The sequence below is a fragment of the Lissotriton helveticus genome, chromosome 4_1, assembly GCF_964261635.1.
Source record: "Lissotriton helveticus chromosome 4_1, aLisHel1.1, whole genome shotgun sequence".
NCBI lineage: Eukaryota > Metazoa > Chordata > Amphibia > Caudata > Salamandridae > Lissotriton > Lissotriton helveticus.
Window position 1 is genome coordinate 2,106,890,940 of NC_136063.1, and position 144,179 is coordinate 2,107,035,118.

At 46.9% G+C, this 144,179-nt stretch overlaps 1 protein-coding gene across 1 annotated transcript; it reads right to left on the minus strand.

The window, feature by feature from the left end:
- Nucleotides 1–26,389: 26,389 nt before the first annotated feature.
- IRS4 (insulin receptor substrate 4) lies at nt 26,390–81,082 on the minus strand. The gene is made up of 2 exons (XM_078688786.1): nt 77,664–81,082; nt 26,390–28,967 (listed from the first exon to the last, which is right to left on the minus strand). Exons 1-2 carry the CDS (start codon nt 80,890–80,892, stop codon nt 28,960–28,962), a joined length of 3,237 nt encoding a protein of 1,078 aa, XP_078544912.1. The 5' UTR covers nt 80,893–81,082; the 3' UTR covers nt 26,390–28,959.
- Nucleotides 81,083–144,179: the final 63,097 nt, after the last annotated feature.

Sequence of the window (144,179 nt, forward strand, 5' to 3'; positions counted from 1 at the left end):
TCTGAAAGAGACTATTAGTTATGGATTCCTCACCTTTTAATAGATACCCCAGCAATACCAACCCCAGAGGTGGGTCTGCGAACTAAGTTCACACCAGAAAGTCCTGCAAAACTGAACGGCTAAAAAGTCGTCCCTTCGAACTCAGCTGTCCAGGCAGTAGCGTTTCACAGACGTGTGCAATGAAGCCCACATAGTTGCCTGGCAGATGTCATGAAGGGGGGCTCCACGTCCCAAAGCAGTACTAGCTGCCGTCGTACCTAGTGGAATGGGCACACAACCCCACTGGAGGTTCCTTTTTCGCTACGGAATAGCAGATTTTAATGCAAAGGACAACCCATCTAGAGATGGCTAGTTTTTGCACGGCCCGGCCTTTCTTGTTGTTCACATAGAGCTGGTTATCCACCCAGAATTGCTTTGTGCAATCCAGATTGAACAAAAGCGCAGGTGTTGGATCCAGACGGTGGAGCCTCTCACTCTTTACCGGGGCCGGGAAGGAGGAGGGCAAAGTGATGGTCTGTCCTATATGCTAAGAGGTAACCACTTTGGGAAGGAAAGAAGACCTAGTGTGAAAGACAACTTCGTCCAGATGAACAGCCAGGAAAGGAGGTCTGGAAGAAAGAGCCTGAAGCTCACTCACCCTGCGAGCAGATGTGATGGCAACCAAAAAGGCAGTTTTAAGTGTCAGGAATCGTAGAGGACAGTTATGTAGCAGCTCGAAAGGAGGGCATATAAGATAGGTCAGGACCAGGTTCAAGTCCCACTGCGGAATTACAAAAGGGATGGGGGGGAAACAAGTGAGTAATGCCCTTAAGGAAACGATTTACAATAGGGGACGTGAAAAGAGAAGGTTCATCTGGAAGGAAAAGAAAGGCTGCAATGGCCAAAAGATAGCCCTTCAGAGTGCCCAGAGCATAGCCCGGCTGGGCCAAAGAAAGAATGAAGAGGAGAACCTCTGAAAGGGGTGCAGAAAGGGGATCCACAGCCTTTGCTGCGCACCATGCCAGAAATGTGTTCCATCTACAGGCGTATACAGTTTTGGTGGAGGGATGCCTGGTTGCTTAAATAACGTCACAGACTTCAGGAGGAAGGTCAAAAACTGTCAACTGTCGCTGCTCAATCTCCACGCAAGGAGGTGGAGGCTGGACAGGTTCGGGTGGAGGACCGTCAACTACTGCTGCAACAGAAGATCCTCCCGAAGGGGCAGTCTGATCGGATGATCGATGGCCATGTGCAGAAGCTTGGGATACCAGACTCTTTGTGTCCTGTCCGGGGCCACAAGTATGACTTGTGTTCGGTCACGCTTGATCTTCAGGAATCTGGGCACAAGTGGTATAAGCGGAAAGGCGTATAGAAGACTGCATATCCACTTGTGACGAAAAGCATCGCATAGCGAGTGCCACCCAGAAAATTCCAACATGCAGAACTGCTGCAATTGCGCATTCTCTTCGGTGGTGAATAGATCTAACCCAGGCCCTCCCCACTGCTGAAAGAGACCTTGCACCACCTCAGAGTGAAGACGCCATTCGTGATCCATCATGCGCCAGCAGCTGAGTTTGTCCACCCTGGCGTTAAGAGAACCTGCCAGGTGTTAAACCAACAGGGACATGCCTTAATGTTCCAGCCACTTCCAGAAACAAAAGGCCTCTCGACATAGGGTTTACAACCCCACCCTGTTTGTTGCAGTAACACATGGCGGTGATGTTGTCCGTGAACACCTGCAATGCTCTCCCTTTGATAGAAGGAAGGAATGCCTTCATGCAAAGACAGATCACTCAAAGCACCAGAAAGTTGATGTGGAGCCCAGAATCCACCAGTGGCCTCTAATCTCTGCCCCACCCCAGATGTTATGTATCTGTCACCAATGTGAACTCTGGTTGGGGAAGGGAGGGACCTGCTGTTGACCCGATCCTGGTTCGTTAGCCACCACTGCAATTGGTGTGCAGTTCCCTCTGAGATCTGGATGCAATCGGATAGATTCCCCTGATGCTGTGGCCACTGGAACTTCCTGTCCCACAGCAGAGCCCGCATATGCCACCAGCAGGATACTGGAAGCCATGAGTCCCAGGAGCCTCAGGGTCAGTCTGACCGAAAACCGGCATAGAGGTTGAAAGATCAGAATCATAGCCAGAATATCCCTGACTCGCTGCTCGGAAGGATAAGCCCAAAACTGTGCTGTGTCCAGAACTGCTCCGATGAAAAGGAGCTTGAGAGGGAAACCGGTGTGTCTTGGAAGAGGTGTGGCACAGCGGCCAGGTTGCCTGACTCCGGACCGCAGGATTCACAGTTCGATCCCCGGCTGCGGCAGCAGGTTAGCCCAGCACCATGTTACTGGGCAATAGCTTGCTTAATCTTCCCAACGGCCCCCAGTGCCAGGACACCTCAGTCGGAGGTAGTTGTGCGCTTTACAAATGCTAACCTTTATATTTACTTCAGCACATTGATGGTAAACCCCAGCGAACACAGGAGGTCGGCCGTAGTCTTGATGTGGGAGACGACAGCCTGGGGCAAGCCCGCCTTCACCAGTCAGTCACAGAGATAGGGGCAGAATGAACCCCCTGATCTGCACAGATGAGCCGTGACCACAGCCATCACCTTCATAAATATCCGAGGGGCACTGGTAACACCAAAGGGGAGCACAGTAAATTGAAAGTGCTCATGGCCTACCGTGAACTGCATGTAACGCAGATGGGCCAGCAGGACGGGGATGTTAAATTAAGCATCCTGCAAGTCCAATGCTACCATCCAGTCTCCAGGGTCGAGGGCAAACAGGACATGACCCGTGTCAACATTTTCCAGAGGAAGCGGTTGATGTTCCTGAGATCCAAGATAGGATGCAGGCCATTGTCCTTCTTGGGCACCAGAAAGTAGTGGGAATAACAACCACAACCTACTTCTGGGGCAGGAACCCACTCAATGGCTCCATTTACCAAGAGAGCCATAACTTCCCGTTGGAGAAGGGCCCAGTGATCCTCGGACATGCGATGGAATGGAGGTGGCATGGATGGAGGGGTTGTCTCGAAGGGGAGGGAGTAGCCCCTTCAGACTATCCGTAAAACCCACCTTTCTGACATGATGTTGTGCCAGTGGGGGAGGGGATGGCGGATCCTGCCGCCCACTGGCGAAAGGTGGCCCTGGAAGGTCAGATTAGGAGGGCTTGAAGGCTGCTGCAGAGGGGGCGCTGGTGGACTGGCCTGCCCGCCCTCAGACCCACAATGGTGGGTCCCATGTGCCCAGCCACGCAGAGTTTGGACCGCTTGGCAGGCATGTAGCTCTGGATGGAATGTGGTTGGGCACCCCTTCCGTGGCCATGAAAGGGGCGAAAAGCAGACTGCGTAGGGTGAGAGGTAGAAGCAAGGCCCAAGGACCTGGCCTTAGCCCTGGAGCCCTTAAAGTGCTCGAGCACCTTGTCTGCTTTGTCGCCAAACAAGCGACGGCCATCGAAGGGCATGTCCAAAAGCGTAGCTTGGACCACAGCCAGGCCAAGCGTCACAGGGCTACTGACATTGGAATAGTCCTGCCCAGCGCTTCGGCGGTGTCCAGCCCATAACATATAGTGTACCTTGCTTCGTCTCTCCTCTTTGGTAACTGCACATGAGAGCACGGACCGGTCCTCCTCCGGGCACTGAGGCAGCACCTGAGCAACCGTGTCCCACACGGAGTGGGAGTAACGGCCCAAGAGACATGCGGTGTTCACCGACCACAGTCCCATAGCAGGAGGATGAAACATTTTTTTCCCAAGGTGGTTCAGCTTCTTGGATTCCTTATCGGGTATCACTATTGGCCCTGATATAGAAGCAGAGAAAGTACGGTTTTCCAGAGGAATGCTTGTAATCTCTAGCTGGATGACGCAGAATTGTCTCCAGTTGAATCCCGGGAAAATGCTAATGGGAAAAGTGTGGTAAATAAAACATTACCCTGGCATAATTTCTAGGCATTAACAATTAGCATGTATCAAATGAGAGGCAGAGAGTCCGTGGTGTCCAAGTTAAAAGGGCTTTATTCCAATAACTCGAGTTAAGGGAGAATCTGTTCCATCACCACTGAGGTTCAGGAAGGGTCTTCTAACATTATTTACAAAGAACAACACATATATACATTTTTTCTTGTACATAGGGAGGAATGCTCCAGGCAGTGCAAGAAAGAAAGAGATAAGAGCATGTGGGCGTGCATGAGGGTGTACACTTGATGAGTCACAGGTGGGTGATAGGTGGGTGGCTACATAGAGGAGGAGTTACATGGCACTCTGGAACTTTGCCCTACTTGTGCACGCAATTTGAGCATGACGTGCAATTGACGTGTAACTGGGAGGAGAGCTGACTTTCAGTCTAGTAGAGAGAACTTTAGTGTCAAGGCGACCCTGCACGTCTGGTACTAACTGATATCTTAAGTCAGGGGATGTATTATCTGAAGCAAAGGTTGCTCATCACTAGAATCAGAAAAAGCATATATTTCTTCGTTCATTGCGTGGGGCTGTGAGCTTTCTATGGATGCAAGCACTGTGATTTACTTCAATGGAGACAGAGAGGCTAGGCCCTATTTTCCGCGGACGGGTTCTGTTTACCTTCCTCACTGGGCAGGAATGTGACTCTGTACAGCAGGCAGATAACTGTTATTCATAATACAGTCTTGGTAACCCTTGCTGGGTCTCTTTCGGCTGAGCTAGAAGTATGCGAGGTCAGAGATACGTAACTGCAGCTTTCAGTGTGTCAGGAGTCATGAAAACCCTAATTCAGAAAGTGGCTCAGACTGAACCACAAAAAGGGTTCATTACGATATTTATTTAAAAGTGCACAATGCAAATACATGGACCTTCATGTTAGCTTAACATTTGGGAAACTTGATGGCAGGCACCTTAATGCAGGACGTGATTGCAGAGGCCTTGTGATTCAGGCCACTGAGAGAAATATGCATGGGTGACATTTCATTTGGAAAGTTCATATGACTCCGAAACCGCTTCTCTCCTGGCCGATTTTACCACTCTTGGTCTGACCCAGTTGGTTACAACACCTACTCATGAGGCTGGCCATACTTTAGATGGCATTTTTACGAATGTTAATGAGATAATAATAAATGAAATATTACCTCTTACTTGGTCTGACCACTTTGTCATTATGAGTAGTATTAGTATTACCCAAACTAAAAAAAGTAATCAACACTTCCCAATGCAAGAATCCTTTAGGGTTTGGAACGATATTGACCAAGATTTATTAAGAACCTCTCTCATTGACACATGGCCGAATATTTCGGAAAATGTTAATGTAGCGATGCAACAATTTTCAGAATGGCTAGGGTCAGCGATAGACATAGCTGTTCCTGAAAAAACATTTTCCAAAAATAGAAAGATGCCGTCAGCACCTTGGTTTACGGAAACACTAAGAAGACAAAAACAGACCTGCAGGAGCCATGAGAGAAGGTGGCGTAAAACCTATGATTCCGAGAGTAAAATACAATATAAACAGACACTAGCAGTCTATAAAAAAATGATTCTTGAGGCCAAAAAGAATTTTTATGAGGAACAGATAGAATCGGCAAAGAACTCTAGCAGACAACTGTTTGAGATAGTAAAATCTTTAGCGGGTCAATCACAGGATTTGGCTCCTCCATCTACTCAAGCTTTTTGTAATGCCTTAGCAAATTTTTTCTTCTCCAAGGTAAATGACATTTACGTCGAATTTGCAACCAGTAATATACCAAAAGATTTGCAGTGTAATCCACCTAACAGGCAAATTGAATGCTCCTTTGCCGAATTCAAAAAGATACCGAAGGATCAACTCACAGCTATTATTGGGTCAGTTAAATCTGGATCGGCTTTGGATCCATGTCCTCCAAGGGTTTTTCCTCCTATAATTGACTTAATAAGTGATTTTACTATGCAAATCTGTAACACGATGTTTACATCAGGTGTCTTCCCTGACAGATTAAAGAACACCCTACTAAAACCACTTTTGAAAAAGCCAGGTTTGGATAAAGAGTTATTAAAAAACTATAGGCCAATTGCCAGCCTGCCTTTTCTAGCCAAGGTGATTGAAAAAATAATGAATATCCAACTCTCGGAGTATATTGAACATAACAACTTACTTGATGAGTCTCAGTTTGGTTTCCGGAGGATGCATGGAACTGAGACTGCACTCATCAAGGCAGCTGATGACATCAGGGCCATAAGAGATCAAGGTGGCACAGCGGTATTGGTGATGTTAGATCTGTCTGCTGCATTCGACACGGTCAATCATTCTACCTTGATTGACCGTGTCGGGGAGCTGGGTGTTCACTCTATGGCTCGAGCATTACTTACCTCATTCCTGGCTGCGAGAACACAGGCAGTAACCTTGGGGCCCTTTAGATCGGCCAACCTAGCACTACCATGCGGAGTTCCACAGGGCTCATCCCTAAGTCCGACGCTTTTCAACATTTATGTGTCGGACTTAGCTAGGGTAATCAAGATCTACCAGATGAGTCTCACCACCTATGCCGATGATACACAATTGGTGCTAGCTATTAACAAGGATGGGGAGGAGGTAGCAGCCCGGTTTCAGGAGGGCATGCTGGCAATTAAGGAGTGGATGGCCAGCAACTGTTTAAGGCTGAACTCAGATAAAACTGAGGTGATTTTTTTTGGTAAGCTTTTTCCTATCTGGTCATCTATCTGGTGGCCTCCGCTCCTTGGAGCCTTACCATGCCCTGTGCAGAAAGTGCGAAATTTAGGAGTCATCTTCGACGAGAAATTAAATTTCGTCGATCATGCTAATCAAACAACGTCCACTGCTTTTTTTAAACTCAAAATTCTAAAAAAAACTGGAGGAAAAACGGTGGTGAGTGCACTTGTTTTATCAGCCTTGGATTATTGTAATGGCTTATTTCTTAATGCTCAAGCTCGGGTGATTGCCAAGCTTCAGCTTATCCAGAATGCTGCCGCGCGAATGCTTTCCAGGACACCCAAATATGGACCAATTAGACAGGTAATCAGGAACTACCATTGGCTGACGGTTAAAAACCGGATTAAGTTCAAAACACTGTGTCTCACCTTCAAAGCAATTCAGCAACATGGACCCCAATTCCTCAAACAGAGACTTCTGTTATATCACCCCAATAGACAATTAAGATCAGTCAATTCTTTCAACTTGCTGGTACCACGAACCAGAACAGCTACGTGGGGAGATAGATCTTTTACCATCGCAGCAGCTAGACTTTGGAACACTCTTCCACTAGCCATAAAATCAACCTCCACGTTGCTACAATTCAGAAAATTAGTGAAGACATGGTTGTTTGACCAATAACCTTCCTGTTATCTTGTTTGGAACTGTAATCGAGTATTATGAGGCACACATGAGTTTAGCGCCAAGACGCCCAAGGGCATACGCTGTGCTTTATAAATTTTAAAAATAAATAAATAAATGCACATACATGTAACATAGGGTACACGTAGGGGGCATCTTGGTCAGGCAAAATTTCATTTTCCTCAAAAGCCACAGCTAGTTGGTCGGATGAATGGTGGCTCTCACAACTGGGAGAAGCTCCTGTTCCATCACAGTGTGTTAAAAATCTAGGCTTAAAATTAGATCAGTCATTAACCATGAAAGACCACATTGTGGCCACTACTAGCTCCTGCTACTATTTGTATAGCGCTAGCTAGACCCGTAGGAATCAGAGGGCTTCACATACACATTGTGAAAAACAGAAGGGCCCTACATTACCCAGAAGGCTGACAGTAGTAAGCAAATCACGGATAAAGAATACACCATGAACAATAAATAATTGTGCAAAAAAACAAGGTGATAAGCATAGTCCGTTCACCAACAATCCTTGAATGGGAGTCAACTCGGAATATTGAGGTCTAGGTTAGATGACGTAGTTCAGGAAAGTATTTGTTAAGGAGATGGAGTTTGAGGTCCCTTTTGAAACAGGAGGAGGGGTTGCATCTGAGGACTCCAGGGAAAGCGTTCCATATCCTGGGAGCGTTTCCAGAAAACGATCGGAATTGGGTGGTTTTCTTTTTCGGTGGAATGAGGAGTGAGTTGGAGCTTCTCAGGGTTCTGGTTTGACCTGCTCTTACCAGTTTGTTGTTCAGGTAGTTGGGGGCTGGAGAGTGGAGGATTTTGTGTGTGATGCATGCCAGCTTGTAAATACATCTCCCTTCCATGGGAAGCCATTTGAGGGAGTTGAGAGCTGGCGTGAGGTGTTCAAATTTTTTTACTCCAGATACAAGACGAGCGGCCATGTTCAGCATTGCCCTAAGAGGGGCTAGGTGAGCTTTTGGAGTCCCTGTAAGGATGGCATCGCCGTAGTCTATTTTAGAGAGAACCAGGGATTGAACTACTGTCTTGAAGTCCTCATGAGGCAGAAACGGTTTCAATTTCTTGAGGTATTTTAGAGAGAATAGCACTTTTTGCAGTTTTTGATGTGGGCCTCCATAGATAGGTTCTTGTCAAGGGTGATGCCTAGAGACTTAACTGAGTTGGATAGAACGAGGGGGCAGTTTAGGGCAACCATATTCTTGAGCCAGTCTTGGATAGGACGATGGTTGCTTTTTGGATAGAATAGGATCAGTTCTGTTTTATCTGGGTTGAGCTTTAAGTGGTTGACGTTGAACCAGGTTTGGATCTCCGTTGGAGTGGTATTGAGATGTTGGATGTCATCAGGGGACTTGATTAGAAATAGATTTGGGTGTCATCCGCGTAAAGGTGGTAACACACTCCAGCTATTTTCAAGAGGATTGAGAGGGGCTCCATGAAGAGATTGAAGAGGGACGGGGAGAGGATCGAGCTTTATGGTACCCCAGTGTTACCTTTGTTGGCCTCGACAGACCGGAGTGGATTTTAATTTGTTGCGAGCAATGCTGGAGTAAAGAGGTGAACCATTTTAGTACAGTGCTGTTTATGCCGGAGCACTTCGACAAGGTCTCCAGAAGAGCTGGATGATTAACCGTGTCGAATGCCGCAGATAGGTCAATATCCTTGCATGCCCATGAACCATCGCAGAACCCTGGTCCAGGCCATGGTCATCAGCCGCTTGGACTACGGCAATGCCTTGTTGGCAGAAGTGGGAGAGACCCCGCTAAGCAAACTGCACACAGCGGCCAGAATGGTACTGAACCGCCCAGCGGGCTCTCCCTCAGCTCCCTTGCTGAGAGCGCTTCATTGGCTTTCAGTAAGAAAGAGATAGTTTTTTAAGATCTGATGTCTCACCTATAATGTGCTTAATGGCAGAGGCCCCCATTATCTTCAAAAGAGACTGGTTAACCATACACCTAACAGAAACCTCAGATCCGGAGCACTTGGTCTTCTACGAGTGCCGCGTATACGTTTGAGTCGCACCGGAGGAAAAGCATTCTCTTATTTGGTTCCAAGATACTGGAATAAGCTACCGGTTTCCTTACGTAAAATCTCTACATATAACACTTTTAGGAAACAACTAAAAGCTTTTCTATTTTAACTATACTCCTGTTTTCCTGTCTTTCAGTCTCAGGTTAAAAATTTCTAGGCAAGCGCTGAGATGCCCTCCGGTGAATCGGGAGCTATAGAAATGAACATAACAGGTGGAGTGATAGGGAATGTGCCCTTGGAAGTTGAGGCTTGGACCACAAAGCTCTCTGGGGTTGGGAGAGGAAAATGGGGTCGGCCAGGATGTGGCATCAGGCAATCATCCTAACCACACGAGCCCCTGTATGGGGCTTGGACCGAGTGCCTAAAAGTATGTCAGTGAGGTCCTCATTGAACGGCAGCAAGGGCTCCGAAGAGGCCACTGCCGGTTGAAGCACCTCAGTCAGGAGGTTAGTCCTGACCGCCATCATAGGAAGCTCAATGTTTAAGTCCGGTTCTTCTAACTTTTCGGCCAGAGGGTCCACAGACCTCTCCCAGTACTCCTCACTCTCCTCTGGTAGCCACTCAGGGCGATAGGGAACACCAGGGGAGAACAGTGGTACAAACGTACCGGTTGATGCCGGTCCGGCTCCGTGTCCATATCGAGGAGGAGGCTGGGGTCGAAGTCAGCTGGAGACACACACACACAGTCGGAGGGGGCAGAGGTGTCACCACTGGATTCGGCACCAGAGAAGGTGTCACGAGGTCGAAAGGCACCGATCCGGATCCACGCGTGGATCCCTGGGAGCCACCGGCATCGAAGGCCTAGAGCCCCCAGCCGAGTCCACGGGGCACGAAGGCACGCTGGCAGTCAGGCTGCCCAAAGATCGTATGGAGGGCTTCGTAAAAACTACAAAGTTGAGCTGGGGTCGCCCCGGCTCCTGGCAAAGGGAGAGACTCGTGTCGACCCAACAGGCTCAGTGGGTGAGGCCAGACAACTACCTTCCAGAACCCGCATCACAACGAGAACATGAAGAGTGACTAGGCTTCTTCGCCTTTTTTTTTGCTTCGACTTACTCGAAGATGAAAACTTCGACAATAAGTGGTGGTGAAGGCTCAGTGACCGGTCCCATGACCTCCTTCTTGACCGGGACCTTGAGCGGCATGGAGCACGACTTCGGGTCGTAGTCGACCTCCAAACACCAAAGGCACTTGAGGTGCGGGTCCGTAACCAACATCAACTTGCGACAGGAGTCGCAAGCCTTGAAGACAATTTGAGGATGGGACATGCCTACGTGCTCCAGGAGTCGAAAGACTCGAAAAGATGTTGACAAAACGTCATAAAAAGAGTCAGAAAGTGACTTGAGGTACCTATCTTCAGATCTGCGCTGGCTGGCACAGAAAAAGAAAGAACGGACGTCGTCTAAGTAGATACCAATACGTCATTACGGTGACCACGGCGAACACCGAGTCGACTGACGCCACAAGGTATGCTGAAGAAAAATTCTCTGGGTCCAGTCGGACACCTGGGGTAATTCTAATGTGAGGAACACATAACTAATAGTCTCTTTCAGATAACAGGATACGGATACATGTTCTTCTCATTTCTTTTAGGGTTTATAAAAAAAAACTGAGGGAAGGACGGTCAAAACGCAGGTCAAAAGAGTGAACAAAGCCCAGCGATACACATCGTACTTCGGAATATAATACCAAAAAAGAAGATAAACCCAAATCAAGACCTCGATTTAAAAAGAAGAAAGTAGCTGGCCTTAAGATACGAAATGCACACGCTGCTGGGGACTCAATTTCTGAACGGGGAATGGACTTGGACGATGCTAGACAGCACAGTAGAAGTAGCAGTAGCTCTCCAGAACCTGATGGACGCTCTGGTGACAGCAGCATTGAATGAACATATCAACACCATTATACTAGGGTAAGTGACCCACACCCGTTATACGGAATAACACTCCAAATGGAGAGGGACAAACCCAGGAAAGTTAAAGGTCTCTTTTGGGAGAACCTGAGCTTTGGATATGACATCCTTTTGACTGAAAAAGATTGGCCACCTAAGTTAGTTATGGATTGCCCAAAAGGAGAAATGGTAATTTTACCAGAGTTCTCGGAGCTCGTTCCAGAATCACTAAAATATTTATATGCACAGGAGTGGGAGGTAGCATTAGCTCTTGCATTATACCACAATCATGTAAGGTGGGAAGCCGGGTCAACTGACCATGTAATCCCAGTAAAAAAATACTAGATAATATAAAGAGAATTGCACCTCTTCAATAAATAATCCTTTGTTTTCCGTAATGAAAGAAGACAATTTATATAGTCTATTTTTAGACTACAGGTATTTGCACACTTGCCCAAAAACATTGGCAGTACAATATGCACACAGTACTGCATTCATGAATAACAATGTGAGGAAAAATACAAAACTAGATATCTCAAATGGATTTTTCTGCCAAAATATAGTGCCTGAAACCAGATATTTGACAGCATTTGCAGCCTAAGGCTCACAGCACCAATTCAGTTGACTGCCCCAAGGGTATTAGAATAGCCCCAGGTTGTTCTCAGCAAGATTAATAAAGTTACTTCAAAATTTTGATGAGGTGGCATTGTCCTATGTAGATGTTATCTAACCGACGGCCGATGAATTATTGGATCATTTCACCAGGGTGAACAACATCATTTGGGGGTTTGCCTCTGAGGGCTACAAATGTAACTTTAAGAAATCAAAAATTGATCATCTCAATGTCGTATTTTTGGGATATGAACTGTCAAGTGAAGGGAAAAACCTAGCAGCTAACTTTTTAGAAAAGCGGGCGCTGCTCCAACCACTCAGAAAAACGTACAGTCCATTTCAGGATTCCTAAATTTTGGCAGGACATACATTTTGGATTACGCAGAAAGAGTAAAAACTTTCTACGACTTAATCAGACCTTTTTCATTTCAACATTAGACACAGGATATACAGAAATCTTCGTTCCTGACATGATAGCTTCCAAACACTTACACACAAGTGTAAACACATCGAATTTGGTGATCCGTGTAGTTGCAGGTTAATACAGGTACACATACATCACCTTCAATGAAGGAAAAACTATCTATTGCATACAAATCTCATCTGTCCACAAACGCGGAGATGCGCTTTGCATCTACTGGGAAAAATGTTGACAGCAGTACAGACTGCTGTAGTGAGAAAGAGCACTGGCACAGGGGAAATTAATAATTGTTGTGACTCCAGTAGAGGCTGTTACAAAAGCTAGCTTTCAAAAATGCAAAAGCACTGCATCCACGATGAATACAATGGGCTAATTTACTCACTGCAACAGATGTAGACTACAAATTTGATTCTACATTGACAACAAAAGCATTTCTGCAGTACAAACAATAATATCTTCTCCCAAATGAAATAATGTCTCTAGATCTGGAACAATACATAATTACACCGACAGATGTGCTCAGCCTGCCGTAGGAAGTAAACAGCAATACAGCACAGCTTGTGAGATTTTAATAGGACGTATGCAGGATGACATATGCAGTTCTGTCCTAGCAATACGCAGATGCAGTCTTTAAGAGATTGCACGGCTCAGCTAGCAGAACAAAAGGCCCAGATACTGGCACAAAAAAAAAATATAGATCGAGAATTGCCCACACTTATTTTGTACGATTTATTTCATTGTGTCCAGTCATACAATGAATATCCTCACTACAATGGTCAGAATAGTTTTAATGACTCAAAAGGTTGCACAGTAAAGCATAAGTTGCTTTGGGAACAATTGGCAGACCTTTAAAAAAAAAAAAAAAGTCTTGCTGCAGGCTCACGTGATTCATACGCTAAGTCATCAAAGTGTTGGCGTGCACATTGAAGGGAATTCATTGGCTGGTGAAGACGCCATGGGGACAGTGCAAACTGCTGCCGTAGCTGCAATCAGTCGTTCGTGCACAAGTAGACAGAGACATATTGGTAGCTGTAATTGCTGCACGCAAAAACAGCTCAGCCGTGCCAAAAGGCTTTCCACTCCAGTACTCCTACAAGTTAGATGCACAAAATATACTGTATGCTCAAATTCCAAGAGTGGGGGATAGAGTAATACCAAACATGGATCGCATATTAGGTTTAATTCTAGCTGCAAAAAATGGTCTGGGTTCAGCACACGCAGGTATTACTGTGACAGTTTCATTACTGAAATGCTATTGGTGGCCAGACCTTACTAAACAAAAAGCGTTTGTCCTTAAGTGCGGCATCTGTCAGCAGATGAAAGGTTCCACTGTAGCACACCCACCACAAACATCACTGCTGATATCACAGACCACTCGCATGAGTCTATTTAGACCACTGCGGCCCCTTACAATCTGATGGGGCTTAATCTTGGTGGCAGTGGATTCATGCTCTAGATTCCTATGGGTTTGGCCCCAGCACTCGGCTGACGTCTGAACTGTTTAAAGGATTTGCAAGTCTTTATACGGCCATAAGAAATTGGCACATTACATTCTGACCATGGACCTGTGTTTAGCTCTCTGGCTTACAAGGAAGCCATGGGAAGTTTGGGTGTTGCATTGCGGTACTCATCTCCATATCATCCAGAGGGAAATTCGATTGTGGAGAGGAAAAACCGGGACTTATGCAATCCTTAACAGCAAGGGTATTAGGCTTGGGTGGTAGTTGGGTCAATCGCCTACATGGGGTCCGGAGGGCACTTTTTAACATGCCAGGAAGTTCTCTAGGAGGCTGTCCTCTTTACAAAGTCCTATTTGGGACGAGAATGTGGGTACCCAACCTCTATTGTGGCAGGACAGTGGCGGATGCACGTTACTTACTTGTGTAACAATATATCTGTTCGAGACATTAGTTAGTGATAGATTCCTTACCTTAGAATATCCCCAGGCATCAGACTGGATCCGGAAAGTTGGTCAGTAGTACCCCTGCGCATCGTACGGCTCCGCATACGTCGCTGGCATAGTCGCTAAAATGATGTCGCTGGAGCTACTTAAAGAGCCCACGCGCACGGACGTCAGTTCTGTACATGACTTTCCGCACCAGGAATGCAGAGCCATGCAAGATACTGACCACTGGTGCACTGAAACTAGGGCCCTGAAAATGATGACCGTAACCCTAGAAACCAGTTCGCAGAAAGGGGAAGTTGGGTGGGGCGGAAAGGAATCTATCACTAATGGCTCTTACAGATATATCGTTACACAAGTAAGTAACTTGGGCATCTGAAAGAGACACGTTAGTGATAGATTCCTTACCTTAGAATAGATACCCCAGCAATACCAACCCCGGTGGTGGGTCTGCGAACAAAGATCACACCAGAAAGTAACGGAGAACAGAACGGCCAAGGAAGCCATCTCTCCGGACTTGACTGCCAAGGAAATGAAGTGTGCACCGAGGCCCACACAGGCTGCCTGACAGATGTCTTGCTGGGGGACACCACATCCCAATGCAGTAGTAGCTGCTGTCGCCCTGGTAGAATGTGTGCACAATCCCACCAGAGGTTCCTTTGTAGCCATAGAATAACAGGCCTTGATACACAAGACATCCCATCGTGAGATCGTCCTCTTGTGTACAGCCCTCCCTTTCTTGGCACCCACGTAGTCAACAAAGAACTGTTGCGGAAAGAAAGTGGGCATGGTGATAGTCTGCCCAATGTGAAAAGCAGTGACAACTTTTGGCAAGAAGGAAGGACGAGTGCAAAGCACAACCTTGTCCAGATGGACTGACAGAAAGGGAGGCTTACTAGAAAGAGCCTGGAGCTTACTCACGTGCCTAGTGGAGGTGATGGCAACCAGGAAAGCAGTCTTCAAAGTTATTAAAACGGAGAGGACAGTTATGAAGCGGCTCAAAAGGAGTGCACATCAAAAAAGAACCAGATTCAAGTCCCACTACGGCATCACAAATGGAATTGGAGGGCAAAGGTGAGTAATGCCTTTGAGAAATCTATTAAAAGGAGAGGGCTGATCAGGAAACCTGAGAAAGGCCGATATTGCAGAAAGGTAGCCCTTGATAGTGCCCAGAGCAGAGCCCTGCCGGGCCAAGGAAAGAAGGAACAAAAGGACCTCTGAAAGAGGGACAGAAAGGGGATCCACAGCCTTTGCTGTGCATCATGCCACAAATTTGTTCCACCTGCAGGCATATACCGATTTAGTGGAGGGACACCTGGCTGCCCGAATGACATCACAGACTTCAGGAGGCAAGTCAAACAGAATCACTTGTCGAAGCTCAATCTCCACAAATGGAGGTGGACGGTGGACAGGTTCGGACTGTCCCCTCCTGCTGCGACAGAAGCTCCTCCCGAAGAGACAGTCGGATCGGGGGATCCATGCTCATATGGACTAGCTCAGCAAACCAAAGTCTTCGAGCCCAGTCCCGTGCCACAAGAATGACTTCGGCCCGGCGCCTGATCTTCAGAAGTGGTATAGGCAGAAAGGCATATAGTAGACTGCAACTCCACTTGCAACGAAAAGAGTCGCTGAGCGAGTGCCGCCTTGGAAATTCCAACGCGCAGAACAGCTGACATTGCACGTTCTTTTTGGTGGTGAAGAGATCTAACCTAGGCTTTCCCCACTGTCAAAAGAGACCTTGCACCACCTGCGGGTGAAGACGCAATTTGTGATCCATCAGGCACAGGCGACTGAGTTCGTCTGCCCTGGCGTTCAAATGAACCTGCCAGGTGTTGAACCATCAAAGAAATGCCTTGACGTTCCAGCCATGTCCAGATGCACAGAGCTTCCAGACATAGGGTCCACGACCCCACCTCACCCTATTCGTTGCAATACCACATGGCGGTGGTGTGAACACCTGCACCATCTTCCCCTTGACAGAGGGAAGGAATGCCTTCAGTGCAAGAAGGGTCGCCGAAGCTCCAGAAGGTTGATATGGAGCCTGGACTCCGTTGGAGACCAGAGGCCTCTGATCTGCCTCTCCCATGTGGCCGCCCCATCCCAGGAGGGACGCATCCGTCACCACTGTGTGCTCCGGTCGGGAAGGGAGAGGGATCTGCGACTGACCCAATGTTGATTTGTGAGCAACCACTGCAATTGTTGTGCAGTGCCCTCCGAGATCTGGACGTAGTTGGACAGGTTCCACCCATTCGGCAACCATGGAACTTCAGGTCCCACGGCAGAGCCCGCATATGCAAACTGGCATGGTTGGTGAGCAGGATGCAGGAGGCCCAGCAAACTCAAGGTCATCCTGACCGAAAGCCAGGAAAAGGGTTAAAAGATGGGAATCATGGCCCGAATGTCCCAGACTCGCTGTTCGGGAGAATAGACCCGAAACTGCGCCGTGTCCAGAACCGCTCCGATGAAGAGCAGCTTCTGAGAGGGGATCAGGTGTGACTTCGGCACGTTGATGGAGAACCCCAGCAAATGTAGGAAGTCGGCCGTGGTCTGGAGGTGGGAGACAACTGTTTGGGGCGGGCCAACATTCAACGACCAGTCGTCGAGATAGGGGAAGACTGAAACCCCTGATCCGCACAGATGAGCTGCAACCACCGCCATCACTTATGTGAAAACCCGAAGGGCGCTTGTAAGGCCAAAGGGGAGCACAGTGAACTGAAAATGCTCCTGCCCTACCACAAATCGCAGGTAACGCCAGTGGGCCGGCAGGACGGGGATATAAAAATAGGTGTCCTGCAGGTCCAATGCTACCAACCAGTCTCGCGGGTCAAGGGCAGACAAGACCAGAGCAAGTGTGAGCATCTTGAACTTCTCCTTCCGGAGGAAGCGATTGATGTTCCGAAGGTCCAAGATAGGACGCAGGCATTTGTCCTTCTTTGGAACCAAGAAGTAATGGGAGTAACAAACACGACCAACTTCTGGCATCGGAACATGCCCGGTGGCCCCCTTGGCCGAGAGGACCATAACTTCCTGCTGGAGAAGTGTCAAGTGATCCCATGACATGTGGTGGTACTGTGCAGGCATGCCAGGAGTGGTAGTCTCGAAGGGGAGGGAGTAGCACCTTTGGACCAGTTGCAGAACCCACCTGTCCGACATGATGGTGCGCCAGTGGTGAAGGTGATGGCGAATCCTGCCACCCACTGGTGTCTGGTGGGCCTGAAACACCGGACTAGGAAGGTTTGGGAGCTGCGGCTGCAGTGGGGGGGGTGTGAAGGACTGAACCGCACACTGACCCCGTGACCCGCCTCTGTGGGTCCAACGTCAGTGGCTACGCTGAGACTGTTGCTGCGCAGGCCTGTGGCTTTGAAACGAACGTGCTTGGGCGCCCCTCCCTTGGCCACGAAAGGAGCGAAAATCAGAAGCGGAAGGAGTCGTGTGACCGAAAGGCCTAAGGACTTGGCCGTAGCCCGCAAGCCCTTGAGACTTTTCAACACGCAGTCTGCTTTATCGCCGAACAGGCGAGTGCCTTCAAAGGGCATGTCCATTAACATGTTCTGGAAATCCCCAGAAAAGCCAGTCGTCCTCAGCCAGGTGTGACGGCGTAGCGCAACGGTCGTTGAAATAAACCTGCCCAGCGAGTCAGCAGTATCAAGACCACAACAGATGGTGAACTTGTCTGCGGCTCTCCCCTCAGCAATAGTTTGGGAAAGTATTGTCCGAGCTTCCACCGGACACTGAGGCAGCACTTGCACAACCGTATCCCACACAGAATGGGAGTGACGGCCCAAGAGACATGTGGTGTTCACAGACCGCAGGCCTGTACTGGCGGAAGAGAAAATCTTCTTCCCAAATTGCTTCAGTTTCTTGGATTCCCTATCAGGAGGTGCAGAAGGAAATGCGCTTTGGGACGCAGAGGCTTGGACAACCAAGCTCTCGGGGTGGGGTGTTGGGAGAAGAAAACAGGCTCGTTCGGGGCCGGGAGATGGCGTCGGCCAATGTTCTTGTCCACAGGAGCCCCTGTGTTGGGCCTGGACCAGGTGCCCAAAAGAACATCTGAGTGCGCGTCGTTAAAAGGCAGCAGCGGCTCCAAAGTAGCAGAAGCTAGCCGAAGCACCTCTGTCAGGAGATTAATCCTGAAGGCCACAGTAGGGATCCTCATTCCAGTCTGGGTCTAACTCGCATTGGGCTGCAAGAGGGTCCTCAGACCCCTACCAGTCCTTCATAGCCTGTGAAACAGGTGGAATATACGGAGGTGGGTGGACAAAGGGAAACAAATTCCTAAAAGGCATCTGAATCGGCTTTGGTTGACACCCTTCCGGCACCTGTCCCACGTCAGGGACAGCGTCGGCCAGGTCTGCGGCTGTCGATGCTGGTGGAGGTCGCACATTATTATTATTATTAGTAATATTTATAAAGCGCGAACAATGGCCCTGGGGCGTCTCAGGGAAGTTACCAAGATTTTAACGGCCGTTTCGGGGAGGAAGGGAAGGATTTTCTTTACGAGTCTTAGTTTATAAAAGGCAGAGGAAGCAATTTGATTGGCATGTGGGAGAAAGTGGAGGCGGTCTTCAAAAATCACTCCCAAGTTCCTCACTTTACTGACAGGTTTAGGGGGGTCCAAGGGACATCGGCCACCAAACAGAGGACCAATCTGGGGTCAGTTGTCCAAAGATGACCACTTCCGTCTTGTCGGAATTAAGTTTTAGGCAATTGGAGGCCATCCAGTCCCCAATTGCCAACATGCCCTGTTTGAAGTCTTCGGCTATTTTGTGGCCGTTGTTTTTTATGGCGAGGACCAACTGCGTGTCGTCTGCGTAGGAGGTAAGGCTCATCCCATATGCTAGAATGGTATTGGCTAGGTCCGACACATAGATGTTAAAAAGTGTTGGACTTAGGGATGAGCCTTGAGGTACCCCACATGGCAGCGACAGATTGGTTGATTGAAAGGGGCCCAGTGTGACAGCCTGAGTCCTGTCAGCCAGAAAAGATGCCAGCAGTTGCTTGGCTGTGTGTTGGAGTCCCATGTTTTCGACACGATCGATCAGAGTAGAATGATCGACCGTGTCGAAAGCAGCCGACAGGTCTAGCAGTATTAATACTGCTGTTCCACCATCGTCTCGGATAGATCTAATGTCATCCGCGGCTTTAATTAAAGCAGTCTCCGTACCGTGAAATCGACGGAAGCCAAATTGGGACTCATCGAGTAGATGGTGTTCCTCTATAAAAGCAGACAGTTGTTGGTTCATTGCTTTTTCGACTATTTTTGCCAAGAATGGAAGGCTGGCAATTGGGCGATAGTTTTTCAGTTCGTCCAGGTCGAGAAGTGGCTTCTTTAGTAATGGTTTGAGTAGAGTTTTTTTGAGGGCGGCTGGATAAATACCTGTTCTACACATGGAGTTACATATTGAGGCGATAACAGGAATGAGAACATCAATAATAGGTGGAAGTATTTTAAAAGGACAAGGGTCGAGTGCAGAACCTGATTTAATCGTGGAGATGATGTCCGCCGTCTGAGTGGTGGAAATGTCTGTAAACTGGGTAAATGTAGGACCAGTGCGGTTTGGTGTAGCGATTATGGGGAGGGAGTTGGTGTTTTTCGAGAAAGCAAAAAAGATGTCATTGACCTTACTAAAGAAAAAGTTGGCCAAAGCATCACAGAGGGATTGGGAGGGGGGTGGGGACAAGTTAAAAGAGTGGCCGGCTAACTGCTTGGTAGTATCGTAAAGTTCCTTAGTAGAATTTTTGGCTGATTCAATCCTTTCGCTAAAAAACTTTTTCTAGGCATCACTAATCATGGTTTTATATAAAGCCAACGTTTCCTTGTCGCGACTTTTGGCGTCTTCAGTATAGTCCTTCCGCCAGTGCCGCTCCTTATTCCTGCAGAGTTGTTTCTGGGTTCTTAACTCCTCGGAAAACCAGGGGGCCGAGGGGGCATGTCTATTGCGGGTCATCTGTTTGACAGGGGCAAGTGGGGTGGCAGCAGAACCCAACCAATCATGAAATTGTGTTGTGGCGATATTAGGGTCAGCTGAAAAGGAGGGAGAAGAATTAATCGGCGCGATTTCAAACTAGAGCTATCAATTTCGTTCCAAGCAAGAAACGACTGTCGGGGTTTGGCAGGTAATGTGGGGCCGACAGAGTTGTAAATAGTCAGTGAGGCCAGAATTGCATGGTGGTCCGACCAAGTAAGGGAAAGGATTTGAGATATGTATATTTCATGTAAGTTGGAGAAGATGCCATCCAAAATGTGGCCTCCGTCATGCGTTGAAGAATTGACCAATAGTGGGAGACCGAAAGTTGTCATATCCGCTATAAGGGATGCCGTGTCTTTGTCTTCTGTTTTATCTAAGTGAAAATTGAAGTCACCGAGGATTGTAAGGGAGTTATCGAGGGCAGATGATTCCAAGATGGAGCTAAAGTCAGAGATAAAACCAACTCTTGAGCCCGGTGGTCGATACAAAAGAATCCCTCTAAAGTTGAAAGAGGGAGTTAACTTAATGGTGAATTGTAGGGCTTCGCAGGACGGTGACGGGATCACATTAGTTCGTACATTAAATGAGTCACGGGCGATGATAGCTACGCTGCCGCCTTTCTTACGCTGTCTGTCTAATCTATAGATGGAGAAACCTTTTTGGGACGGCAATCACTAGGTCTGGATCGGATGAGTTGTCCATCCAGGTTTCGGTCATGAATAAAATATCTAATTTCCTGTCCTCTATGAGATCAGCTATGTCCTGTCGGTGTTTACCGAGCGAGCGGACATTAGAGAGGGCTATAGAAAAGGACTTCGGTGAGCTGTTATAAATGCCGGAGGAGGGTTTAATGTGAGGGGGCGTAGAAGTCTTACAGTGAGAGCAGTACTGTACAGTGTTGCCAAAAAGGGATGATGGATCAAATATTAGGCATTCCTGATGAATATGTGGACGCATTTGTAAGAGTTTAGTCGGTGAGTAAGTACGTCGTGAGGCTGGGTCGCCTGGGCCAGGGGGAGTGGCCCTCGGCCCGGTCCAGGCGCGGACGGGCCCGCCTTTGGCGCGCCCGCCCGCTGCGCGGACGGGGAGGTATACTGTTTTTATACATGTTCAAGGGAAGGTGGAGGAGGGTGGGAGGGACGAACAACTAGACCGCCAGCCTTGCCCTGAGCAAGATGGCGGCTAAGGTGGATCGAGTAAGGTTGACAGCGTCTAGTAACGGCAGCGCTGTGGCAGGGCAAGTCGGTGAGCCGCCTCGGAGCGACGCAAGTCTCGCGCCGAGGTGGGGAATGAAATTTAAAACTTGCTGGCTAAAATATGTACAATTTTTAAAACTTCGTTATTATTACATCAATAACGGGCATACAATCACATTTTTAAGTATGGCAGAGAAAGAGTAAAGATCCCCCGGCTTCCGCCTCAGGGGAGAAAAATACGCATGGCCAACCTGCATGGACGGGGATCCAGGCCTGCATCCACAAGGGTCCCTCGGCGTCGACGCCGGAGTCGCCGTTGGGCTGGAGCCGGCGACATCAAAGGACGAGGACCCCCAGTCGGGCCCGGACGGTCCATAGACACGAGCCATGGCTGACAGGAACTCCTGCAGCTGGGCCGGAGTCGCCGATGGACCCAGAAAGGGCAGGTAGGCCATCGGCTAATGCGTACACTCTGCCGCAGCCGCTGGGGAGGGGATACCTGCCCCTTAGTAACATTGCACAACCGGCTAGGGTAAGGCGAAGAGCAACTGCGCTTCTTTGACTTCGCCTTACCGGACTCAGAGTGCGACGACATCGAGTGCTAGTGATGGCTCTGCGGCCGGTCCTTCGACCTCCCTCTGGACCAGGACCGTGAACGGCACAGAACTGACTCCCTGGCCTCCATCAGTCGTGCTCCTGCCCCGGCAGTAGAGATACTCATGGTGCGGGTCTGTCACCAACATCGTGCAGGGACAGGCCAGGCAGGACTTAAAACCGGGCATCACTATGCACCTGTAGATTGATATATAATTGAAAACAGACAAAATGTCCCCAAAAAACTCTTCCCGGATCTCGCTTGCTGGCGCTGAAAAACAACTGACGAAAGTGCGCATGGGCGTGTCTAAGTAGGAGCAACGTCATCTCGGTGACTATGACGCCAGCAACGTATGCGGAGCCGAACGACGCTGCCTACCGACACGCAGGGGTACTGCTGGCAAAAAAACTTTCCAGATCCAGTTTGACGCCTGGGGATATTCTAAGATAAGGAATCTATCACGAACGTATCTCTGTCAGATGATGAGAAATTTGAGATAAATGTTCGTTTGGTTGTTTTACAGAACTCCATGAATTCTAGGCACTACAAAGCAAGGTCCAAGTAAAACGCACCACCACTGGCGAATTTCCAGCTGTTCCAGCAAGACCTGCCTGGGTCCCAAAAGTCGGGGACCTGGTCAGAGAAAAGATTGTGGACAAGAAAGAATTTAGGCCATCTTACAGAACACCTGTACCTGTCTTGGCTGTCGAAGGAACAACAGTACTTCTGCCACTAGACGGTAAAAAAAGAAGAGATTAGTCGCTATTGATCTAATCAAACCACACTATGTGGCAGATAGTGAATAGCAGGCTGTCTGGGCTCCTGGGTAGCAATCGATCTCTCGCTACCATACAGGAGGTTCAGACAGAAAGACAAAACATTTGAAGAGTCTTTTATACGAAGTAGTGGAGTTACCAACAATTAAATGGAACTCGTACCTGTTGAACTTGAACAGCAACAAAATAGAAATTAAACACAGATCTCAATTCGCCCTGACACAGACATCTACATCAATATGCCTCTACAGGAAACATATGCCAGTTCAACAAAGCCTGCTGAGCTACCAACGATAGATCAAACTACTTCTGGCTAGGTCATCGATTTTGACACAACCTCTCTGGATCCAAGGGAACTAGACACCCACAACTCCAGTTTCCTGCAAAAAACAACTTCATGATTTCTACCTTTAGCAGAAAAAGACTTGCCTTGTTTCACACTGGGTACAGCTTTGGACAGCACATGGTTTACTGTTCCTAGTACACTCGATAGGTTTAGTGACTGTCTTTTTCTTACTACTGAATGGACATTATCTCCCAGAAACCTCCGCAGTATCACATGTGAACTTGGTACTGAAACCACATACATCATCTCATCATGAACAAAGAGACCTGTCCTTTGTGAACATAGAAAAGACACAATTGATGGACGGAATGCAGAACAAATCCGAACATTCACCACCAGTCAAGAGATCAGGGTTAATTCCATCATTCTTTTGCTCACCATACCACCCGTTAAGACCTGGCCATGTGCAAATCAGTCTTGACCCTGTGCCTCATGGGAACAAGTCCAGCCCGAACTTCTAAGCCAGGTCCTCCCTGGACTAGAAACAGGCATCCTAGGACTGGTTTCAGGGTTTCACCGCTCATCAGCCAGCACAGTGAATCCAGTGGCACAGTGAGCCCGGGAGCCACGTCTGGGAATACCTGGCGCACTTAAGACGAGGAAGCAAAAGACACACAATTGGACGGAATGCAGAACAAATCAAAACATTCACCCCCTCAGCCAAGAGATCAGGGTTAAATCCATCATTCTTTTGCTCACCATGCCACCCCAGTTTAGACCTGGTCATATGCAAATCAGTCTTGACCCTGGGCCTCATGGGAACAGTCCAGTACGAACTGCCAAGCCAGGTCCTCCCTGGACCGGAAACAAGCATTCTAGGACCAGTTTCGGGGTTTACCAGAATTCAACCTCCTAGAGGGTCGGTTATTGATGGGCAACATGGGTGCACACAAAATTAGACAGATAAACCAAACTCTTGACTACACATAGCCCCACGAGCTTGGACACACTGAGTTGTTTGGGAGGGTGATATTGAAGGCTTGGATGGCAACAACTAGACAGAGTTGCTGGCAAGCCCCTGCAGTGAAGCTATCGCATCACAACGACGTCTAATCCAATTCAAATGCATACTTTACCATGTACAGCCTATGGCTCATGGGTGTGATATCCTCTCCTGCAAGTCTCGGTTGCAGTGGAGAGGAAGGCATCTTTTTACACACTGTATGGAGTTGCTAGGGGGTACCCTTCTGGCGGGGGTTGACCTACTGTCTGGACCGAGTGCTGTCCTGGCAGATCTTGCTTGACCCCAAGCTAATTCTCCTACATAGTACCAAAGAGATATGGAGTAATAGATACAAACGACACCTCTCGTTCTTGGGACTAACTCTGGCCCAGCGCGACATAGCTCAACACTGGAGAGAGGTCCCCCACCCTCGTTGGGTGGATGGAAGTGTGTCATTGATAAACGCATGGGATTTTAACTTGTTATGCCAGGCTTGCGGATACCCCCAGAAAAGCAGTAAATATGGAAACGGTGGGCGGAGTACAGAGGAATTGATTTGCCCCACACAGAATCTTCGGAACAATTCTTAAACCAGGAGATAGTCATACAATCACGGAGATAAAGATAGCGGGTAGTTCTCTCTACCTGAATGTAGTAGATTATATTTGCAGGGGTTCGGGTGGGGTATCCGGTCTGTGCCTTGGGGTCTTAAGTTTACATGATTGGTAATGCTTGGGCTTATGCTACAACCAACATTGCCTACTTATTCAGGCCGGTCAGGCCACATTGTATCCCAATAAAATAGGTTTACAACAAAAAAATTGATGTTTCGGAGCAGGTATAACCATACCATTGTTTGGTCTCTAAAACAATCACCACAAATCTGAAAGTGAGGGTGCACACACTTGACAGAGTGAAGGCACAGGAGGGAGGAAAGAATGCTATGATGGGAGTTAATAGTAAGGAGGCTGTTTTATTGCACTCCGCACTTTCATTATGCCAATTCAAACATGTATATCGCGAAGAGGCCGTGGGTTAGAGGTGATAGCTGCATGGTTGACTGACCTGCACTGTTTGGAAACCTTAAAAAGTAAAGTAAAGTCCACATTTGTAAAGCGCACAATCACCCGTAAGGGTCTCTAGGCGCTGGGGGGCCGTCGGGAAGATTAAGCGAGCTATTGCCCAGAGTCACATGGTGCTGGGCTGACCTGCCGCCGTAGCCGGGGATCGAACCGTGGTCCCTAGATTCCAGCGTTAAAACAAACACCTTATAACAAAAACACTTATAATGTACAGAATCTTAGGTCTTGCAAGCCCACCCTTCCGTGCTGTGCCATTTTCCAAGTCTTCGTTCAGGAAGAAGCCTGTCCTGGAAAAATAAATCTTGCAATGTTTCCCTGGTAAATATTTCTGCAGTCACAAGTGCAAATAATATTCTTATGCATTAGGCCTCCTTGGATAGCCCTCTACGGCCACTGTCTGAAATGTCACTCATATTTTAGATGGGCTAAAGTGCTATAATTTGGAGTTTTATTCGATGAAGCTGTTTTGTTGGTACACTAGTTTATTAGCGAAAGGGATGAACTTTCACAGCAGCCACATCTGAAGACCGCTGTGCATTCTCAACCTGCAATGCAAGGATTAAAAGATCCCCAGCTACTGGACTTATCATTGCTGGGACGTGCAGACTCCTGGAAAGCCTTACGCTGTAGTCCAGTGGATGCTGGTGACAAAAAACACAAATCCCCTCACTATGCAATGCATCATCGGACTGTTCTATCAAGGGCCTCTGCCATCGGCATTCCTGAAAGCATTGCAGTTTCATAAGCAGCAGCATTATAACCCTACCTGTAAATTCAACATAGAACACTTGCTATCGTCTAATCCCGAGCCAATTTCCAGTAGGCATCAACTGTAGTGCAAACTGACCTAGCGTCCGTGGAAAGTGGAATGCTTTTCAACTGCATGTGTACATGTACAAAAGCAAAATAACATACACAATTTCACTGCCTGATAGAATAAATCTTTTGCGCCGTGTTCCCCATGAGCTGGCGACTTGTGGACTTTAACTGACAACTTCTTCTGCAAATACACCATCTCTCTTGGCCAAAGGTTGAAAAATGAAAAAGACCAGCGTGGAACATTGTGGGAACTGTAGGACGCAGTGATTAGAAAAATCGAGGAATGCATCTGGGTTGAGCAAGGAAGGCCATCCAGAGGATAGCTCATGTACAGCACTAGCACCGCCTTTATTGAGAGACACAGGAACAGTATCAACTTCATCCACAAGATGGCATTGTTTGTCATGATTTTGAAAAGGAGCAAGAACTGCAGTATTTGTTTGAATGCCAAACTATTAAATAGTCTCAAAAAAACTATTTGGAACCAATCACTTAGAAATAAGACAGCACAATTCGTGGTTGCATGTGAATCTATGAACAATGAAAATGTTTATGTTTGTGAAAGTTTTAAAAATTGTCATTATTTAAACATAAGAAAATGTGAATGTAATAAAAAGAAAAGCACACAGTTACAGGAACACATTTTACTGCATTGTAGCTCTATGGAAAGCCAGTCCGATAAATATAAACACTATACAGGGCTTAAAGGCAGTCTCCCAATTCCGCAAAAAGCGGATTTTACAAAGAAAACAATGCAAAAATATTTACAATGGAAGACGAAGCCAGATAATTAAGCTCAACTTTAAAACTTATCTGTGAAGCAAGAATAGCAAAAATAATGAACAGTATCAACCATGTTTTCAGTTTGTAATGAAAAACAATGTCCAATAACAAATTAAACTTAAATTAAATTTACAGGACAAAAAACATTGTTTTATCATTGGTATTTCCATACTATACAGTAGAGTAAACTGGTAGCTGGAAGAGAAAATATAGTTAGCGATATGTATGACATATTTTGAAAATGTTTTCCAGCACAATACTGAAGAAATTAGCACTCATTGTAAACTAGATAGAAAGATTGCATATTCATTATGCCACGCCTGCTAACTCTTCTTTTCACAACTATGAGGTTACCCACTGTTCAGCATTTGAATTTATTATACTGGTACCATTAGATCAGTGCTCTATATTGTACAGCGGGCAGCCTTGGGACCACAAAAATGATCAAAAGATGGCACAACTTAATACAATAGCAAATATTAAGCTATCTGTACCAGCAATTATGCAAACAAAAACAATGACATTTTATTTTTTATTTTTTAAATAAATAGTAAACTGTATTCAACAGCTGCAGTCAGTGACAGCAGTGAGAACTAAGTGTGTACCGTACTCCACAATGTACATGTGCTTGTCAACTCTGCAAAATAAACCTTGGTGACCAGAGAAATTATGGAACAAAGCTAGTTAACATGGGCTCTGCGGCCAGGTATTCCTGAAGAGCTTTACTCCTACGTAAAGTAAGGGGAAGGAAGAAATAAAAATAGTACCAACAGAAAATAACAACCCTGGGTAAACGTTTGTCTCAAATACACATGAAAGGGAAATGATAATGTCATGAAGCTAAACTAGAGAGAGCACTTGAGGACAATCTATCCAGGCATGATCTGGCAGTGGAAACCCAGAGTGTTAGTGTGCTCCATTCTTCTGAAATGAGAATAGACTGCCACAGCTCAACAAGCCACAACCACAGGAAAACAATAATTCTGCTTTCAAGTGCCAAAAGAACTGAACAGTTGGTTAGAACAAAATCCTTCTGTCACAAATCAACCACGGCCTGGTGGCTGGGAAGGAGAAGGCACGTGGGCTAGAGATTAACGCACCATCTGAAGGCCCTCATACACAACCAGAACCATGAAGCTCGTGGTGCTAACATAACTTCATATTTTCAGAACAAAAGACTACAACGGCTTGTAGCAAGTCAATATTCAATTATATTCTAGGGCCCTGTTTCACACTGGCAAACGTTGTACCTTGGAACTGGCAGGACAGGAAGAGTGTCCTATGTAATAAAACTTTGTTCAGTCATAATTTGAACATTATGAGGCAGCGTCCGGTATGGGATGATGGAAATTAACAGCATGGCATGAGTACATCTCTACTAGGATTTCTACATATCGAAGTTTAAACAGATTCATTCAGCGTTTTTTTAAATTACACACAAATGCTCCTTTCAGGTTTGTAAAGACCACAGCAATGTTCAAATAAGAAATACTAAACCAAAAACAAGAGTAGATCATCTGTTCCACACCCTGTTTAGAAAATGTTTGACAAATAAAAATGGAGCCCACATCCGGTGTCTTTCCATTTAACCTACATCCAAACGGGATAGTAATGTACAGATTCTGCCGCTTTTTCCGTATTCGTGAACAAAAGAAAAAAAAAGGGGAACTCAAATAACGGATGCAATATTTTCATGGACAGATCATGTTTAAATCCTGTTTAGCACATGATGCTATACAGAAACACGTTTTCTAGTAAATACCATCTGTTCACACTTAACATTCTTTTTCATAAATATAGAAGTTTCGAGGTCAAATGACTTGTATTAATATAATAGCCAAAAAAAAACATTTATCATGTCAGATGTGACTGACTAGCATTCTTAAGTTAAAATACGATGACATTTTAAACTCTCAACATTTTTTTCACTAACATGTTTAACAATCACTTATTATTGTACCTGAAACCATATATTAAATATTGTACCATCAACTACAATCTGAGAATATATAAACTTCTTCTTTAACCCAATAAGGAAGAAAACTCATTTTCGGAATTCAAGTCTACATAAGCATGACAAAATTCCATCACCAAAACATTAATATTAATTAATTCACATATTTTGTCAGTCAAATGGCCTATAACGCTGATCAGATGGAAATTAAATTATCGTGGGTGTCCATTTGAATACGGGTTCTGCTGACTACGAGATTTGAAGCGTCTGTACCAATGACATGAAATCCCATATTTGCAGCAGAAAACCACAAAATGTTCTTCTTTCACCAAGGGTTTCCACAGAAATACAGTCAGTCTCCTATAAAAAAAAAAAAAAAAAAAAAGAAGTTAGTCATTAAAATTTATGCCATGAAAATCCAAATACTGATTTTGCTGAACAAAAACTGGGAACAGTAGTGGGTCATTTGCAAATATTGCCTTTTAGAGCGTCTGGCCACAGAGTTCTAAATGGCCAAAAAAGTGCACCTGAAATTAAAGTCAGAATTAATCAACCATCTAAAGCAAAAAGGTCTTGTTCAGAAGTACAAAAACAGGCGGTTTAACAATAGTAGATTTCGGCATTGACTGACCATTTTTAAAGCTAGATCTGATTTTATTTATTTCTCATTGCCAGATAAGAATACTAATGGGATAGACATCTTTTTAGGCCCAAACAGACCGAGTTTTTAAATGAATTATTTTTCTGCTGTTCTGGCTCTCCTGTATAGTAGTGTTACACACAAAGTAAGTGAGCAAAATATTTGAGGCATGGTTCATACTTAGGTCTCGCATTTACTTAAGTTTGAGCTATTAGCATTGTAAATGACAATGTCTTTCATTTATGTTTTGATTTTAAAAACCAAGAAGAAAAGGCATTGTCATTTACAATGCCAATAGCTTAAACTTGCGTAAATGCAAGACCAATTATATTGAAAATGCTTGTTTGCTTTTAGTTTGCATAGTGGAAGCACGTAAAATGCTTTTACTTTCTGGGGCATATGGTTAATTGAATGATTTCTGCACCCCACATATCAAAGCACACCTGATGCGCAGACCTCTTTTTGTAGACCCAAAGAGGTGGCCTCTTCACACCACTTAAATTAATATTTCATAGCCCCAGCACTGCCATCAAAGCGCCTGAGCCAGGATTGGTAAATGTGCTCTGAAGTTTTAATGTGTTTTAATGAGCTAAGAGACCCATGCAGTGATGTGTTACTTGTAGGCCACGGGTTCGGTTCTGCAGATGAAAAAATGAAGCACTTCTTAAGAGGCACTATGAACGACAAAAATGTTATACCAAACTGAAACCTTAAGTTGAAACCAAACTGGAAACTAACTTGAAATAGACTTGAAATTCCAACTCCCTCAACGTGGTATACGGCGTTTTTCTGGTGTTTCGGCATGCCTGGGATCCGGTTGCTCTGCTTTTCAGACAACAATAACAAAGTGATGGGGATGCGGGCAGTCCACACGGGCGCTGAAGCTGAACAGCCATGGACAAAACCAAATGTAAAAAAAAAACTCACTGAAAATCTGTGCTTTCGATTTTGTGACTGTCCACAAACCAAAAACAAGTATTAGCCTCACTGTTCATCCCTAGCAAGCTGCTGTTTGTATATATGTTATAATAATTAGAGCATGCATTGCAAGTGTTCTACATCTTCTCTGCTTAGCAAGGCACTACGACACCAGACTTTCGGCGCTTGACGTACCACTCTGGATTGACAGGGCTGCAGACTTAGAAGCGCGGCTGCGCCCCCTCCCCCCACGGTCCGAATAGGAAAGGTTTGGAGAGTCCACTCAGAGGAGCTGGAGGGACGCGGACACCAGAAGAGCGGACGAGAGTTAAATCATATATGTCTGCTAATTGCTGCCTCGACAACAGCAGAACTGCATGTTCACGCTAGGTACGTTTATTCAGGTGTGCACTAATTTGTTTTAACGAAATCCACGGCATTAATTGATGAGCGAAGATCCTCTCTGTTGAGAACAAAGCAATTAAAAACACATCATAAAACGCGATAGTTTTCTAGATAGACATCTGTATAATCCAATAAAATATATAAGAGCCGCCCTCCAATGAGTACAGACTTTCACCAACAAAACTTTTCTTGCAAAATACAGAGCTGTCTGCCGGGGGATTTGTTCTCCGTTTAAAATGCAGGGAGAGTTTGAGAACCTTACTTACTGCCAGGACAAAAAAGGGCGGGGGGGGGGCTGAGGCGGGTATTAATGTGGGCAATGACTTAGACTAGGTTTCTGCTGCTGACTGAGGCCTGGATGACCAAGAAGTGTCTGCGAACCCAGAATGTGTAGGCCCTCATGAAGACTTTTCTTATCTGCTTGTTAAATGAATAAAAAAAGTAGACAAGAAAAGTCTTCACAACAGGCTCGAAGCACACAGAGAAAAAAAAAAGCTTGCCATCTGGTTTCATTCAGCCGCTTGTATTTGCGTCTGGCCCGAGTGAAAACAGATGCGCTTGTCACGATGGGCAGCATCACAAAACTGCAAGGGCGTCAACCAAAGTGACAGCCAGCAAACCAAAAGCACTGAAAAAACATTAATTACGACCAAATCCAATTGGAAAAGGTCGAGACACAGGGGCGTGGATTAAAGGCCCCTTCTTTCTAATGTTTACTATAGCTCTAGCAGGCGATGAGCGCATGCGTGCTCCAACGCCAGGGCGAGACCTAACAAGTATGGGAAAAGCCAACAAGTCCAATTTTAATGTACCAACAAATGTAGACTCAGAAATTCTTAAATGCTGTTTGCATGAACAGATGTGTTAAAGACTATCCTACTGGCTGCGCCAATACTGGCAAATGTAGCAAAATATATTTTAGAAAACGCATGCACTAACATTTGGTGTAGTTTGTCGTTGACATACTACAACTCTGATACTGACACAAGTCTTTCTTTAATGTATTTTGATAGTAGGGCATTTGGTTTTAAAAGCATGGTTATTTTCCTAAATAATCGCTGCATTTTAAGTACACCAAGACTCATAATTTGCTAGGACACTGGGGGGAAATCTTTAAAACGAAAGTTTTTATTTGGAGAATTACTCACTTGTGATTTTCTGTCAAGGAGAATTCAGAATTTTAGGAGGGACTACATGCAATAGAAGTGTTCTTGACAGTATACAAATTGCACATAACTGGCCATTGAGAGACTAATTGGTAAGTATTCATGGATGCGAAGCGCCTTTTTTTCCTGTTCTTTGCTACTGCAGATACCATTTTGGTTAGCGGTCGGGCTCTACTGGTGAATTTTCCTCCTTTCCCTCCAGATCGCGGTACATTATAGAATTTCGGCCATGCAGCAGACTATGATACTGACACGCGTCTGTTTAAAGTATTTTGATAGTAGGGCACAGTTTTTTTTTTAATTTTTTTTTTTTTTTCACAAAATTTTTATTGAGAGAGTTTGGTAGTGATATGAACAGAACAAATAATAGCAGATAAAGTCCATGGTACAAGTACATAATAAATCGAGAAGCGGTGAAGTAACATAATATGGAGTAAACATAACATGCGGGGGAAAAAAAAGTAAACAGGTAAATAAAGAAAATGACAATTAAGCATCAAGTCCGTACAACACGAAGGGATATGTCAGCCGGCAGATAGATCGGTCATATAGCACAGCAGGGTGAATCACAACCATCAAATGACATATTGAGAAGTTGTTTGCCACAACAAAGTTTTAGGTGTCTCACGGAGGTTTGAAGAGATCAAAATGAGCGTCAAGTGAGACCCATAATTTCCTGTGTTGTGGGCGCCATGGGTGAGAGGCAAGTGCAATGGTATCGGCACCCCTGAGGTTAGAAACCCAGTTGAGCCAATGGGGGAAGGAGGCTTTGGCTGTATTTTTCCAGTTGGACGTTATGACTTTAACTGCCGCCGTCAGTAAAAGATCAAGTAGGGCTTTGTCATTTTCATTTAAAGTGACAGCTTTGGAAGAACCCATAACTAGAGTAGCAAATTCTCTCGGGAGAGAAACGTGCAGGGCTTTGTTAACAAAGTCAAATATCCTGTCCCAGTATGTGGCAACCCGGGGGCATTTAAATATTAGATGTTCAAGGTCTCCTCCCGCTTCCGAACAATTCCAGCAGGAGTCATTGTCTTTGATGTTGTGCAGAAAAAGTCTCCTGGGGGTCCAAAAGGCTTTGTGTAAGAGCCAGAATTTAGTTTGGGATAGAGTTGGGCTAATTTTGTGTCTTGTGGTCGATTCCCAAATTCTGGCCCACTCGTTATCAGATGTGGGAGTGGAGGAAAATGCTTCCCAATAGGATTGTAATGCAGAGACCAGGTTAGATGTCTGTGGTTTGATCATTTTGTACATTCTGGATACCTGGTGGCCAAGTCTATTAAGGGTGGATAAAAGGCCAGGAAGTGAGGGGGATGTGTTGCCCAAGTTTGCTTTGGTTAGGGCCACCTTAACTTGTAAAAAATAGTAGAAGTCCATGTTCTCGAGTTGAAATCTATCCTGTAATTCCTTGAATGTGAGTGGTGTTTGGCCCTCGTAGAGGTGGTGAGGGAAGTGTATACCCTTCCTGATCCAAGAAGGATTATACAGCGGTTTACCTTTGTATGTTATAGCGTTATTCCGCCATAGAGATTCCCACTTTGAATTGCGAAATTGATGGGGTAGAGATTTACTTATATGGAGGAGGGAGTTCTTAGTGTTTTTAAATATGATATTAGAGTCGATATCGGGACGCACTTTGATGGTGAGGAGGGAGGAGGGGTCAAGGCCTTCCACTAGGGATTTTTCGATGTGTAACCACACAGGTGTGTAATCAGGCTGTGGTGTGAGCCAGATCGCACCTTGCCTGGCCAGGAAGGCGGTCTGGTATAGTCTAAAGTCGGCCAGATTGACGCCACCCAAGGATTTATCTAGTCGTAGCTTTTTCATGCTGATCCTGGCTTTTTTTCCTTGCCAGAGGAAGGAGGTAATTACCTTATCCAGTTTTGAGTGGAAATCGTTAGAGAGCGTTAGGGGAAGCATCGAGCTCAGGTAATTGACCAATGGGGAGATCATCATTTTTATCGTCTCTATCCGACCCCACCATGTAATGAATCGCGGCGACCAACCATCCAAGATTCTTTTAATTTTCGCTAGTGTGGTCGATTCATTGTGCTTGAGTGTACTTAGTATGTTGTCGGTGAATTCTATTCCTAGGTACTTAATGACATCCGGTTGCCAGGCTAGACCTGAATTTCCAAGGACCTCTTTGGTAGTATGTACATTAAGGGGTTTAACTTCGGATTTGTCCTTGTTTAACTTATAGCCGGACAAAGCCGAGTACTTACTGATGGAGTACATAAGTCCCTTAATTGATAGGGTTGGGTGTTCTGTGGCTATTAAGATGTCGTCGGCATATGCCGCTAGTTTTATCTGAGTGTTTCCGAATGTGACACCTGCGATGTCCTCATTTTTCTTGATGTCGGTGAGTAGTGGCTCAAGAGCCAGCAGAAATAGAGCCGGTGAAAGTGGGCAACCCTGTCTAGTTCCTTGGAAGAGGCGGAACGGGTCAGAGAGTGTTCCATTAATAGATATACGGGCGGAGGGGGCGGAGTATAGGGCCATCACCATTTTAATGAAAGAGTTACCCAGATTGAATGCGCCCATACAATGCTGAAGAAATGGCCATGAGACTTTGTCGAATGCTTTCTCAGCATCTAGGGTTATTGCAACCATCGGCATTTTGCAGTTTTTCGCTTTTTCAAGTATGTGGCATAGGAGTCTGGTGTTGTCATTCGACATCCTGTGTTTCAAAAATCCTACTTGTGACGGACTTATCAATTTGGGCAGTACGGCGTTTAGTCTAGTTGCTAAGATCTTGGCATAGATCTTGCAGTCAATATTTATGAGTGAAATGGGGCGGTAATTTTTTGTCTGGAGGGGATCTTTCCCTTCCTTGGGTATAACAATTAATGTGGCTTCACTCATCGAGGGAGAGATACTCCCACTGGTGGCGGTGGAGTTGAACACGGTTTGGAGTGTCGGGGAGAGTTGGCTGTCAAAGGCTTTGTAGAAAGAGGCAGAGAAGCCATCAGGGCCCGGGGCTTTGTTGCTTTTGAGTGTTTTTATGGCCGTCGAGATTTCTGTGATGCTGATGGGGGACCCTAGATTTAATTCGTCTATCTCTGAGAGTCTGGGGAGGTCTAGGGCCTTTAGGCACTCTATACATGTCTGTGGGTCCAGGGGCTTATCATTCCTGTATAATTCTTCGTAAAATTGCTTAAAGGTATCAAGAATCTTGGACTGGTTGGTGTGCGTATTATTAGCGGGATCTCTTATAGAGGATATGGTTGTTAGTTTCTGCTTGTGTTTAAGGTAGGAGGCCAACAGCTTCCCGGCTCTGTTTCCCTCACACAGCTTCAAGGCTTTGAAGTGGTTGATCCACACGCCTGCTCTCTTGCTCACAATGGAATTATACTCGTATTTCTTTTTTATGAGTTGGTCAAGGGGATTGGATTCTTGAGGATTGGTTTTGTGTAAGGATTCTAGTGATCTGATCTCCTGCTCCAATTGCTCCAGTTCTTTATCGCTTTGTTGGCTCTGGTTCTTATATTAATAATAACTCCACGGATCGTGGCTTTGAGCGCATCCCAGAGGATGTTTGGGTCTGTGTCAGGGACATTATTTAAGAGTAAGTACTCTTCAATGGCTTTAGTAATCTGTAGTTTGTCGTCAGGGTTGGTTAGCGTTTCATCGTTGAAACGCCATCTTCTGGGCGGTCTGATTGAGCGGGAGCCTGCAAGTTTGGTGTGGATACATGCATGATCGGAGATCAGTTTAGGGGCGATGTCGGTTTCCTCGATTAGGTGTGCAAATGTGGAGGATATTAGGATAAAGTCAATACGCGAGTAGGAGTTGTGGGGAGTGGAGTAAAAGGTGAAGTCTCTCCCATCAGGGTTTTGTAGACGCCATGAGTCTTTAAGGCAGTACCTTTCGCATAGCCGCAGGAGTGCTTCATGTGAGCGTGATGGGTGAAAAGCGCATTTGGACTGCCTGTCTAGTAAGGGGTCTAGAGGAAGATTAAAATCGCCTCCCACAATGAGAAGGTCGTCCTGAGGGATATGCTCCATCGAGCGGGAAACGGAGTCCCAAAACCCGGGGTCGTCTGAGTTAGGGCCGTAAATGTTCACTACGTGTATTGGGTCCTCTTCCCTGCGTAGATGGGCCACCAGAACCCTTCCCTCCGTGTCATGAGTGTATGAAACTAGTGTTATGTTTGACTTCTTTGATATCAGGGTAATTAGACCTCCTTTCTTGTGCGGTGCAGGGGATGACAGTATATGGGAAGACCAATGGACGTTTAAGAAACGTGTGTCCTCTTCCGATAGTTTAGTTTCCTGTAGGAGGATAATATCCCCCTTAGTTTTGGCGATGTAGTCGAACACTTTCCTCCTTTTTACAGGGTGGTTAAGACCCTTAACATTTAACGAAACTATGTTGAGATCATCCGCTATTGATTTAGTGTTAGACATTAGTGGGCAAGGTTATCGCTAAGTGGTGATCTGGTGGTGGGCAGAACAATGAGACAAACATCCCCGTGGGAGCCTGTGTGCTAATACAATAACAAGTGGACAGAGCTAGTGAAATGGCTAGGGATATAACTAGCGTCCTTGTGTTGTAGCGGGATGAAACAGACAGAAAAAGGGACAAAAAATAACACAAAAAGATATACAATGCAATAAAGTACCAACAATCATTATCTGCTGAAAACTCTCTTTTTCCCAATCCCCATGCAAGCCCTCCCAATACCCCCTCCCCCCCTCCCCCCCCCAATACGTACGTAGGGAGTACGACGACAGTACCTAGCTAGGCAAAACAGGAGTTATTAAACATTAGCAATAGATATTCATTAGTTCCAATGTCAAAACGTAAGAGGATTTAGATGTCCAGACTGTGTGGCAGCGGGTAATATTTACTGCAGCAATAATACGTGCGTAATGATAGTGTTTGTGCGCAATAATATGCTGTATTAAACCAGGAGTGACTGTCTGCAACGTGCAGACGAAAGCAGTAAGAAGGTTAGAACCAGCTAAATGTTGCGTCAAGAAAACTTGAATCGTTAAAGTGGATTGAACTCCCTGTAGTAAGGGCAATATATGTGCACCGAAGCATATAACAGCAATAATGACAAACTAGTAGCGACTATTTGCGTCGTGCAATAGAGTCTAAGTGTGAGAGTAGAACCTGCTCGACATTATGCAGTAACCACCAACCCTGTTGCAAACTAAAGGAGATAATAAAACGTCACTTATCGAGTGGGCGGGCTAGCAAACAACTAGAGAAGGCAACTATTACAAAGCTATTACAAAACTACAAGTACAAGTACACAAGTACATAAGTACACAAGTACACAATAGTGCGACCTGGAAAGGATAGAGATCCGATAGACCTCTACTTTGTCATGATAGTCACGTGGTCTTCCTTTTGTTGGAAGGGCCATTCGATTGGTCCATTTCCTGAGGTGGGCCATTTTGCAGGTAGTTTTCCAGATCTTTCGGGTCCGTGAAGAATTTTGCGCGGCCGTTTATTGTGATTTTGAACTTGGCTGGACCTGCAAAGGAGTAGGGTATGCTCTTGGATCTAAGCTTGGCGCGGATTTCCAGGAACCCCTTGCGAATCTCCACTGTGTCCTTGGAGTAGTCCTGTGTAAAGATGATCCTCTGACCTTCCCAAATGATGGAGTGCTGCTTCCTTGCGTATTTGTAGGATCAGATCGACGTGCTGATATCTGAGTGGTTTGCATATCATTGGTCTGGGGCCCTTCTCGCGGTTAGTAGTGAATGTGGGGATTCTATGCGCACGATCTAGCTCCAGACCATGCGGGAAAGCAATGCCGGTGATCATGGGGATCCATGCTTCCAGGAAAGTCACGCAAGAGTCTGCATCTTTTTCTGCGTTTTCGGGTATGCCAAAAATTCTAATGTTCCCTCGCCTGTTGCGGTCTTCCAACTCAGCATGTTGGCGTCTGAGGGTGTTAGTGGTGTCTTCAAGGCGCTGTATTCTAGTAGCTGATTGACGTGCGAGGTCCTCCACGTCGCTGATGCGCTGTTCCGCTGTGTTCAGCCCGGATTTTAGGTCATGTATATCAGCTCTGATGGCCGTTAGCTCAAGCTGCATAGCATCAGTATTCGCCTTAGTGGATTTGGAGATAACAGTGAGGTCTCCTAATTTTTTCAAAATCATTTCCATCGTGTCCGCCATGTCTGGTTTGCTCTTAATAGGGGAGTCAGAAATATGCGGCCCAGGTTTCACCTTCTTAGAATTTGTCTTTTCATCTCTGCCCGCCATTTTGGACGTGAGGTTGGAGAATAAGAGATGTGATTATCAGTTAGCTTGTCAGGAACACCTGTCTTGGGTCAACGATGAAAGTGAGGACTGAGAAGAACCTTCAGTTACCCCGTCTGGGAGTCGTCGCCGGGCTTAATCAGAGAGGTAGGAACAGGTTGCAGTTGCGTGGCCAGTATTGATGGTTAATACCAGGGGGTTTGTTAGACCGATGATATCGCAGGTAGATCCGCAATGACCCACAAGGAGATCCTGTTCAGAACCAGGAAGGCAGGTGGGCACGGATAAGCAGGTGATTTCCTTAGTGCTGGCAAGCCGGTTGGCTCTGTGATTGTAGGTGAGTTGTCCCTGGTCTAGGGTTTGTCAGCTTGACAGTGTTGCAGGCAAACTGGGTGGCTGGTAAACTGGCTGGCTCTGTGTTGCAGTGTTGCAGATGGAAATAGGGATTTGTATGAGACACTACCAGTATGTTTAAAATTCGTGGACCTCAAAGATCGATGGAAGCCTCATCAAAGGCAGGCAGAAGGTCTTCTCCTTGATAACAGAGGAGAACCCCTTCCCCAAATAGATGTTTAGTGGCTTTTAAGGCTGAAAGCAAAATCGGCTCGTTTTCTGAGGATGGCCGCCATCTTAGGGTCAGGCAAGACGGGCAGGAAACAGCATTAAAATGCTAGGATTGCGCTGATGTGATCGCCTCTTACCGGCATGTGAGGGATTCCATCGTTGGTGTTAGCATCCACGGTGTACTAGGATTCGAGCTGTTGTGGTCGGGTAATGGAGCCCGAAGTGGTGGTCAGGCATCGCCGATGCGACGGGGCGCCGCCATTTTGAAAGGTACCGATGTCGGCGCGTGGGCGCTCCAAAAAGCAGCAAAAGTCCTCGTGAGGTTGATCAAGGTCGGCGGTCAGGGCACCGGAGGGCTCTGCGAGGCATGAGGCATCGGATCCGTCGTTTCTCCTGCTGAAACGGACGATGAGTCAGCTGGGAACCGAAGTAGTCGCTCTTCTGACTTGCGGAGCTCGAGGTTAGGCGGCCATTCGCACCGCCGTCCAAGCCACGCCCCGTAGGGCACATAGTTTTGAAAGTATAATTCTTTGAGTTATTTTGTACAGTAATTGCTGTATTTTTAGCACATCAAGACTTCCAATTTGTTTGTGTGGAGTCTTGGGGGATTTTTTTTTTAAAGTTTTCATTGAGCTAACGTGTTGATTTACTGTCAAGGGAAAATTTGTGTGGGGGGAGACATGCAGTATTTGTGTTCTTGACTGAACCCAAATTACACATGACTGGCTATTGAGACAGTAATTGCTAAGTACTCGGGGAAGTGGTGCCATGTTTTCAATCTTCTTTGCCACTGCAGAGACGCCATTTTGATTAGCGCTACGGTGAATTCTCCTTTCTCTCCCATTCATGCAACACTAACGCCAGACGCACGCAAAAGGCAAGCCCATCTGAGCATGTTCAAATCTCGGCCAGCGCCAGACGCTGTGAAAATGGCCAAATCTACTTTACAAGTGAGGACTTACTCTAGAGAAGAGCTTCTCACTTTAAGAAATGCAACTTGCTTTCCAGTACAACTTTAAAACCTAGACTAATCATTAGAAAAAATGTGGAGTATGTTATCATTGTGGGCTAACTAAATAATCCAGAGGGACTCGCCTGTAGAACCAAGTACCTATCGTACTTAAAGTGAGTCTTCTAATCTATAGGCAAATCCCCCAACAATATATGTCCGGCATTAAGAGCCTGTCTCTTTAACTGCAGATCACTCTCTAAACACTCGCCTGGTGTGTTCAATTTACTTTAACAATACATGGAATTTCATTTTTTTTTAAAGAAACATCTGCTACAGGTCTAGCACTCGCCACCATTCCCTCTGGATATCATATCCTCTATGTTAATCATGAAGGTAAAAAAAAGGGGAGGTGGAGTTGCCATTATTTTTAGAGACACTTTTAAAGGAACCTCTAACCCACTGAGGCAAATGGAGGATATTGAGGACCTTTTTTCCTTTTCAGGAATTCTGATATACAGGCCTCCTAACTGTTCAAATAACTGCTTTTCCCAACTGTTTGATATTATTGCTCTACTTTCTGTACAATCCTCAAATTATACTGTCTGTTCTCTGGGACCTTAATGAACATATGGCCTATCTTAACTGCTCGCAAGCAGATGTGGTTAGCCTTACTCGAACAGGCATGAACCTCACACAACTGGTAAGATCTCCCACACAAAGCAGGGTATATGACTACATTTATCTTTTCTAATACTTGCGACATGCTGGTTTCTCCAGCACAATGTCTCACCTGGCCAGATCGTTTCTAATGCCCCCTTTACCTTTAAAGGGCCTCTGAATCAGAAATAATTATATAAACCACCTTCTCTCTCTCAAAAGCATGACATGGAATTGAGGAGGTATCGCTCTCCCTAAATCTACAATCTTCTGCACCCTCCTTCACAGGAGTACATGACACAGATGCAACCCATTTTACTACATGGATTACTAACACCCTGGACTCAGTGCCTCCATTAAAACGTCCAAGCCCTCAGCCCTGTGGTTCTCTTTCAAAGAGAAGATCCAGTGTAAAAAACTGGAGCAGCACCGTAAAAAATCCTCTTGTCCAAAGGATAAGGATCAATATAAAGAAGTGCTGAGATATTGCGCCAATCTTTTCCCCAAAGCACAGTTTTTCTCTCTCGAATCTTGGCAGTTTCAAATACCTCATGTGAGGTATCAAAAACTGTCCATTCTTTTCTCTCTCCTGAGGCAGTAAATAGCAAAATCAGTCCATCACTCGAACTTTGTGATGAGTTATCTTTTTGGAGGATAAAATTCAGAAAATATATGCTACCTTTCGAACCGGCAATATAACAGATGCCGGCAGAATCTGGGGTACAACAAAGTCATCTAATCTTAAATGTTCCAAAAACGTCAGAGTAAGTTCGCTGAAACAGCTTGAGAAATGTAACTCAGGATCCTTACCCACCTCAGATTTTAACAATTAACTACCTCTACCATAAATCCGGTGGTCAATAAAATACAGAACACCTCACCAGAGGATGGCTGTTTTCAATCGGACTAGAAACATGCTTTCTCCAGCCCTTACTTAAGAAGCTTCCGGCACAGCCAGTCAACTTCAGTAATTTTAGGTCCATTTCACTTTTACCAGCAGCAGTCAAAATCTTGGAGAAATTGGTCAATGGCCAGTTCTCCTCTTTTCTAAAATGTAATGGTCGATTGCACAATTTACATTCTGGCTTCCGACAAGGTAGGAGTACTGAAACTGCCTTGTTGGAAGTGACTGAATATATTAAAGAACATCTGGACTGTGGTCGGTCTGCGATGGCGATTATGTTGGAATGCGATCCCAGTTAGGCTCCCTAGTACCACTTCAGTTTCAACCAGGGTATGAAAACCTTTCTCTTCAATAAAGATTAGACCATATTGTATTTTACTCATTTCAGTTATCATTCTCCGCTTTTCAATGCCAGGACGCTTCTGGGGAAGCATTGGTGCACTATATAAATGTTCTTCGATTAATTTAGAATAAGAAGGAAGCTGCAAAAAAAAGGTGAACAGTGTGGGAAATTGACTTCCGTGCAATTAACAATACTTTTGCACTAAAGGAAAAGTAATGCATTCCGTGCATAGTACCACTAGCGCACTAGTAAATAGCTGGTGCCAATTTTCCACCAATAATTGTGGAAAAGTTACAGAACAATGCTTGCAGACTGATCTCTAAATCTGCATCAATGTCACAATAACTGGTTTTGGTAACAGTATTACAGAATTCTGGTATAACAGCAAAACACCCGACATTAAATGACACCATTAATGGAGTGGTGCTCATTTCGCTCACATGGCTATGCAGCATCACGCCAATGTAAATACACAGTTTACTGTATTCCTAAAAGCGCTTCCACTGACAACCCAGTAACATTCTTGTAACCCTTTAGCGGGAAGCTGCATGACCCCACTAGGGGCCTTATAATTACGTCAATAATATCCCCTGGTCCTGGTAACTCCAACTCAGAGTTTCTGATTCCTGGGGCATTGAGAACTGTGGGAGGGAGGTGGCAATAGAAAGAACAGGGATCACAAGTGGACCTTGAGGGTTGCAATGGAAAAGAGAAATTGCTGGGGTAGCAAAGGGTTTGTAGGGTTCAGGGAATGGTAGTGTGGAGGGATAAGTAAGAGGTTTTTATGGTTCAGTTGTGGAAGAAACTAGGCATATACCAGACTCTTCTATGGAACCTTTAAGTCCAAGTCTGCCATTAAGGGAACACCATCATGCCGTAACTAAAAAGAGAAAATAATGTATACCAGAAACAGAAGCCTACAAACAGTAGTAAAGTTAATTGAACTTCTAAACTATTTCCACCTTTTATACCCTCTCTTCCACATTACACTAGAAAAGATTACCTAGCAGAGAAGCCTTGGGAGATGGAATACTCATTCTTTAAGTCAATACAAAAAACACATAAATCAAACTGTTCAAGTTCTTTTGATGAGGCACACACAATGTTTATAGAAAGTATGTAGCAAGTCCCATGTGGATGTCCTACTTTCTACTACTCTACCCAAGAGTTTTTCAGTGGCACAACATTCTTACACAAAACCACAATACTGCTTTAGCTAATTTGCACAAACGCTATACTTCGAGCAAAAGACGTGCTGTAGATTCCATAAAAGTATATGATGAAGACAACTATTCACAGGTTTATTAATTAACTACAAATGAAAGGTAGGCGGAGTCTAGTAAGACCAGCCTTTCTCCGGTTATCAAAAATGCTTAAAGAAGGAGTAGAAAAAAGCATGCATTACTTAAGAAAAGCGCCATTTTACACTTCATTAACCTCAAAGATATTTAAAATATTCCAGTATGCCAATGTAGTAGTTAGTCAAGAGTTGGAGATGAAGAGTCATGGTGGCCTTGAGGTTGTGTAGCCTTTTGGCAACTGCTCCGTTATCCATAATGGGCCATGTGGCATTGTCTTAAATGGCAATGCCCCCCGAGTTATTATACAGTTCTGCAAACCTGTTGATAGCACCCTCTGCAAGTATGTTTTGCAGGCTGTCATTTTTGTTATTAGATCTAGTGTAAAATTGTGTGGAGGGGTGAGGATGACAAAAGACAAGTGGCTTTGAGCTAACTTGTACTCATCTTGACAGAAAGGGGTGGGAGCTGGGGATTCCACATTTTGAATATTACTTTCTAGAAGGCCCAGACACAATGGCTGGAACAGAGGTTTGCCCTAACATAAATGGAAAAGACAAGATAACTGATCAGGGAAGCTCAACGGTTGTTGATAGATTCCATTATTTGGAATAAATGGTTACTACACTCATCTTGCTCGTGCTGGAATGTGGCCCTTACTGAAGGCAGATCCCCACATGACCTAGATCAAACGCACTGTTGTGTAACTGCTTTCATACTATTGTCATACCGTGCCCAAAAAACCCTGTAGGCCAAGACAACATTTTTAGGTCTCGGCTAGCGTAGGCTGCGCACATGCGCAGTCTCGCTGGTGAGATTTAATAACGGAGTAGCGAGGTTAAGCTCCGCCCCTCTTCTCTATTGGCTGGCCTACTAAACGGCAGCCAGCCATTGGAGAAGAGGTCCCAGTGACGTCATTCATTGGATCTAAGCCCTGTCCTTTTCGGATTGGGGGGCGTGTTTTTGACTTTTTCTACCTAGTAACGTTCCCAGTCAAAAACACACCCCCAGTCTGAAAAGGACGGGGCTAAGGCTCTGGTTTAGCTCCGCCCGCTCACAGCACACCACTGACTCCTCGTTTGTTCTCCTTCGCCTCCGCCTGGATCAGCGCGGAGGGTGAAGCCAAAAAGGTCTCCTGGCCACGGTATTCTTCCCCTCCTTTGCTGCCCCCGTGTCTGCACTCCCCTTCTACCCTTCTACATGTCTGCACCCACTCACCTCACGGGCTCCCGCCCCTCTTGCTGCTCCGCTCGGGTCTCTGCCAGTTTGTAGCCTCTCGGCCCCTCAGAGGCTGCGCTCGTTCTTTGCTCTGGTGCCACCTCGACAGCTTCCGGGGGAAACACAAGCCGCACAGGAAGGTTCCTACTGGGGGGTGGGGACCCTGAGGAGTTGAGGGCGTGTTACACGGTCAGTGGCATCGGATGTGCGAGCTTCCTGCCTTCCTGGGAGGAGAGTGCAACATGTCCCCGGGCGGGAGGCGGCCGTGATCACCGCTGCACACCCACCTGCGCCAGTCCGGCGCTTCCCCGCAGTAGGTTTGTGGTTTACGTGTCTGTGGGTTGGGAGTGCAAGACATGCTTGAAGGGGGTGGCACTGTTGACGTGCGCCGTATGGCAGACTTCCAGTCCACGGCGAGTGGAACCGGCGCACCCAGCACCGCTCACCTATGCAGAGGAGATGCCGTGCTCCTAGCAGCAAGTTGTTTACTTCTCTGAGCGCTGCGAGGCTCGCCCTCAGTGCCAGGGGCCGGAGCCCCACACCCGTCAGCACTTTCAAAGACACTGGTTGTGCCACGCACTCCAACTCTGCGGGGATAGCGAGGCGACCCTGTCTTTGGAGCATATTAGTTATTATTTAACGAGCATATGGCGGAACCAGTTTGCATGCGAACTTAACGACTTTCGTTTTGAGTGTGGAATCGGCTCCATGTGCGTCGTTCGGAGCCAAAATTATGTTTTTTCCTTTTCGGCGTGATCACGTCTTTCATTCAGTGTCACGGTTTCCAGGCGGGCACGTGTTTTGGTGTCTGACAAACTGGCAGACGCATGCGACAACTTCCTTCAGTTGTAACAGTATTGGTTAACTACTCTGGGTCGTGCTGACCGACCGTGAGAGGTTTTGCAGGGAGCACATCGGCCACTTTCGCCTCCACTGACTACTTTTTCACCTCCCTCCGAGAACCCCCGAATCCTATTCCCAGGAGCTTTTTCCATACCAGAAACGCGATTGGTGCAGAAAGTCCGAGCATTGGGGAGGAGAGCCCGAGAGGAGGGCTCCTCCACAGAGGTGGGGGCGAGAGTACGCGGAGCACTGAGGAAAACTTAGAGGGCTCGGTCCTTATAGAGCGTTTTTAATACGAAAACAAGTGCGTGCAAGAGGGTGAAGCGTGCAGAGCGGCGAGAGGGCCTCTTCCTTTACGGGGGCAGGAGCCTGCGTATACACTGGGGGGTGGACCAGGGCATTGACCTGGTGCCGTGTTTGTACATCTCTGGGATAGGGTCGTGCTTGGGGAACACATACTTGCTAAGAGACGCTTCCAGGAGACCTACGTCTACAAATAGCTCTCTTCGCGGTTGTTAGACTCAAACATAGAGGCCCCTCTGGTGCTGGCTTAAGTGCTGACCGCGGGTCAGGAAAGGTTAGCTGCAAGCCAGCAGGCATTGGGGTAGATACCGTGGCAAATCGACCAGGAGTTGTAACCCATTCAGCCTGTTTACCGTTCAGGTGGTCTCTTGTACCAATGGTGAGGCCAGACACTGACACTCCAGGAAGAAGAATGGTAGTCTGTGCTTTGACACCCCTATGATACGAATACCAAGGTCCGTCAGCTACCATTCCTCCTAGTGAGACTCACTCACCCCCACACCCACCCCCTCACACCTCACCCTCACACACCCTCAACCTCACACCCCCTCACTCTCCCTCACACCCAGCGGTGTGTGTGTCGGTGTGTGTGTCGGTGTGTGTGTGTGTGTGTGTGTGTGTCGGTGTGTGTGTGTGTGTGTCGGTGTGTGTGTGTGTGGGTGGGTGTGTGTCGCTGTGTGTGTGTGTGTCGCTGTGTGTGTGTCGCTCTGTGTGTGTCGCTCTGTGTGTGTCGCTCTGTGTGTGTGTGTGTGTGTGTGTGTGGGGGGGGGGCTGTGTGTGTGTGTGTGGGTCGCTGTGTGTGTGTGTGTGTGGGTCTCTGTGTGTGTGTGTGTGGGTCTCTGTGTGTGTGTGGGGGGGTCTCTGTGTGTGTGTGTGTGGGTCTCTGTGTGTGTGTGGGTCTCTGTGTGTGTGGGTCTCTGTGTGTGTGTGGGTCTCTGTGTGTGTGTGTGTGTGGGTCTCTGTGTGTGTGTGTGGGTCTCTGTGTGTGTGTGTGGGGGGGGTCTCTGTGTGTGTGGGTCTGTGTGTGTGTGTGTGTGTGGGTGTGGGTCTCTCTGTGTGTGGGTCTCTGTGTGTGGGTCTCTCTGTGTGTGGGTCTCTCTGTGTGTGGGTCTCTCTGTGTGTGGGTCTCTGTGTGTGGGTCTCTGTGTGTGGGTCTCTGTGTGTGGGTCTCTGTGTGTGGGTCTCTGTGTGTGGGTCTCTGTGTGTGGGTCTCTGTGTGTGGGTCTCTGTGTGTGTGCAAATGCAATAGGTATCGCATTTGCGAGAGATTAAGCTATTGGCATTGTAAATGACAATGCCATTTATTTATCTGTTTTCAAAACCAAAACAAATAACAATTTTGTCATTTACAATGCCAATAGCTCCAACTTTTGCAAAGGCGAGACCGTTGCATTTTAAAGGCTTGTTACAGTTTGGAGCCTGTTCAACGGGAGCGGGAGAATACTGCGAGTGTCAAGCTGTTTTAAGACCTCTCAACGGGGCAGTTTCTGATGCATACATACTTGGCCTATGCAGTGCGCCTCATCTGGGTTCATATTCAGAACGGCCAACGCACCCAATTATGTATGAACATTTCACTCTGGGACAGGATGAGGTTGGTCACACAAGTACAAAGCTCTCCACCGGCTTGGACATACAACACTGAAAGAGGACAAGCTGAAGTGGGAAACAATCCAATGGCCTAACATATCTGAGAAACTGAATAGTATCGGAGAACAAGCCGCACGATTTATTGAACAATGGGCACTTCAAACCCCAAATCAATTACTTTCAGCAGTCCTGAGATATGACAACACATTCATTGCCCAACGCATAAAAGGGAGAGTGCAGAGTTCTACCACATGATGTAGCAATTTCTGAACATCCTGGTGTACTGGAAAGAGATAACAGGTGTTCTGACAACAGTGACGGTATCATGAAGGTTTGTTCACCAGAAATGCGCCTCCTGGGTATGGTGTAGCGGTGCAAGAGATCCATAACAGGAACCAATACATCGACCTGGACATGCCACAGGCCAGGAGTATAACTGGCATGAACGGACAATACAATGGCTCCTGTGACTGTGAATGGCTGTAATTATATGCGGAGTGGTGGGACGTGTAGCAGGCCAGAGATAGGGAGAGGGAAACATCCATACAGAGACTGCAGCAGACTCTACTACAGATAGTGGAAGATAATATTAATATTTATGTTGTCAGCATGCTTATGCCAGTGTAGCTCAAGTGAGCAGAATCAGAGCACAGCACACACTACAAAGTTTTTACATTTCTGCTGTTACTATGTTTCTTGGTACTATGGCATTGGGGTACTTTGGGAGAAAATGATCATGTGAAAGCCCTTTTAAGTAACATACTATTAGCCATTGTATGTATTGCCAGAACGTGCTAGCAGAAACCCAAAAGATATTGCTAAAAAGACTTTGAAACACTAAGTCTATTCCAGCTACGTGGTGAAAAACGAGATCGAAAAAGGAATTTGATTATGGTCAGCACTCGTTTCAATCAATTTTTGATTAATATAGAGCACTGGTAAAATTTCTAATCACAAGTGGCTTTTTATGAAGCGCTCTAAAATCTACGCATTTGACATGCTATTGTGGACTATGAATTCCACTACTTTTGTTGGAAGGTATTTTGTGAACTTACAGTGGACACCCAAGAGGGTAACGCACAAAGAAGATTGACAAATTATTGTATAAATTATTTTACATTCCTTCCTTACCAAAAGGGTGTTCCATTATCAGGGTTATTGATATATCATATTGATAAATCGGTATAAACAATTTTAGTCGACACAGTAGGTTGGCTCAGATCAAGTTGGCAATAAAAGTCGTATATACATGAGGCCTAACGAGCCAAAAACAGTTAAGGGATTACTAGTACAGGAGGGAGAGAAGTTGTTCAACAATAAAGCCATCGTGGTGAAATCTGGGGCAAGTAAAATTCTCAATCAAAATTAACTTCAGGAAATTCATTGAATATTTCTACCTTCGTGCAAGATTTCGGAAACTATTAAATATTTTAAAACTGATCAAAAGAAACAGAATTAAAAGTAACAACAAATCATTTAAGAGTCTCTTCATTTCTCCTTCAGAAGGAAAATACTTCTGCAGCACCCCAAAAATCTGAGCAACGAGAGATAGTCCATGGGGTTGCGAAGAAAAGTTTACATGCCTGTGTGCATGATTTGTCTATGTATGTGTGCTGCTTGTGTATCTGAAACTGTGGCGTCTCCATAAGAGTGTACGTAGGTGTGATGTCTAGCTCTGTATATGTGCCATATACACTGGATATAATCTAATTTAAATGGATGTAGGCATCGATGTTGCTCTAAAAGCATAGATATGATGGAATCTATGTATTTAGATATCTGCGGGTGTGTTGCCCTGCATACATGTATAGGGCTATACTATACCACAGCCAACCCTACTAGTTTGATCAATGCCTGTTTTTCATAATAAAGCAGCAAACTTGACATGAATGTATATTAAGTTCTCGGTCCTTGTCCAACAATCAGGCAACGTTTTAATGGTAAATGTCCACTTGATCATCTCTGCTGCCTCTAACAAGCATTTGCAATGCAATAGGTCTTGCATTTACGCTAGTTTGAGCTATTGACATTGAAAATGACAATGCCTTTTTTTGTTTGTTTTCGTTTTTTAAAACATAAATAAAAGGCATTGTCATTTATTATGCCAATAGCTCAAACTCGCGTAAATGCGAGACATATTGCATTGCAAATGCTCGTTAGTGAATCTGATAGATATTCAAGAACAGAAGATGCTGCCAGACCCTGTTCGAATCCGGTAACACGCTTTCTAACCAGCTACACTGGCTGGGACCGGTAGTCTGGTTTCAAAGCAGATACATTGCTATCGCCAGGCCGAACCAAAACCGCCTTTTAATGACCTAGAATACGAAATGATCATCCATTATTAAGTACCTTCTAAATGTGAATGTAATACTAATATCTCTGTGTGTACAGCGCCTATAACAGAATGGGTGCTATATAAAAACAAGTTTCCTTCACTCTCATTGATGAATGATGACTGGTGACGCCTTCAGTGAATCAATGATGCTCTAGGCTGGGATGCACATTGTGAAGGCTGTGAGATGCACCTTCCAAAAGAAGGCTACTTCAGTATGAGACATGGCATTTGGTGGCCTCCTATCTGATCATTTAGTCTCAAATAAATCAAATGCGCACTGGAAATACACTAGGCGGGAGGACATGCACAGAAACACAAGGGGGGAGAGGATGTGGCGTTAGGGACAAAGCTGCCGACCTTGGAGCTAGGGAACCAGGTTCGAGCCTAGTTGTCGGCTCAAGAGTCTGTGATTGTGGGGAAACCACTTAATTACCCCATGCTTATGTGTCCTTGTAATACGTAACTGATGCTTATGTTGTGCACTCCAATACCTTCGGGTCGAGTTCGCGCTGTATCAATGGGCGGTAGCAGACGCTGACTGACCATTAATCACCCAGGACTCATTTCCCTGCTGCCGTAGTGCCTCGTCACTCCAGGTGTTTACATTCTCCGTCGGAATTTCCCAAAGATTAAAGTACGTGTTTCAGAAGCACGCCTTCTGATCTGCAGCCCCTCTCCCTGCCGCCTTGTAAACAAGCAATGGCCCATCGCTGACATCTCTGAAACGCTCGTGTTTCCAGTGTGCTTGGCTGTGAGAGGAACAATAGTCAGGACCACTCGAGGCACCCAGTGCGGCCCCCTTCCCTCCAGGTACTGTAAAATATTCAGAGCACGGAGTCGTCGGGAGTGCAGCGGGGGCATTGTCTCAGCGCGCGAAACTGAAAGTGCGGTGGGAGCGCACGAGACGCCGTGCACATCGGCTGTCCCGGCGCAAGCTGAGGATCGCCAGAGAAGACACGCCGAGCTCCGAGTCTGAATTGGAGCCTGCTGCCGAGACTGACCCGCTGCGGAGGGAGAGGGACACGCGGAAAGGTGTGTGTGTGTGCGCGCGCGCAGTGTACGCCAGTCGAGACCTAAAAACTATATAATGTGTTAGAAAATTGGCCAAATAAAGTACAGTTTAGATAAAAAGTACAAGTGATAGCAACATTATGTCTCCATTTTAAGGATTGCTATTTTGAAAATGCTATTCTGAAAATTCTAAAGGAACGGGTTTCATTCGCTTTTTTAGGTCTCGCCTAGACGAAAGCAAAGCGAAGCTTTGCTGTCTAAGGCGAGACAACTTATGTAGTTACTTTTGGGGGAATGTGGACAGCAGAGTTCCACGCGCTTTTCCTGGCCGAGATTTAACCTCGGGAGCGCGCACGTCGCCGTGCCTCATATTCCCATTCGCAAACAAAGCCACTCTCACGCATGCGCACATACACACACTGTATACACACACGCACCCCCCCTTAAACAGACACACGCTGCATACACACTCAGACACACGCGCGTACACCCCCACCCTCAACCCCACTCACCGGGCTCCTCTCCCCTTACGCATGGGAAGGCACTGTGGAGCTCTGTGCCAGAAGGAGCGCTGTTTGAAATCACCGCCGCCTCCCAGCGGCATTGTAGGGAAATTCAAAGTTGCCTCCCCGTAAACACCGCCGCAGCCCGGGAATCTCGGGAGCCTCAGAAATTCCGAGCGCAGCTCCTCTGACGTCAGACGAGGAGCCGCGCTGGGATTGGTGCCGGTGGGGCCGTTGCCTAGAAACGGAAGACTCGTCGACGCCGGGCGGGAGGGGCTTCTTCACTCCTCACCCGGGCAGCGCCTGCTTTTTTAGGTCTCGCCTAGACGAAAGCAAAGCGAAGCTTTGCTGTCTAGGGCGAGACAACTTATGTAGTTACTTTTGGGGGAATGTGGACAGCAGAGTTCCACGCGCTTTTCCTGGCCGAGATTTAACCTCGGGAGCGCGCACGTCGCCGTGCCTCATATTCCCATTCGCAAACAAAGCCACTCTCACGCATGCGCACATACATACACACTGCATACACACGCACCCCCCCTTAAACAGACACACGCACGCACGCACAGACACACTCAAAGAGACACACGTGCGTACACCCCCACCCTCAACCCCACTCACCGGGCTCCTCTCCCCTTACGCATGGGAAGGCACTGTGGAGCTCTGTGCCAGAAGGAGCGCTGTTTGAAATCACCGCCGCCTCCCACAGCAGCATTGTAGGGAAATTCAAAGTTGCCTCCCCGTAAACACCGCCGCAGCCCGGGAACCTCGGGAGCCTCAGAAATTCCGAGCGCAGCTCCTCTGACGTCAGACGAGGAGCCGCGCTGGGATTGGTGCCGGTGGGGCCGTTGCCTAGAAACGGAAGACTCGTCGACGCCGGGCGGGAGGGGCTTCTTCGCCCCTCACCCGGGCAGCGCCTGCTTTTTTAGGTCGAGCCTAGACGAAAGCAAAGCAAAGCTTTGCTGTCTAGTTTTATCAAGCTACTAGATTTCTCTGCGATTATTTCATGATGGCGCATGGCTGGGAAACGCTTGCTGCTTGGCTTCAGCCTTGTCTGGAAATGGAAAGAGGCAAAAAAAGCATTTGCAATGCAATACGTCTCGCAATTACGCGAGTTTGAGCTATTAGCATTGTAAATGATAATGCCTTTTATTTATTTTTTCCGGTTTTTAAAACATAAATAAAATACTTTGTCATTTACAATGCCAATAGCTTAAACTCGCGTAAATGCGAGACCTATTGCATTGCAAATGCTTGTTTTTATTTCTTGGCACGTTTTTAGTACATTATTTTTTCCCCTAAATATTAAATTGATGTTATTTCATCACTGAAAATCACCAAATGCGATGGCATACCATGCATTGGTGTGATGGAGGGTGATCATGTGAAGGCACAAGTACTGCGAATGTGGCATTGACATCAGCATTACGACGATAAACAGTGGTTGTGGAGTTGGACAGAAGTGAACTTGTAAAGATGTTCAACCTCCGTTGGCAAAGGCAGCTTTAGAGCAGACCTGCCACACTGAAACTAGAATTCTAGCATCTGGCTATTCAACTTTTCGATGCTCTGAAAAGGTGCACAGCTTATCTACTGTCGGTGCAGAGATCACAACAAGCGTAAGCATCAGAGGTGCAGTGGACAAGACTGGGGTTCTAATCCGGACTATTTCGTGAGGTACACAGAAAGCAGGTTTGCATCCGTCCTTCCGTAGCTAACAGTAAAGAACAGAACTGAGGCGCAAAAGCAACGAAGAAATGTGCCACGTTCAAAGAAGGTGTGTGAGAACCTGCAGTGGAAAATAAGAAAATTGCCAATGAAAAGGTGGGAGCAACTAGTAAAGCCAAACAATGCGTTGAGAGGGGAGTGGGGCGAATAAAACGAGCAGCTTAAACTCAAAAACACAGGCAGAACAGAAACTACGACGTCCGGAATTAAAAGGATTTGGGGGTAGACCGTAAATATACGATGCTGGGTAGAAGAAAAGCTGGGATTAATGAATCTCAGCGTAAGGGATAAATAAACATAACTACCAACAGACCTTATGGAAAACCCATAGCATAAACACAATTGCAAAGATGGAATCCGTTGCACACCTAGAGGCTACTAAAAGGAAGAACAGCGCAAAAGTGTCCTGCAGCAACGTAAGGTATCCCAAGTTAAGGAATTATGAAAAGTGCAGTCACCCGAGCTCCTGGAACGGGAAGAAACTGTGGAAGTACAGCAGTACAAATAAAGGAAAGATATAGCGCACCTCCAACCATAAATGTGGAAATGAATAGAATAGGGATGGCAAAACCCATAAGTATAGTCACTCGAGCAGGTGGTCGGTGCGTTCAGGACTAGCTGAAACCTGCAACTTCAAATGCTACTGTTCCAATGCAGACAAATGAACAATCTCTAGCCAATGTTAAAGCAGCAAGTGCTCAGACGCAGTACAGCAAATACGGGTTCTTGCATACAGAAGGGGCACCAAAAGATAAGTGGTGTTCTTCAGTAGTCTTCTGTTTAAAGATGGCCGCTGGGTAGGAGCTCCTGGTCGAGCTCGGAGTGCTGGGGAATCCAATTCTGGTTTTAATCCCCGGCAGCACCCGCATCCTCGAGGATCCGAGGCCTCATACCAAAATAACAAGTAACTGGAACAAGTAACTGGTTGAAAACTCACTTTTAAGACCTGCTTTTGAGGACGGCTGCTGCCTAGGGCTGGACATCGCACGACCTGCCTGAAGATCGGCTGCTGGACGGACGGCTGCTGTGCTGGTGTTGGACTCTGGAGGTGCTGGAGTCCGAGAAGGAAGGCGCCCGCTCTGTACCGGACCGGTGGCGGTTACGCTGGGGAGCTGCGCACCTTTGGATATCGTGGGAGCGGCTTGCCTCGTTGAGCGGACGGTTGCAGCACCGGCGCGGCACACGGGCGCTGGACATTGGTACGACGGGAGTCGGGGATCGCCCGGAGGGCTCCCGTGGTTACACCGGTCATGCAGGGGAGTCCCGCACCGCCAGACGCACAGCGAGTACATTACTGCCCGCGGGAGGGCTCCTGACGGACTGGGGGCATCCGCAGCAACACCGGAGCGGTCCTGAGGGGCGTGAGCCGCAGGAGGGCTCCAGGGACTGCACCGGATTGTGGAGTCTCGCGGCGCTGGCCGCGCTTGGAGCTGCGAGCCCTGTGCTGCCTGCGGGAGGGCTCCTGGCTGAGGGGGTCGATCTGCCGGAGCGGCCCGACAGGATTCACGGCGGCTTCGGGGGCTGAGAGAGTCCCCCCCCCCCCACCCCGCCCGTCCCACGGCAGAGACGCGGGCTGTTGCGCTGGTTTCTGAGACCAGCGGGAAATAGAGGAACTGAGGAACAGAGCCGCCGGCTCCACAGCAGAATAGGTGGTGGCTGCAGCGGCTGATCGGCTAATGCGTTAAACTATACTCAGCATTACAACTACAAAACAAAACTTTGCTGCCTAACTCAACAGGCGAAAGTTGGAAAAGGTGTTTCTCTCTCCCACTCGTTTGCTGGAAAAGGTATTTACTTTGCCACATACGTTTTTGTTTTTTTGCAAAACATCTTTTGTTCAAAATGGCCGGGGCCATAAACTGCAATTAATCCCCTCTTGCACCGCCTGAGTCCACGAGGCCCCTCAGCAGCTCCACTTAAGATAACTAGATAACCAAAATAAAGATAACACTCCCCTGGAATGCAAGAACCGAGCCAGCCGGAATAGAATCTGAAACTGCTTTCCCTGCTTTGAAAACAGCAACAACTAAAAGAGGACTAATGATTCTATCCCCCTACTTGGCGGCCATTTTGGACTACCCTCTGGCGGCCATCATGGACTAGTCCTTCTGACTATTCTTGACTATCGGTACCACAGACTTTACATAGCTTTGTATTTAAATCTTTGTGTGATTAAGTGCCTGCCATTTAGTGCAGTATTATATTACTACTGGTATTGGTGATTAAGTGCCTGCCATCTATTGCAGTATTATATTACTATTGGTATTTCTACATTTTATGTAACCTGCACCCACTTTCACTTTTTCCTCACCGACAGTGCACTGTTTGCTACCTCATATTCTACCGGTTGCACACTAGTGTCATATTTGTTTATTGCAGTCATCTGCTTGCACCTATATTGGTGCCAGTAATTCACTAGTATTTTATCCCTATTTGTATACTGTATATACTGTAAGCTGCACCCATCTCACTTTTATCCCTATTATTCACTGATCACTACCTCATATATCTGGTTCAGTCTTGTAAGCTGCCCCCTTTTCACTTTATCACTATGATGCACTGACTACTACTACCTCACTTATTTCGTTCAGTCTTGTAAGCTGCATCCACTCACTTTCTATTCCTGGATTACACCGAGGCTACCTCCTACATTCTGATGTGTCATTTTGGCCCCATTCAACTGATTGCTACCTCTTAAATATTGTGCATTTTGTAAGCTGCACCTACGCACTGTTTGTTCCCGGACTGCACCTATTGCTACCTCTTACATTTACATTTATCTCATTTAGTCTTGTAAGCTGCACCCACTCCCCTTCTAATCCTAGATTACACTGATGCTACCTCCTACATTCTGATGTGTCATTTTGGCTCCTCTTAACTGATTGCTACCCCTTATATATTGATTGCTACCCCTATATATTGTACATTTTCTAAGCTGCACCTACGCACTGCTTGTTCCTGATTGCACCGATTGCTACCTCCTACATTTTTTGCTATGGTAACCACTCACTAGTGTCACTCTTGTGCTTTGTAACCAACGGTCGACAGCTGTTCTTTGCAGATGTGTATTATCGTTCTCCCTCTTACACCCACCGCTTTAGCCATCCTAACATGGATCTCATCGGCAAGCACACTTACAGAATCAACTACCCTTCCACTCTCACCAAAAAAGCTGCTAAACGCTTTAAACACAACTTCTTGAGATCGCACCCTGAAACCCCCTTTGCCGACACCTACTTCTCACCGGGCAATGGAGCCCTGAACATTGACATCATCTTCCACACCTCACGCAGAGCTCAATGGAGAAAAGCGTTCATAACCCTACTCGCAGTCTCCACCACCAGGAAAACCGCTCATGGCCTAACTCTCTCTATCACAACTTCCCAACTCTTCCCTGGCAGAGCCACCATCTCTATCTACAATAACGGTATTGTCCTAATTCAATCCACGGACAAGAAACCTGGAAATACTAGACAACCTGTTCCCCAAGTTCAAAGAGCACCTCTCCAAGCTGCGGACCTCCACCCATAACTCCTCCAGCACTATCACTCATGACGTCGCAGCCCCCACCCACAACGCTTCTAACTTAGTTCAGCATCAGATCCACACACACCTCACCCCTACACCCAGCATCCTAGTCAATAGCCCTCCTGTTGCTACCACCCCACACTCCCCAATCACAGTCACAAATATCTCCCCCTCATTCACTAGCCCCCACTCTAACACTATCCCTTTGATCCCCACTCATACCACTCCCATTCCTCTCTCCCCTGACATAACAACTCCCACCCACAACACCTCCTACCTAGATCAGCACCAGTACGACACGCATATCGACAAATCCCACCCTTTGCTCCCCCCCACTCTCAATGCCCATGTGAGAACACTCCCCCCCATACATCCTCGATACCCCCACCCCCACATCCTCGATACCCCCACGCTCCCTTCCCCCCACTTTACACCCCCCACGAACGCCTCTGAACACACCACCGTCCGGAGCTTATCTCCCCCCCCCGCGGTAGAGCCCTCTCCCTCCCCAGTTCCCTCCCCACTCTCACTCACAACCTCCCCACCGTCCCTATTAGACCCACAGAACATACCAACTCCCTTACCTTAGCATCCCCCCTTTCCCCGCCCATTCTCAGCCCCCACTACTCTCCTGCCACCCCCATTGTCTTCAGCCTTCACTCTCTCTTCAATTCACCAGCACCGTCTCCCACCGACGTCTACCTATACCTCCCACCCTCCCCCTACGTCACCCACACCCCTCGCCCACAAATTCTCCCACACAACGAATGCCATCCCACTTAATATCACCGCAGACCACCACAATAACGCTAGCATATCCCCCCCCTCGGTACCCTGCTCGCTTTCCAGCCCTCCACTCAACCACTCGCCAACGGCTCTCATCACCAACCCCATCCCCAATCCACATCTGGACTTGACTTTACCCACCCTCCAACAAATTAGAGAGGATCTCCTACAAGTCAAAAAAGATCTCCACGCAATCAAAGAACTTCTCTTCTCACAGCCCAGTCAACCTCCCGTCCCACTACCCTACAAACCACGCACCCTCCCCACATACCTTCCCTTCAACGATCCCCGCGTTGGCCGACTATCCCCGTTCGCAATAACTCTCACCGCCCCTGTCGTGCCCTCAACTCCCTGTCGGACCGCGACTTACGCTCCCTCCTTCGCTCTTATGGCCCAGGTCCGAAAAAACACATATCGATCTCGCACATCCCCATACCCACAATTCTCACAAATCCCCTGAGGCTCCCAACCCAAAGCAACAGAGGTTCCGTCCCTAACAACCTCAGAAAAGTTCCCCTCTCTCTAGAAGGCTTGACCACCCTTCTCATTCCCAAACTCAAATGCATCCTACTCAATTGCAGATCGGCCCAGAGACACTCCTCTGACATCGCTGATCTCGTCTCAACAATGGATCTGGACCTAGCCATTCTGACTGAAACGTGGCTAACTGAAGCCTCTACACCGATAATGGACATATTAGTCCCCCCCAATTATCACATCATTAGACTGGACAGGCCTGGCAAGACGGGCGGGGGAACTGCATGCATTTTCAGGAGCAACCTCTCCGTTACTAAAGCCACCTCCCCCTCCCTTTCTTCCTGTGAACTCCTCTGCCTCGATATCTCCAGCGAGGGCAAACAAGTTTGTGCCTTACATCTCATCTATCACCCGCCTGGTGACAACCTCACATTCACTCAGCAACTCATGGACACGATCACATCCAATGCCGGTCGGCAGACCAACCAAGTCTACCTGGGTGACTTTAATCTCCACTGGAACGATCAGAAAGACGCAGTGGTGAATAGCCTCAAAACTTTCCTTAATGCGCTTGACCTCACCCAATTATGCGATAGACCAACACACGACAAAGGCTCGATACTCGATCTCATCATCGCCAAAGCGGACTTTACCCAACTGGAGGCGGTCCAACCCTGTGACTGGTCAGACCACCACATTATCCCATTCTTTATCAACGAAAAAGTTAAACTTAACGCGGCTCAACCTACCAAGTCCAAGACCTGGAAAAGGGACATGAAGAATCTTAACCCCAATTCCCTGCCTCCCCACATCGGCAGTCTCCTCCTTCCCCCTTCAGGTACCTCGGATGTTCAATCACTGACCGATCACTACCATGACTCTATGAATTCAATTGTCAACGAAGCCGCCCCACTGCAACTGAAGAGAGTCTCCACCAAGATCTCTAACCCTTGGTATGACGGCAGACTTAATGATGACAGGCGTGCTATGCGAATGGAAGAGCGCACCTGGAGATCTGACCCCTCATCACTGCATCTCAAAACGCTTAACAAGAGAAATGCCTACTTTAGGAAAATAAAGCGCGCAAAGTCTGACTTCTTTAGCCGCCAGCTGGACCAAGCAAAAAACAGGCCAAAAAAGCTGTTCGAACTAATCAAAACTCAAACAAAGACACAACCCTTACAATCAAACAGCACAACAGTCGATACCCCACACTGTGAAGCCTTTTCTGCTTTCTTTAAGCTAAAGACGGACAACATAAGAAATGACCTCATCATGGATGTAAGCCGATTCCCCAGTCACACCAGAATGACTAACACTCAACCTAAAAATAATGCATCATGGTTGTCCTTCGACACATACTCGGAAGAAGCAATACGCAAAATTGCTCGGCACCCTGAAGCCCTCTAATCACCTCATAGACCCCCTACCTGCTAATGCTGTAAAATACTTCATCCCCCTGCTCCTCCCACTTTGGACCAAAATCATCAACAGCTCCCTTCAACAAGGTCTCATCCCAGACGCCCTCAAGGTGGGGCAAGTCACGCCTATACTCAAGAAACCTACAGCTGACCCGTCTGACTTGGACAACTACCGACCTATCACCAATATCCCCACCCTGGCCAAATTACTGGAAAAATGTGTCCAACTCCAACTAACAAAACACATTGACCAATTTAACCTCCTCAACCCTCATCAATCAGACTTCCGAGCGAAACATAGCACGGAAACGGCGATGACGCACATAATTGATGACGCCCTCCAAATTCTAGATCGGAATGAGTCTTGCCTCCTCATCCTTCTTGACCTCTCTTCAGCATTTGACACTGTCAAACACGAGAACTTACTGGAGCTGCTAAGCACTAGAATGGGTCTATCGGGAACTGTTCTCAAATGGTTTACTTCCTTCCTTCATAACCGGTCTCAGAAGTTCAAGATCGATAATGTGCTATCTACACCTGTGCCAGCAGATCTAGGTGTCTTCCCTCTCCCCCACACTGTTCAACCTCGTCATGGAACCGCTCGCCACCTTGCTCCAAGCATCCAATGTTCAATTCCATATGTATGCTGATGACACACAACTTTACCTAAAGCTACGATCCCCGGAAGATATCAAACTTCTGAATTTCACACTTAGTAGCACTCAATCTTGGTTGGCCGTTAATCACCTCAAACTAAATGCTCTGAAAACTGAGTTCCTACTCATCTCACCTCCGGCGAAAATTACCACCACCCAAACCTGGCTCAATAACCTAACAGCACTCAATGTCCAACCTACCATCGTGGATTCTGCGAAATCCCTAGGCATCACACTCGACGCCAAGCTCAACATGCAACAGCACGTTAGCAAAGCGACAAAAGGAGCTAATTTCCAAATCAACACACTGAGGAAACTTAAACCCTTCCTCCCAGCCAAGGACTTCCAAACTGCTGTACAAGCGTTAGTCATCCCTCGCATAGACTATGGAATTGTGGCCCTCAGCGGACTCCCGCTATCCACAACAGCACCCCTAAGAGCCTCCCTGAACGCTGCCGCGAGACTCATTACTGGCTCAAGAAAACATTCGCATATATCCCCAGACTTAAAATCTCTTAACTGGTTGCCTTTTGAAGCCAGAATACAGCTGAAAATTGCCGTTATGACACACTCGGCCGTGCATCACAAGGCACCCAACTACCTCGCTCAAAAGTTGCCTATATCAGGAGGTTCGAGATCCAATAGAAGTACAAAAAATCTACTCCTGAAACCTCGTAGATTCCGGAAGGAAAAAACATACAAACGCTCCTTCTCAGGAATGGCTCCCAGGATCTGGAATGCACTCCCTCCTGAAACCAGGCTTATCTCCTCCACTGCATTCTTCAAGAAAGAGGTGAAAACCATCCTTATGGCCAAGTTCACCTGAACTCTTTAGGTGTTGGATAAGAGACTCTGCATCGTTTGGTACTTTGACCTCCTGACAGATTCTAGGCACTATATTTTTATTTGATTGTGACACTATTATGCTACTCCTAATACCGACCACTATATAATACACTTTAGTTTGCTGAATCACCCGCCTGATGCCCCCACCCCTTGCTCTCTCTATCCTTAGAATTTGGTATAAGCCATCCCTACATCCAAAGTTTACTTGAACTCTATTGTAACGGGATCAATGACTTTGCGCCGTCGTATACTTGTTACCTGATTGTATCTTGTTATGTTTCTGTACACTATTGTTCTCCTATTGACTATTATATTGCTCCCATTATTTCTGCTCAGTCTTGTTGCCCCTACCCCTGTCTCTGTGAAGGGCTCTGATATCTGTAAAGATCTTGTTCGCGCTATATAAAACTTTGAATAAATAAATAAATAAGTAGAGAAAAGAATGGGACAGGTGTGAAGTGTGGCATGCTCGGCTGGCACTAAGCATGTGCAATACGTAAGGAATGGAAAGAATACAATTGCAAAAGCAGTTTTACTTAATTAGGTAAAGCAAAAACAGGTTGACACAAATCAGGAGCAAGTATGAATGAGAAACTGAGAATTCTTGACAGAGGGAGCTAAGGCACAATCAGTTTGGTGGACAGTTCAAACCGGGCTGTTTATTTGGAAAAAAATAAATGGTACGGTAAATCTCTATAGGATCAACATTTCCACTATCCAGGAGAAAATTAGAAAGTATATAAGCAAGTTGACAGCGCTGGACTTGAGTGTAGGATTCAACAACTACGCACAATAATTTAAAGAACAGTGAAGCACCAATGAAGGTTTATAAAATACATAAAAATACTAGGATGTGAACATTGCTGCAAATTGTGCCTGACTCATGGTTTAACAAGTCCTGATAGTAAAGGAATGTTTGGTAAATTACTCTCGATAGGCGTTCCCAGTTGGGGATTGGATAAACTAAATATTTTCACACATTAAGCAAAGGGGCAATAACAGCAATGGAGTACCAAAAGAGATAACGCTATTACAATGACAGAGGACAGCTGTGAACAGGTTATGAAGGAAAAAGGCAATGGCATTATAGGCATGCCCAATCCATTGTTCCTTGAGAGTAAACACCACCCAGAGGTCGTTGAAAAGAACCAACAAAAAGTGCTCAGCTATCCACCTTTGCACCTAAATGAGAGCGAGTCAAAGCACAGCAAATTTAGGGCGCGTGCATGCACAAACACACACACAACACAACCTTCCTATACACACCTTCAACCAAGTTCATGTTCAGCTCTCCAGAACGGCCTTTTAGGATTTGCCAAATGCCGCTTGGTTTACCTTGGCATTATCTGGGTTTGTATAATTAAACTAGAACAATAAGCACTTTTTAAAAACAACCCGAGTCCATAGAAGACAAAAACAGAGTAGATGATACGTTAAGTGCAAGAAATTAATCTGAGAACTTTCATTTTTCAAAATTGTGGCAAATGATTTAGCCCATACTACAGCCCTAGGGAATAAAACCATAACATAATTTGCCCATTTGCGAGAGTTTAAGCTATTGGAATTGTAAATGACAAAGCCTTTTATTAATCTGTTTTGATAATCAAAAATAAAGGCATTGTCCTGTACAATGCAATAGCTCAAACTCTTGTAATGCAAGATCTATTTTATTTCAATGAAGCGGCATGGGCTGCTTGTAAAGTGAAAGCGCGCCTGGAGCGCTGAATGTTGCAGGAAAGCATGTTATGCCTGTAGTAGATGTGACTCAAAGAAAATAGTGCTTACAGACCAAATATGACGTACTGTGTAACAAACTAAGTAAAATGGCCTTTCCTCATGGGAAGTTACAAAGGAAGACATGGCGGTACTAAGGGGGGGGGGGGAGGAGGGAGGGGACTAACAAGCCTATTTTCGAATCATGAGCCAGTATTTAGGAAGGACAATGACACAAGCCAATGACAAATATGGACGGGGCTTTTAGTCCATACTTGAATACAGCATGCCTTCAGCACATGCTTGCCCAGGCTCGACCTAACAATTAATGAATACAATGAATTGATGGGCTGGTAATAAATAGAAATTCTCACGAAAGGGTACTAGACATGAAAATAGCAAGGAAAGAACTTCTGATCTTAAAATGATTGGTCATCAACGTTGCAGCCATCTTATAGAAAGGCACCCTGTGGCCTGAAAAATATGCCTGCATCCAATACAATTGTAACGTCCAATAGATTAAGAATATATGTGTACGTATATACACAAAGAAAACCACTTTCACAGTAACACCATTGAAATTCACCAGTTTTGTTTTTTCAGTTTCATTTTTTCCATGATATACATAATTTCCACCCACCTGCTGCACATTTGGGTACATGGCCAAGCCTTCACCAAGGCCCTGTGCGCTACTTGTCAAAATGCCGTGGGGTGGCCTTTGAATGAGCGCAGGAGAGACAGCCCCTTTCCAATCATATTTTGTTTAAAAACATTAAAAAAAATTTTTTAAATGTGACTGAGAATTCATGATTTGGGACTCAAGAGATAAATAAAACTTATAATTTCAAAAAGGCTATTTGGAAACGTTTATAAGTGTCAATTTTAAAATGATTGCATCCCAAAAACTATAACTAAACTATACACCAAACCAAAAAGGATCGCCTTCAGAGTCAAGTTCTACATTCATGCCATGTTTGGTATAAATCCTTTCAGGCTGGAGATGTGAACAACATTTTCTATAGAAGCAAAATGGAAACTCACTGGTCTTTTTTCACCCTCGCCTATTAACTTTGCTTTCTTTTCCGTGGCTTTTCACAGAACCTGGCACACCAATGCTTAGATTTGAGTAAGCTTTGTGCAAATCCGCACATAGGCACATGAAAAATTCATTTACAACAGGAAACACCTTCTGAATCACAGCTACATAGTGGCTACCACCACTGTGAAATTTGTTTCTAGCTAAAAACGGATCAACCATTACTAAAACACGGCGACATGTTCCTGCACAGCAGAAGGCCCTTTTCAAAGGTTGACTAGTCATCGTTTCGTTTCTTATTGATATATTTGGGTGTTAAACTGGTACTAAGGTGAAATATTTTCCTTGTGTTACCCATATGTAAAAATGCCAATATAATGAAGTAATGGTATCACAAAATGTGCCTAATTACACCACATGATTTACCTTTTCTTGCTGCATAATATAGTCAACACTGCCACATAATGTGGTCCTCCCCAGCCACTTAATTCCAGTGGCCATGGTTAGTGATTATTTCAAAGTGTACATTTATGGAGCAACATACCAGGGAGTACCTCGAAGACTTCCAGATTTGTATTAGAAGTTATTTATATTAGCTCAGGCTACCAAATGTAACAGCCAGTTTAACACAAATGTCGCATGAAGAAAGTATACTGGCAGAGAGAAGAAAATGAAAGCACGTTAATTTTAAAACATGAGCCAGATCTCGTTGGCTCAGTGGACTAATACATCCATAGTGGAAAGCTGTGTTTGACCCCATGGTAACAGGTTAAAATCTATGGATTCACTTGTTTTTCAAGCTTCCGAGGTCAATAAAGTAGTCGGTTACACTAATTAACTGTCAATGGCGCAAAAAAGCAGGTTACTGGACGGTTAAGAAACATCAAAAAGGCTAGAATTTAAACTAAAATCTACTCGATCTGATACTTTGTGACCCATTACATAACCTTACATGTCTTCTCCAAGGTAGAAACCGCAAAACACAAAAGGACGTTTACTTCATGCTCTCCAGCACTTAAGGGTAACTTTTTTTTTACCTTCCAGGTGCACTGAGTTCAGTGAGCAATGTGAGCTTGCAAGCAAAGAACGGACTATAGCTCAGAAAATGGTTACAAATTACATATTAAATCTCTGAAGCGACCAAAAGGCATTCATTGCTGTGGAGTACTGGCATCATAAAAATGGGTACCCGTCGAATACTGCTGAGAGAATTTGGACAGATGGTCGGGCTAGCAGTCGCCTAAGCAGCACTAAAGGTAATCAACACGGCAACAAATTTTGAAACAAGGCCCCTGTTAAACATGGTCTGCGAAATGGTCAAAGGAAGAGGATGTTTATCGAAATACAGACAGAAAAACTGCTGAACCCAGCAAGGAAAAAGGAACTGTAATTACTTAATCAAAATGTATTGTAGTCGGTCATATTTAAAATTACGAGTGACGCTGCAGATTATTACACTGGACAAGACGATATGCAATGAAACTAACTAGTTGGCTTTGCTTGGCAAGTTAAACTACAAGTACCGTTTGGTAACGTGAAAAGATAGGAAAACGATGATAACTAGTTTGAAGAAATTTGATTTCCTCTTTATTTAGATTAAATTTAAAAAATATGAAACTTAGCAAAGTGTTTTCACCCCCTGGTAGCACTAGCAGTTCCTATTAACACCTTTAGTCCAGACATAATACCTCTTTCCAATGATATGTAAACTTCCCAAAACAACCAAACCCAAGATGTTCAGAAATAACTTAATGGATTTTGCCACACACCGAAAGGAGCAGAGAACAGTTATCCATCAAATGCTCTACGAATAAGTCAGTTTTTCCAATTTAAAGCAAAATAAACAAGCATTTGCAATGCAATAGGTCTCGAATTAGGAAAGTTTGAGCTATTGGTACTGTAAATGACAAATGTTTTATTTATGTGTTGGTTTTGAAAATAGCAAAATTAATAGCTTTGTCATTTACAGTGCCAATAGTTTTAACTTTCACAAATGTGATACCTATAGCATTTGTAATGCAATATGTGTTGTATTTACGTGACTTAGATGTATTGATATTACAAATAACAATGGCTTTTAATTAATTTTAAAAATTAATACTCAAGTAAAGGTTATTGTAATTTATAATGGCCATAGCTTAAACTTTTGTAAATAACTTGTGAAGATTATGTTCAGTGTATTTTATTATTATCTAAGAACAAAAGTGAAATATTAACATCTTTTTGTGACATTTGTAATAAAGCTTGAAACATTGAGAGAACATATTTGAACCAGTTTTTGTTGAATGGTTACACAGATTGATGCTGTCGTGGCGCTGAGTGATGTTGTGGTGGCGACGAGTGATGCGGTGGCGTTTAGTGATGCTGTGGTAGCGCATAGTGATGTTGCGATGCCCCTGAGTAATGCTGTGGTGGTGCTGAGTGATGTTGTGGTGATGCGATAGACAGATACAGGGTGATAGAGGGTGATAGACAGATAGAGTGAGGGCGACAGAGTGAGGGCGATAGATAGTCAGGGCGATACAGATAGTCAGGGCGATAGACAGATAGAGTGAGGGCGATAGAGTGAGGGCGATAGATAGATTAAAAAAAAGTGTCACTGTCTGCACATTACCCCTAAGCCCGTAATCTTAAAAAACATGGAAAGTGCTATTTAAATGCAGGACTCCATTGTACTCCATATTTTGCCCTTTTCAGTTGTATAAAAGTCCACTTGTTACATCACTTCCTACCATGAAATAGCACCACAGCGATGTCACAGAACAGCCTATTAAATGGGAAGAGAAGTAAGGCATGCCATCAGGATACTAAATCATATATATTTGTCAATAATGCCGCAAATAATGGTAAAAATAAAACTCAAATATAAAAGACATCTTGGAAATACACACATTAGGAAACTGGAAAAGAGATACCCTAGACAGCCTGGCAAAGTTGCTCCGGAAGGGCAAGAGTGGAAGCAGATCGCTCCTGGTCACCAGCCAATATTATCTTTATGAGAATACCCCTGCAATCTCAATATTGTGAAGATTACACTCATTTTGGGGGAGTTTCACTTTAAGAGACTGTAACATTCATATGGTGTATGTATGATTAACTAAAACTGCAGCAAGGCTCGTGCTTCAGCGTCATATCTGGTTTAAGTAATCCATGGTTTAAATAGGGCCACTTAACTCGGGCTTGGGGTCGGATGGAATGAATGAGTGCTGCAGACTGCTAGGCGGGCGCGTGGCCATGTTATGCAGTTCTCATTATCTGCTGGTCTATTTTCAGCCTCTGCTTAAAAACGTGCATCCAATTGCCGGTGGGAAGCACAGATAGGGTCTGATAAGCAAAGCAGGTGGATGCGTTAAGCTTGGCTGTGTCTCGCGTCTTCGAGAAGGAGCTGGCCCGTCCGTGAAAATCCACTCGCTGAAACTGAAACGTATCCTGATGATTTGATCTAAGGCCGCCTGCGAAAATGTATGGCGATGTGTGGGCAGGCAGAGCAATGGGCTGCGAAGGTTCATGGAGCGGAGCAGCTGGGGAGAGGTACAGGCATGGAGGGGTACGGACAGAGACATATGGGCAGAAACAGGGAAAAGGAACTGTGCGGCCAGGGAACGGTATGGACTCGGAGTGCTGTCGCTGGGAGAAGGGAGGCCAGATAACTGCGGGTTGGGAACAGGCGGGGAGACCTGCTGGCAGGAAGATGTGGAGCAGGCTTCGCCGTGAAATGGATCCAAAAAAAAACCAAGCCTGTTGCATATTGATTAAACACACAAACATGCAGACCTCGGTAAAACTGAAAGAAGTTAATCACGCCTCACATATCTGCTCCTGCCTTTCATGCGCGTTTTCCCCAGCCTCCGCCGGCTGACCCCGAATCTGTGCGAAAGTGAAAGCGTGGCAGAGCACGAGAGGAGATGGGCGCGTTGACAGCCCATGTCCCCTAAAGCGCACGGTCACAGCCCTGCTGAAGAGCTTACCAAACACATTGCAGACAATGGCTGTGACCGCGCGCCTTAGGAGACACGCGCTGTGAAAGTGTGGGAGAGCGCGAGAAGAGACACGCACGTTCACAGCGCATGTCTCCTAAAGCGCGAGCGTACACAGCGCGTCTCCTAAAGTGCGCGGTCACAGCCATTGACTGCAATGGGTTTATTAAGCTCGTGCACCTCTCCTGTCCCACTTTGCCAACTACACGGCGACAATAAGTCTCGCTGGCGACAGCGATTCGTGCTGCCAGCGAGACCTAAAAACACACATAAGCAATGCAAATAGGTCTGCTTCTAAAGGAATGCTGCATGGAGTACTGCAAGTACATAGTTTACGAATGAAGAAAATGTATTTGTGTGGAAGCAAAGAACTGTAGAATAATATTGGCGTGGGTTTAAAGGTATAGTGACAGTTGCACTGTAAAGCCAGACCCAAGTATCAATGCAGTTTAATGACTGCCCTCTCCCATCTCTGCTGCTGCCAGAGAAAAATACCATAAGTTATCTAGTTATCTAAGACACCATAACCTCTTCCAGGGGCCGTCAGACGTCACAGTGGGCGTGAGCGCCAGACGGGCGGTGGCAGTCCGATCTGCTCACATGTGGAATTCGCCCACACCGTGGGGGAATGTGCGGCGCGGCAAAGCAGTTAATAGCATTACAATGTTGTATGTATCCCTGAAAGCACAAGCAGCTGGATAAATACAATTATCACAGCTGGGTAGAGGGCGTGCACTTTTTTTGTGGAAACATACAACTTTTGCCCATTCAAAACACGTACTCCTGCCGGCCAACCTGTGGGTGGAGCCAAAGCTCTTCTCTCCTACTGATTCTCACATAATTGCCTGGCGACAGCTGTGCCGTCAGGCCAGACCATAAACATTCAGCTACAACAGTACACTCATGAGCGAAGACATTCCAAAGGACCTGTTTAATCCTCATGAAATGTCACACTCCTCCTGATAGTATTACCAACAAGTGGGTGGACATTTGGTATCTTTGGTGTATGGGAGTAGGGTAAGTTATGAGCGGAGTTAAATGATAAATTAATTAATAGCTATTGTCATCAAGACCATCTGGCAAACAGGAAACATGCATGTACCTGGTGGTCATGGGACAAATTTAAGAGATGTGGCATCTTCCCCCTAAACAGCATTGACTCCGGGCAAAATGATCCACCACTCTTACTCTACATTTAAAATGTCTTGAATTAAACATTAGAAGATCAACTGATTGCTACACTCGCAACAGGTCTGCGTGAAACATTATGTTGGAATGACCAACGGTTATAAATGGGACTGTCTGCAGTAAAAGGGATACAAGGTTATCCAAAGACACTATTGTCCGAGGCACCAAGTAACATCTGACACTATTAGTCAGGACTTCTCTCATTAAATTTTGAATTTCTGAATCATACTCTCACAGTTCCAATAAGTAAAGTTCTTTTTCACTTATCATACACTCATATACGTGTCTAGTTTAGTTCAAATCAATTGGGGTCTAAACCGAAAAAAGAATTGTGATGCCTTTAGTTGGAGGTGGGGGTGGGGGGGAGGGGAGAGAAGCCTGAGACGGGTAAGAGTGAGACTTAATAATACATTATGGAGCCATCTGATCAGTGGGAACTTCAGCGTGACAGGGACCTTCAAAGTTACAGTTAAGGCAGCTGTCGTAGGAAGCAGATGCAAAAATAACAATTGATGGACAGAATGCAGAAAAATGTCATACATTCACCCCAGTACAGAGATCTGGGCCTAAATCCATAGTTTTTTTGCTCACCATGCCATTGCAGATTGGACCCAGCCATATGCAAATCAGTCTTGACCCTGCGCCCAATGGGAACAGTCCGGCCAGAACTCCCTAGACTGGAAACAAGCATCCAAGAACCAGTTTCGGGCTTTCAGCCCTCATCAGCCAGGATAGCTTGACTCCAGTGGCATGGAGAGCACAGGACTCACGCCTGAGCATACCCATTCCACTCAGGGGGACAAATGCAAAAAGAACAATTGATGGACAGAATGCAGAACAATGCCATGCATTCACCCCAGTACAGAGATCTGGGCCTACATCCATCGTTTTTTTGCTCACCATGCCATTCCAGTTTAGACCCAGCCATAACCCCAGATCAGTTGACTGGGTGTGAGTGTTTGATTTGCTCAAACCCTCCGTCCACCATCCCCTTTGGTATCGTCGTAGGAAGCAGAGCAGAGAAAGTCTTTCCAAGTGTACTGTTTCATCAATAAATGACTAAACATGCTCCTGAACTAGAGTGTGTCTTGGATTCATCTATTTAGGTCCTTCTAGATGCTATATTTTCCCACAGGGCATAAAGTTCAGACATTATCAACATATTTGTTTATGATAACGGTAAGTCCTCCGACTTCCCCCTGAGCAGGGGGACTAGGCAGGGATGCACGCTGTCCCCAGCTCCTGTTCGCCCTGGCGCTGGAGCCTTTGGCGGCTTGGGTCCGGCAAGATCGTTCCATACGAGGGTTGCGATGGACACCTGACTGGGAGGATAAGATCTCGCTTTATGCGGACGATGTCCTGCTTTACATCACCAAACCTAGATCCTCATTGACCTGCTTTCTTGATGTATTGGCTATTTTTGGGAGGTACTCAGGCTTCGCCATCAATTAAGCTAAGTCGGTACTCTTCATCCTGAAGGGAGACACACCGGTCCTCCCCAAGGCTTGCCCTCTGCAGTTTGCCCGGGCGGGTTTCCGGTATTTCGGAATCAATATTTCCCTGGATCCTGTGACCCGCTTCACCAGTAACCTGACCCCCCCTCACCCCCGGCCCAGTTTAGAGGAGACGTGGCACACTGGTAGGCGCTTCCCTTGTCCCTTTTGGGCAGGGCGGTACTTTTTAAAATGTTAGCCCTACCTCGGTTCCTGTATGCGTTGCAGAACACTATGGACCCAGTCCCGGCGTCCTATTTTAGGGATATAGAACCTCTTCAGAGACAGTTGCTTTGGGACGGTAGGCCTCGTATCGCCTATTCAAAACTTACCCTTCCCTGGTATGACGGGGGTATAGGACTGCCGGACCTCAAAAAATGGTATACAACCTTTACCACGCAACTTTTACAACGGCCTACCATTACCACGCATTTTTTACAACGCAGGATCCATTACAACGAAGTACCATTACCACGCATGTATTTACAACGCAGGTACCTTTACAACGCATACCATTACAACGTAAGTATTGGTAAGTATATCATTTTATTAAAAATATTATAAGTTTGCGTTTTTGGGTAAAGGGGTATTTTTAGGGTTCAGGGACAGTTTTGGGTTTTTGGGTAAAGGGGTATTTTTAGGGTTCAGGGTCAGTTTTGGGTTTTTGGGTAAAGGGGTATTTTTAGAGTTCAGGGTCAGTTTTGGGATTTTGGGTAAAGGGGTATTTTTAGGGTTCTGGGTCAGTTTTGGGTAAAGGGGTATTTTTAGGGTTCAGGCTCAGTTTTGGGTTTTTGGGTAAAGGGGTATTTTTAGGGTTCAGGGTCAGTTTTCAGTTTTTGGGTAAAGGGGTATTTTTAGGGTTTAGGGTCAGTTTTCAGGTAAAGGGGTATTTTTAGGGTTCAGGGTCAGTTTTGGGTTTTTGGGTAAGAGGGTACAGGGTAAAAATTAAATATAATTAAATTTAAATTACATTAAATTAAATTGATTATATTAAATTAAAATAAATTAATTAAATTAAATTACATTAATTTTAATTAAATTACATTAAAAAAATATTATATACTTACCAATACTTACGTTGTAATTGTATGCGTTGTAAAGGTATATGCGTTGTAAATACATGCGTGGTAATGGTGGTACTTCGTTGTAATGGATCCTGCGTTGTAAAAATTGCGTGGTAATGGTAGGCGTGGTAAAAGTATGCGTTGTAACGTCATACATCCTCAAAAAATACTATTGGGGCTCCCAACTGGCAGCAATTAATCATGGGATATACGGGGCCCTTAATGACCCAGGTTATGCAATGGATCGTTGGTTGATGCCTGGGGGTAGATTACACCAGGGCACTGTATGCGTCACCCCGAAGATTTCATCTCACGGGACCCACGGCGCATGCAGTACGGGTCTGGCACGCAGCTAACAGACACCTCAAATGGGAGGGGAGGCTTACGCTCGCCACCCCCTGTGGAGTGCGGAACAGTTGGGAAGCCTGTGGAAGTCAAAGGGATTCGACAAGTGGGACCTCATTGGCATCACTTCCATCAAGGATGTCTGGAAGGATGGTGCAATTCAGTCCTTTGACTCGCTACGGCTGCAATACCAACTGAATGACGGAGAGTTTTTTTGGTACCTCCAAGTACGGCATGCACTGCTTACACACGTCCCCCGTGATATGAAACTCCCAGAGGCTTCCCCTCTTGAGGATAGAGTGCTGGATGGCCACCTCCCTGAGAAGACGATTTCCTTGATATACAGGAAACTAATAAACCACATGGAGGACCCACTGGGACGCCTCAGAGTGCAGTGGCAGGCAGACGGACTAGAACTAGATGATGAGGACTGGCAGGAAGCGAAATCATCCCCACAAGTTGTGGCAATCCCCATGAGGCTCAGACTAGTGCAGCTGAAGATCTTGCATAGGTCATAGGTCACTGGGTCTACACTGGATCATATGGGCCGCTCATAGAGGGGGGAATGCAAGAGAGAATGTGGAGAGCGGAGGACGTTCAAGCATATCCTATGGCACTGTGTTAAAGTCCAGAAGTTCTGAGTGAAGGTCCACAGCACATTGCGCACAATCCTGAAAACGGAACTGGGTCTGGAGGCACATAGGTGTAATTTAAATATCTGGGAGCCAATGGATCTCAATGCCTATCAAAAGCAGTGGGTAACACTGGCGCTCATGATCGCGAAACTTAATGTGGCCCAATTGTGGGGTGCCAGTCAGCCCCCCCGGGTGAAGTGGAGGGAGGATTTGGACTGGAGTATGTTTAGGGAAAGATCAGTGTACTTGGCAAGGGGTTGCCCCAGGAAGTGGAATAAAATCTGGGTAGCCTGGAATGCTTACAGGGGAGAGATATCTGCACCTCCGCCCTCCCCTTCCCCCCCAACCCCCCCCCCCCTCGGGGTCCAAGAGCAGGCGAGGAACGAGTATCCCATTGATCTCTGACACTTGAGCTTAATTGTAATCGGCTGGGAGGTATGGAAATGTCACTGACTGATTGATAATCATTTGTGTTACGTCACCTGGTGTTTTTTGTTTATTTGATGCTTTTGTTTAATAAAAAAAAAAAAAGTTTATGGAGGACTGGTGGGAGTGTCCAAATCAACATACAGGTCAAAGAAATGACCACCAGACTAGAAGCAAGGGCCCTGCCCTCAAATCCACTTAAGTATTTCAGCTGAGAACTATTAAACAAGATTCCAGTGACAGGGTGGGCAGAAGGTTGCTCATCTGTGCAAGCGGCAGTGAGCTACCCTATTCAATTTATGGGCAGGGCATGGTAGTTTTTCATCTTAACAGAAAAAAATTGGACAAAGTTAAGACATGTTTACTGTGAGGGTGGATTCTTGCCATGAAGCGCGAGTAAAGGGTATTCATGTCTGCGGTACACGCTAACGCTTATTTCCCCATTGTGGGAACAGGAAACACTGGTCCAGTGTCCACAGGCAAAGATATATAAAGGAACAAGTCACAATACGGAGCATCTTGGAGGTGCCAACTTAAATGTTACTGTTTGGCAATGGGATTAGACCCTGATTAAATATTTACCAACAGTTGAAGTACACAGTCCTTTTACAAGTGCATGTGGCACAAGTATGCTCATGTGTAAGCAAGAACCACACCAAACACTGGATACTGTCAAGTGCAAAAGGAAGCGTAAAACGTCGGTCTGATATAGAGAAAAAAGCTACGGTAGGCCTCTCAAAAACGTTTTTTGCCTGCTGTATAAGACGTGCTCAAATTAATGAAGATGGTTTCAATGCTGGTAGCAGTTGGGGAGTTTGTTCTGTAAGCGAGCTTTAAGACCCAACAGAGGTCACATCTGAACACTTAAGAGAAAATGGAGGGCAGCGTCTTCACAATACTTTAAGACATAGGAAAAATGGAGAAGTTTGAAATACAAAAAAAGCATTCAGTTTAAAACGTCAAGAGGTAATATTACAATGTATGAAAATAGTGGGCTTTGGAGTGGTAGGGGTAAGCGTAAGGACCTGGCCTGCAAGTGTTTGGCGTGATGTGCGCTTCAAGAAGTTCAAGTACTTTATTCTGAGGGTAGCACAGTTCAATGATGAAAGTGCTGCTGTACACGGTTCTAGGAGTGGCAAGTGTTCAATAACAGACTATGCAATGTGTGAAAGAGGCGGGTTGTTGTATAAGCTGCCCATCACGCCTGTGTATTCAAATGTTGTTCATAAAAACGACATTAGAGTTGTGCTGAAGCAGAGTATCAAATACGTCTGAGTGCAAAAAAAGTGTTGCTTAGGAGTACAACAGGGAAAGCATTTTTTATTTTACTGAATAGAGATGGTTTCTCAGCACGTGATTATACTGATGTGGGTGGATCATGACATGCCTGTGTTCCAGGTACCTGCTTTCAACTTCAAGAAGTTTGGGCTCTCACTAGTCTAGTATGTGCATTTAGGGCATGCTGTGTAGGTGTATAGGAAGGGAAGTGCAATGCTCTGGCTGAGTAGGTGTTACTTTTGGTGTGGCTTCAGAAGAGGATGTTTGTATTTGACGCTTATTATGTCAGTGATGCTTGTGCAAGTCTGTCTCTCTACTATGATGATATACTAACTCAGTAAAACAGAATACTAAAATGTTCATTTTTGATTAGCTGTGAGCACCTCTGGAAAGCCATAGCCAGTACTTGACACAAGCCTCGTCACAGACACTAACCACATATCACACAAAGAAATGCCTACAACTATATCTGAAGATCAGAGTTCTAATGATGAACTGGAGTGCCGGCACTACTCACAGAATAAATCAGCACAGGGAGATGTAGAGCTTTGTGTAACATTTTTGTACTTCGCAGTTGAGAAGTACTCACTGCATTTTAGATAAACTCTTACTCTTGATAAGCACATATGGAAAAAAAGCAGTAGTTTTAAAAAACATCCCCTTATTTTTGTTTCAAGAAGCAAGATTTCCCTTTGCTGGCTTGGGTCAACATTTAACAAATTGGGCAACTGGTATTTTTCCAATACATTAACATCTTTAGTATTTTTCTCAAAGATCGGAGGCAACTAGACCAACACAAACTGGATCAACAGCAAAATTGTCAGGTACTAACATGAATCGAGAGAGTTTATATATTTGATTATTTGATCCTTTATTTCATGTTTTGGCTAATCCCAGTGCGGTATATGTTTAGTGAGTCAAAAGCTATGGAACCTAAACTCTGAATTTGTGAACATGTCCGCAAATTCGAATATTAGTTGTGCAGAGTGATGGACCTTTTAACTAGTTTTCGATATGTACATAATGTAGATGTTATTTGATGGATTATCTGTTATTTGTGACAACTGTTTTTAAAGCTATAATGTACTGCTGTGTTGTATCGTACTTTTATGATCTTTTTCTAAAGAGCGAATAAAGATTTTGAGCTGAACTGATGCAGAGTGCCAAAGCGTGGTTTCACCATGTCAATGTTATGTCTATGTTATAGGTGACCCAAATAAGCGTAGATGTCCATTTTAACTATAAATGCATGCAGTATTGATATCGTGTACATGCATTGCCTTGAATGTTTTTATATAATTTCCTTAAAATTCTGCAAAAATGAAATCTCCCAAACAGTTTTAAAGATGGGATATATTAAAAAAATGCCTCTCCTGTATCAAAATGTAAGCTTGGCAAAAGACCAAAATGAAACAGTACATTGGAAAAAACGTTATGCCCTGCAGACCGCTCCAGACCAAACTACCAGAGTCCCAATTTGTGCCCAGGTGTATCCGACCTGCGTGGATGGGTGTATGCATGTATTTTAAAAATTGGCACTACAGTTTTGAATAAGAGCTCTATGCAGCTAACGTAGATTTAACAGATTTTGTTAGAAAGTGGGATTTGCTAGACATGCGAGTTGTTTTTCTAGGGCAGTTGAACATTGTTTGATGCAGGTTAACATGGGAGAATCGTGTTTGAGAATTACAGCAGCATGAAAATGAATTAGGGGTCCAGTGTTAAAAGAAGGCACAAAAGTGCACCTGCAGGCTTTTATCTTTGCATTGGAGCAAGTTCCCAGCTGCGTAGAATTCACAACAATTTAGAGAATCGAGTCAAGAAACTACTGCTAGCAAACTTTCGGTGTATTCCAATATTGCATGAGGGCATCGGTATAGGCGTATAGCTGCTTATATAAAATCTGCTAAGAGTTACCCCCGATCCCCCTCCCTCAACCCCACCATGGAAAAACGTTGATACCTGCAGCCTTTGTCACGAGAAATTTCCATCCCCCTTTCAGGGAGCAAACTGAATGGCGGGAAGATGGTGAAAACTATTGAACATGCTATGGATGTGCATAGACCCACAGGACGTTCCAACCCCGCTTCCAGACCCTATATTTAAACTGTCTGAAAGGTGTCAAAATAACTGAATTGCTATCTATTCATAACATGTACAAAAAAGTAACCTCTCGCATAATCAGAAAGGCTATCGGGGCTCATAGATGAGAACACTGTCTCAACTACATAACAAAAGGGATAAGTGGACTTTTTTTTGCTTACAGAAAAGCAGATTTCTGAACATTCCGTCTCTTGCACAAGCAGGTATTTCATAAAATCCCACACCCCTGGTGTTAACTGTTCATGAGTAAAGCTACTCTGAGGACAACCACCTAGATGTCACACGATGGTTTCAGAAGGCTGTTGAACTAGCTTTATTGCCGCTAGACGAGGCAAATATAAAGTCCACTGTGAAATCTGGACTATGCGACCTTACGCAATTAGCAACCGCTGTTTCCATCTACCCCACAGAACTTATGAGAACCCACAACATGAAATGTCAGCTTTTATGGAAGGGGCGGAGGTAGACTGCACCTTGAAGAATTAGACAAACATCTAGTGCAAAGAGGTGGCACAGACAACACGAAAGTTAAGTCGGCCACCAAGGAAGACGTTGCCATAACTTGTGATAATTTCAATTTGATTCCAAAGCCAAGAATGAAAACTCTGAAACAACGGAGACCTTGAAGACTTGATGTCAGGGGGTTGGAAATACAAACATGACTGGCTCGCTTTCAAGCAAACTGGCAAAGTCAAAAGGCCTGATATAGGAAAATAACGGTACCCACACAAATTATCGGAGAATAAAACTCAATAGGATTTAAGCTTAGAATGGGGGCAAACTATAACCAGACATTCAAAACGTTCCAAATTCAATTAAGGCACTTACAAAACATGATCTCAAAGAGAGCACTGCGTACAAACTGATAAAACAGGGTTGGTGTCTTAGTGGACTAATACCTCCACTATAGGTAATAGGTTTAAATGCCAGCCGGTCCACTTAGCGTTTCATCCTTCTGAGGTCGACAAAATGAGTACCGCTGAGTTGGGTAACAAACATCTGTCATTCAGCGCCTTGATAACCTTGGGTGATACTGCGCTTTACAAATACAGGTTATGTTATCAAACAAAAAATACAGGCTTAACACAAAAATATTTCGTGGTGATTTTGAATGATACAACTAGGACTGTATTCCTTTCTCATATTCCGCACGCGATGTAGTTTCTTTACCAAAAAAGCACAATTGCTGGTAATTCTCTACTTTTGAAGCGGAAAGAGTAACGTAGCATGCGTCCAAGTACAGCAGCTTTGTACACGCTGTCCTGACTGAAGGGGGGTGGGGGTGGTCGGGCAGACGACGCTTGACTGTACGTTCATAATACAACAGTTATACTCAGACTATGTAGCTAACCACACGGAACTCGGTATATTCGTTACTTGCACCAATCTCATTTGAAAAAAACACTTTTAATGGTAACACAAAGATTTTGCAACGGAGTACATGACGAATTCCAGATAATGGACTGCTGAACTTCTGAGCATGCCTCACTGTTTCTGAAGTATGCGCCAGGATTCAGATGGTTGTTACATGTAATGCAGAAAATAGAGAGAACTGTGTTGGAAAGGGTGTAATGGAATGTCCCAAATGAATGTGTTAAATCAGGATCCCTAACACACAGAAAACCTGGATACACACAAAAAAACATGCATACGCGGAAAGAAAGCAAAGATTTAAGAACCCCCTAGACCAAAACTGAATTTTCAATTCATAATGGAAAATGCAATGCAACCTTAATCTTGAAGCCTGTGTAAATCAGTCCACCATTCCAAGGCTTCGCATTTTGTGATACTTGAAAAAGACCCCCCAGCACTCCGACAAATACCAAAACTGGGATTCATTAACATGCCCGTCTAAAAGAATGTGTGGTCGGGCATTCTGAACATTTCTGAATGCTGAAAGAAACTAGTTAAAGTCCCTCGCCGAGGTCTCACTATGGATGCTAGCTTTGGCTTAATGCAGTTTATACCAGGCGTTGTTCATGGCACTACTTTTGCCAGGTTAAAGAATTCCTGTTATCCGATTACCAGCTTTTGATTCGTGTAGAGTTTGATCTGGTCTACCTTTTCTGCTTATCCATGAGAAAGGAAATCATATTATACAACTGGGCCCCTTACGCGTCATACCCTTTACCGACAGAAGAACGCAACATAATCTTAGGTTGGTCTTTAATTCCTTACCTAGAAACAAGTGCAAGAAGGTAAAAAAAATGTGATATTTCCATTCCCACCAGTTTGGCACAAAATTGTGGGAAGAAATAAGCAAATACTGCTCACTTCTCAGAGAACATCTTGCAATAGGAGTTATTTACCGCTCCCATACAGAAACATATGATGTCGCTATAGACCGGGTATGGTAAATATCTCGTTGCCATTCCATGTCCACGAGTAATCAGGGCCTACATGTGTAAGCCACTACAGACTGGCGAGACCAACATTAAGAGGCCATATTTACAAACTTTCATAAGAGCGTAAATGTATACAAACCTTTTCTAGTAGAAGTGCACTTCAACCCATCCGCTCTAGAGAAGTCTATGCTTACGTAGGCTCCATTATCTAAGTCCCTAGTACCATTTTGCAGATGGCAATTTGGAGAAGCTGTGGCAGACACTCTATCAAGAGAATTATCATGTACATTCAAAGCAATATAGTTTAACCCATTTTGGAATCCAGCGGAAGAATTCCTAGACATGTTGCTCTCGTGTAGATCGCAAACGCCCTCATCCGGTTTCAACCAAACATTATCAAACGAAGCAGAACTGTGCCGTTTGCTACTTTCAGTGAAAAGTGACGTGGAAGTGGGAACTGTAGCTGCAGAAGAAAATGTTTCAGAACTATGTCGCCTCCTACCCTGTGGGTCCACTCGAATCACTTTGGGTCCAATGGCAGCCTCGGAACACGGCTCAGGAACAGAAAAGTCACCACTACCTCGGAATCTGTCAACAATGCACAGCCTGTTCACAATGGAAGAAGGACTATGAATTTTAGAGCCATTACTGGATTCTGCTGTGAAAGGTATTGGCGGTGTCATGGCCATGTTGAAAGTCATCTCTGCGTAATCATCTCCTCTACTTGTTGTAGAGCTAACACATGAGGTACCGCAGGGGAGACTAGCATAGTCTGCACTTGGCTGAGTTCGGCTGAGGCTAGTGCTTGGGTAAACCGAAATGTCTGTTAAGGAACTAGACAGCTCAGCTGCTTTGGGAGACTGCACATCCAAGTCAACACTCATATAATCTGAAAGCGGAGACTGTCTGTGTTCATAACTTGAACCAAGTGATGAGGGGGAACCCTCCGCAGATATCGAATAGGGGGTATTACTTGCTTTTTCAGTGAAATCAATGTTTATGTACTCCCCGGGACTTGATGGCTCTGTTGCAAATACACCATCGCACATTTGTAGTATATTATTACTGCCTCTAGTTTCTAAAGGAAGTCGTGTTGGTCTTGTAGCCCTAGGGTGCTGCTCTGAAGTATCGTTTAAAGGTTTAGAAACGGACGTATGTGTACCGTTAACTAGTCTATTCTCGCTGTCAGCGCCCAGTTGCAATAATTTTCCAGGGGAAGACATGGGTACATACTCATTCACATCATTAGTATGCTTTGATAAAGCCTTGAAACTTCGCGGCAGAGAAAAATACGAACTGAGGCCTTTGGAAACGGAGCTGGGGTGAGAGATTTCGGATTGTGCGGGCTGCTTTGGAGCTTCTGGGTTTCCGCAGGTCATGTCCATGTATTCGCCATTGACAACATGACCCCCTTTGGAAACAACTCCGGTGACAGGACTCTGGGCTGGTGAGGGGCTTGCTGCAGTAGGAATCATCACCATGTAGCCTCTGGAGTCCACCTGCGAAGAGGGCCAGGATTTAAGAATTTGTTTAGGTGCCGACCCACCTTTAGGAGCCATTGGCAAGTAATCCCCATTGCTGGGGGTTGTACGCGCTACACCTGGCATCATTGGCATGTACCCATCGTCCACACTTTTATTTGCACTTTGGTTGCATGAATAATTGGGTTTAGCAGTACTTAAAGGGTGGCCATTCTCTTTTAGTTTTAAGTCCGAAGTAGGCCGGCCGTCCAAAGGGACTTCTTCTAAAGCACAAGCGGGTTGTGTTTTCTGCTGGGTTGATATACTCGCCGGTTTTGTCAATGAATGTGTCCTTTTCCTGAAACATTTTTCAGCCTCCATATAATCGTCCCGTGAGCTAGAGTCACTCTGCTGTTTACTCATTGACATGTAGTCATTTAAACAATTCTCCTCTCTGATGGGTGGCGTGTTCCCAAGGGAATCCGGAGTATTACTCCGGACGCGAAAGTACCTGAAGTCCACTGGGCTGGAACCGTACTCATCTGAAGAGATGAACCCACCGTCACTTGGGGACCCACAAACTGAAGAGCTAGACGGTCGGGTGAGGGTCTCCGAGGCAGATCCATGCCCACTGCTAGAGCAAACACTGATGGGGCTTGTAGTGGCTGGGAAGTGGGAGACGGGCAGCGAGGCGGAACGGGTGTGGTAGGACGAAGTGAATGGTGCCCTCACGTACCTGCCCGTGCCCTCCTGCCTACTGAGGTTCATCCTGGCTGTGTTCAAGTGGATCAGGCTCCCCGTAACCGACCTGAAGGGCCGGGTCATGGTGCCCTCGCCTTCGCTGGAGGTCCTGAAGCGGTAGGCGCTGCTGCCTTTATTTGTAGGCGGGGTGCCAGCCAGGCTCTCTGTCCGGGAGCGCCTCTGCAGCCCGGTCTGGCTGGGGGGCAAGTTGCCCAGCGTCCTCCGGCTACTGATAAATGAAATGGGATTGCTGCCCGAAGACTGGCTCTTGCTGCGGGGCCTGAAGTCGGCGAAGGCCTTGAGGGCTTTCATGGTCTCCAGGAAGGTCTCGTGCATGCTCTGCGCCACCACCGAGTCGTCCACCTGCATCCACATCTCGCCGGGCCCCACGGACGACGAGCGCCCCACCTCGATGAAGAAGAAGTTCTCCGAGTGGCCGCAGCGCCGGATGTTCATGAGCAGCAGGTGCAGGCAGGGCACGTCCGAGTTGAGGCGCACCAGGTGCACCATCTTGCTGGAGAGGCAGAGGCGGTAGACGCCCGCCAGGTTCTTGGTCTGCCCCAACCCCTTGGGCTTGACATGCACCTGCCACACCTCCTTGAAGACGGCGCCGGGCCTCAAGGCGCCGTCGGCCTCCTGCAGCAGCTCCTCGTCGGCCTCTCCGACCGACGCCCCCTTGCTCTCGCCCATCAGCAGGCTCAGCGCCTGGTACCAGGCCTCCTGCTCCTGCTCGCTCTCGGCCGCCATGGCAAAGTACTCGTCCTTGGTGTAGAGGGCGACCAGGTGGCGGTGCTTGGCGTCGGCGCGGCGGCTGACGGTGAAGCACTGGTACAGCGGGATGGCCCTCTTGGGCGGCGGGCAGCGCAGGCCGCCGCTGCCCCCGCGGAACTTCTTCTCGCTGTCATAGTACTCGAGGCGCGCCGGGCCCCGGGCGCTGGCCGCGCGCAGCACGAAGAAGCGCTTGTGGCCGTGCTTGTGCTTGCGCAGGTAGCCGCACTTGCGCACGTCGTCCTCCGGCTCCTCCTGGACCTGGGAAAGCGAGGCGCTGGACGAGCGCTTCAGCGGGTGGTAGGGGCTCTCCTCCGGCGGCCAGCAGCACTCTCCGCCCGGGGTGGAGGGCGAGGAGCCCGTGTCCAGCGGCTCCTGGTAGTTCAGCACGCTCGCCATGGCCGCTCGGGGGGTGTCTCTCCTCGGCTTTCACCCACCCCGGGGCCTGCCCTCGGAGCGCGCGCGTGCGGCAGGCAGAACCAGAAACACTCCGTACACACACTCACTCGCACCGAGGGGGCATCAACAGCAGCCGCGCGTCGAAAACATCACGTGACCCGCCGCCTCCCTGCGTCACGCAGACACCTCCGGGCCTCCAGACTGCAGGGAGGGCAGAGGGGCGGAGGGGGTGCTGGCGACACAGACGAAGGACGGACGCGACGCGCCTAGACACAATGGCTGTCTCCTGTCTGGGACCTTCCCGGCGCCATGCCAGGCGGAGACATTTGTTCCGCATCCAGGGATTAGAAAAAGGCAGTAGGGAGCTATTCAGAGAACCTGAAATATTGTTTCTTGCACTCCGCAGGTAAGAAGGGCACTGTCAGTCTAGGCATCTATCTTAACAAATGTGTTTAAACATATTTGAAAGTACGCGCCCAATAAAGCACTGTCTCGAAATTGTTACTCTTTCTTTTAATGACTTTCTTTCACTGTTCAGCATAAATGGCATAATGACAAATTTATCCATCTGAGTGTTGGCAGTCTTTGCTTGAAAATGGCTTCCCGGCAGGCTCCAGGTCCGCCGTCGCAATTTTTCACGTCCTCTTTCTTTATCTATAGTAGGCGGATAATGGGCGAGGCCTTACAACCAGAGGCCACAATTTACTGGCTACCCGGGGAACCAATAACAAAACAAAAATTGCCCCGCCTGCCGTGCCCGCCTTCTCAGTGAGACAAACAACTCCCCCTAAACTTGAACGAACCCAGTCTCATTTTCAGCAAACTCAGTGGGACGAGGCCATGTCGTTTGCGGAAGAAGGGGTGGGATTCGATTGAGAAATACGATGCAAACCGTTTCCTGCAGTCTATTCATTTTTTTTATAACAGGATACCTGAATCCCGCTGCATGATTGGCTGCTCGTGAAAAGAAGGGACGCTCGTACTCAACGTATTTTTTCCAGTTATAAAAAAAAGAAACGGATTATTTTTTTCCGCGGCCGTTATTGGTCTAGTGGCACGACAGTTTTAGTACTTCCCTCTCGCCCATTGGTTGTTTTTCGCTATGCTAATACCCGCCCTTTTCAGTTCGTGAGCGGGGGCGGGCGCAAGGGGAAGCCGTGTTTGTAGTGTTTGTCTTGAAGTAAACAACTGTCTGGGAGCTGCCAGCGTTACACGATCCCAGCGAGGCTCCGTCGCAGGCGGCAGCCAGAGACTCTATGCCAGGGCCTGCTTTTAGGAAAACATTAGCTGCTCCTAACAAGCGCCAAGTTACAAACGGTCGAGTCTGACTGACGAATTGGTTGTAAATAAATCTTTACCAATATAGAATCATACTATTGTCAGGGATCCCTTAACTGTCAACATTTGCCGTTGTGAGAAGATGCCGGGCAAGTGTTTTTTTACGCAAACCGTGATTCACAGGTTTTTGAGATGTATGTCCCCGTCCTGTGTGCAATCTACGTTAACATATGTTCACATTCGAACCTGTTTTATTGTAGACACCGTTGTTAGAAATTGAATGCTTCCTCAGCTACTGATAGCTGCTGCAGAGGCGAGACCAGACAGCACCATCCTAAACTGAAAACGCACAGATAAGGTGATGTACTACCTGGGTGTAGAGGAACTTGATGGTAATTGAACTAAAATCTACGGATGTACACCTTTAGTAGGTAATAACATCTAATTAATTTTTGGTACGGAGAACTGAGTTACCAAAATATTGTTATTAAGATCTCTGAAACCGCACATAATCTGATTTTCCCATTGGCCCGCCTTGCCACGAACAATTGCTCTACCCAGTCAGAAGACTTCTATTATACTGACTGGTAGCAATTTATCAAATTCCTGAGAAATGTCTTCCCTAATGGTAATGGGAATACTTCTTACTTTGCGGACATGAGAACATCATTTGCCTTTAGGTTTATCCTATGTTGAAAATGTGTACACTCTTCTAGGGTGCCAGGAAAAAACTTGAAGGATTTCGCTATTTTCAAATCATCGTAACTATCACCTTGAAGGACAAGGACTGGTTCTGGCCTGTTACGATCTAAGATCATGCCTAAATCCCCTTGATAGATCCACCACAAAGCAGACAGCCCTGTTTATGAAACAAACAATTTGCACTCTGCCTGCCAATAAAAATGTAAATAATAGTTTCACGAATTCAATAATATCAGTCTCTTTACCGGTGAAAGTTTTTTGGGGGAAATATCTGGAGGTTCCAAGGGTTCTCCCAACTTTGCCTTGTATTTATCCAACCAAATCCCCCTGTGGATAATGGTGTATGGAGACCAGCAATATATTCAAGATGGTTGGGAATCTGAGGGAAAAAAGTCAAATTCTAAGAAGCATAATGCTAAAAAGAAATTTAATTCAAATGTCAATATTAGCCGATGTGGGAGCGCAAGTCATTTTGCACAATACAAACAGTGTCCTGCTCGCAATCAGAGTGCACAGGATACAGAATAATAGGTCATTTTTAGGTCGAGGGACCGTTGCACTGCGAAGCAGTGAGGGCGGAGTCCCGAAGATTTTATGATTTGGAGTTAGGGGGCTTGGAACCCGCCTCTCTCCTCCATTCTCCTCCATTGGCTGGCTTCCTAACCGGAGGCCAGCCATTGGAGGAGAAGGGAGTCACTCCAATAAAGCCCCGTCTCTTTCGCATTCGGGGGCATGTTTTTTTGCGTTCTTTCGACTGTGACGCCATCCGTCACTCAGAACGCCAAAAACACGCCCGATTCGCGGAAATGGCGGTGCTGTCTCCGAGGCATTTCTTCTTGGCCTCGGATAAAGATGGTTGGCCCGGATGGTGCATATGGAAGAGTGTACACCGACAAGTGCGCGAGCATTCGCTGCGTTTCTTTTTAATCCCCCATACCGCAATTTCACCTCAACTCCGGATCAGCTGTTGCTGCACACAGCTCGACTTCGGTCCCTTTACTGTTTACTTCCGGTGCTGCGCGGCCCTGGGACAGGCAGGGCCGGGAGCACCGGCCAGCAGGCGACAGCTCTCGCAGCCCGTGTGCGCTGATTCACCCGGTGGTTTCGACGAGAGGAGGAGCCCTGGGAAGGCTGCCTGTGGTGGAAAGGAGGGTCTCCCTGGACTAGGGCTGGATCGCAGACCCCCGAGGGTGGGATGGACCCCTGGCTCTGCGCTCTCCAGGGAGTTAGCGGGCTTCTTCTGCAGAGCTTGGCAGGCTCTCCCCGTCCCCATGGGGTCCAGCGAGGAGGTGTCCAGCCCGGAGCTGCGCCGTCTCTTCCTGGCCTGCGATGTGAAGCGCTCGGGGCTGGTGGAGTTCGAGGACTTCTCCACCCTGTGCCGGGAGCTGGGAGTCACCCCCCGCCTGGTGGTGCCGCTCTTCAGCAAGCTGGACGTGGACCGTGGCGGGGCCATCGACTTCCAGGACTTCTCGGCGCGCTTCCAGGAGGTGTCCGCAGCGCCTGGGGGAGTTCGAGGAGCGCCTGGGGGGAGAGGTGCACGAGCTGCCCAGGTAAGGACAGCGCCTGCATAGGACCGCCAGTGTACGGGGCTCCCGATACCAGGCACTGTGCAATAGAATTAACTCTACGTATGTCTGTGAGCAACAGGTGCAGCGGGAATCGCAGCGTGACACTCGGGCAAAATACTACGAGTCGTGCGTGAGGGACAAGTGCTGCACCTACTGCTAAGAGCACAGTGTACTGCAAGAGTTGCTTCCGCTCTCCGTGGGTGGCATCACCACATGCCTAATACTCCATAACTTCCCACATTGCATCCGCATATCTGCGAGTAACGGGTGCAGTGCACCCCAACTCTCTGTCCGTGATACTACCGCCGCAACAATACCAGGGCGTGTGTCGCTAAATTTGTGCCGGTGCTTAGCACCGGCACTTATTTGTCAGGGCCGGGTCTATACTTGATATTAGCTGCTGCCTGCTCACTGAGTTCACTCCGGTCTCCCCGGTGACAGCGAGAGCTGATATCGCTCGTTACAGTCGGTGCTTAAAATATTTCAAATTGGGTCCCACGGACGCCCGCCCTATAATGAGACACACACTGCCAGAAACCACCTGGGGCCTAGACCATGCCTCCGAGTCCGCTTACACCATAACAGTAATTAGGAAGTTAGTTAAGGCTTTCTGGCCATCACTTTTACTCGCACTTTAACGAGCGTCAGGCAGCCAGGCTGTTTTTTCACTGACACATACGCACAGCGCATATGCCCTCAAATGAAACTTTGTTGGCTAAACCAGGGCTTACCTTGATCTAGGCTAGCCCTGGCCTGCCATTGTTCAGGGACTCGTGCACCTCCCCAGATGACGCAGGTCAGCCGTCAATTTAGATTGCAGCCACGGGCTCTTTAGCCTTCAACCCGATACTTGCAATCAATTGAAAAGTTCTCCTCAAATGTTCCCGATGTAGGGGGCGTGCCAGTAAGCATGTGACCAGGCGTCATCAGCTCGGTGAGTCTGTGAGGTCGGGTCGGGTCACATACTCTGTACATGCTTCGGTGTGCGTGCACCGAGTCTGTTTAAATCAGCACCCTCTTTCACTTTCCCTTGCTGGCTCTCAGGCGGAAGACAGAAGACACGATCCGGACATCGAGAGAGCTGGTCTGTCCTGCAGAGGAAGACTGCCTGTGTATTTTCCCTTCAAATCCAATCAAAAGCAAGTCGGGCTCCCAGTGCCTTCCATTGCCTCCTTGCAGTCAGTCTCTCTCAGTTAGGTTAGCTAACTTTAACTTTAGTCAACAACGGGTACTTGTTATTTCTTCATATTTTTGGATTACCAAAACTCACAATGTGTCTGCTTGTGTGTGTTTGTGTGATGGTGACACCCCGTGCTTGTGTGCCCTATCATAGATGTTACATTTCCTGTTGCTTTCGTTTTCCTGCATGTCTAGAGTGACCCGCTCTTGCTCGTCCCTTCTCTATTTTCAGGTCACAGGCTCGGAAAAGGCACTGTTGCTTCACGAACACGAGCTCTGCAGGAGAACCAGAGAGTTAATTACTTTGGGGAATTTTGGTGGGTCAGCATTTAGCAGTAGCTTCTTTATTATTTGTTTCTACATTCTCTCCACGTAACATTATCACCTGCAAAATACCACGCGCTGTGAGTGACAAGGGTTACGCCTAGTGCTAAGAGCATAGCACATCAGAGGAGCACACATTGTATCAGTAGGTACGTGAACAACAGGTAGAGTGATGCAACTGCCAGGTACTTCAGAATCGGATCTTCCATAGGGGCTCCCGGGTATCATGGGAGACACAATTGTACAGTGTGATGGTGTTATTCAATGACACCTCTGTGGGATACGCATAGAACAATTGTAGTTATAGACCACCCAGAGGATTATGAGATGGGACCTGAGGGTAGCCTCAGAAATGAGACCAGTAATAGCGGACCCTGTTCCGTGGTTATGCCACACTACCCCATGTCTTTCACCCAGGGACTGTGGCCGCGTCTGTGGGTGGAAAACAACGAGCCGGTGGAGTTACCGCACACCTTGTAATTCCAGTGGGGCCACACCTCTTCTCAGAATGAAAGGACACCTTAAAACCAGGGCCACTGGAATTATGAGGCAGGGGAAGTACCAAATGAAGCAACAAGAAAAGGCAAACTATGAAGCATAATGCTCACATTTTTAATTGCATTGCTTCATTATTGTGTAATTTTTACACAAGGTAAATCTGTCTGGTTAAAGATTCAACCACATTAGTACCAGCTTAACAACCAAATACAGAAATAAGCAACTGAAAGATGATCATGTAATCTTTACAATCGGTTTTCCACTGCGCAATATAGCGAATGTAACCACCAATGTCAATAATTATAATCAACTTGATTTGATTTTCTTTGAAGCGCAATCAACTCCATATTTGCCACATTGTAGTGGAAAGCTTGTGTCGTAAAGAGTCTCCTTTAACATGCTTTCGTAAGGTTAAGTTAATGTCGTCTAGAAGCTATTGTTAACTCTGAAGTAAACAGTTAAACAGACGTAAGGTGGTTTGAATCATTAATTGTATTCATTCTATTGTTGATTACATCACCGGTGGTCTTTGGTAATACCCGCCTAGCAATAAAACTGTAAACACAATAAACGTTCTATATTTTTGGCTACCAGTAAAAAGGGCCGTTAGTATTGATTCATTTTTGTAGGAGTTTTATGTAGCGCTGTGCATAGCGTCACTATAACTTCACCGTGCCAATATATGAAGTAGTATTCATATTTCTATTGGGAATGCCCTATACATTGTGTTGATGAGCAGCCTATGCAGCACAGAACTCTATTGCACTGAAAAGCTCATAGTGCACGTCTGTGAGTTTTAGAAATGCAAAATCCAAGTTGTACTTTTAATGCATGTGTTTACCCTGATGATTAGTGGCACCCCCTCTACCCCCTTCCAGCAATATGCAGAGTGGAGATGCAGGGGCTCTAAAAGGGGTGAAAACACATCAAAGTCTCATTAGCAAGTAAGTGGTCTTTTAAAGACCAGTGAAGTACTCGGGTGCGGCTGTGTGTGTGCCCGGGAAGCTGACTCATCCGGGCTGCCACACACAAGGGAGGGGGGTAGGCTGGTGAGGGGCTGAAGCCCTTTGATTAAGCTATTGGCAATGCAAATGACAATGCCATTTATGATTAATAAAAAATAAAAATGTCATGAGCAATGCCAATAGCTCTACCTTTAATAATGCCGAGACAATTGCATTGTAAATGCTTGTTTATGAAGTCTTGGAAAAGAAGGGATAAAGCCAACACATGAAAATTATTAGAAGAATCCAATTCTGAGGTGAATGAATCAGAAGACGATGATGTTAATGTGTGTGTGTTGAGCACTGTGGCCGAATCAGATGTTCTAGACATTCATAATCAAAAGTAAAAAATAAAATGTGAAGTGTCCTTGGGTGAAGTGAAAATGGTGATTGTTTTGCAGTTCGTACTTTAACAAGATCTTTAGTATCATTCATGCTTTCCTTGAAACCATTCTATTTGTTATCAGACAAGTATGGTTATGCACATCTGCCCATTATACGCACTTTTTGTAGTGTCTTATAAGAATTCCTGTAAAAAAGTTTCACCCTTCCTCTTATCATCCGATCCTTGTCTCCTAAAAGATTGTAACGAAGCACAGAGACGTCATAACTTTCAGTAATTTATTACAGTAACATCCTGGCACAGAATACAACATTTCTAGCTAGAATTTTAGATTCTATTAAGGACACGGAGGCGAGGATTATGCTTTCTCATTTCTTTACTGCAAAACACAGCAGCCAATGAAAGTAAAACTACACATGTAAAAAACTACAATATCCATGAGGCTTTGAACCACGCCTCCAATGTAATGTCCAATCACATCATGAACAAGCATAGAAAGTAGAGAGACACTAATCCTGCCTCCTCTTTCTTTGCGCGAAGAAGTCCCATAAGAACAAACAAAGTCTATGAATTCTCAACGGAGAAAATATCAGTTCCTGTAATAGGTTCTCAACGGAGAACAATCCAAAACCAGCGAAGACGTCTGCTTCCATCCTGAAGGCACGTCAACTCCATCCGGAGAAGGCATTCAACTTTTGTTGGAATCATTTCCTATAATAGAAAAACAAGGTTGAGAAAAAGGAGCCCACAACTACATTTCTCATTGGGTGGGCATAAAGTTGTTAAACAACATAAAATCAAAACAACTTTACAGTTGCATAACTGTCCCAACGGGTGGGATAATCCTCGCCTCCGTGTCCTTAATAGAATCTAAAATTCTTGTTGCGATAGCTAGAAAATTTTGTATTCTATGGCAGGACCGGAGGCTTCTGATTATGCTGGTTCAAAGCTCATGAATCACAGCATCAGAAACATGAGGAATAGGTTTGTAATAAAATACTTTAAACATTGAGTCTGAAGACCAATCAGCTGCTTTAAGAATGTCCTCCAAGCGGGACCCTAGTAAATAGGCTTTAGAGGCCATCGGTCCTCTAGCGGAGTGAGCGCCATAAACTGAAACATTAATGCCAGATTCAGACATAATCCATTTGACCCACCTGGCTAAAGTAGCAGCAGCGACTGGTTTGAGCGGTTTTTGAACAGAAATCAACAACTGACCCAAAGGGTCCACTCTGTGAGAAACAGTACGTTCTTCATAAACTTTTAAACATTGCAAAACACATAACTTGTTATTGTGTGGAAAAGCAGGGTACTCTACGGACCTAGACATGGTCTTAGTCCTTCTCGTGATAATGAAGGAAACCCCCTGTGGAGAAAACATTCTACCAGCTAGGTCTAAGGCTCTAACATCCGACACTCTTCAACATGAAATAAGACAGAGCAACGTAGTAAGTTTGGCAGAGAGCTGCTTCAAGGAAAGATCAACATAGTTAGGCCAAGATTCCAAAAGAGCGAGCACTTTGGTAACATCCCACAACGTGGAATACCTAGGTCGAGGGGGATTAGTCACTCGGACCCCTTTAAGTAATTTACAGACCAGGGGATGCATCCCCACAGGTTTACCATCAACTTGATCGTGACCAGCGGAAATAGCAGACCTGAAATTATTAACTGACCTATACGGAAGTCCTGACTCAGCACACTCAGACAAGAAATTCAATACTTCAGTTTTAGATGATCCCACGGGATCCACCTGTTTTGAAAGGCACCAACCCACCCATTGCTTCCATGAAGCAGAATATAGTTTCTGGGTGGATGGAGCCCACGCTTATTGCATAAAATTGGCAGCCGCCTGTGAAAGTCCTGCAATGCTCTTGTGTCTCCGGAGAGCGTCCACACCATCAATGTTAACTGGTTCTGCAGGACCAAGGGGTGGCACGACCCCACTGGGTCCTGGAGAAGCGTCGGGAGAGTTGGAAGTTGAAAAGGAAGGTCTACAGACAACTCCAACAGAGTGGGAAACCATGACTGAGTCGACCAAAACGGAGTCACTAGTACTAGAGAAGCATTCTGGCGCCGGACAAAGGCCGCCACCCTCGGTATCAATGCAAACAGAGGAAAAGCATAGTTCTTCTGTTGTCCCCAATGCTGAAGGAACGCATCCGTCCCCATCGCCATCGGGTCCGGTCTCCAGCTGAAGAACCGGGGAAGCTGGGCATTGGGGTGTGAGGCAAACAGATCTATCTGGCAGGGACCCCGCATATCCATGATCTGCGCAAACAGCGAGGGAAGAAGCCTCCAGTCGCTGAAGTCGCGAAGGAACCGGAAGTTCCAATCCGCCACCTGATTGAACTTCCCGGGAAGATACTCCGCCACCACAGAGATCTTGCGGTCCAGGCAAAATTGCCAAAACTCCTTCACAATGTGAACTAGCATGCGGGACCTCGTCCCTCCTAAGCGGTTGATGTATCTCACCGCTGAGACATTGTTCATTCGCAGAAGAATGCAGCAGTTGCTCCTCAGCGGTGAGATAGACCTGCACCGCACCCACCAAGCCGAGCACCAGCAACAATCACCTCAAGTGCATCCTGCTCAACACCCGCTCCGTCCATAGGCACGCCGTGGAACTCTGGAACCTCCTCGACACAACATCACCAGACGTCGCCTTCCTCACGGAAACCTGGATGAACGCCTCCTCAGCCCCTGACATCGCCATTGCCATCCCGGACGGCTACAAGATCATCCGGAGGGACCGCGTCAACCAAACCGGAAGAGGCATCGCCATCGTCCACAGAAACACCATCCGCATCACGACCAACTCCGACGACACCCTCACCGCCGCCGAACACCTTCACTTCCAGATCCACACAGACCCCAAGACCACCCTCAGAGGCACCCTCATCTACAAACCCAAAGGACAACGCACATAATCGCAGACTTCGTCAGTCCACACGCCATCACCTCCACAGACTACATCCTCCTAGGGGACCTCAACTTCCACCTGGAGAACAACAAAGACTGCAATACCGCCACCCTGCTGGACAACCTCGCCAACCTGGGACTCAAGCAACTGGTGAACACCCCCACCCACTACGCCGGCCACACGCTTGACCCCGTCTTCTCCTCCAGCAAGCACATCTCCTTCAGCCACTCAACCGGACTACACTGGACAGACCACAGCTGCATCCACTTCAACTTCAGAAGAACCACGACCCACCACCGCTCGCAACAGGTTCCCCGCAGAAGCTGGAGCAAGATCCCCTCCGACCAGCTCGCCTCCTCCCTCAGCCGGAACCCGCCCACCAACACGACGGACCCCGACGAAGCAGCCCGCAACCTCACACAGTGGCTCACCGACTGCGCCGACGAACTCGCACCACTGAAGAACCCTCCCAACAGACCCGGCAGCAGGAAAGCCTCTTGGTTCACCAACGACCTCAAAAACTCCAAGAAAACCTGCCGCACCCTCGAGAAAGCCTGGCGCCACGACCAGACACCAGAACACATGACCGCCCTCAAGAACGCTACCCGCAAACACCACCAGCTGATCCGCACCACCAAGATCACATCATTCAAAGAACGACTGGACAACAACACCCACAACAGCAAGGAGCTCTTCAGCATCGTTAAAGAGCTCTCCAACCCCAGCGCCTGCAACACCGACATCACTCTCTCGCAAGACCTCTGCGACTCTGTTGCCTCGTTCTTCCACCGCAAGATCGCCGACATACACAACAGCTTCGGCGCACAAACCACACACCCAACCACCGAACCAGCGCCCCCCACCACCATCCTCCGCACCTGGACCCCGGTCAGCACCGAAGACACCACCCGCCTGATGAACACCATCCACTCCGGCTCCACCACCGACCCCTGCCCACACCACATCTTCAACAAGGCAGACGCCATCATCGCACCCCAACTCCGGAACGTCATCAACAGCTCCTTCGCATCCGCCACCTTCCCGGAGAGCTGGAAACATGCTGAGCTGAGAGCCCTCCTGAAGAAGCCCACCGCGGACCCCACGGACCTCAAGAACTTCCGCCCCATCTCGCTCCTCCCGTTTCCAGCCAAAGTCATCGAGAAGACCGTCAACAGACAACTCTCCGCCTTCCTCGAGACCAACGGATCCCTCGACCCCTCACAGTCCGGCTTCCGAGCAAACCACAGCACCGAGACCGCCCTCATCGCAGCCACCGTCGACATCAGGTCCCTGCTCGACAACGAGGAAACAGCTGCCCTCATCCTCCTAGACCTCTCAGCCGCCTTCAACACCGTATGCCACCGCACCCTGATACAACGCCTCAGCAACACCGGAATCCAAGGAGCGGCCCTGGAGTGGATCATCTCGTTCCTCGACGGAAGAATCCAGAGAGTCCGCCTCCCCCCGTTCCGCTCCGCGGCCACAGAAGTCATCTGCTGCGTCCCGCAAGGATCCTCTCAGCCCCACCCTCTTCAACGTCTACATGAGCCCCCTCGCAGCCATCGCCCGCCAACACAACCTCAACATCATCTCCTATGCCAACGACACCCAGCTGATCCTCTCCCTAACCAACGACCCCGCCACCACCAAAGCCAACCTCCAGGAAGGAATGAGAGACGTCGCAGAATGGATGTAGATCAGCCGTCTGAAACTGAACTCAGACAAGACGGAAGTCCTCATCCTCGGACCATCTCCCTCTGCCTGGGACGACTCCTGGTGGCCCCCTGCCCTGGGCATCGCACCCATACCAACGGACTACGCACGCAACCTGGGCTTCATCCTGGACTCCTCCCTCGCGATGACCAAGCAAGTGAACGCCGTCTCATCATCCTGCTTCAACACCCTGCGCATGCTCTGTAAGATCTTCCGCTGGATCCCCACCGAAACCAGGAAGACGGTCACCCAGGCCCTCGTCACCAGCCGTCTGGACTACGGGAACACCCTCTACGCTGGAACCACAGCCAGACTCCAGAAAAGGTTTCAGCTCACCCAGAACGCCTCGGCAAAACTCATCCTGGACATGCCTCACCGCAACCACATCTCTCCCCACCTGAAAGACCTGCACTGGCTCCCCGTCAACAAGAGGATCACGTTCAGACTCCTCACCCACGCACACAAGGCTCTCCACGACATGGGCCCGAAGTACCTCAACAGCCGCCTCACATTCTACACACCCACCCGCCAGCTCCGATCCGCCAGCCTCGCCCTCGCCTCCGTCCCACGCTTTCGTAAATCCACCATCGGAGGAAGGTCCTTCTCCTACCTGGCACCCAAGACATGGAACTCCCTCCCCACTCACCTACGGCTGACCCTGGACCATCTCTCCTTCAGGAAGCAACTCAAGACCTGGCTGTTCGAGCAGTAGCGACCCCCCCCCCCTCAGCGCCTTGAGAGCTTACGGGTGAGTAGCGCGCTTTATAAATTCCGCTGATTGATTGATTGATTGATTGATGGCAAAGGACCCTGCTAGCAACTCCAGACAATTTATGTGTAAGCTTAGTTCGTCCGCTGACCATCGTCCTCCTGTGGTAAATTCTCCACAGCGAGCGCCCTAACCCCACTGACTGGCGTCAGACTCGATCACCACGTCTGGGGCGGAGCCAAATATCGCTCGCCCATTCCAAGCTGTCATGTGTTTCAACCACCATAGAAGCTCCTCTCGAGCCTCCGGAGAGAGTGGAATGAGATGGTCGTAATGATAATTCTTCCTCAGATAAAAGATTTTTAATCTTTGAAGGGCCCTGTAGTGTAAAGGTCCTGGGAAGATAGCCTGGATCGAGGAGGCCAGGAAGCCCACAATTCTCGCCAGCACTGTCAGAGAAATCATCTCCTTGGCTAAGGTGGATCTGATTTCCCTCTTGATGGACCTGATTTTTGCCATTGGAAGAAGGAGTTGTGAAGAGACTGAGTCTATCAGGAAACCTAGAAATTCCATCTGTTGGCTTGGTAACATCAAAGACTTCTTGGCATTGATAATGAAGCCCAGATTCTGTAGCAGGGACGTCGTCCACTCCAAATGAATGAGGAGGAGATCCCGATCCTGCGCCAGAACCAGCATGTCGTTGAGATATACAATGAGGCGCACCCCATCTCTCGAAGGCGAGAGACCACTGGTTTGAGAAGCTTCGTGAACACCCACGGTGCTGAGGAGAGGCCGAAGGGGAGAGATCGATACCGGTACCATTGCCTTTTCCATGGAAACTGCAAGAATTTTTGATGAGAGGGGCAAATGGGGACCGTGAGGTAAGCATCTTTTAAATCTAAGCGGACCATCCAGTCCCTCTCCAGCAGGAGATCTCGCAAGAGGTGAATACCCTCCATCTTGAAGTGACGATACACTACAAATGGGTTGTAATCTCTCAAATTTAAGACTAGGCGTTGTCCGCCACCCTTTTTCTGCACCAAAAAGACGTTGCTGCAAAAGCCTTCTGGAATGAAGGGGCCTACAGCAATGGCCTGTTTGGCCAGCAGCTCTTGCAGCTCTGAGTCTATAAAACTCTGTTCTAGATGGGAAAAAAGGAGAGGTTGTGGAGGAAAAACCTGACGAGGACACTCCATCATCTCTATGTGGTAACCCTGCACGGTCTGAATGACCCAAACATCTGACGTGAGAGTCTCCCAATTCCTTACAAAATGTCTCAGCCTGCCCCCCAGAGGAAAGACAGGACTCACCGGACTTACCAGAGGACTGATTGTCAAAGTTCTTGTAGCCTCGGTTGACTCCCCGATTATAGCGGCCTCGGAAGCCACGGGATCTGGACGGATAGAACCCCGCCTGGTCGGGCTCCTGAGTATAGCCCCCTCTGCCACGACGAGGGGCGTATCCTCTCTGAGGACTGTTATTTGAGAAGCGGTCGGTCGAGCGTCCCCTGCCACGCCACGCCCTTTCAGAGACCTGATGTAAGACCCTTTTCAAGGAGGCTTGGGATTTATCCAGGGAAGCGAGTGTACTAACAAACTTCGCAATGTCCTTTACAAATTTGTCTCCAAACAACTGTCCTTCAGGCAAAGGTCCCGGCTCCGATGAAGCCAGCTCCACTAACTGTGGGTCTATCCGAAGGAGAACTGATTTTCTTCTCTCCGAGTCCAGGGCGCAATTCGCATTACCAAGCATGCAGATAGCGCGTTGCGCCCAACCAGCCAGCACCTCAGGGTGAATAGCGGCCCCGGTTTCTTGAGCTTGGAGGGCCAACTCCAGTATTTTTGCCAAAGGGCCCGAAAGGTCGAGGACCTTATCCTGGCACGCACGAAGCGCGCGATCAATCCCCTTCTTGGGGTCCTTCTTATATTTCTTAAGGAAAGTGGTCATGGAGGTGTCAATGTCGGGAGTAATGGCCACTTTGTGGGCCAGGTCAGGGCGAGGGCATTCGGACTTAAGGTGGGCTCTAACCTCTTTGTCGAAGGCCCTGCGCAGATGCGTTTGCAAGTACTCCGCCACCGCCGGGGGAGGAACCCAGCCAGAAGATCTGGGATGGACAATGTCCGAAGGGTCAAACAGGAAGGGGGATGGGGTGACTGGGGAAGAGGAATGTTTACGCTTCTTAGCGCGTTTACGCACCTTGGGATCTTGGGAAGAATCCGTATCTGTGTCGGTATTGGTAGTGGTGTCCACCACGGGACTAGGAGAGGACTTAGGAGGGACAAGGGGTTGGACGGCATCCTTGGCACTTACATTAGCTTTGCAAAGTTTGGAATAAGAATGGGTATGAGGCCAAAAGGAGCCAAAAGGATCGCTGGGGCTGGAAGTGGGGGGTTGGGAAGACCCTGAAGGAGGGGGATCTTTGGGGCCAGGAGGGACCAACAAATCTAGCTTTGAGTCAAGGGCAACAAGGCAGATGATAGGGCTTTATCTAGTTTGGCGTCCAGCTTCCTATCAATAAGATCCTCCATGGACTCATCATTGTAATATTCTTCATCGTCACCCTGTTCACCAATAGCGTCTACCTCCTCTTGATAGCAATCAATATCTGCCATCTTCCAAAAGAATTATATTCCAGCTCAAAAATCCCCAGGGGGAAGCGTAATTATCAGCCCTGGCTAGGGCGTCGGTTGGGAGAGTGCCTGGCGCAGGAGCCACTAGATAAACTGTAATACCAATCTGTCACACCACTCATTGTCTTTTAATTCCTATTCTAGGACTAATGGAGGAAGAAGGCCCCAACTGCAATCAGCAGGGTGAGGCCGTCCAAAAATTAACCTCCATCGAGGTCCTGGTAACTCAGGGGTTAATTCGGTGCTTCAGCCCAATAATCGTCCAACACAAACTGCCTGTACGATGATTTATGGCCCTCGAGTGGCTCCCGGCCGCGCTGTGGTATCCCCTCTTCAGCCCGGGGCAAGGCATCGTTATCGGCACAGATCGGGACTGACCGCGTCAGAAGACGCGCGCGAGCCCTGGAGACGTGCGCGGGAAGCCCGCGAAGGCCCCGACGTATGCTCCCTCCCAGAGGTGCGGACCAGCCTCTCCCGACTCGCGGACCGCAGTCAAAATGGCGGTGCCGGCGGGCGGGGTAGGCGACGGGACACCTACAGCGCAACACGCGCTGAAAATGGGGCACAACCAGGAGCGGAGCCGGCTCAGAGAAGCCGCGCTCCAGTCACCGGCTCAGGGTCGTGCAAAGCTCTAAACCCAAACTCAGAAACAAAAAACCCCGCAAGGCAATAACACATTGGATAAATATATATAATACAACAGTGCAATAAAAGTCAAATGCACAGTATGTAATGCACCAATTGCACAATGAATAAGCATATAAAGCAGAGAGGCACTTATCTGGGCTGCGGAGCAGCAAAGAAAGAGGAGGCAGGATTAGTGTCTCTCTACTTTGTATGCTTGTTCATGATGTGATTGGACGTTACATTGGAGGCGTGGTTCAAAGCCTCATGGATATTGTAGTTTTTTACATGTGTAGTTTTACTTTCATTGGCTGCTGTGTTTTGCAGTAAAGAAATGAGAAAGCATAATCAGAAGCCTCCGGTCCTGCCATAGAATCTACTAGCGAGCCCTGCGATGGCTCTGTTATCCCTCAGCCAACAGCCTACAATGTATAATATATTCTATAATGCATCACTATCTGAGGACGCATGATAACTTCAGTGTCTGTAATAGAACAGATTAGAATCTGAACATATTGTAACATAACATTACATACATCACAACACAGTAGATAACTAAATTTCGGTTATAACAGTGCAGGTGAGCGAAAGTGCTAATAAGCAGTATTTTACTTGCCAAGATTTTGAATCATCTAAGGCCTTGTTTACACTTGGTGAAAACCTTCGTTTGTCTATTTGTACAGTGTCGACTTATGGACAAAAACCGAGGAGAAATACATTGTGCAGTTGGGCTGCATTGGTGTCGGGTACATTTTACCAAGCATTGGCAAAGCCCCAAGGTCTTGCGTTTAGAAGGTGGGTACTGGACTATTGGCCACATTGGAATGGGAAAATCCAAATTTGCTGCCAGTGCATCACAATACATGTCCACACATGTCCACACACAGTAGCCATCTTGGAATTGTAAAGGTGGCAGATGTGTATCCTTGCATGTTTTGCAACAGGTGCACATGGTGTCACGGCAGCAGTCATTTTGGCTTTAAATGTTCTGACACTACCTACAGACGTATGATTGGTAAACAAAACATAATTAAGCACGTCTACAGCTTATTGATCTGCCTTTGTTCTAGTGCATGCAATTTTAGCAGCATACACGTAGCATTGCACAATCACGCATCTGAGCAGAGGCTGAACACATCTAATCATGAATTTACAAATGGCAACTCACAGGCAACAGATACAAGCACATATACATATGGTACACACGTATACATTAATATCCTGCCTTCGAAAAAGATAAACAACAAACAATTGCACATTATTCCACTGTATGCAATCAGATGTGCGCACCTCTGATACAAAGCGATACAAAAGGGGATGATGGACGAGCGTTTGAGCAAATCAAACACTCACCCCCAGTCAACTGATCTGGGTTTAATCCATCACCATTCTTTAGCCCACTCAGCCACCCCAGTTCAGACATGGCCATATGCAAATCAGTCTGACCCTGTGCCTCATGGGAACAGTCCAGCCCGAACTGCCAAGCCATGTCTTCCCTGGACCGGAAACAAGCATCCTGGGACCGGTTTCGGATTCATAATGATCCTCTGATACAAACACACACACATTAGGTAACATGTAAGAATACCCAGTGCAAATATTGGTGTGTACATACACACAAGTACTCTGCCCCCATCTATTCTCACTGCGCGTAGTGCAAATTAAAAATGTATCCAGTGCCTGGATACCCTCACAGGTGACAAGCAGCGCTCTATAAATCCACCTTATATTACATTATATCCCAAAAGACTAAAAATACACCCAATTGCAGAACAGCTATAAACTGGAACATAAAATACAGCAAGCCCTGACATGGCTTCTGGACTAGGTGGATTGTAATAATTTTATCTTCTGCTGTGAACCCTTTAACACACACCTCTATCCCAGCCTCACCCAGTGGTTATGCAGTGTCTACCTTGCATTTGGCATTGAGCTGGTCTGCACTAGCTCATAGTGCCTACTAGAATGGAGGGGTATGACTGAAACAGTGTGCTGAAAAGTGTGGAGGTGTGTCTCTGTTGTTGTACATATGCATGTGTATGTGTGCATGAGTTTACTCGTGGAATTCTGGTTTTGTATTTACTTTGAAATCTAGGTGTGTACATATACATACAGGCCTGTGCCTGCACTGGTGGCACCTCAAGGCTGTGGGGTGCAGTCTCAACATGCCCGCTGTTGGAGTGGGGAACCCCTTAAATTCTTACAATCTAAAAGATACCTCAAATGCGCACCCATGGGTGGATAGGTTGGGGGCGGTGTTAAACCTCACTTTCATGAGGCAGTGTGTCCTGAGACAGGGCAATCGCTCAGCGTATCAAAAATACAGCTAATCAAGGACAGACTCAAGTGAGTTCTATGGCAGAGGTTGACATTTTTAAAAGATTTAGGGCCAGATGTAGGTAATTCTATTTTACCGATTCATAAATACCGAATTTTACCGATTCGGTATTTATGAATCGGTAAAAATAGAAGGTGGGAGATGCAGGAAAAAATAATTTTTCAATTACCGAATCGGTAACATTCGGTATTTACCGATTCGGTTAATACCGAATCGGTATTTCCTATTGATTCCTATGGGCTGTGAAGCCCATAGGAATCAATGGGAAATACCGATTCGGTATTTACCGAATCGGTAAATACCGAATGTTGCAAGGGTGCAGGGTGTGTCACTGTCACTTTGACACCCTCTAGCACCCGAAGTAAAGGCATGTGTACATAAACAAGGAGAATCCTACTGCCAGTGTGCACCACAGTGATGGGGAACACTCAGTGTAGTGTAAAATACCCCTCACACACCAACAGGCCCCTTGGTGTCATGCTTCATCATCGGGGTCTTCGCACCCCGCTAAAGGGATGCGGCACGCTACGACCTGCGACTACGAGGGAGCGTTGACAAGTAATGACTATGTGTGGTGTGTGTTGAGTGCACGTGAGGGGATTTATGTGAGTGGAGGGTGTGCTGAAAAATTAAAAAGTACCTGGCTAGTGGGTGTAGTGAAAAAAACTTTATTCCATACCCCTACCTGGTGCTGTTAAAAAGTGTGCAAAAGGCGAGGTTCAGAGTCTTAATTAGGGACTCGACCTCTGGTGTGCGTCGACATGTTTCGGAACTGGTGTTCCTTCTTCAGGACGGGGCACAACTTCCCAACCCTACTCACGTATTTCTATTAAAAAGTGAAATTCTACTTATTAAAAAGTGAAAATGACCTCACGGAGGCTATCAATGTGCCTACAGCGGTATCTTCGGTTCATGCAGTTGCATGCCCTGAAAAAAAGGAAAAAATCACCTTTAGTTTGGTTGTCAAATAGACTGACTCAGACAGGTGCAGTCACCTGGAGCCCCAAACAGTCAAATTGACCTGTAAAAAAGAGGGACATACAAAACACACAACATAAAAGACACACAAAAAGGTTTTTTTGTATATGTTTTTCATACTCATTGTCACTGTTGTGAATTGCGTCATGAGCATATCCAGAAACATCAGGGTAGGTAGGTGGATCCACAATCTGTGAGGATAAAGAAGTGGTTTCACTACTGTGACTCCTATTACTCACTGTTGGACTCCACACTAGATCTGGGTATCAGAGAGTTGTTCTTATGTTCCATATGTATACTCACAAAATCCGCCTAAATTGGCCTCCTTCTACCACCCTGTGCTGCTCCGCCGTAAATGCGAATGCATGCACAGTGGTGGTACATATTGGGGATTCAGGCGGTCTCTCATTCGCTAATTAGCGGAAATCGGATGATGGCCTAAAAAGGTACATCCGTATGTCTGCCTATCATGTCCCTTGTGCGTTCACCATGGGGCATGTGTCCTTTTGTTATTGGTTTATTGCCGGGTTTTTCAGAAGACCAAATAAGGAGAGTCCGCTGCCCTGCCAATTGCATGACCAGACCCGAGTAGGTGTCCGACAATCGCCCCACTGCGCAAGCCTCGTTGTTGAAAGGCTTACAGAAACAGATGTGCATGCGCTATGGAGCCCTTGGGTTTTAAGTAGCATGCGCATGCGCGAAGGCTTCACACTGGTCTTGCGGAAATGCATTCGTTTTGCACCATATCGGGAAAATGTTTTGACCGGTCATCCTCTGTTTTCTAATAGCTATGGAGCCCATGGTTTTCTGTTAACACGCGCATGCGCGAAAGCATCACACTGGTCGTGCGGTGACGGAGGCAATGCTTTCGTTTAACACTATATCGGGGAACTGTTTTTACCGGTCACCCTTTGTTTTCTAAAAAGGCGCGCGCATGCGTGTTGCATGTTTTTTTAGGCATGGTGTTCTAGTCAACTGCACACGTGCCGATGTGTCGTTGCATGCGGTGTATCTGGATGGAAATTGCCTTGTTATATGTTTATGCTGTGTGTCATGACGGAAAACCATGGAATGAGAAGGGCATGTGCCAAGGAATATTAATATTGATATCGGGTTGGTCCATTAGTGTGCGTATTTCTTGCCATGATTCTTTAAGCCATACCCAGAGCAGAAGACAGTATCAGGATCAAGTTGGTTCTTATTCCTCTTGACCTACATCCAAATGGAATGGAAAAATGTTAAATTACGGTCCAGTAATTTGGCTCCACGGAATGTCATCATTAAGTCCTGTGACATGTGTTCCCAAGCGAAACACCCACCGTTGTTCTTTCTGGAACAGGCCTGTGTCAGATGGTAGACGTTCGATGACCGTCCAGCGTAAATCGTTGATACAGTGCTGAAATTCCCAAAAATGTGACGCCATCTTGGTGGTACTTTTTTTACAACGTATGTTGCTTTTGTGTTCGCCTATCCTTACTTTGACAGGACGGGTAGTCATACCTATATATTCCAGACTACATGGGCAAGTTATCATGTATACCACGTTCTTCGTGTTACAGTTAGAGAACTGGCGCTGTTCCCATGAGGTGCCATTCCTAAAAGTCAGGGTTTTGCTTTTTTGGGTTTGATGACAGCAACTGCAGTCACCGCAGGGGAAATGACCTTGAACCCCAGTTACATTCTGTCTTCCTGTGGTATTTGGTCGTGGTCTGGTATGTACCAGCATGTCTTTGATGTTTTTGCCCCTGCGGTGTGCAAGCATTGGTTTTTCGAAAACCAGGTCTCCACAGTTCAGTATTCCCCAGTGTTTGTTTATGACTTTTGATACCTGGTTTGATATGGACGTATATGTCGTTACGCAAATTGGTCTTTTGTTAGATTCCTTATCTTTAGGATTGTCTTCTAGAAGTGCCTCCCTGTGATTGTTTCTTGCACGCTTCATCGCTTTTTCAATGGTTTTGGCAGGGTATTGTCTCTGTATCAGTTTTGTTTTTAAATCTTTTGCTTGTTTGTTGAATTGGTGCAGTTCCGTGCAGTTTCTTCTGAGTCGCAGGAACTGACCATACGGTAGGTTCTCCCTTAGGTGTCTGGGATGGAAGCTGTCGTATCGTAACAAGCAGTTTCTGGAGGTGGGTTTGAAGTGAGTGGTGCTTTTCAGTCTTCCTTCCTCCGTGTATATATTCAAATCCAGGAAGATCATTGATGTGTTGGAGACAGTACTGGTGAATTTTAGGTACTCATTTTGATTGTTGAGCCAAGTCACGAAACTGGTGGCACTACTAGTATCCCCATTATACCGGTAAAAACAGTTCCCCGATATAGTGTTAAACGAAAGCATTGCCTCCGTCACCGCACGACCAGTGTGATGCTTTCGCGCATGCGCGTGTTAACAGAAAACCATGGGCTCCATAGCTATTAGAAAACAGAGGATGACCGGTCAAAACATGTTCCCGATATGGTGCAAAACGAATGCGTTTCCGCAAGACCAGTGTGAAGCCTTCGCGCATGCGCATGCTACTTAAAAACCAAGGGCTCCATAGCGCATGCGCATCTGTTTCTGTAAGCCTTTCAACAACGAGGCTTGCGCAGTGGGGCGATTGTCGGACACCTACTCGGGTCTGGTCATGCAATTGGCAGGGCAGCGGACTCTCCTTATTTGGTCTTCTGAAAAACCCGGCAATAAACCAATAACAAAAGGACACATGCCCCATGGTGAACGCACAAGGGACATGATAGGCAGACATACGGATGTACCTTTTTAGGCCATCATCCGATTTCCGCTAATTAGCGAATGAGAGACCGCCTGAATCCCCAATATATACCACCACTGTGCATGCATTCGCATTTACGGCGGAGCAGCACAGGGTGGTAGAAGGAGGCCAATTTCGGCGGATTTTGTGAGTATACATATGGAACATAAGAACAACTCTCTGATACCCAGATCTAGTGTGGAGTCCAACAGTGAGTAATAGGAGTCACAGTAGTGAAACCACTTCTTTATCCTCACAGATTGTGGATCCACCTACCTACCCTGATGTTTCTGGATATGCTCATGACGCAATTCACAACAGTGACAATGAGTATGAAAAACATATACAAAAAAACCTTTTTGTGTGTCTTTTATGTTGTGTGTTTTGTATGTCCCTCTTTTTTACAGGTCAATTTGACTGTTTGGGGCTCCAGGTGACTGCACCTGTCTGAGTCAGTCTTATTTGACAACCAAACTAAAGGTGATTTTTTCCTTTTTTTCAGGGCATGCAACTGCATGAACCGAAGATACCGCTGTAGGCACATTGATAGCCTCCGTGAGGTCATTTTCACTTTTTAATAAGTAGAATTTCACTTTTTAATAGAAATACGTGAGTAGGGTTGGGAAGTTGTGCCCCGTCCTGAAGAAGGAACACCAGTTCCGAAACATGTCGACGCACACCAGAGGTCGAGTCCCTAATTAAGACTCTGAACCTCGCCTTTTGCACACTTTTTAACAGCACCAGCTAGGGGTATGGAATAAAGTTTTTTTCACTACACCCACTAGCCAGGTACTTTTTAATTTTTCACCACACCCTCCACTCACATAAATCCCCTCACGTGCACTCAACACACACCACACATAGTCATTACTTGTCAACGCTCCCTCGTAGTCGCAGGTCGTAGCGTGCCGCATCCCTTTAGCGGGGTGCGAAGACCCCGATGATGAAGCATGACACCAAGGGGCCTGTTGGTGTGTGAGGGGTATTTTACACTACACTGAGTGTTCCCCATCACTGTGGTGCACACTGGCAGTAGGATTCTCCTTGTTTATGTATCAGTGCCCGTGGAGAAGGAATCCTATCTCTTTTCTCTACCTCCCTTCGTTGATAATTTAGTAAAGGCATGTGTGACATGTGGCACACATACATGCCCTTAGGGCATGTCTGTGTGTCACATTGCACAGTGTGCATGCACAGATTTGCATGCACACCTGGATTCGGTATTTTACCACCCAATTGGATTGGGTGGTAAAATCCCGAATCTGTAAGGCCTTTGGGACTCAGAAGAGTCCCACCTACATCTGAGATTTACCGAATCGGTAAAATTACCGATTCGGTATTTTACAGAATCGGTAAATTTACCGAATCGGTAAATTTACCGATTCTGTAAAATAAAGGCCCCTACATGCCAATTCCTAAATACCGGTCGGTAACGGCGGAAATCGGCCGTTACCGACCGGTATTTGGGCTCCTACATCTGGCCCTTAATACACACATTTAAGAGGTGGAGTACAGTTAATTGTTACTGCAAATGCATAAAGTCAATGCTACAAAGGCTCTAGGAGACAGGAAAATACAGAATAGCAAAATCAAAAACATTATACGTCTCAAATGAGCAGCAAAATCAATAGGAAATCGGACCACATCCCTAGTAGCATTAGAAAAGTCTCAGGAAAGTTCTGACTCGCCCTCAAAATCAAGGATTTATGTAGGAAATCTTCTCATAGACTAACACTGAGAATGCTAAATCATCGTGGCATGAGCAACCGAGTTATCATTTCAGCAAATCAGAGCACAGTTCTATTAAAGGTAATATTGCCTTACCATCTACGCACTATCACACTACATGGCCAATAATTCAGACCCTCTACAGTAATGTCACCTGGACATGGCAGGACAATGTAGTTACAAAACAACAGTAAACTATTACGATTCAATACAATACAATGAGCTAGTGGAAGGGACCATACGCTGCTCAACATTACTGACCCCATGTTGGAAAATCCATGGAGTCTGTGCAATAGCTCTTGCATCTAGCACCTGAGGTAGAAAGCTTTCGTACGAGCGCTAGTAAAAGTTTGAAAGATCACAAAATGAATGGTAGTGAAATAAAGATGCACACACGAAAAGAAGGGACTCCACATCTCTTAAAAAAATATATAGTTAAAAACAGCACAATTCATGGGGTAACGGAGGAGCCAGTGCGGGGAGAGTGCTGGGAAAACAATGGGAATGGGTAGGGGCAGAGAGCAACAGAGCGAGGAAAAGCACACAAGGTAGACTTCAACACACATTATCAGATGGGGATTGCGGGTGAAAAGTACACAGAAGAGAGACATAGCAGTTACAGAGGCAGCAAACATAGTATGGGGTAGTGGGTATTTTTGTTGGGGAATGGGAGGGAGGAAGAAAGTTAGTTAGTTGAAAAAACACAAGCACTCTGATAGAATGTTTAACCAAAATGGAAAAAGAACTCTTCCTTAAAATGTGCAGTGTAAGTACAAGTCAGTCAGCCAAGAGGATGGTAAAGAGGCTATGCTCTAGCAGTGGGACAGGCAGAAGATGGTTAAGCAAATAAGAGTGACAATAGAGCCAACATATGGTTAGAAATGGGTTGGCTCTAGGCCCACGTGAGTTGTTGGTCAGGTCACTAAGTCTTTTGCAACTAGACAACTTACACTGGCATAGGCTCTGCCTAAAAAGGTAGAACACTAAGCAGCAGTCATTACTTCTTGAAAAGAATGGAACTCCTGTGTAAGACACCCGATTTTGGTTTGCCTGAATACTTGCACCATCCTGTTATTGCGAATATGGGTTGTGCAATAAGCATGCAACCATCACGCCCTTTCCGTTTTCACCCTGGTAAATTTGAGCAAGTAAAAGATGACAAAGTATATGGGGGAAAATGCTTCGTAGATAACTGGACATACAGATTTAGATATACCACGTGTCGGTGGGTGTATGATGTTTTACAGCAACAGCCCAAAACTGACCATACAAAGTCAATATTGTGTCAATGTTGTATTTGTATGGTCATTTGAAGCTAAAATCGTAGAACACTTACCTTTGGCTGGAAGTATTTCGTCATGTAAATGCCAGGAATCAAACATTTTGTATACATACATTTACATTTTCAGGGCATTCTGGGTTAGAAATAGTAGTGGAATTCAACTTCTGCAGTCCGTTCAAGGTATAAGAAAATGGATGGGATCCATGCATGCAACAGCACCTTGCATTGCCCTATGTCGCTAAATGTAAAGATTATATAGGGTGGCATTACCTGGATGTTGGAGCACCCAGGGCCCAAATACTAGAACATTCCCCGTGGCAAATGAGAAGACAATTATCTAATTCTAGTTAAAGTTTGACATTTGTAGGAGATTCTGGGAAAGTAATAGTAGCATGATCAATGCAAGCCACACCACATTGGACTCCCCCTGGTGTTTCGTTTTCAAAAATTTCTGCGTTTGGTATGTTTTCGTGGGTGGCGGATGACCCCAAGCCCAATTACAGCATTTTTTCCATAAAGAATGTAAGTTGAAAATTGGACTCACTAAAATATATTTCTGATGTTTGCAGGCCTCCAAGTGCAAAATAATTAGTGGCATTCATGAAACACATATCAATGTAACGTACATGGGAACATTGGCCCAATAGCAGGCAACAAACACTTTCAATAGGTTGTTTTAGCTCAAGGAGTAGAATTGATGCCACAATTTGAAATACTTGACACCTAGTGAACATAACAATTTGGAAACGTTCCTTAAAGGCAGAAAGTGAGTATAACCAACACACTATATATTGCAACAGATGGTGGTGCAAAGCATGTATAAGAATAAATATCACCATGTGCCAATGACAGTCACAATTGCTGCATAATTAGAGTAATACAGAAGCAGAATTGGGTTAAAAAATTAAGGATGGACTAAGATACATCCTACATGAGGGAAAGAGGCAATGTGAAGCGCTATGGATAGAATTAGTTTCCACCATCATGGATTGAGGATGTCCCACATGTTTAAGTTAGAAAAGGAAGAAGAAGCAAACATAAATGGAAAAATAAATAAAAAAATTCTTGATATGATTCACTCAAAGTGGCTAACCCACAAAATGTAAACATGTCTCCCAAAACTCCTTGGGAACTGTAAAGCCACGTCAAGGCACCAACAATTTTTGAGTTATCTCTATTAGAAACAGCCTCTCACACCAACAGTTGCTTTCCATTTGAAATAAGAGTCACTTAAAGATGCACACAAAACCCCACCCTCTACTGCAAGCATGCACCAATTAAAGCTACAGTCACTTGCCAGTCACCTGCATCTACAGATACTCAACAGTCTCCGTTGCAGACAATTTACCATACACATCTGCAGATACTCAGCGTACTCATCAGTGGTCACACAACAAACACTTCTCCAAACAATCCTTACTGCATACAAAAAGGCACCCAACACACGCTCAGGGACACTGAAATCTCGCAACTAAAGACATTCGCCCCTAGCACTTCTGCAATCACTCCCCACCTGCACACAAAGACACAGATGATTAGAGGCACAGTCATCAGCCCCCAAACACACCAACAACATATGCACTTATTTTCCTCACCCCTCTTAGTCTTTCACATCACTGATTCATGAGTGGTATCCTCTGGCATAAAATAATAATGACAATTAGAAAGACACTCAGAACTGTAATAAGAAGTCTCCTTAAATACTGCTATTCAAATACTTACTAAGCATCTCTTGTTCAGCTGTAAATGGATTGCATTCACCAAAATGACAGCTGAATAAGTGGGGATGGTAAACGTCCTGCCAGATCCATTACCAATTTAATAAAGAAACCTTGGGCTAGAAATTAAATTACTGTATTGCTGACATGACAGGCTTGCCCTGCTGGAAGGCGGTGGAGATCACGCAAGGATTCCCATCCTAGTGTTCAACTCTTTATAACTCCCAGATTTAATAACCCATTTTTTTGGTGTTGCTGATTACTTACACAATAAGGCCATTGCATGGCTAAATGACTCCGGATGTAAGAACCTAAACCAAACATTCTTGAATGAGGAGGTAAAATCGGTGATCGGTAGCCTCCCTGCTGTCAACTCCCCAGGTTTGTATGTTCTGCCAACAGAGGTTTACAAAGAACATTCTGATATCCTGTCTCCCTATTTACTGGCATTATTCGAGGAATCTTATAATAAGAAAATCCTTTCCCTCACTATGTGTGAGGTGAGTTTGATCACCCTTCTTAAACCAGACAATCCCTCAGATCAGTATGATTCGTATAGACCTATTTCACTTATAAACTGCAATGTCAAAATACTAGCCAAATTACAAGCCAACAGACTGCTTTCCTTGGTTCCGGAGCTTGCACTCCCTTATTTGGCCAGCTTTGTACAGAGCTGCTCCACAACCCACAAATTGCACCCTCCATATGCAGCGCCTCATCAGGTTGATCCCGAAATCAAAGTTGCAGTCATTATGTTGGCTGCTACTAAGGCATTTGATTCAATTGAATGGTCCTACCTTTTTGCTATCCTTCAACGCATGGGCCTACTGACATTGTGTGCAATTTCTGTATGCAAGCCTCACAGCCCGACTTAGACAAAATGGTTTATTCACTTAGCCCATCTCTATCTGCAGAGGTATGCATCAATATTGCCCATTATCCTCAATTGTATTTGTGCTGGCACTTGAGCCATTGGCAGCTAAGTTTCACCTACCCAATACTGAATATGCTATTGGCTATAACTCTCGCTAATTGCTGATGTCCCGGTATGCAGACGATATAGTGCTTTCTGTATATAACTCTCAAATGAGTCTAAACCCAATTCTGAGAGAGTTCATAAAGTTTGGCGGTGTCTCATGCATTATCAATAACTGGAGCAAATTAGTTATCTTTCTCCTCACATCCAATACAACCAGATTGACTCAGACTTTTCGCTGGAGTGATATAAGGAATCCGTAAAATGCCTGGGTAGGTGGGTCAATCGAGATTTTACACTATTTGGAAGGAAAATTACGGTTAAGCAATTTCCCAGTTAGAAGATAAGATCGATAGATGTGTCTAGCTTCCTTTATCTATGGCTGGCAGAATTGTATTGGAAAAGATGATTGTACTTCCACAAATGCTGTACTAGTTCCTAAATATTACCATTCCATTCTGATTAGGCTCATCTGGGCAATCCTGACTCTAATGGGAAATCTGAACATTCTTCTAGACTCAGGGAGGATTTGCTGCACCTGTACTTGAATTATATTACCTCTGTGCGCAAACCCATCATTAGTAGTATGGTTTCATCTCCAACCTTATTTGCCACACTTACCAGTGGAAATTAACAATGCATTTGCCATGCGCAGGCGGCACTCAGACATACCCACCACTCACTGCACAATGCACGCCTGGGTCAGACTAAGACAGAAAGCACACCTGGACTTACTCTACTCACCCTGGACATCCAAGCACTCCTCTGAACTGCGAAAAGGCACTTGCACAACTATCATGAGACATATCACACTACTGGGTGCAAACTCAGTTTTCATAGACATAACTGTGTTCTTGAATCAACCCACATGTACTTTTACTTGTTAAATTCATTTTCCATTGATTTAAACTAACGATTAGAAATCAATTACACCAACTTTCAAAAAGGAGCCGCCTGTTCTGGGTTCACAGGAGCAATTGCTAGCTGAAACATCACCCAAACACCTGGTAACACATTTTCAAAATGTCCTTGAAACATAAATGGGGAAAAGAGCTTCAAACTCCAACTACCAGACTACGAATGAGAATTCTGCTGGCTCAAAGTGCAGCTTTGTCACCTAGTAGAAGACTCTGTTTGATACATTTCCGCTATCTGCACCGAATGTATCACACCCCACTCAGCCTTTGGAAACGGGCTTCATTCCGACACATGTTATAAGTGTTGCGAAACCCTAGAATTGGACATTTTGCATCAAGCTCGGAGTTGTGTGCAAATATATAAATTGTGGAGTGAGATTATACAAACTACCGCCAAAATGTCAGGCAAACCTATACCAATTGACACTAAATTAATAGTGTTGGGTTGAGTACACCCCATTATTGAAATTCTTTCGAAAATGCATGGCCCTTTCATACTTGTTAGCCAAGTGTCGGGTGGCAAAACAGTGTGGCACAGGCAGTGGTTTTCAGACCTCACCTACTGCAATGAGCAGATGGAAACATACTGAATATCAACATAGAACTTACTGCCACAAAGACATATGGGCACCACTCCATTTGTATCGAATGAACTGTGACAATGCTGTGTAAGTAGCTACCCCTGGTTCGGAGTCACCGGTGGCACAACAACATCTATACAACTCAACTAATATTTCTAATTAGAGTACTGGGCAACAAAGGTAAAACTTCTTTGATTGTAAAATGTAAATGTCGGAATTTGTAAAGTGCACAGCTATCTCCACCGGAGGTGTCCCGGCGCTGTCCGTATACCGCTTAGGAACCCTTCCTGGCTTTCCTGGGAAATGTCCACTCCTGGGCACCCCCCAGGTGCAGCCAGGCATCCCAGCGCTTATGGGGCCGTTGTGGAGACTAAGCAAGCTATTGCCCAGAGTTGCAGCGTGGGACCCATGATCAGAACAGGCACTGAGGCGAGAATATCCAGTCAGGGGAATTAAGGAGCCGGAGACCCGCCGAGGCGGGAATCGAACCCTGGTCCCTGGCCAGAGCTCTGCATCTAGATCTGCCTGCTCTAACCATTGAGCCACACGTCTCCACTGTAGCATTGGGCGTGTCAATATGGAATGCTTTTTTTATTTTTTTCTATGCCTGGAATGGTAGAATGACATGTCTATGTATAACAACTTGTTACATTTATCAGTATCTGGTTGGTATTGTACCTTTGTTGAGACTAATAATAATACATTAAAAAAATATTGTCTAGCTCTACTGTGCATTTGTTCACACCAGGAAGAAGTGGTAGGACAAACAGGATCATTTTGGGAGCCAGTCTGACCGGATCTACCACTGTGGGCAAAACTGCATGCAAAATTAATTTCATATTTCTCTATACTAATTCTCCACTCCTTTTTGGGTTCCGGTGTAGCGTGCTACCTCCCGAAAAGCTCTTCAACACCTCAGCAGTGTTAGCAAGCGCTATATAAATGTAAACCCTTCCCTCTTCTATCCCTCCACTATCCTTTTCAATCCAAATAACAGACTAACATGTCCACTGCTCAAATTAATTTCATGTTTCCCTATACCAATTCACCACTAATCCTTTTTGGATTCCGGAGTAGCGTGCTTCTGCCCACAAATGTGCTTCAACGCCTCATCACACCCAACGCACCATACAGCAAGGAACAAAAGATCTCCGCTAAAAAGCCCCTTTGAAGTGCCGACCCGACGAGGAGCAGGTTCAAATGATGAAGCACGACCCTAGCTTGCTGGGTGTGTGAGAACTCTAGTTCCGACACGGAGGATCCCCCTCCTCTCACTTCTTGATCACTTTATCCGACTTGAGGCACTGCATACCTATTGTGACTAGAGTTTGACAGGGCATGTATGCTGGACCTCTCTAAATAGCCCTTGAAGTCCCTCCTCTTGCTAAGTAATTACAATAGGCCTCCCAGTCTGCTGATCTACTCTATGCGGATCTCCTTTCTGAGAAGCTGGCTGCCGAAAAGCGTTTCAACATCTCATCAGTTGTAGCAAGCGCTATATAAATGCAAACTCTTCCTGCTTCTATCCCTCCACTATCCTTTCCAATCCAAATAACAGACTAACATGTCCACTGCTCAAATTAATCTCATATTTCCTTATACCAATTCACCACTAATCCTTTTTGGGTTCCGGAGTAGCGTGCTTCTCACCAAAAAAGTGCTTTAACGCCTCGTCAGGGATAGTAAGGGCTATATAAATGCAATTACAATTACAATATTCCACTCAGTCTGCTGATCTACTCCATGAGGATCTCCTTTCTGAGAAACTGGCTGCAGGGGTGCCACTTCCCTTGCATTTGAAGTGGATTCAGCATCGGGAGATTAACATGCACAGTCAAAAATATCCCGATTTCAGTGATCTGAATTTTGCACATGATCATCTGTTTCTGATGCAGCCTCGCTGTCGCCCACCCCACCTCATCCCCCCAAAGTGAAAACATTAGCTTACAGGCCACCTCAGCAACTGTCATACCATGCCAAAAAGTCATAATGTACAACTTTTTAAGAAAATGGAAAACTTTTGTCAGATGAAAAAAGAAAACCAGGAAAATAAGGACAAATATTTCAATTGTATGTATTATTCTCTGCTTTTGTATCAGTCTTATTGTTGGATTTAGCCAAAGAGGTGAGCTTCATGAACATACTTGCCACTTCAGTAGCTGTCATACTTTGCTGGAAAGCCATAGTGAACAATTTTTTAAGAAAATGGAAAACTTCGGTCAGTTGAAAAAAGTTAAACAGGAAATTAAGACAAATAATTGAAAAATGAAACAGGAACTAAAAAAAATGTGCCCCCAGAAACTGGAAAAAGTTACACTCAAACAGCAACACTATTTTCAAACTACAATATTGCTAGACAAATTCAAACGCATGAACTCAAGTATAACCCTACCAAAGCAGTAACAAATGCCTAACAGTGTACAGCTATTAAGAATAACCTGGGATAAAAGAATTACATAAAATCTTTTTTTTAAAAAGAAGTAAAGTAACAGAATACATAAAATAAAAAGTCATAACAAAAACACTTTGTTCTCCAAAAAACACAAATTAGTATTCACCAAACAAAAATGTAAACAGTTAGGGGCCCATTAGGAGGGCGAGCGGATTGCCCCCGCCAGGCTGGCGGTAGCCACCGCCAGCCTGGCGGGGGCAATCCGCCCACCATCCGCACCTAAATTCCCCCCGCCATATTAGGATGGCGGGGGGGCCGCGGCGGACGGAAAGACCGTCCGGCGACCGGGGCGGAAAACATTTAATATGGTGGAGGTGTCTATCAGACACCGCCAGCCATATTTTGATGGGCTTGTTGAGATGCCTTTCCGCGGCGGCGATGCCCCCACGGAAAGGCATGCGGTCTTCACTCTGGGGGCCCCCTGCGGGCCCCCAGAGTGAAGGAGAGGTGGGGGGTGCACACGGGGGGGTACCTGTGGTATCCCCCTGCCGCTTTGTCTATGCAAATGCATTAATGCATTTTTAGCATTGTGGCGGGCGGTGCAGAGAGCACCGCCCGCCACAATGCTAAAAATGCAGGATGTGCCCGCCACTGGGACGGGCACATCCTAATACACCCCACGGTGTTGAAAGTTAGGCTGAAACCGTCAACATTATCGGCGCCCTCTTGCTCTTCTCGAACCCTTTTCGCGCACGTAAACAGCCGCCATTTTGAACACCATGGCTTCCCTGCCCTTTGCTGATAGCCAGCGCGTCTCTCTCCCTCTCCTAGCCTCGCAGGCACCCCCCCGCATGCTGACAAACCCCTCGCCCTCACATGCCGCGGGTCATAAAACCCTCTTCAGCGCAGCTCTGCCTCGGAATCCCATCCTGTTCCCAGCACGACACCTCCCTTCCTTTCATGGTCCCAGGTCCTTTGATACAAACCCCCTTTTCCTGTGTGCCCGTTTGTCTCCCTCGTTCCCAGGCCACCACCTGGCTCTACGGATACTGTTTATTACCCCCAGTACAGTAGGAAGCTTCCTCCCATCAAAGGACCCTGGGGTCGATCAAAGCCCCCACCCTACGAGGTCCGATCGAACCCCACACATTTTGTGAATCGGCGGAATATCCAGCTGCGCGATGATCATCACCTGTTGTGACCGGGGTGGGGACTTCAACTGTAACTATGTGTGGGAACGGGCCTGAAGGGGAGGTTCCGAGGATGTCTTTCCGTACATCAAAGTATTAACGAGAATGTGTTTCATGCAATAAAGTGATTAACTTGTGTATAAGAGGCGAGGCCTCAGAGAAGCGGGGAGAGCACCTCATGACGATACCTGCTGTCTGATTTGTCGTGTTCTCCTCCGGAGAGAATAAACCTTGTTTCCTGCCTTCCAGTCTCCAGCGCCTGCCTCTTCTTTTGATAAATATCTTGTGGGTTCAAGAGGCGACACCGCCGGGCAATACTTAAGGATCTTATATTCTGGTTGTCAGCGTCACCCTTTTACAATTGGCGTCCCATCAGCGACTCGTGGATCCAGTGGGAGAGGTCCTGACGACAGAGTGAACGACTGCAACGATCGGGAGCGCGCATGTCCGATAGACCCTCGTCTGACAGCCGATCATCCGAACTTCACTGGTTCCGAACAGACCTCTCTCGAGTGATCTACGGTCCTGACTGGGAACCATCAGGAGTGCCGCGAGGATAACGGAGAAGAGAGGACGATCGGGCGCTGGATTCGGAAGACAGGAAACTGTCCATGCGGTCCGGGTAAGGTCGTGTAAACACGACAAGTTGCGAAATAATTGCTTGTTTGTTTGAAAAAAATACTAGTATTACTCTTTTATTTATTTGGAGATTCGCTGTCTGCAAACGGAGAAACAACAGGCTCTCTCTTTGCAAACAGTGGAGGATAGGTAAGGCAGCCGTCGTGCCTATTTTTTTCTCCCCCACTGAAAAATTACTTGAAACTGAACTGTTGTTCGCAAAATTATTGTTTTCTGGAGATTCTCTGTCTGCAAACAGGGAAGAGACCTCCCTTTATGCAGATAGTGAAAGGGGTAGGTAACGCAGATCTTTGCGGACCTACTTATTCTCCCCATTGAATATTTATTGGTCTTTTGTTATTTTGATCCATGAGGTATTCACTGCCTGCAAACAACGTAGAATAGAAATATTCTGTCCAGTCTTTGCACCCAGTGATAAGATAGGCAGTGCTGACTTTTAGTCCCTCGTTACGAGCCGTCATGTCTGTCTTCTCCCCACTGATTAGTAGCCTGTTTAGCCCGGACCGCTTATTAGAGATGGACCATCCAGCCCCACTGGAAGGCACCCCTAATAAGGACATGTTCATGAAGCATGGATTGACCGCTATAGCCTATAGCAAACTATGGCATAAATATACGAAAAAGGATCGAGAAAGACAGTGGCCACTGGTAGGATCCTTTGATGATGACAAAATAAGCACGCTAGAAGTAGCCCTCGGTAAAAACAAGACAACGCCCACTATGCTTGATAGTTTCGGCATGTGGCGCAAAGAAACTGAACAACGTAAAAAGAAAACTGAGAGTAGGTTGGGAAAAGAGCTGCAAAAAGCAGCCCACCTAGCTGCCCAGAAACTAGAAAAAGAGATAAAGGAAAGAGAGAAAGCTAAACAGAAACTAGAAATGGAAACATCGGGCCAGTGTCCGGTTAGAACTTCCTCCACGCTCTACCCTGATCTACCCTCAAAACAACGAGCCAACGATGATCTACTGTTAGGTCCTCCTATCATCTACATGCCCCCTCCATACGTCCCTTCCCAACCCTTAGCGCAGCACGCACCACCCCCAGGTAAAAACGAAAGTACCACCACAGCGTCGGCCCCCATGGCCTCTGTGCCAGCCGAACCCCTTGTATTAAATACTGCATCAACGACAACGTTAGGCGACCCTGAGGCTCGAGAGGCTGGCCCTGCAAGAACAAACAGACTAAACAAAGATGAGCAAGCAGGGATCGACAGGATAGTAAGAGCACTGATAGGAAGGAAGGAAGGTGAGGAGCACATCACGGATGTGTTTAACTCATATACTGGGAGTCACAGACGACATTTTACCGTACGACTGTGTTACCATGTCTTAAATACATACGAGGACCGATATCGAGTCAAAGGTCCTGAGAGCCTAACGACTCTGTACCGGAAGGTCGATATCGGGGAAGGGGGTGAGAGTGATGTGTCGGACCTCCTTACGCGTACGCTTGAGGTTTTCCGCCACCTCACTGAACGAGAATCGGGGACTAAATCCCCGACACCTGTGGCGACCGGACCACAAATTGAGCAATCTAACACCATGATGCCGATACGAGAGGCTGCCCCTTACTGGGTTCCTCCCCGAGGAACAGGGACTCACGATGATGCAAACAACCAAGATGCAAAGGGAAGGGTAGTGTACAACTGGGTCTACCAGCCATGGGACCGGCAAGAGATTCTGACATTCCGGAAATCTCTGCCTGACCTGCGTAAAAACCCCACTGCCTTCTATACTGAATTAGGTACAGCCATAGGTTCAACAATCATGACCTTGGCTGACATCGACTTGTTTTTCGGGTTATGTCTACCAGCTGATGTGTGGAAGCAAATCCGGAAAGTCGACCACCTTGAGCTGTTCGGACATACCTGGACACAACTCGATACCTTCGATATACAACGAGGACCTGGACAAAAGCCTTTGAAACAGATTCTAGACCTTCCAGATAAAATCGTAGTGAAATTAAAAACCCTGATTCCAGAAAAGAAAGTGGACTGGTCGATAGTAACGGCCTGTCGCCAGAAACCCCAGGAGGATGTATCGGAATACTTCTCCCGGTTTGAAACGGTGTTCTCCGATTACAGTGGCCAGGACATGACCACTGCGACCGGACACCATCTGTTTGTCCAGAATTATGTTAAGGGCCTGTCATCGGAGATCTCCCAGAAACTACAGGCCAGCGAGAGTAGTTGGGCAGCCTCCAAACCTACAGCTATTCTCCAAATGGCCCAATATTATGAACATCAGAAAAATGAAAACGATAGGGCATCAGAGAAAAAGAAAAAGGACCTGAAAGAGAGGATGATGATTGCCAAACTGCAAGGGGTGACTATAGGACGAGACCAATATCGGGGAAACTACCAGACGAACGTCCCTAAGACTACATTTCCCCAGGACCGCACTCTGACTTCCTACAGTGGACGCACAGACCTTAGAGAGAACCAGTGTGCTTTCTGCAAAGGAACTGGCCATTGGAAATCCCAGTGCCCAGTTCTTCTGGAAATAATCAAAAACAGAGACCCCAGGGACATAGCAAATGGACTGAGAAATAAGGGACAACAGCGAGGGCCCCCAAATGACACGACTAACGACAGATCAGGCAGACCAAATACGTTTGATCGACCCAGGCAGAACCAATATCAGCAATCCGACTATGAGGACACCCACAACTTTGCATAGGACAGCCAAGGGCAAGGGAGGGATCCAGTCGAGCTCTATGTTGACCAGCAGGGCCCTTACGTCACTGCTAAGGTCCTGGGTACCAAGTCTCCATTTCTGGTAGACACTGGCGCAACACGTAGTGCGTTATCTAAACGACTGATTCCAAGGGCACCCTTGTCTGGCTCACTCATAACATCGACAGGTTTCGATGGAACGCCCTCCACTAACCCTTTGTCTGCCCCGATTCTCTTTGACGTAGAAAACAACACCACTGACACCACGTTTTTGCTCTCCTCCAATAGCCCTGACGCCATTATGGGACTTGACTTACTTAAACACTTCCGAGCGACGATCAGATGTTCTCAAGATGGAGTTCGAGTGTTTCTTTACGACAACCCCGTTCTGCTTAGACATTGCTCTGCCCAACACATGTTTTCCATCACCGACGCTGACGCATCCCTGCTTGACACTCTGCCTCCGTATCTGTGGGCCAAAGCAGATTCGGACGTAGGGCGTATGTTGATTGACCCAGTGCACATTACTGTCCGACCAGACGCAACACTCCCAAAACTTCCACAATATCGGATATCGCCCGAGGGCGAGAAGGCATTGGTAAAGATTATCCAGTCACTGATAGACGCAGGAGTGGTAGAGGAAGTGGTTAGCAACATTTGCAACAGCCCTATCTTGCTCATCATCAAGAAACAGGGAGAGGGAGATGAGAAAGCATACCGCTTTATCATCGACCTCCGAGAGATCAACAAAGTGGTGGTACCCCAGTACCCTGTGGTCTCAGACATCACCACCATCCTGACTTTGATTCCTTCTACTGCCACCACCTTCACCGTCATCGACCTCAAAAATGCATTCTTTTCCATCCCCATCCATCCAGACAGCCGATATCTCTTCGGCTTTACCCTAAAAGCCCGCTCATATAGGTTTTGCCGAGCACCCCAGGGCTACACAGAAAGCCCTAGCATCTACAGCCAGGCCCTCAAAAGACAACTGGATCAAGTCCAGTTACCCGATGGAGTGGTGTTAGTACAATATGTCGATGACATCCTTTTGGCGGCCGACACTACCCCATTAGCGGTTACCGCCACCATTCAACTCCTGCACTTCCTTGCGGAAAATGGTCACAAGGTCTCCAAGAAGAAGTTGCAATTCTGCCAACCCCAAGTCACTTACCTAGGCCACCTTTTGTCCAAAGATGGAAGGAAACTCACTCCCGACCGGATCCAAACCATTCTTGAAACTCCTGTCCCCAAGACCCAGAAACAGGTTCGCTCCCTACTAGGCCTCACCTCCTTCTGCCGGCAGTGGTTACCAAACTTTAGCCTCATTGTGAAACCACTGCTTTCTCTGCTAAGTAAAGACATCCCCTTCCCACTCCCTTGGACCCCTGAGTGTCAGACCTCCTTCACGGAACTACGAGACGCCCTTTGTTCGGCCCCTGTCCTAGGTACCCCTGATTACAAAAAGCCCTTCTCCCTTTACACACACGAAAGGGAGGGGTGCGCTTTGTCCGTCCTGACCCAGACCACTGGCCCGAGACAACGACCGTGCGCTTACTTCTCTGCCACTCTTGACCCTGTAGCCAGGGCCTTACCTGCCTGCCTTCGAGCCGTGGCTGCGGCTGCAATCTCTATCCGACAGAGTGAGGGGATCGTACTCTCGAATTCCCTCACGGTACTGGTACCCCACGCGGTTGACACCCTCCTGAACCAAACCAAGACGCAACACATGAAGAGCGCACGACTGACCGGATACGAACTGACTTTGCTTGCACCCCATATCACCCTGAAAAGATGCACCACACTGAACCCGGCAACTCTGTTACCCTAACCCGAGAACGATCCCAATGTGCACCCTATACATGACTGCGTGACTCTCACAGACGAACAGACTAGAAGTAGGGTTGACCTCAGAGACACGGCTTTCCCTGACCCCGACGGGGAGCTGTGGGTGGACGGTTCTTGCATCAAACTCCCCGATGGCACCACTTCCGCTGCCTATGCAGTCACCACGGCTCGAACTGTAATCGAGACAGCCCGCATCACGCAACGATCTGCTCAGGCAGCGAAACTGATTGCCCTAACACGAGCCTGCATCCTAGCAGCAGGAACCACAGCGAACATCTACACCGACAGCCAGTATGCCTTCGGGGTGGTTCACCATTTTGGGCTCCTTTGGAGGGAAAGGGGATTCTTGACCTCACACGGCACACCCATTTTGCACGGGGATCTAGTCTCCGCCTTGATCGAAGCTGTCCTTCTCCCCAAAAGGCTTGCAGTCATCAAATGCCAGGCACACAAAAAGGTGACGGACGTTATTGGACAGGGAAACGCGCTAGCCGACATCACTGCCCGAACGACAGCTGAAAATAGGACGACAACACGTATGTACGTGACCAGGTCACAAGCAGAAAACTGGACTGACGCTAAAGACACTATTAGAGACATTCAAACGGCTAGCACACAACACGAACTGACTGAATGGACGCGGGTGGGATTAAAGGATGACGAAGGCTGCTGGCGGACAAAAGCCACAAACAAATGGTTGCTACCTGACTCATACCTGATTCCCATACTGACCATGGCACACTCCCCTGCCCACATAGGGTCAGCCCCCATGATCGAACTTGTCTCCAGAGTTTGGCACAATGATAAAATCCCAGATTCCGCCAAACGCCTGGTCCAACAATGCTTAATATGCCTGCAACACAACCCCGGGAAAGGAACTGTAGTACCCCGGGGGGGATTTGGGGTCCCAAACCACCCATTTGAAGTCCTGCAGATGGACTACATCCAGCTAGACAGGTGCCAAGGCCTAAAAGATGTACTTGTTGTGGTGTGCGCATTTAGCAAGTGGGTGGAAGCATATCCAACCCGTGATAACACCGCTATGGCCACTGCAAAGGTACTGTTAAAGGAATTTTTCCCCCGATACGGCCTCTGTCGTATTTTATGGAGTGATAATGGCCCCCACTTCATAGCCGAAGTTATCCAGCACATCTTAAAGGGGTTGGGCATAAAACAGAAGTTTCATGCAGTCTTCCACCCCCAATCTGCCGGACTTGTTGAGCGACACAATGCCACACTAAAGCTTAAACTGGCCAAGATAGTGGCTACCACGGGCCTGAAATGGCCAGACGCCCTCCCACTGGCATTACTATCGATGCGCTCTACCCCCACCCGACATCACTTAACTCCTTATGAAGTTGTCTTCGGTCGACCCATGAGTGTCTGGTCTGCCCCAAAACCAACCTCCATTCATGACGTCCCGGACGTCCTAATGTCTGATTATCTGTATAAATTGACTGAAACTCTGTCTGTCATTCATCAGCAGGTGCAGCAGGCCATCCCCGACGCTTCCAGGGGTCCGGGCCACACCATCCAGCCTGGGGATTTCGTGCTGATCCGAAATTTTCAGCGATCGAAGAGTTTGGAACCCCGGTGGACGGGCCCCTGGCAAGTGTTAATCACCACCCGGACGGCTCTTCGTGTGGAGGGGAAACGGCACTGGCTGCACGCACACCATTGTAAGAAGGTCTCCTCGACCCTGGCCACGACAGAAAACATCGACAACCAAGAAGAGCTCCTGAACAAGGACCGACCGTCACTGGCCTGCTATCCGGATACTGAAGCGCTTGAACTTTCAAAATTCTCTGATCCCACTGTGCCATCCAGAGAAGGGTATTTCCTGCGTCGAAAGGAGGGAGCTTCGGCTAAGTAGGCCGCGGACCGAGTTGAAATCTCAGAACGGTGACCTAAACACAACCAAGAGTCACCGGGAGAGAACTAAACGAAGTCTGTGGTTCTGCCCACTACCGAGCACCTTGAAGATGAAGATGATGGAAGCGCCAGATAAGAAGATGATGGAAGCGCCAAATAAGAAGATGATGGAGGCAACAGGAAATACCCACTACAGAGACCCAAGAACAGACAGACTCCACAGCTCAAAGACAATTGTACTCTTCATCACAATCCTCTTCTGTTTTCTCCTCATGACCACGCTCTGGATTATGGAAGAACATGCCCCTGCTCACGAAACATTCCTAGCCACTGCTCAACCTACCACCATGAAGGAACATTATCTGATTTCGCTCTCTCCTCAACTAAGAGAGAGGCGAAAGGAGTTTTGGAATAACTCTTTCGTGCAGCTACTTCACCAACACAATCTTGCCACCAATGCCACCAACTGCTGGATCTGTGGGTTGCTACCCCATGCCACTGGACATTCAATACCATTCATCCCTTCACCCTTCTCTGTTCACGGCTCCTGCCTTGCTTGGCTGATCCTCCTGCAAGAAAGCTATAAGGACAATGCCACCTCCAGCAGAACTGCAGCGCATTTTTCTCACGGGGTCGGGCGAAACAAAACGAAAACACACTTCTGCCCGCTGACCCCCAACGACTCAATCCACATGGACATCCCTGAAAAGGAACTAATCGAAATGCAGGTGTTCAACAATCCAACCAGACCCACCTTCTCCTATCTGCGGAAACGAACGGCTGCCACTCTGACTGTGGCCCTGTCGGTCATCAACGTCACAGGCCACATGTGTGTAGAAGGACTTGGGACACAGCTGGTGGGTCGCAGCGCTTGCCGCTTTACCAGAACTTTGGATTCCACGGATCCACCTTCCTTTGTGTCATCCCCAAACATGTATTTCGTCTGCGGCACGAAGGCCTACACCTGGCTCCCCAAAGGCTGGGGGGGCACTTGTTTCATCTCCTTCGTCCTTCCCCCGACTTATGTGGCCCCAGCGAATCACCATAGACAAAGACGAGCCAAAGATATTGAACAAGCCGACTCAACAGGAGCGCAGTTCCTCGATGCTATGAAAGGACTCGTCCCCCTCTGGGGCCCGATGGCAAACAGCCGTGCCATCCGACATCTAACTCAGGCGGTTGAGACAACCATGAACATCACAGCTGGTATCTTTGCTAACAACACTGCCGAGCTCCAAGCGGTCCGTCTGGTGGCTCTTCAAAACCGCCTTGTTCTAGACGTGGTTCTGGCGGACCGTGGAGGAGCATGCCGCATTATTGGGTCCAGCTGTTGTACATACATACCGGACAACTCACCCTCAGTGTACAAAGCCATCGAACATCTTCACAGACTCTCTTCAGAAGTCCACCAAGAACAAGAAGAATGGTCGCTTGGTGGTTGGTTCTGGGACACCGTCAAGAACTGGGGCTGGAGACTGCTCACCATTATCCTGATTCCTGTAGTTGTAATATGTGGTTTATGCTTAGGAATTCAATGTCTGCCACCTCTGTGTTCTTTATGTGCAAGTTGTATTTTCCCCAAAACTGTGGACTTTAGAAGCGAACACATGAGAGCATTGTATGATGTCGAGGTTAGGAATTTGATGAAAATTGACATTGAGTAAGCAAGTTGGCTAGATATGTTGAAAAGGGAGGACTGTTGAAAGTTAGGCTGAAACCGTCAACATTATCGGCGCCCTCTTGCTCTTCTCGAACCCTTTTCGCGCACGTAAACAGCCGCCATTTTGAACACCATGGCTTCCCTGCCCTTTGCTGATAGCCAGCGCGTCTCTCTCCCTCTCCTAGCCTCGCAGGCACCCCCCCGCATGCTGACAAACCCCTCGCCCTCACATGCCGCGGGTCATAAAACCCTCTTCAGCGCAGCTCTGCCTCGGAATCCCATCCTGTTCCCAGCACGACACCTCCCTTCCTTTCATGGTCCCAGGTCCTTTGATACAAACCCCCTTTTCCTGTGTGCCCGTTTGTCTCCATCGTTCCCAGGCCACCACCTGGCTCTACGGATACTGTTTATTACCCCCAGTACAGTAGGAAGCTTCCTCCCATCAAAGGACCCTGGGGTCGATCAAAGCCCCCACCCTACGAGGTCCGATCGAACCCCACACATTCTGTGAATCGGCGGAATATCCAGCTGCGCGATGATCATCACCTGTTGTGACCGGGGTGGGGACTTCAACTGTAACTATGTGTGGGAACGGGCCTGAAGGGGAGGTTCCGAGGATGTCTTTCCGTACATCAAAGTATTAACGAGAATGTGTTTCATGCAATAAAGTGATTAACTTGTGTATAAGAGGCGAGGCCTCAGAGAAGCGGGGAGAGCACCTCATGACGATACCTGCTGTCTGATTTGTCGTGTTCTCCTCCGGAGAGAATAAACCTTGTTTCCTGCCTTCCAGTCTCCAGCGCCTGCCTCTTCTTTTGATAAATATCTTGTGGGTTCAAGAGGCGACACCGCCGGGCAATACTTAAGGATCTTATATTCTGGTTGTCAGCGTCACCCTTTTACAACGGGACCCCCACCCTTATGGCAGACGGTCCCAAACCCCGGTAGGATGACGGACGGACAAAGTCCGCCCGTCATCCTAATAAACCCCTTAGTGTCAGCAGCAATCTGCCACCAAATCCTACAAGCAGTAAACTCCAGGCAAAGACACCGAAAAAGAAGAAAAATTGTAATCCTTAACATCTAGAAATGTTGCTAAACACCTCAAAGTATCTGCCTCGTCCCAGTCGCAATACCAATACTCAAATAGGAGATGGTACCACGTAAAGAGATGAAGACACACATATGGTGCACACTGACAAGTATATCACTTATTAATTAGAAGAGGCCATTTAAAATGTCCCATTCTAAGGTCCCTCACAATGCTGCTGCATTTCCCCCACTTTTTGGAGTAAGCAGTGGCAGGGTATTCATATCTGCGAGGGTGGCGAAAAGCTAAAATGTTACTATTTGTACCTAGAAACCCTGAAAAATCAGGAATTACTATGAGAATCGAGCCTATCCCAACATTTACCCTGGAACTTGCAGCAGCCTTAGACCCATGCTGAAAATGTCCAGGTCCAAATAAAATCCCTATATCTTCCCGGATCTTGAAAATTCAACCGGAGCTGTCAAACTCTGTCAGTCGCACTATAGAATTATGTTGATCTGACACAGTGCTTGTAATGAAAAAATATAGTGCAGGTACTCTGTACCTGCTTGTTTCTGAGAAGTGCCGGTACTCTCCTATTAAAGGTATTGCATTTCTCTTGAGAAGAGCCAGTACTCTCCCCCTCAAAATAAAAAAGTGCCAGTACTCCGTACTAGAAAGTGCTGGCTTATTTAAAGCACTGATCTGACAAAGAAATGCACACTTCCAGGAGAAAGCCATATGGGGAATGGCAGAGTACAGATAAAAAAACACACACACATGCAAAATGTACATGTCACAAAAAGATAACATCACTGCTGCAGTCCAGACACTAACACTGCCACAGACACTATACACTGCACTACAAAGACACAAAAGCGGGACTTCAGCACATGGCAGCCTCTATGCATGGTGCCGCGGCTAGGGCGACTGACTCCGGAATCTGGGGATCACGGTTCGATCCCCGGCTCCGGCAGCAGATTAGCCCAGCACCATGTGACTCTGGGCAATAGCTTGCTTAATCTTCCCGACGGCCCCCAGCGCCTAATGACCCTTACGGGTGATTGTGCGCTTTACAAATGTGGATTATTATGCAGACCTTAACAGTACTACACAAAGCAATCAAATTCATTAGGGACCTGGGACAATACAAAAGTTGATACATATGTGGCCAACCAACAGCCACCAATGGCTCCCCATTAGACCCATAATGAAAGAGAAGCAGAACATTCAGCAAAGATAAGTCATATATCTGACACCAGCCCTGCCTACCTGGAATACACAAAATCCTGTCTGGGATGGTGCTGGCACCGCCCCTGACAGGAAACCCTTTGTCCATGCCTCCGTTGCTGGAAGGACTCCCAGCAGCAGGAGGGCAGACTTGTGTCTTTGTGGCAGCATCTATTTTGTGGAGCTGAGGCTATGTCTGACTTTAACCGGGGTTCACAGTTACATACATGTCGTGTCCCTCTAGAAGGGTGGAATGCTACCCCCGTCACCAGAATTGGCGAGGGGGTAGTATTCCAAATCGTATGACACCTTACTCGACATGTTTTGATAAAGCTATACCAAAGTTAGCATTTAACCGCGAGGATTATAATGCACTTAAGAGTATATGGTATAGCGTTATCATGGAACAACTATTTGGACTTGGTTCCGCCAGCTGCAAACGGGCTCAGCTCATGCCAGAGCACCATCTCACATAATTCCAAGCACTCTGTCTTCAGGATCGATAAGGCCTGCCATAGGAGTGACTGATAGGAATATATGTGTCCATTTTAGGGTTAGATATAGGTATACTATATCTAAAGCAAAGGGTGATTACACCACCTTGCCCCAGCTGTCGTGCAGCCAGTTGTGTCTGTTTGGATGGCCAGCCAGGGGTGGCATAATACATGCTTCAGCCCCTGGTAGGCCCTGGGTGCACCTATGCCCTGGATACCTAAGGTATACTGTACAGGGACTGATAAGGTGACTCAGTATCCAATTAGATATGTACCTAGGGTACATGGAGTCCATTTTAACAGAGAGAGCAGGAAGCCTGGGGTCCTGAATAGCAGGATCCCAGGCCAACTAAGTCAGAAACCAGCAAAACACTAGGCAAAAAGTTGGGGGCAACCATAGTCAGGTATCCACCTTCCTACACTCACCTATACCACCAACCTCCTCCCTACTTCAACCACACCCCTCCCTACTTCAACCACACCCCTCCCTCCCAAACAATGTCTCCTCGGGGCCCACTCCACGGAGCCCTCCACCCTGCTCTCTCCGCCTACCGCCAAGGTCCTCACCAGTGGCGTCACTGGGGTTGGTGTCACCCGGTGCGGGTAACTCATGGTGTCACCCCCTCACGACTTACCGCATGGACCACCTCTGTCGGAAATGTACGGTGCTATGTACTGTCTTACTCCCTCTAGCTCCCTCTCTCTGTCTAGCTCCCTCTCTCTGTCTTACTCCCTCTAGCTCCCTCTGTCTCCCTCTCTCTCTGTCTTACTCCCTCTAGCTCCCTCTCTCTCTGCCTTACTTCCTCTAGCTCCCTCTCTCTCTGTCTTACTCCCTCTAGCTCCCTCTCTCTGTCTTGCTCCCTCTAGCTCCCTCTCTCCCTCTCTTACTCCTTCTAGCTCCCTCTCTCTCTGTCTTACTCCCTCTTGCTCCCTCTCTCTCTGTCTTACTCTCTCTAGCTCCCACTCTCTCTCTTACTCCCTCTAGCTCCCGCTCTCTCTCTTACTCCCTCTAGCTCCCTCTCTCTCTCTTACTCCCTCTAGCCCCCTCTCTCTCTGTCTTGCTCCCTCTAGCTCCCTCTCTCTGTCTTACTCCCTCTAGCTTCCTCTCTCTCTGTCTTACTCCCTTTAGCCCCCTCTCTCTTTCTCCCTCTAGCTCGCTCTCTCTCTCTTACTCCCTCTAGCCCCCTCTCTCTCTGTCTTGCTCCCTCCAGCTCTCTCTCTCTCTGTCTTACTCCCTCTAGCTCCCTCTCACCCTGTCTTGCTCCCTCTAGCTCCCTCTCTCTCTTACTCCCTCTAGCTCCCTCTCTCTGTCAAGAGCCCTCTAGCTCACTCTCACTCTGTCTTACTCCCTCTCTCTGTCTAGCTCCCTCTCTCTCTGTCTTGCTCCCTCTAGCTCCCTCTGTCTCCCTCTCTCTGTCTTACTCCCTCTAGCTCCATCTCTCTGTCTAGCTCCCTCTAGCTCCCTCTCTCTCTCTTACTCCCTCTAGCTCTCTCTCCCTCTGTCTTGCTCCCTCTCTCTCTGCCTTACTCCCTCTAGCTCCCTCTCTCTCTGTCTTACTCCCTCTAGCTCCCTCTCTCTGTCTTGCTCCCTCTAGCTCCCTCTCTCCCTCTCTTACTCCTTCTAGCTCCTCTCTCTCTGTCTTACTCCCTCTGCCTCCCTCTCTCTGTCTTACTCCCTCTAGCTCCCTCTCTCTCTGTCTTACTCCCTCTAGCTCCATCTCTCTGTCTAGCTCCCTCTAGCTCCCTCTCTCTCTCTTACTCCCTCTAGCTCCCTCTCCCTCTGTCTTGCTCCCTCTCTCTCTATCTTAATCCCTCTAGCTCCCTCTCTCTGTCTAGCTCCCTCTCTCCCTGTCTTACTCCCTCTGTCTCCCTCTCTGTCTTACTCCCTCTAGCTCCCTCTCTCTCTGTCTTACTCCCTATAGCTCCCTCTCTCTCTGTCTTACTCCCTCTAGCTCCCTCTCTCTTACTCCCTCTAGCTCCCTCTCTGTCTTGCTCCCTCTCGATCTGTCTTGCTCCGCCTAGCTCCCTCTCTCTCTGTCTTACTCCCTCTAGCTCCCTCTAGCTCCCTCTCTCTCCGGCTTGGTCCCTCTAGCTCCCTCTCTCTGTCTTGCACCCTCTAGCTCCCTCTCTCTCTCTTACTCCCTCTAGCTCCCTCTCTCTCTGTCTTGCTCGCTCTAGCTCCCTGTAGCTCCCTCTCTCTCTATCTTACTCCCTCTAGCTCCCTCTCTCTGTCTAGCTCCCTCTCTCGCTGTCTTACTCTCTCTAGCTCCCTCTCTCTCTCTGTCTTACTCCCTCTAGCTCCCTCTCTCTGTCTATCTCCCTCTAGCTCCCTCTCTCTTGCTCCCTCTAGCTCCCTCTGTCTCCCTCTCTCTCGGTCTTACTCCCTCTAGCTCCCTCTCTCTCTGTCTTACTCCCTCTAGCTCCCTCTCTCTCTGTCGTACTCCCTCTAGCTCCTTCCTCTGTCTTCCTCCCTCTAGCCCCCCCTCTCTCTCTTACTCCCTCTAGCTCCCTCTCTCTGTCTAGCTCCCTCTCTCTTGCTCCCTCTAGCTCTCTCTGTCTCCCTCTCTCTCGGTCTTACTCTCTTTAGCTCCCTCTCTCTCTATCTTACTCCCTCTAGCTCCCTCTGACTCCCTCTCTCTCTGTCTTACTCCCTCTAGCTCCCTCTCTCTGTCTAGCTCCCTCTAGTTCCCTCTCTCTCTGTCTTACTCCCTCTAGCTCCCTCTCTCTGTCTAGCTCCCTCGAGCTCCCTCTCTCTCTGTCTTACTCCCTCTAGCTCCCTCTGTCTCTGTCTAGCTCCCTCTCTCTCTGTCTTACTCCCTCTAGCTCCCTCTCTCTCTGTCTTACTCCCTCTAGCTCCCTCTCTCTCTGTCTTACTCCCTCTAGAGCCCTCTCTCTCTGTCTTGCTCCCTCTAGCTCCCTCTCTCTTATTCCCTCTAGCTCCCTCTCTCTCTGTCTTGCTCCCTCTCTCTCTGTCTTGCTCCCTCTAGCTCCCTCTCTCTCTATCGTACTCCCTCTAGCTCCCTCTCTCTGTCTAGCTCCCTCTCTCTCTCTGTCTTACTTCCTATAGCTACCTCTGTCTCCCTCTCTCTGTCTTACTCCCTCTAGCTCCCTCTCTCTCTGTCTTTCTCACTCTAGCTCCCTCTCTCTCTGTCTTTCTCACTCTAACTCTCTCTCCCTCTGTCTTCTTACTCCCTCTAGCTCCCTCTCTCTCGCACATTAAACCCCGGGGGGAGGGGTGGGGGCAGGACCCCCCCTTTTGCACTCTGCCGCTTTCATGTGGTTTCTCTTTTAAAGCTTTTCAAGATGCAAAAAGAAATCTGTGTACATGGCACCAGCGAGTTTGTAGACGTGAGAATTTTACGATATGAAACAGCTAAAGTAAAAGCTAATTTCCAAGCGGTTAATACCCCCCCCTCCCCGGCCCCCCCTCTTTAGCACCGTGTCTTTTTCCATATAAATGGCGGGGGCCCCTCATTACTACACTTTTCAAACTTTAACTAATAGAACATTTTAATTCGAATAGGTGAGAAAATATCTCTGTTCGCTTTTGTTTTTAAAGCGGATCGAGGCCTTCGGGTGCGGTGCAGGGGTGGCATGTACAGAGGCCTGCTGGGGGGGTGGGGGGGCGCAACCAGATGGTGTCACCCCCATGTGAGGGTGTCACCCGGTGCGGTCCGCACCCCCCGCATCCCCCTAGTGACGCCACTGGTCCTCACCTATACCACCAACCTCCTCCCTACTTCAACAACACCCCTCCCTACTTCAACCACACCCCTCCCTCCCAAGCAATGTCTCCTCGGGGCCCACTCCACGGAGCCCTGCACGAACACCAGCCCACCTCCCGACCCGCATGCCAATTCCCTAGTCAGTCACTCACCCCTGACTCACCCACTCCCCTCCACAAACACCTATCCCACGCTGGACATGATTATGGCCACCCTCATCCAGGTCAAAGAAGACATTCACATCATCAAAGAACTACTCTTCACACACCCCAAACAACCCTCACCCACTACCACCTCCCCTCCCAACAGGTCCCCCACCCTTCCGGATGACTCACACATTCAACACTCTACACACCGGACTTCAGTCCCTGCTCGCAATCACAACAAACACCCCTCACCCACCACCACCTCCCCTCCCAACAGGTCCCCCACCCGTCTGGATGATTCCCACATTCAACTCTCCACAAACCGGACTTCAATCCCTTCAATGCCTGTTCGCAATCGCAACAACTGTCCCAACATGTCCCCCACCCTTCCGGATGACTCTCTCACTCAACACCCCCCTCACTGGACTTTAATCCCTGTTCGCAATCGCAACAACCGCCCCTGTCGCCCACGCAACCCTCTTTCGGACCTCGACACTCACACCCTCCTCCGCTCCTACGACCCAGCGCCCCTATACCACACATCCGCCACACACCTCGCCATTCCCACGATACACTCAAATCCCCTTAGACCCCCTACACTAAACGACAGAATCTCCATCCCTAATAACCTTAGAAAAGTCCCCCTATCTCTAGAACCCTCTACCTCCCTCGTCACACCCCGTCTCCAATGCACTCTCCTCAACTGCAGATCGGCCTCTAGACACTCCTCCGCCATCGCTGATCTCATCTTAACACTGGACCTTGACCTAATCATCATGACTGCAACCTGGCTAACCAAATCTTCTACACCTATAATGGACATTCTGGTTCCTCCAAACTACCACATCATTAGACTTGACAGGTCCGGCAAAATAGGTGGTGGAATCGCATGCATTTACAGGAACAACCTCTCTGTGCTAAAAATCACCTCCCCCTCCCTACCCTCCCCAACTTCCTGTGAATACATTTGCCTCGATATTATCAGTGAGGGCAAACCGATATGCTCTCTTCACGGCATCTACCACCCACCCGGGGACAACCCCATCTTCTCCCAACAAATCATGGATATGACCTCAACGAATTCCGGATGGCAGCTCACCCAAATATACCTCGGTGACTTCAACCTCCACTGGAACGATCACAATGACGCGGTGGTAAATAGTCTTAAAAATTTCCTCAATGCCCTTGACCTCACCCAAATATGCAACACCCCGACCCACGAGAAAGGCTCTATCCTCGACCTTATCATCTCCAAAGAAGACTCTATCCAACTCTAATCTATCCAACCCTGTGACCGGTCAGATCATCACATTGTCACATTCTTCATCAATGAAAAAGTCAAATTTAACCCGGCTCAATCCGCCAAGCCCAAAATCTGGAAAAGAGACCTGAAAAAACTCAACCCAAACTCTTTACCCCCTAACAGTTGCAATCTCCTACTTCCCCCTACCGGCACTACGGATGTTCAATCCTTGACTGACCACTATCTCAGTGCAATGACCTCAATAATCAATGAGGCTGCACCTATGCAACTAAAATGAGTCTCCACTAAAATCTCCAATCCATGGTACGACGGGAGTCTCCATGAGGACAGACGAGCCATGCGAATGGCAGAGCGCACCTGGAGATCAGCTCCCTCTGCACTGCACCTAAGAACATTGAAGAAAAAGAGAAACGCCTACTTCAGGAAAATTAAACGCTCAAAAACAGTTTTCTTCAGCCTCCAGCTCGACCAAGCGAAAAACCGTCCGAGAAAACTGTTTGAGCTAATCAGAACACAATGCAAGGAACAACCCCAGCCACTCAGCAATATGCGCGAGGCTCCCTCCTGTGAAGACTTCTCTGTTTTCTTTATCCAAAAAACTGACAACATAAAGAGCGATCTCATCATTGACGCAAGCCTCTACTCCAAACCTCACTGCATAGCACCCACTGAACCAAAAAACAATGCTACATGGTCATCCTTAGTCACCTACTCTGAAGAAGAAATTGGCAAACTGCTCAGCACCTTGAAACCATCCAATCACCTCACGGACCCCCTTCCTGCTAACGCTGTAAAAGACTTTACCCCTTTGCTCCTCCCACTCTGGACTAAAATTATCAACAGCTCACTTCAACAAGGAACCATCCCTGACTCCCTCAAAGTTGGACAAGTCACACCTTTACTAAAGAAACCTACAGCTGACCCCTCTGATTTAAACAACTACCGTCCTATTACCAATATCCCCACTCTCGCCAAATTGTTGGAAAAATGCGCACAGCTACAACTGACAAAACACATTGATCAGTTTGATCTCCTCAACCCTCATCAATCAGGCTTCCGAGCAGGACACAGTACAGAAACTGCTATGACCCACATAATTGATGACGCCCTTCAAATCCTAGATCAAAACGATACCTGCCTCCTCATCCTTCTTGATCTCTCTTCAGCATTCGACGCCGTTAAACATGAGAATTTACTCGATCTCCTAAACACAAGAATGGGTCTCTCTGGAACTGTTCTTCAGTGGTTCACCTCCTTTCTACACAACCGATCTCAAAAATTCAAGAGCAACAACAGGATGTCCGCTCCAATACCTGTATCGTTAGGTGTCCCCCAAGGATCCTGCCTATCCCCTACCTTGTTCAACCTAGTTATGGAACCTCTCACCTCCTTGCTACAAGCATCCAATGTACACTTTCACATGTACGCCGATGATACCCAACTATATCTCAAATTACAATCCCCCAAAGACATTTTGCTCCTGAACTCAACGATCAGAAGCACCCAATCCTGGCTTGCCGATAATCATCTCAAACTCAATGCTCTGAAAACTGAGTTCCTTCTTATCTCACCTCTCGCTAAGATCTCTACCACTCAAAGTTGGCTAAAATACCTAACTGCACTCAATGTCCAACCCACCATCGTGGACTCAGCAAAATCTTTAGGCATAACATTTGACACCAATCTCAACATGCAGCAACATATCAGTAAGGCAACCAAGGGAGCGAACCACCAAATCAATACCCTGAGGAAACTTAAACTCTTCCTCCCTGCCAAAGACTTCCAAACTGCAGTACAAGCACTAGTCATCCCTCGAATAGAATATGGCAGCATCTCCCTCTGCGGACTCCCCCTAACTACTACCGCACCCCTAAGAGCTTCTCTAAACGCTGCAGCGAGACTCATCACTGGGTCAAAAAAACACTCACATATCTCCCCTGACTTGAAATACCTGAACTGGCTGCCTTTTGAAGCCAGAATACATCTGAAAATCGCCTGCATGACTCACAAGGCTGCCCACCTGAGCTCACCCGGCTATCTCACTCAGAAGTTGACAATTTCTGGCGGCTCTAGAAACACCAGAGGCACAAACAATCTTCTGCTGAAGCCTCGAAGATTCCGGAAGGAAAAAACTTATAAACGCTCCTTCTCAGGAATGGCACCCAGGATCTGGAACTCACTCCCTCCCGAAACGAGGCGTATCTCCTCCTCTACACTGTTTAAGAAAGAAGTAAAAGCTATCCTCATGGCTAAATACACTTGAAGTATTATTTTGAAATCTTTTAAGACTCTGCACCGATCTGTACTACTTGTTCGACCCCTTTGCTTATTTGTTTTACTTGTATTATCGACTTACGTGATTTTCTATGCTCCCACGTATTTGTACTATTAGCATTACTGACGTACTTGTTTGACTATGTTCCCTCATGTTCCCCCTTTCTATGTAAAGCGCTCTGATATCTGCAAAGATCTTGTTCGCGCTATATAAAACTTTCAAAATAAATAAATAATAAATGCCACAAAACACACACAATAGCAGAGAGTATCTCTCTGCATGTTATTCTACATTCTCAGGATAGTTATCACACCTGATAAGTTCTAAATATCTCTGTGTCGTATTTTAGCCAAAGGAATAGTAAAACAGAACGAAGATGTGGATAAGGAGGTAAGATGAATAAAGAAAAGGATTGATCATGGACGGTTATATTGAGCTGTTATGTACTAGTTGATTCAATGCCTATGAGACTCCCAATGTTAGACTAATGTTCTGATTTGCTACCTTTGCCTCAAATTTTAAAGCGCTCTGATATCCTTCGGGAGCATGTTTGCGCTATATAAAACTTTATAAATAAATAAAAATAAAATAAATGTACACCACCCACAACAGCAGTTATGAAACACATTTCACTTCACAGAGAAAAGAAAATGACAAATCTAGATCTATTCAACCTACAACAATCGTTACAATATGAAACAATAAAGTAAAAATACTTTCCACATACCAACTGTCACTAATTTGCCATAATAGGAGTTGTATTGGTGTAAATTCCACCAATGAGCCCCCTACTCCGCCATGAATTAACCATCTGTGACCCGCCCTCCACACAAAAGGATACAAAAAAGCGATGGAATGGTTTGAATGTAAGTTCATCAATATTTTGCACACCGTGCCACCTCAGTTTGGGCTCAGCCATATGCAAATCCGTCTTGACCCTGCTCCAATGGGAACAGTCCAGCCTGAGATGCCAGGCCAGGTCCTTCCTGAACCGAAACACAAGCAACCCAGTTTCACCCTAGTTAGAGCTAATCAGCCAGGAATAGCTTGGTTCAAGTGATACAGTGTGCATGGGACCCACGTCTTGGCATACTCCTCTAAGTGTGACACACTAAAGTGTACAAAAAAGTGGTGGATGGAATTTTGATCAAATTTTAGCCACTGGTAATTACTCAGCCCGCAACCCTAGTCAATCATTATTTGCACACTGTAGGAAACTGGCTCTATATATACTACACCAAAATGAGGTATAGTATGTGTATATAGTCCAGGTGACCCCAGAGGTAGGCAGAGGTTAAAGTTAGCTAGAACCTTACTTTCTATTTGTGGTAGAGTGGTCGAGCAGTAAGGCAGTATCAGAGGACAGTGTTAAGCATTTGATGTACACCCTCAGTCAGCAAATGAATTCACACACTCAAGGACTGAACTCTAGACCAATTGTTTTTGTACAAAGAATATACTGTTGTTTTATTTTTAGAACCAAGCAAGCCTGGCACAGGTAAGCATTAAATACTTTACAGTAATAAGTTGCTGAATGTAGAACAGTTTGGAAAAGCAATAGGAATTGTACTTTGTTTGATATACAGGGGATGCAGTAGGCTGCAATACTTAGCAAATACAGTACATTGAAATGAATAGGCTTTTTCAGTAAATTACAGGTAAGTTACTTTTTACGTTACTTTTCTAACTCAGTGCTGGATACCTAGAATCAGCACTGGTACATTTCCTGTAAACAGGTAAGTAAATACGTTTTGGATATTCCTGCGATTTTTAAAGAATATTTGTAGATTTCAAAACTCGACACTTAGAAACTTTTTGGAAGAAAATTGTCAATGTTATCCTATGGAGAAAAAACAGGTTATCGATTCAAAGGTAAGTTATCGACTGTGGGAGTTAAGGTTCTGGGGTTAGACTCAGGGGTCCCCGAGGGTCAGTGAGTCACTCTGGTTACACCCTCAGCGGCACTAGGGTGGCTCGGTGCAGAGTATTGAGGCCCAATGTTATCCAGAGGGGGATAGGAGGCCTCCGGTTGGTGGCTCCTGGCAAGCAGGCCACTGGGTTGTGGGAGCAAAGCTCCTAGGGTTTAGGTCAGGGCAAATGGGGAAACAAAGTAGCACAAAAGGTGCACCCTCAGTGGCACAGACGCAGCCTGGTGCAGAGTGCTGTTTCGGCGTTGGGTGCCCTGTTGTTTCTAATGGAGAACCTCCGGTTTGCAAAAGCACTGCAGGCAGGGAGACAAAGGGCTTCTGGGTGCGACCACCACTTTGAGAGGTAAGTTGGAAAGTTAGGGGTTGGTTAGGCACCGCCGATTTGGGCACACAAGGCTGTGGGGCGTCGGGTGCTGGGGTGCCTTTTGGGGTCAGATCTTCTTACCAGCTCCTGGTCGCGGTTAGGGGTGCCTTCTGGGTTTAGACTGCAAGCTTCGGCTGGAGGCTTGAAGCAGGTCAGGGGACACTGGATCTCGGTTCAGGATCGCCGGGGTGACCTCCTCGTGGAGTTTTTCTCCTCGAGCTCGGGCCGGGTTCAGCGGGCGCAGAGTGGGCTGGATTTGCGGGTTCCGGCTGCTGCCTGAGGTTGCAGTTGAACAAATCCGGTGTTCACGGCAGAAGCAGACTTTGGAAGTGAAGGCAGGCAGGTCCTCTGGGGTTTTTGAGGTTGCTGGCTGTAGGACACACCTGGGTGTCGCATGAGCAGGTTCGAGGGGAGAAAAGCCTGTAGGGCTGGGGCCAAATCAGTGGGTGTCATCCTCTTGTTAGCTCTGCACGGCTCTTCGATCCTTCTTCTTATTTTCTTTCTTGTCGTTTCTGGATCTGAGGAAGCAAGGTTCAGGGTGCCGCCTAAATACTAGATTTAGGGGTGTTACAGGTAGGTAGAGGGCATGGACCAATGGGAAGGGGGAATAAGCCTGTCCCTGGTTGGTTGAGTCTCCCCATCCTCAAGATGGCGGGGACAAAGAGCTGTGCTTCACCTCGCCTCCCCCACCTGAGAGGTGGAGTTGGCAGAGGTGGGCACACATGTCTCCCTCATTTGTTTTTCCCGCCGGTTCTCCCGCCCAAAGTGGGGGGCAGAACCAGTGCCTTGGAAGCTTCCCCTTTGTGAACCCTACCCATCCGGGGGGAGCAGGCTTGGCACCTCATCCCAGGATGTGCATTGTTTCAGGCCACCGAGAGCAGTAGGCTCTCGACCGGGGGATCCAGAAACATATCTGTTGATGGCAACCTAAGCAGCCACTCAGTCGGGACACGAGAGGTTGGTCAAGTTTAAGGGGGCATCTCTAAGATGCCCTCTGTCATGCATTTTACATTAAATCCCACACTGGCATCAGTGTGAGTTTAATGAGCTGAGAAGTTTGATACCAAACTTCTCAGTTTTCAGTGTAGCCATTATGGTGCTGTGGAGTTCGTAATGACAAACTTCCAGCACCATATACTCTTAATGGCAGCACTGCACTTACAGTGTCTAAAAATGGACTTAGACACTGTAGGGGTACAGGGCTCATGTACCACTAGCATAGTGCAGACAGCTAGAGGGGTGACTGATCTATGTTACGGCAGTGGTTTGTAGGCATGGCACACAGGGATGTGTGCCATGTCGACTCTTCACTTTGTTTTGCACCAAGACACACAGCCTGCAAAGGCGGTGTGTGAGTGTCAGGGTACAGGACCTCTAAGGGTGGCACAATAAGTACTGCAGCCCTTAGAGGCCTTCTCTGGTCACAGTGCCCTGGGTACCAGGGGTTGACCTGTGGCCAGAGATGCCAATTGGGTATAGACTTCAATGCAATTTTGGGGAAGGAACATAGGCCATATGTACCTGATTAGCAGGAGCCCAGGGCACACTCAGTCAAAGAACATCAGCAATTCAGCAAAAAGTGGGGGCAAACCATTCAGAATGGGCACTTTTTCACACACACTATGTCCCTTCAGCTTGGACCCAGTTGTATGCAAATCAGTCTTGGCCCTGCTTCAATGGGAATAATTGTGTCCGAACTGCCAGGCCAAGTCCTTCCTGAACTGAAATATAAGCAACCCAGAACCAGCTCTTTGTCCTAGTAAGGGCTCATAAGCCATGTATAGCTTGGTTCCAGTGATACAGTGTCCACATGACACACATCTGGGTATACCCATCCCACTTAGGGCACCATTTTGATGGCAATAATTGTAATTGGCTGCTAATTATTGCACTAATACATTGTATTCCTGTGGTGTCAAAATATACTAGGTGTAATAAATATCCCACCTTTTTCTGGGCTGACTATAATCAGGGCTTAACTCAGAATTGTTGGCATTTCCTCTGTTACAACAGAAAGCACTGAGTGAGGAAGGGTGATGCCAAGTGCAGAGCCATGGACCAGTATTAGAGTTGATAAAGTTGGCAAATTCTCTTCATGCAGTGATTAAACGTACACTAGAACAACATGCATTGGCAAAGCCAATAGGTCTCGCCAATGCAATATCTATTGGCTTTGTCAATGTTTTTAGTCATGTTGTATGGCAGTGTGGCTTCTATGCAGCACAAAGGGCTGAACTTGAAAGGTATCTCATTTGTGAATGTGAAAGCATGGATAGGTAACTGTTGTTCTTTGATGGCTACCAACTCAGTGTTTATTGCTAACTGCAGAGGATCTGAAAACCTGCCTAGTTAATATTCATTAAACAGGTTGTTTTGGAACCCTTTATGAATGGGATTTTGCAATGCAACCTACATAGACACATAAATCACATCGCAAATTCCATCTCAATTCGCAAACGGGTCTGTGTGCCATTTACATTTCCTTGTTTGAAACATGGATTAATACATTAGCCTTTATTCTGTGTGCCTGGGCTATTGCATGTTTGGTGTGGTAAGTAAACTGGTGTATGGGGACTGTGTGTATGGGTAACTGTGTGTATGGGTAACTGTGTGTCCGGTTGTCTGTGTGCGCCAGTGTTTTTCTGCTTGTCTGTTAATAAGGGATGTATACTACCTTTACAACGCATACCATTACATTGCATGTTTACTATTCTAACTCCAGGGGGTGCAACAGTAGGGTAAGTATCGGATAGTGTAGGGGTAAAAATTACTATTCTAACTCCAGGGGGTGCAACAGTAGGGTAAGTGTTGGATAGTGTAGGGATAAAAATTACTATTCTAACTCCAGGGGGTGCAACAATAGGGTAAGTGTTGGATAGTGTAAGGGTACTATGCGTTGTAATGGTATGAATTGTAATGGTATGCGTTGTAATGACTGCGTTGTAATGACATGAGTTGTAATTTTATGCATTGTAGTGTCATGCGTGGTAATGGTTGCGTTGTAATGGCATGCGATGTAAGGGATGTTGCGTTGTAATGACTGCGTTGTAATGGTAGTGCGTTGTAAAAGTTGCGTTGTAAAGGTTGTTTCCCGTTAATAAGTATCTGTAGGTGTGTTGTTCTATGGCTGCAGGGATCTCTGCATGCATGTTTCCATGTATGTATGTATGTATGTATGTATATGGTATTTTTTCAGTGTGGAGCTTGCCAAAAGGGAGCAGATCACTGTACAGGCTCAAAGATAAGCATTAAGTTAACTATTGACAGCAACGGTAACTGGGTTGTGAATGGTAATTACATTGTGATGTAGTAGAGGTGTGGCGCCGCGGCCAGGGCGACTGACGCTGGAATCGGGGGACCACGGTTCGATCCCCGGCTCCGGCGGCAGGTTAGCCCAGCACCATGTGACTCTGGGCAATAGCTCGCTTAATCTTCCCGACGGCCCCCAGCGCCTAGAGACCCTTACGGGTGATTGTGCGCTTTACAAATGTGGACTTTACTTTACTTTTTAGTATTCTTTAAAGATCCGAGTCTTCAATTATTTCCTAAATTAGAGCAGTATTGGGGTGATTCAAATGGATACGGGGCTGTTGTACCCATTCATGGTGTGAAGATGAAAAAGGTCTGCTGATTTGTTTTCTAGTTTTCTTTATACCTCTTAGACTGCAGTCTGATTGTGTCCTGGTGTGTTGGGAACCACCAGAGATGGCGACCTTGTCTGCAAGTTAAAGAGGGATGCTGGCCGTGATGGCTCTGTAAGTGATGCGGCTAGTTTTGACAACTGAACGGGCTAGCAAGGGGAGCTAATGGAATTCCATGAGGATGGAAGTGATGGGATCATGTTTCTTCAGGCTCTGCATAAGACGTGCTGAAGCCTGTAGGATGCCTGTAAGGGGTGCCAGTGTGGAGTCTGCGAAGCTGTGGATAAGGGGGTCAGCACCCTCCAAATGCGAGAGGACAAACGCTTGAACATCCGTTTTGAAGCCTCTTTCAGGAAGAAACAGTTTCACTTTATTTTGATGAGAGAGCTGGTACCAGACCATCTTCGTGTTTTTGGTAATTTATTCCTGGTGGGTGTGGTTTGTGCCTGGTGTGAATCCACGTGACTTGGCATTTGGTGAAAGTTGGGGTTTGAAGCCACCAGGTTCATGTCACTGAGCCAGGTTTGTACTGTTTCTTGTTGCTGCCCGGAGCAAATAACAAAGATTCTGACTTGGTTTTGTTGAGCTTGCCATGTTTGTGTGTTTTGCAAGTATGTGTGATCTGTTAGTGTGTGAATAGATGTAGTGTGCTCCTGTTTTATTTAATTCAGCATACAAAACTGAAACTTCGTGATTCGTCAATCCTTGATACTTTTGCATTCCCTCCCCACATGTCAAATGTATGTTAATGGGTACATAAAAACAACACATTACAAAAGCTAAACTCCATTATCGATCTGTCACCAATCTCCCAAAAAGCCAGATCTAATGTTACTCTTTGTTTATGGACTCAGGCGTGTTTGTGTAGATTTTTTCTTCCTAACGTACTCGCAATTTAAAGTGTGTTAACCCCTCTCATGGATCAGACTAGTCGATAATCAATCAAACAGAGATAAAATTGTATGAGTCCCGCCTAGGGTCACACGACCTTTAAGTGCGGACGGTTCAAGTCGATAACATCTTCCGTCAATGTTTAAACGGAGGACGCCTGGTGTTCGTGGCTTTACCAAAACAGGACAGAGTAAAACTACACCCTGCTGACGAAACCGACGCGCATTCTTTTGACGACAGCATGATGCATGGCCCGGGGGAAAATACATTTTGTTGACAGCGGAAAGCAGCAGTTCTGTCCCGTGCTATTTCAGGGTAATTGCCGCATTACGTCATTCTTGCCAACGAATCCGGGGTCACGTAAAAGCCTGACCCACTAAATGCACGTTCGCTCGTGCTATGCCATTCAAAGTCACTGCAAAAAATTCCCATCATATTTTTAAATCACGCACATACAACAAAGCTACAGTCACTTTGCATTGACCTACTTTAGTGCAAACAGACTGTATGAATACGCGAGCTCTACTAGATAGAGCGTGTATTATTTTTAGTGCTGATTATGAATACATTTATTTATTTAAGCATTTTATTTGTGTTTGAATTGTAGTTTTTTTCATAACAAATTTCTGAATTTGCTTAATACGATTAATGTAATTTGTTACAAACACAGGCAAACGTTTCGCTCTACTGTTTAGCTTCGCATCTCCTTTTCATGAGCTCAGGTTGTTAGCTAAAGTCTCTGAGGGAATGAAAAATTGTCTAGCATTCGCGACAAAGAATTTTCAATTCTATTAAGGACACGGAGGCGAGGATTATGCTTCTCTTATCTTTACTGACCAAAACAGCAGCCAATAAACAACTTTAAACTTGCATGACCCCGGAAGGACAAACCCCTCCATCAGTCTGCACCAATCACTGTCCAGTCCAATACAATAACAGTCCATGTAAAACCGGAACCTTCCTCTTTCTTTGCGATGTCCTTCGCAGTCCAACCAAGACTGTAGCCCAACGTGCCAACTATCGCATCCTCTTGTCCGAAGGGGAAAACTTCTCCTCAGCTGAGACCCAGCTCAGTCCACAGGAATCGTACTCAGGTCTGTTTGTGCTGATCACCTGAAACGAAAAGATATGTCGTAATGGCTATTCCAACATCAAGGAATACAACAAGCCATAACATCATTCGGGTGGGTAAAATACATCACATCTTCAAATCGACATACCAAGTACATCACTGGCAACTCGGGTGGGATAATCCTCGCCTCCGTGTCTTTAATAGAATTGAAAATTCTTTGTCGCGAATGCTAGACAATTTTTCATTCTATGTCAGTCCACGGAGGCTCTGATTATGCTAGTTTAAAGTTTCTCCACCACCACCGAGGCTACATCCACAATAGGTTTATGATAAAATGTTTTAAAAGTAGATTCAGATGACCAATCAGCCGCAGTCATGATGTCCTGAAGCCGAGAACCGGCACCAAAGGATTTTGAGGCCATAGCCCCTCTTACAGAATGAGCTCCAAATTTGGAGGAATCAATACCCGCCAGACTCAACAACCAGGAAACCCACCTGGCCAGAGTAGCATTGGCGACTGGGCGGAAAGGTCTCTGTAGAGAAATCAATAATTGACCAAAATCGTTCCTAAACTCCCTAGTACAATCCTCATATACTTTCAGACATTTTACTACACACAATTTACTGTGGTGAGGAAAAGCAGGGTAAGAAATACATTTTGAATGTGTTTTAGTACGTTTTGAAATAGTAAAGGAAACTCCCGTGGGAGTAAATACTCTACCTGCCAAATCCAGTGCTCGAATGTCCGAGACTCTTCTGCAGGAAATCAAGCATAGCAAAATCGTAAGCTTCGCTGAGAGCTGTTTCCTAGACAGACCCTCATTCGCCGGCCAAGCCGATAAAAAACGCAAGATAACAGAAACGTCCCAAAGCTCCGTATACTTAGGCTGAGGAGGGTTCACCAGCCGGATCCCCCTGACAACCTTACACACCAGTGGATGTTCCCCGACAGGTCTACCATCCACGTGCGGATGTCCCGCCTAAATAGCTGATCGGAAAGTGTTCACCGATCTGTATGCCAAGCCTGACCGAGCCAAATCTGACAAGAAATTCGCAATCAAAGAGACATGTGATCCCACCGGATCTCCCTGTCGCTCGTTACACCAACCAACCCAGCGTCTCCAAGCAGACTCATAACGCTTGTGGGTGGAAGGCGCCCATGCCTGTGACAAGAAAAAGAGAGTGTCTTGAGAAACTCCTGGCACTTGCCAGCGTCTCCTGAAAGTCTCCACGCCATGAGAGACAACTGATCCAGAAGGACCAGCGGATGTCGAAGGCCCACAGGGTCCGTCAGAAGGTCTGGGAACGATGAGATTCGCACCGGAGGTGCGCATGCAAGACTCATCGCGACCGGAAACCACGCTTGGGTTTTCCAACATGGGGAGATCAATACCACCTCTGCCTTCTGCCTCCGAATCTGAGCTAGAACCCTCGGGATCATGATGAACGGGGGGGAAAGCATAAAGAATGCCCATCGTCCATGACTGAAGAAAGGCGTCCGAGCTGATCGCCAACAGATCCGGTCGCCAACTGAAAAAATGGGGCAACTGTCTGTTGAGTCGTGAGGCAAACAGATCTATTACACACAGACCCCACAAGTGGTCCAAAGCCCTGAAAATTCTGGGATGCAACATCCAATCGCTGGCATCCCTCAAATACCGTGAGTTCCAATCCGCTGTCACGTTGACAGAGCCCGGAATGTACTCCGCCGTCACTGATATCTGATGGTCCAGGCAATAGTGCCAAAAGTCCTTGGCTATCTCCGCTAGGAGACGAGACCTGGTGCCCCCAAGGCGATTTATGTACCGTACCGCGGACACATTGTCCATGCGTAGGAGAATACAACACGAGATCTTTTGAGGGGATAGAGTCCGCACCGCAAATGAACCCGCCAGGAGTTCCAGACAATTGATGTGGAGTTTCAATTCTTCGCGGGACCAGCGGCCCCCGGTCTCCACCGAGCCGCAACGGGCTCCCCAGCCCCATCGGCTCGCATCGGACTCTATCACAACTTCTGGGGTGGCACCAAAGATGACTCTGCAGTTTCAGGCTTCCAAATGCTCCAACCACCAGTTCATCTCCGTGCGCGCGTCCGTCGATAACAAAACCTGTTGGGCGTAAGTCACGCCCTTGCGAAGATGCAAGGCCTTCAATCGTTGCATCGCTCTGTAGTGCAAGGGACCCGGAAAGATCGCCTGGATGGACGAGGCCAAAAGCCCCACCAGGCGAGCCAACGTCCTCAAGGAAATTGTCGGAGAGACAAGTGCTTTCCTCAACTCCTTCTTGATTGCCACCCTCTTCTTGAGCGGTAGGAGCAATTGGGCCTTCACAGAGTCGACCTGGAATCCCAGGAATTCCATAACCTGTGAAGGTGTCAGAATGGACTTCTGCAAGTTCAACAGGAAGCCCAGGTCCTGAAGGAGTCGAACCGTCCATGATAAATGGAGCGAAACAATCTCCGGAGAGCATCCCAGGATCAGGATGTCGTCTAGGTAGATGATCATTCGTACGCCTCTCTCCCTCAAGCACTGAACTATTGGTTTCATCAGTTTGGTGAAACACCAGGGAGCGGACGAGAGGCCAAAGGGCATGGCGGCAAACTCGAACCACTTGTTGCGCCATTGAAATTGAAGAAACCGTCGATGCGGTGGAAAAATGGGCACCGCCAGGTAAGCGTCCTTCAAATCCAGACGTACCATCCAATCTTGTTCTAACAGAATGTCTCGCAGTAGGTGTATGCCTTCCATTTTGAAGTGTTGATACACCACCCATGCGTTGAACTCCCTGAGGTTTAAAACTAACCGAAAGCCCTGGTCTTTCTTTGGGACCACGAAGACTGTGCTCGCAAAGCCGTGAGCGTGCGGCAAAGTTTCCACTATCGCTCCCTTTCTGAGCAAAGCCAGCACCTCTGCGTCTATGAAACTCTGTTCTTGTAGGGAAAAATGTAGTGGCACGGGCGCTTGACGCTGCGCGGGGGAGGCATAAAACTCTATGTGATACCCTTGGACGGATTGTAACACCCAGGGATCTGTTGTTAGCTCCCGCCACCTGTGAACAAACAAGGCCAACCTGCCTCCCACCTTGTGTTCTGTTGCACAAAGAATTCGTACCTGAATAGGAGTTGTCTCCTGAGTTATTCTGCTGTCCTCTGTAATTTCCTTTCTGTCCTCTGCCACGACCTCCCCGATTACGGGAGGGGTAGAAGTTGGGGCGTTGGTAGCCTCTGCCTCTCTGCTCACCTCCACGTGAGGTCTGATTGAAACCTCGGCCGGACCCTCGACCTCGCTGGCGTCCGGCCCTGTCAAAAACACCGGTGTGAAGCACCCTCTTTATCGTGGTCTGCGCCTTGTCCAGCGCGGAAAAGGTGGCGACGTACTTGCCCATTTCTTTAACAAACTTGTCTCCGAAGAGCATGCCGTTAGCCATAGAACCAGGTTCGTTGGTGGCCATCTCCGCCAATTGGGAATCGATTCGCATAAGAAAAGAGCGTCTCCACTCCGTAGACAGCGCCACATTCGCGTTTCCCAAAAAGCACATAGCGCGCTGGGCCCATTCCATGACATCAGACGTGTCCATAGGCACGCCTTGTTCTTTGGCCTTGACTGCGGCCTCCAGAATCTTAGTAAGGGGTCCAGAGACGTCCAGTAATTTGTCCTGGCACCCCCGCCATGCCCTATCCAGTCCTTTTTTGGGGTCCTTAGCAAACTTCCTCATGAACGCTGTCATGGTAGGGTCAAGGTCCGGAGTATCCGCCACCTTCCCCGTCACTGAAGGTCTGGGGCATTCTGATCTCAGAGTGGCTCGAACCCCACTCTCAAAGCCTTGTCGCAAGTTATTGGTGACATAATGCGCAACCTCGGCACAGGGCACCCACTCCGTGGATCTAGGGTGAACTATATTATTGGGATCAAATAGAAGGTTCCTAGGGACCTGACTATCATCTGCCTTGAACGCCGTGTGCTTAGTTTTCTTAAACTTCTTTCTAGGAGCTATAGAATCCACCTCTGAGTCTGAAGTACCAGGTGGCGTCGAGGAGGAATCCCCCGAGGTCTGACAAGCCATAGAGCCATGGTCCCTCATCACTGACTTGGCCATCTGCGCTATCTTGTGGGCCTGGGACTGATCTGAAGTATCCCCCTTTCATGAGGATTTAAACTTCCTCTTGCCCGATGGATGATGGGACTTGGT

What these genes read in the sequence shown, in the direction of transcription:
- IRS4 (XM_078688786.1), bottom strand. Translation starts at nt 80,892, where the DNA reads ATGGCGAGCGTGCTGAACTACCAGGAGCCGCTGGACACGGGCTCCTCG.